Consider the following 141,945-nt stretch of genomic DNA (forward strand, 5'->3'; position numbering starts at 1 on the left):
ATTTGTCCTGGGGAGCCGCTGTCCCATTTAGGTGCTCCAGCCTGTGCACTCATTAGGAAGAAATGGAACAGAGAGACCATCACTCAGATCCAGCAGTGACCTGACAATGTAGGCAGCTCCCACAATCCGTTCCAAATACCGACGAACACATAATTACAGCGTCAGAGGCCAGCAGACCTCAGCCAAGTTCATGGGAACCTGCCATTCCAAGCTGTCTCCAGCAGCACAGGGCAAGGCTGGAGCCTTCGCATTTTGAACTTTAAGGCAGCTACATACCAAGCGGTCGTTTGCCCGCGGGTGCTCCACAAGCGTTAGAATTCTTTTGAAATATGCATTGGACACAGCATTTAGACAGCGTGTCTCACCCCATTGCCACTGCCTGCAGCTCAGAGCCCCCTCACTTCTGGTCCAGACCACTCCCCAGCTTCCTACCAGGGCTCCTGCAGCCAGAATGCACCCCCCCACTCTTCCCCCTCCCACCCACCCTCCCCACCGCCATGAGCATGGCCTTTCCAAAGTGCTTGGAGGGCTGAATCACTCACCCGCTTGATACCCTTCAATAACTCCCGGGTGCTTTCAGGATCATTTCCTGGCTCCTTCGCTTGGCACTCAAGATCACCGCCTGGTCTGCCCCCGCCAGCATCTCTGGCCTTGACTTGAGCCATCCCCTCTTTACGTGTGCCTTACACACCGCAGTTCTCGAGGTTTCCCCACTTCCCTGCTGGACTATCCCTGCTCGTGCTGTTCCTCCCGCCTAGAATATGCTTTCCTTCCTTCTTTGTCTGACACGAACTCATTCTTCTTTTTCTTCAGTTTTCAAATAAAATATTTGGTGTCTGAGAGATATAAAGAATATCCTACCAAGCTTAAGGAATAAAGTATATCAACTCAGTCAAAGCTTTCTGTAGCCCGTCCTAATCCCATCTCTCTTACTCCTTTCCCCCAGGGAACCACATTCTGAATTTGCTGTTCTATCAATCCTGTAAGACCTTCATATGTTTACAATGAAGGTATGTCTGCATCCCGAAGTGAGAGGCACTGTTGCTTAGAATATTTTAAAACTGTATATAAATGGCATTGTACTCTATGTGTGGTCCTATGACTTACACTTTTTGCCTAATATCACGTTTTTGAGATGTTCCATGTTTCTGCATGTGCCATTAGTTCACTCATTTTCAGCATTGTATAATATTCCATCATGTGTGCGTGCCACCATCTGTGTGTCGACATCTGTTCTCTTGTTGAGGGACATTTTGCTGTTTTCTTTCTTTTTTTGCTATTACAAACCTTACTGCTGTGAACACTATACACACATCTACTTGTACAAGTAGACCCCAAGGGCATCATGCAGAAGCGTGATGACATTACAGGGCAAGCACATCTCTAGTTTTACTAGGTATTGTTGTCAAGCAATTTGCCAACATGTTTGGAGCACTTTATATGCTCACCAGTGGTACATGAAGAAAATCCCTTCAGTCTACATGGTGGCCTAAACTTTTTAATGGCATGTTTTAAAGATTTTGGACAACAAATGGGTATGAAATGGAATCCCATCGTAGTTAGGATTTGGTGTTTCCCTGACAGAAAGTGGATGGCCCTGTTTCCCCTTGTGTGAAATGCCTGTTGGTAACTTTTTTTAAATGATCTTTTTTGGTGAGAACGATTGGCCCTGAGCAAACATCTGTTGCCAATCTTCCTCTTTTTGCTTGAGGAAGATTGTCACTGAGGTAACATCCATGCCCATCTTCCTCTATTTCACTTGGGATGCTGCCACAGCATGGCTCAACAAATGGTGCTAGGTCTGCGCCTGGGATCCAACCCTGCAAACTCCGGGCTGCCAAAGCAGAGTGCGTGAACTTAAAACACTTCACCACTGGGGCTGGCCCCATTATGTAGATTTTTAATTTATTCTCTTCATTGGGTTAGGTAAATTACTATCTTTTTCTAGATTGCTAAGAATTTTTATCATGAATGAGTGTCAAATTTTATCTAGTGCCTTTTTCTGCTGTTAATGAGATGTTAATATACTTTTCTTTAATTCTCTTAATCTAGTGAAATTAACAATAATTTGCTAATAAACTTCTTCACATTCTTAGGATAAACCCAACTTGACGATTATGCATTATTATTTTATAGGCATTGGTAGATTTGGATTGCTAATATCCTGTTAGGACCTTGCATGTAAACTTGTGAAAAACGTCAGCCAAGTGATTTTCCTTCTCATACTGTCCTTCCCTGGTTTTATTATCAAGGTTATACCAGCCTCACAAAATGGTCTCTCCTTTACTGTTCTCCAGAAGAGCTCTTGTAAGGTTGGAAGTAGAAGTTTGGTACAATTCTCTTATAAAACCATCTGGGCCTAGCAGGTGGGTTTTCAGCGGGTCCTAATACAGCTCATTTAGGGATCATAGAACTACTCAGGTTTTCTATGTCTTCTTGGGTCAGTTTTGGTGAGTGAATTCATTAGGACTTAAGACTAAGCTCAGGTGTCATATCCTGTAGGAAACCTTCTGTGACCACCCCCTGCCCATATGTACCAAATTATCCTCCATTTAACTCCTACATAGCATTGACATTCATTCACTCAAAAAATATTGATTGAGTGTCTACCATATGTATATTTCTAGATGTTTGGGAAACAACAGTGAATAAAACAGGCAAAAATCCCTGTTCTTACAGAATGTATATCCTAGCAGGGGCAGGTAGGCAACAACAAAAAGAAATGAATGAATTATATGATATACTGTAGAGAAAAACCCAAAGCATCAAAGAAGGGGTCCCAGGGGCACGGAGGCAGGAAGGGCTGCGAGTTGTAACCCAGCAGTCAGAGAGGCCACTGTGGACATTCTTTCTATTGACTGAGTATCTACTAGGTCTTAGGTACTAGGACTATGTTGGAGACCTAAATAGATGATGTTCCTGCTTTTGTATTTATATCTTAGTGGGGAGACAAGTGAAAATTAAAAATCAAATAAATAAAAATTATAGCTATTGATGAAGGAAGTCAAGGGGCGCTTTGATAAAGAGAATAGGGGGATCCTGCACTGAGTGGGATGTTTATGGGAGACCTTTGAAAGGATGGCCTTGAAGTTGGGACTTAAAGAATGAGAAGGAGGCGGTTGTGCAGAGAGCCATATTGACGTGATTGGTCCCGTCTTTTGCACTAGACTATGAGCTCCTTGAGGGAAGACACCATGAATTATTTATTTGGGGGTCCCCGACCTGGCACAAGGCCTGGCACATTGTAGGTGCCTGACAAGTGTGTGACTGGGCACACCACACATTTTGACAAGGAATCAAATGTAAGAGTTGAAAGACATTTGAAAGCCTATATGGGCCAGCGGGAAGGATCAGAGTTCATAAAGCAAATAGCTGACATCCATTCAACAAATACGGACAGTGCTCGGCACTGTGTGACAGGTTGTGAGGGAGACTGCCCCCTGAGGTGTCACAATCTAGAAAGGGAGGTATACTGGGTTTTTTCTCATTCAAGACAGAGTCTAGGCCTCAAGCAGCCCCAGTACAGAGAGGCTGGTGTGTGGGATGGCAGCAGGCCAGGAGCTGTGCCCCCAAACAGTCAGCGTTGCACAGCCCGGGTGTGCGTGGCCCATGGGATGGAAAAGTGGATGTGATGTGAGAGCTGCCCTGGATCCTCTTCGGCCCAGGCCTTGGAGACAGATTTGAGCAGCAACCAGACTCCACTGGAGGATGAGCCCACAGGGCACATCGGCTGGGTTCCTTGCCGACGGCAGGACATGAGCCGACTATGTTGAGAAGACAGCCTCTGCAGGCATTGCCCTAGCATCTAGACCCTGATTCCAACATATTCAAAACCACTGGGGATGTTCTCCGGGCCATCCAGCCATTTCAACTGTGTAAGCATTTCTGCCCTGTCTCGGGGAGTTTGATAGGATTAATGGGTTGATTTGCACTCTGAGAGGGAGAAAAATGTCCTTCTCTGGGATGTGTCATCAAAACAGTGACAGCATTTGGAATTAATTGGGCAGGTCCATGTTTCTTCATTTCCTAGCAGTGCCCAAGTGGCATTTTCTGCTAGTTTGCTACATGCAACCCTTCTCAGAGGGGTCAGAAATGTTTTTATGTGCTTGGGTGTCTGTATCATTCAGCTAATGCTTCACGAGGGAAGCTGACATTTGGAGGAATCAGGAAAACAAGCTTTAAAAATACTTAAATAATAACAACGCTTTGCTTCAATATTTACCTACACTTTGTAAGCGTGGATTTCTGAGACCTTAGAACCTGCTAATTTCTTCCAGATGCTATTCGGTAGGTAAAATATATATTGAAAATAACAGAACTCTCCTGAAACAAAAATTGAAAAGGAATCTCCAGCTGCTATAAACAAACTAAGTAATTGACAACCTAGGACAGAATCTAAAGAATTACAGATGTACGGGGTCAAGCAGGTAGCTTCTCAAATACTCTAGTTATTAACTGTCACTGCTCAGTCAAAACCTCTTCTTTGCCCACAAACCACCTCCTAATTGCTACCGGAAGCATTCGGGGCCACACGAATGCCCTGGAAGGCTGGGAGAAAATCCATCTGGATCCTCTCTCAGGAGGGACCTTTACTGCCCACCTCATGCTGGGCGCTGTAGCCCCCCCCCGTGCCGGTTCTCAGAGGCTCTGGGCTCTGGCACTTTCCTGGCTTGACTGGTAGAGCAGCAAGTGAACAGCAATGCCATAATAAGGGACAGTCTTCAGACAAACTTTCAAAAGAGAGTCTATGATGCTTTTCTTACTTTTTCCAAGTTTTCTCCGTTTTACCTCGCAACCGCCAACAACTGATCTCCTTAGGAAGCTCATCTGCCTTTTCTTCTACCTGAACTTAGTGGGAGCTTTTGACTCCTTAAAGAGTTTTATAAAAGAGGCTTTATAAATGAAAATTAAACCAACAAAACTCTGTCCCTCTGTGCAGAGTCAGGATCTTGGCTTCCCTTCTTCCCTGGGCTCGCTGTTGCCATGCCCTTGCTATTTTTCAAATCGGTCTTCAACTTCACCGTTCTTCAGCCGCTTGTCTTGGTCAGGGTTTGTCAAACAGTGTTACCCCTTTCCTCTGATGGGGAAACTAAGGCCTCAGGAATTCGGTTCCTCATCTATCCTTGCTCCTATTTTCTCCTCTTTGTCAATCCCCACTGCCATTGCTGTAGATCAGACGTCACCATCTTGTCATCTTGCACTTGGAGTCCACAGTAGTCCCATCCCTGGCCTCCGTGCCTCCAGCATTATCTGTCTCCGTTCCTCTGTGAAGGACAGCCAAGGAGCTGTCCTCACTGCGGCAGCCGCAGCCCACGTTTCTTCCACAGTAGCAGATGGAACTCCGTGTAGTAATCAACCCAGGACAGGAGGGCAGGAGTGGGTCTCAGTCAGAGCTGTCGCCTCGTTTGTCTGCACCAGCTAGACATCCAGAAAGGGCCTCAGTGAATGGTTTGAACTTACATGTAAGCAAATGCAGAAGAAAAATCTAAAGATGGAATGAGGTTCTCAAGTTTCCTTGGCTAGTTGGGGGAGGCGCTGAGGGGAGAGACCAGGGCCCCGACTCCTGGTTTAGGACCCTCCAGTCCCATTGTGACTCCTCTTCCGTTCCCTTGGAGCTGTGTGTTCCATTATCTTGCTTTACTTTTCATGAAGCGGTATTTGTCAAACATGTGCTTTCTTTATTTTGCTGTTAAAATCCGGGGATAGAATTAAAATGTTTTTTGCACCCATCAATTTATAAAAGGGCATTTAAAAAGTGATTGGTGGTGAGATCATGATGCTCTGGGTGAAGGGAAACCCCACCGAGTGCCTGCCTCAGAACTTGCCTTTACCTGCGACTGGGCCTAGGAGATGCCCGGCGGGGGCAAGGCCTCTCTCCTCTCGCTTCTGAGAGTGTAACTCACTCAGCACCCCTACCCCAGAAGCCAGATGCTCCGTGGGACACCTGGCACCATGGCCCTGAGCCGGCACGACTCTGGCAGTTTCGGCAGGCCTGCAGTGTTGCTTGCTGTGGGATCACCAGCTGGCCCTCCCGCCACGCTAGCCCCTGCCCCATGGCCCAGGATCCAGCATTGCTCCCGCAGGTAACCACAGCCCCATCCTCTCCCTCCTCCCCAAGCTGGCTCTGTCTAGGTATTTCATATTGGAACAATGCTTTTCTTTTTCCTTCCAAGATGACAGATCGGGGGATTAAACTGACTGGTGGTTTGGAAAGTCTACCAATGTTCAAAATATGTAAAAATACTCCAGCAGGTTTCAATGGTGCCGTTTCCTTCAAAACCAAGCCGGGAAGGCGGTGGGCGCTACATAAACATTTGTGCAGTGCGTAACGAAAACGTCAAACCCTTGAACCACGGGCAGGAAAAATGATCACACGGTAGCTGAATTCTGAATTCTCTATTTTAGCTTGTTCTGGCTTTAAGAAAAGTGCATGTGCCAATGTTAATGTTTAATATCTAGGAGCTTCCAAGTTTCAGCCTGAGGCTAACTAGAAATATCAGTGGCTCTGGAGAGATTTGACAAAGTGACAGCAGAAAAGGGGAGGAATGTCTTCCGCCCACGGGTCTGCAGGGAAATCCCAGGATGCTGAGTGAAATGCTGTCAGTGATGGTGTTTCAAAAGCCTTTTTCCTTATTTAATTTTTTGTGCTATTTGCTTTCCTCCATTATCTTCTGATTTCACTCTCATGACTTCCAGGCTCCCATCATTCCTCCTTATTTCCTATTTTCTGGGTTCATTTCAGTCCCTCAGAGACTAAACTGCACAGTCCATTTCTGGCTGTGGTCCAGGGAGCATGGAGGGGCTGGGAGAGGAGTAAAAGAGAAAGCAGAAAGCCACCGAGAGGAAGGGGGACAGGAAGAAGAGCTTTCTACCTGCTCCCCCGACGTCCGAAGGGGGGGGGTCACTGGGGCCTCCCCCTGCAGCAGCTTCAGCCCCACACGCAGTGGGGCCACAGTTGGGAGAATGTTACTGGCCTGGCATTTGATGTTCTGGCCATGAGCTCCCAGTAACTGTGCACAGACTCAAACCCTTTCCACACCCTAAGGCCTTGGTATGCTCCGCATTCCTGGGAGGCTGCCTCAGTTTCCCCGCTCAGCACTCCAGGTCTTAGCCCCCTCCTGAAACCTGTCCTGAGCTGCAGGCTTCTTGGCTGGAACCTAACCAGTGTCTTGGCGCCCCTTTGGTTCTTCTCCACTCCCCGGCCTGGGCCTCCTTCACAGCAGAGTTACTTTCCAAAGTCCCTTTAAATGTTCTTCTGACCCCAGGAGACTAGTTTAGGGCTCTGAGGTCCCTGTGCATCTCACACTCAGGCCCATATTGTGTGTGTGTGTGTGCATACTGTGTGCGTGTGTTTGAGGCTGCCAAGTCCTCCTTTTCTCCACCCTTCCACTTCCAGGGAAGAAGCAGTGTCCCCAGCATGAAAGGAGAGAGCTGCCACCTCTCTCAAGTGTCCTGGAGATAAGGGGGTGCTTGGCACGGGATGGCTTCTCTCCCAGCGCTCTGGGGCAGGGGCAGAGACCAGCATCTGCAGCACTTGAGTCCTGGTCCTGCTACTCCTGTGTGCGTGTGACCCTGTGCAAGGTTCCTAACCTCTCGGGCTCATATAGCACACCTGTAAAGCACCACACTGCTGACAACCTGCTTCTCAAGGCCGCTGTGAGACGAGAGGCCCTGGCTGTGGACGGCACCGGGTCACTGTCTGCCTTCCAGGCTGAGCTCCTGGACAGCCACACAGAAGCTTCAGCTCCTCCAGCCTCGGAATCAGGCAGGTTAGTCACAAACAGCTTCCCCTTTGGAGACTAGGAATGGCTGTTTGTAAACAGAGAGCTGAGAAACGGTGGCCCAGCGCTCTCAGAGCCGAGGCAAGGCCCTCAAGAGGAGTCTGCTGGGCCTGGCTGTCTCCCTCACTCCCTGCACCCCGGCACAAAGGCCTGGATCCCGGTGGCGTGGGCCTCTTTCTTTAACAGTAAAAGGGACCAGTGCAAGTGGGTGGAACTCCTTTGAAGAAACACATCCTAAAGTCCTCGGTGCTTCTGGAACCATCTCGGGAGGATTTGTGGGGTGACTCAAAGTTGCAGCAAGAGTCATAATTGGAAACTCTTTTATTACATTAATTATCCTCTTGGAGATGAGAGCAGCGGCTTCCCAGGAAGCTTTTAACGTCCTGCATTGCGGCCTGGATGGCTCAGGGCTCCACACGGAGGGAAGGAGGCTCGTCAATCATACAGGGCCCGAGGGTGGTGGAGGCGGCTCTGGTGGGAGCCTGGGGACTGACGGTGGAGGCTCAGACCATAATGCATCGGGAGAGGGAGGAATATGGCTCGTCTCCAGGCCACCCCTCCTGGCTTTGCACCACCTAGGCCGTGCCTCCCCTGGGGAGTGAAAAATAATCATTTGAGTAGTGAAGGTTGAAAGCAAACATAATTGTTGGGAAGCTGTGCAAAATGGGGCTAGTTAATGTGTGAAACGGAGAAGGAAGGCCTTGTTTCCCCTGGCTTGCCAGGCCTCCAGCTCACACGTGCTGATGCTGGAGTTTGGGTGGTTCGTGCTGGAAAAGCCGTGGAGAGTGTCTAATCCATGCCTTCAATTTATGGATTAGGATGCACAGAAGGAGAATACGACCCTCCCAAGGTCACACAGCAAGTAGGGAGAGAGTAAGATGTCGTCGAATAGAGGGGCGCACAGAGGGGCTGCCTGGGGGGAGCCTGGGAGGTTGGGTGGGGAGAGAACTCGGTTTACCCCTTCTAGGTTTTGTGGCATCACAAACCTGGGGCACTGAATGCCTGCTGCTCCTCCTCCCAGGCAGCCCTTTAAGGGCAGCCGAGACCCCCAGGGCTTGCCTCCTGCTTCCACTGAGCCTGCCTTGAGCGTTTGGGAGGACCAATGAGACAGGAAGAGGGAGGAAGGAGGTGGGCGGGGTGGGTACAGCAGGGAGAGGAGACAGACAAAGGATGTGATGGGCAGGCCTGGGCAGAGGAGGGGGCCCACCTGCGCCCACTGCAAGGGGCGGGTGCCGCATAAGCATCTCTGGCATTCACTGAGCACTTTGCCCTCTCTGGGCTGTGCCACCCTGTCTGGGTAACAAAGGGCATTGGACCTCCTGGCACCCAGACTCTCCTGGGCAGGCATTCACCAATTCCATCCTCTCTGGGGGTTCCAGATGGTTCTCAGCCCCTCCAATCCCACCCCTGCCCCCAGGAAGTAGAGAGCTCACTCTTGACCCCTATCTCCCCATCAACACCCCCACCCCCACGAGGAGGGGAGGGGGCCCTGCATCAGCCCTGGGTGTCAGAGTCAGAAGCGTTGATGCGCTTTCTGTCCACCGTGGGGATTGGCCTCAGTTTTAAACACACACTATTTAGAAATTTTCTGGGTGTGTTTTTAATCGTCTTCAAGTGGTGGTAACAGCTGAGCATCCTGCCCTGTGGGAAACACTCCGGGGCAGGCGGCCTGGACACAGCCTGCTGGTGCTGCTTGGGCCTCCTCGGCCACCTTGAGGCTTGCTTTGTCATCTCTTTCCCCAGAAGAGGAAACCGAGGCCCGGAAATGGCAGCAACTGGCCACAGTCACAGGGTAGTGGGTGGCAGGGCTGGGACTGCAGCCCAGGTCCTTGGGTCCTAAGCCTTTCCCTACACCTGAGAAACATGGGGCTGGTAGGCCCTCCCAGAGCCTCTGAGAGCAGTCTGCAGACACTGTCCTCGGCCTTGTCACCACAAATGACTCTCAGTCCTGCTGGCTGCCTCCTGCTACTCTAGGACCAGGGCTTCTGCAGCCCCACTGGTCTCGTGGGGTGGGCGAGGCTGGCCATCCTACTGCCTGGCCACGGAGGCCCCATGATGGAGCTTGGGAGGCTGGAGGCTGGGCTTGGCTCTGTCCTGGGAGGGGAAGATGGCAGCAGAGGGAGTGCACATGAGAGCTGCTTCTGGACAAAGGACTCGGGCCTTCCTGAAGAAATGCAGCCACTTGGTCCTACCGACTATCTGAAAAAATCACTGTCTTGCCTAAAACCCCCAGAGGCCTTTCTTTCTCCATTGTCCTTGGATCCTGGACTGAGTCCTCAGCATGGCCTGGGGGCTGCACTTAGGGCTGGAGCCTCCTCTGTGCCCGCACTCACCTGGCCCCACTGGGCCCTGAGCACCCAGCCCCACCACTCCTTTCTGTGCCTCTGCCGACCCCTCCTCTCCTTTGCAGCCCAGCCGTGTGCACCTTACTGAGAGGGACAGAGCCAGCAAAGCAGCATGCAGCTCAGAGGAGGAGACCGAGGGCCTCCAGCCCGCCCTGCTGCCATGGTCCTGAGGGTGGCTCTGCTGGAGTTTCCTCCCGGCCCTTGGTAAGGCCAATGTCCAGCCAGGCATCCTGATGTCAGGGAGCCCGTGAGCGCCCCAAACCACAGCTGGCCAAGGCCATGGCTAAATCCCCAGACACGAGAGCCTGTCAGGTGAGGGAACAGGAGTGGTGACCGGGACCTTACAGGGAAGAGGACAAGATGAGGGCCTGGGGAGGGCTGACAGCTGGCCAGTGCTACAAGGAAGGGCGGCTGGAGGGCTCGGCGTCTGGGAATCTTCCAGGGGGTCATGCAGGGGCTGGGGATATTGAGGCGGATGATCATTTCAGGGCTGGAGCAGCTGCGGGGGAAGCGCCCTCTGGGGTCTGCCGAATGCACGCTGTGCAGATTGAATGAATCACCCGGCATTTATTTCTGCAAGTGGTTCTGCTGCTGGATGGGCCTCCTGGGGTGAACTCAGGGTACGGTGAGGCTAGCCCAGCCCTGACTCACTGGCTCACTTCAGGCCCTTGTCACTTACTTAAGAGAACGTCCTGAGGGCCCGGCCTGTCCAAGGAGACAGAGTTCCCCAGGGCCAGGGTGCCTTGGGCTTCTCCATCAGGGTCCCAGGACTTGCTCTGAAGGGGACGCCTTGGGAGACATCACGGATGGCAGGGCTGGGAGATCTGTCTGGTTGCTGCGCAGTGAGAACCTGTGCCACACTGTATGGCCTTCAGCGATCTCTGAACCTCTCTGAATCTTAGGCAACCTATTTTAGAGAGAAAAATACATTGATGTTTGGGTCTGCTCAGAAGAGAACATCGCACCCCATTCCTCTTGGGGAAACTTCTCTCCAGTTACTGGCTCTGGGGGTACCGCTGAAGAGAAATTCCGGTCTTCAATGGCATCTGAAAACACTTGGCACAGTGTCGGCCATAGAGAAGGACTTGGTGAACACAGCAAATGCAGGCAGAGCTGTCCTTTTCTCTCCACTGGCCCCTCCTCTGTCCACACGGGGTCAGGGGAGAGGAGGCAGAGCTCGACCCTGCACCCACTGAGGCCGGGGGCCACAGCGCCCAGCAAGCACCGCGTGGAGGAAAATGTGACGGAGGGGCGGAGTTCTGATGTCCAGTATGGATTTTGCATCCAGCTCACCCTGCAAGGCTGCCTCTGGGCTTCCTGTGCTTTGTCCTGCCCCACAGGGTGAGCGTGGAGGTCTCAGGTCATGTCTGGTGTCTTCGCCGTAAGCATCTTTGCTGTAGACATCTTTGCCGAGAGCATTTTCCCCGCGAACAATTTCGCCGCTAATTGGCCGTCAGGCAATTTTGCCGTAAAAGAGAAAATGACGGTTGACAGATTGGTTTCGTTTCTCCATCGGCTGCAGTACTCCCATTTCTCTATTACAAAAGTCTTAGCTCCACAGTCCTGTAGAACTTTGGAACATCCACGAGCGGATGTGTGACAATACGCCAAGAACAAACAGCAGTGGAGAAGACTTTTCACAGTGCAATAGTGTTAGAAATATGCATTCTAGTATTTGACACTCTTCCTTCTCTTAATGGAGGAAGAAATTTTAGCGAAAAAGGAAAAGTGTGATGGATGCCAAATGAGGAGACAATCAACAAGCAAAAAGAAAACGTACAATACTATGACAGAGACCTGGAAGACAGTTACTTAGGGACAAACCACAAAAGGAGATCAGTTGCTTACACAGTGCTGCCGTGACTCTGCACACATTTTAAATGTATTCAAATATTGTGCATTTATTTCACAATAAAGTCTTTTTAATTTTAGCATTAATTTTTCATGTTTCATTATTTTTTTTAATGTTGCTCTTTTGTTTTTCGTTATTTTATCTTTTAGGGCAAAATGACCTTACAAGCTAATTAGTTACACAGGGAAAAGGTTTGGGGCAAAGATGTCTACAGCAAAGACGCTGATGGCAAAGGTGCCCAGGTCTCTCTCAGGCACCTTCCTGAGGCTCTACCCCGACAGCTGGCATCTGCTGCTGTCCCAGAGTGTGGACTGGATGCGCGTAGGGGTGACGGGGCAGGCAGCCTCAGGGCCTTTCTCGGGAAGGCTGGGGCACAGACGTTGCCCATCAGCTCGCTCTGGGGAAGAGGCTTTTGTGAGTGTGCTCAGCTCAGAGACCAAAGGCAGACCAGGGCTCTGTAGCTAAGAGGCCACACAGCCAAACTCAAAATGGGAAATAAATTTGGTGCCTGGCAAGAATACCACATTAAAGGGTAATTTTTCTCCTGTTATAAATCCATTAGGAAATTAAAAATCTGGGCTGTGACTTTAAAATATGGAATAGAATTTTCTCCAGTGTCCCCTAGGTCATTTTTTTCCTGAGTAAATGCTGAAATCTAATGAATCTAAATCCCCTCATTGAGGGTAATGGGCCCAGGGGTGGCGGCTGTTCCTTCGCTGTTCACTGACTTGCAGCTAGGATCTTATTTTCAGAAACGTTAACGTCAAATCTGACAGTTTGCCCTGGGCTGGAACTGAGAGCTGTGCTCACAAGTGTTAAGAAACACCTACTGCGTGCCAAGACCCTCTGGGCACCGAGCCGGGGAGCGGAGGGGGAGGGCAGAGAGCCAGGCGGCTCAGAGATGGGTGAGGTCGGCTCGGCTGCTCCAGCCCACAGCGGGTTTGGGAGACAGACAGGAGAGAGACAGTGCAGAGAGAGTGTGACAAAGGTGCATGGCAACAGGGCAAGTTAGGGTTCACCCAGGTCTAGTTAGTCTCCAACTAGGGATGTTAGTATACAACCAGGACTAGTTAGTGTACAGCCAGAAAAATTACTGTATATCCAGGGAAGTGAGTGCACAACCAGGTCAAGTTAGTGTACAAGGACAAGCTGGTGGATAACCAGGATAAATTAGTGTCTCCGGAGTGTGCAACGGAGACAAGTTAGCGTATAACCAGGGAAGTCAGCACATAACCAGAGAAATTAGCGTACAACCAGGTCAACTTAGCGTCCAAACGAGGAAGTTAGTGTACAACAGGAGAAGTTAGTGTACCACAAAGACAAGTTAGTGTACCACACGCAAAGCCTCTAGCACGCCACCAACGCAGAAATCAGGCTTTCAGCAAAGCGGGGTCTGGAGGGTCGTGAGCTCGGGGGCCGGAGCCGGAGGTAGTGAGAGGCTCTGCAGGTCCACACTGCGCTCCGCGGCTCTTCCCTCAGCGTCTGCGCTTCCAGTGCGGCCGGGTCAGGGAGCAGGAGCCGCTCTGCCCCAGGGGCTATGCCGTGGAGAGCGGCGGGGAGAGCAGAGCAAAGGCCCGCCGGAGGCCTGCAGCCGGGGCTCAGAGCCCGCAGACGGCCACAGAGCTGTGTGAGCTCAGGCTCAGTGACGATCTTAGAGCCAGGAAACTGCAGTCTTCTACTGATGGCAGAACCCAAGAGGCACATGCAAATGTATCCAGGTTTTTGACCAAAGTGGTTGAAATTTTAAAACTCACGTCCTCAGGGTGAACATCACTGACCTGAGGTATTTGATTGAATTTGACACACATTCTCCAACCGTGCTGATGAGTGTGAGTGTGCGTGTGGGGTGTGCATGTGTGTGCGGTGTGATATGTGTATGTGTGTTCAGTGTGTGGGGGGTGTGATATGTGAGTGTTGTAGTGTGTATGTGTGATGTGTATGTTAGGTGTTGTAGTATGTACTGTGTGTGGTAGTGTGTATGTGTGTGTGTTGTATGTGTGCATATGTGTGGGGTGTGTGTGTGGTGTGTGTGGTGTGTGTGGTATGTGTGTGTGGTATGGAGGGGGTGTGTGTGATGCGTGAGTGTGTGGTGTGGGCTGTGTGTTGTAGTGTGTACATGTAAGTGTGTGTGTGGTGTGTGTTTTGCATGTATGTGTGTATTGTAGTGTGTATGTGGGGTTTGTGTAGTAGTGGTGTGTGTAGTGTATGTATGTGTGTATATTGTAGTGTGTTGTGGTGTGTGTGTTGTGGTAGTGTGTGTAGTGTGTATTGCAGTGTGTGGTGTGTGTGTGTGGTTGCTGAGTTTTGAATAAGTGTAAAGAGGACGCCAAGCAGTGAGGGTTTTAAGGAGAAGGGGAGCCTGAGCTGACTCCAAAGATGGGCGAGGGCACTGGAAGCGGGAAAGCCAGAGCAAAAGGACAGCCTGTTTTGACTCCCAAATCATATAAGTCCTCTCAAACTATTTTACACAACTTGGTTATATTTAAGCCCTATCAACAAGGAGACATCTCCTTGGCAAGTGTCCCACCAGTGGCATCAGAGGCTTAAGAATGTTACGAGGAACTTGCAGATGTGGTTCCTGAACAGGGAACCACACAATCAAATAGCCGTTAGGAGACCAAAATTGTGGTCCCAGCTCCACCCCTGACTGGCAGTGTGATCAGGCATAGTGAGCTCTCTGGGTCTCATTTTCTGTAGAACCTGTAAAATGAGGAAGTTTGTCTAGACACCAGTGGATTGTAACCAGAGCTTAAATCAGAGTCACCTAGGATGCTTTGTCACAATGTGGACGCCCGGATCACACACCAGATCTACCGAATCAGAACATCCATCGCGGAGCCCGAGGAGCTGGATGTCAAATAAGCTCCACACGTGACTTTAGTCACAAGACCGAGCTGGGAACCGGTTACGTTAGACTCGCCCCGCTCCTGTACATTTCATTGGATCAGCATGACCACAGTTTGTTCTCTGTCACATTGCAATCCACGCAAATGCACCAGCAGCAATGCTCCAAGTGATGATCCGGTCACCCTGACTCATTCTATCCTATGACTCTGTCATCTTCAATGTTCTCTTAACTGCGTCTGTGGTCTCGTTGGGCGTCATCTCCAGCCAGTGAGCTGGAAGGGGAAAGAGCATGGAGGATCCACGGAGCGTGGAAGGCTTTGATGGGCCAGGCCTGGAGTAGTGCACATCACTTCTGCTCACATCCTTCTGATGGGAACCTGTCACAGAAGCCACATGGACCACCAGTGCAGGGCAGCCTGAGAAATGTAGTCTGCAGGAAGATGAGAAACTGGGTTTGGGAAACAGCGCAGTCTTGGCCACAGCACGGGTAGGAATAATTGCTAAGATTCTTTTTAGCAGCAAAGTTCCTGAATGTTTGTCCCTTTTGCAGCCACAGCCCTCGGAACAGAACCTCTCTTTCTAGTTCAGAGCTCGTTTCATTCTGCCTCTGGTTTCATTTGTGTCAGTATCCACCCCAGATGGTACGCTCCCTGAAGCAAAGACCGTGCCTTATTCATCATTCTTTCTGTTCTGCAAAGCACCCGGCACACTATATTGCACAGATTATGCACTCAATGTTAATAGGCAGATGACTTAAATGTATTATTTTTAACAAACTTGTTAGCCCCAGAGGGAGGACAGGGGCCCCAGCATCTGCACACCCAGGTTCTCTCCTGGCTCTGACTTTTACTGAACTGCGGGGCCCTCCCCAAAGCTTAGTTTCAGTAAAATTGGGCAACCACAGGACCAACCTCACAGAGCCGTTGGGAAGATTAATGAGATAAAGGTTATGAGGTGCTGAGCACAACATCGGGGTCAACAATGGTACCTCCTTTCGTCTTCACATGGGTTCGTGCCATCCTGAGAGAGGCTTAGCAGAGGTCACATCCACAAGCAGCAGGACCCAGAGAGATCAGCTCCATCTTGTATTTGCAAATGGCCTGGAAGTTTAGCACCATGGAAAGTAATATCTAGAATGTTCTATATTTTATCCAGAGAGTTCAGCTGACTCTTGAAGTCCTGGCAGGATGAGAGACAACACAATCGTCACTATAATTCCTTACATTTATACAGTACATTGTGGTAGTCTAGGTCTTTCACATGTAGGTCAGGGTTCAGCAAAACTTTTCTGTAGAGCGCCAGATGTAAGTATTCTAGGCTTTGCAGGCCACGTAGTCTCTGTCACAACTACTCTACTCTGCCAGTCTGGTGTGAAAGCAGCCACACACAACATGTGGACGAATGGGTCTGGCTGCGTCCTGATAAAACTTTATTTCCGAGGACAGGCCGCAGGCTGGCTTTGGTCTGCTCATAGCTACAGCAAAGGTTCAAGCTTAGTCATTGGGGTACCATGTGACTCTTCTTGTTGTAGTTGTTTGGACCAGGGATGACAGTGACCCAAGGCCAGCCAGTCCTTTGATTGGCCAAATTCTTTTCCTAGAGAACAGGAACGATAATGTAAGCCCCTGAGGGTCAGTCCGCCTCGCTCATCCTCTGCCCCAGCGCTCACAGTGCCTCGCAGATGGCGGGCACCTCACGGCTATTTATTAAGCAAAGGGCTAGACCGAGCAGCCCAGAGCCGAGTCAGTGTGTGGTGGACAATAAAACTGCGGGACCATATATACTTGTCGCAGATCAAAAAAGAGAAAAAAGAGAGAACTGGAGAGGAGAGAGACCAGTGGTCTAAGGAAGAGACAGGCAGACAGACAGAGACAGAGGGAGATAGACACAGAGAGATTTTGAATCCTAGTGACCTCCCAGCTCCACCTGAATTCTGCTGACGCTGAAAATGAACTCCCCCCCTCTGAGCCCCCTGAGAGGGTTTCTGTCCCTAACCAAGGCAATGGTGTGGCAAGGAGGAGGATTCATCCTTCTGAGCTCTGTCCCAGGACTTTCTCTACTAATAGACAGTTCTCAACCCTTTGTATCTCTTTTTCCATCAGAGAGCAGATAAAAAAGCTGGGGCTTCTCCGTGGTGGAAATGGACACCAGCTTTTCTGAGAGAGCGTTAAGTCGGGAGCATTCTGTGTCTTCTACAGAATTCCTGACACCTGGTATCTCACCTGGATTCCATCTTCCCAGCCTTGGGGGTTGCCTTTTCTGCCTGCAGAACTCCTGGGGGTCAGAAAGCACCTCAGGCTGCAATGGCCTCGGCTCCATCCACATCCGTGAATGGAGCTCATTCCACAGCTGTACACACACACACCCCCTTTCCTGTTTCCCATCACTGTCAAGCCTACCCCTCCTGGGTCTCCTCCTCTCTATACCACCAGCATCTTAAACGTGAGGCTTCTGAACAATTCTGCAACATTCAGGCAGTGTTCCCAGTTCCCCCTCATTTCCTCCTATTGTTTGAAAGGAATGTGTTTGATGCCATGTGTGCGTGTGTGTGTGTGTGTGTGTGTGTGTACGTGTTTGTAAATGAGGAAATGGCTGCAAGATGGTCTGTCAGGTTTACAAGTGAGGGGAAGGCAGTTTTAAATTCTAATTCCTGAGGAAGAAACCAGGAGGGGAGGCAATCCCACGTCCTCTCCTTCTGGGTATTTTTAATGCATTGGAAACATATTTGCAGAATGTCCACTATACTCAGCCCTTTGCCAGGTGCTGAGAAATGCATGGGAGAAGACAAAGGAAAATAAGACCTGGACCCAAGTCTGGGGGAAGCTGACACTTGGCACGTGATGAGGGGCGGTAGGGAGAAGAGCTGACATTTGTCGAGCACTTGCGGGATGCCTGGGACCGTGCTAACCAAGCCCTTCCGTCCCTGCCACCCTGGGAGGTGGGATCCATTTCATAGATGAAGAAGTTGAAGCTCAGAGAGGACGTGACACAGCTACTAAGTGGGGAAGCCATGATCTGAGACCAGGTCTGCCGTGGCTAGCTCCCCAGGCCAGGCTGACTTTGAGAATAAACAAACCTAGCAAAAGAAACATTTGCTGCCCACCAGACAGGAGCTGGGCATGAGGCAGCTGCCAGACCTGCAGGTGCAGAGGAGGATTCAGGGAGTAACCGGAGCTCCTGGGATGAGGAAGCCCTGACTGAGACGGACAAGTGGCCGGTTCTGTGTTCCAGAAGGGAGCCTGGGATCTGAGTTGGCTGAGAATGGCCATCCCAAACAAGTGGCTCCCAGGAAGGAGCCCCTGCCCAGGGGTCTGGGAGGCTGAGCAGAACCAGTCCTGCTCTGGGGACCTTCCTTATGGCCTGAAGGGGACCTTGACCCAGCACACTGGGCTCCCCCTCCACTCCCCTCCCCTTACCTTCTCCTCACCTCCGCGCCCTAGCCTCACCTTCCTTCCTCCTTTCAGGTAAAGCTGACGGGATGCTGTGTGATGCTGGGTCTCCCTGTGTCTGGGATGAGCTTATATGTGAATCTGTTTCCTTAGGACCAGAGAATTGTGCATTTTACAATGTGACAAGAAGAGAGTTATCTTTCTCAGATTTACGGGGCCCAGTCTTGTTAATACATCCGAATGGGAAAGGAGATTGCTTGATGCCACCTTCAGAGTGTCAGTGTGCACCAGTGGGCTCACCCTGATGCTGGGAAGTTAAAAAGACGTGGGTAGATGGAATCCCAGAGTGGGCCACAGCTCACTTACCGGGAGGAGTGAGGAGGTAGGCCTTCCCCACGGGCGCTGCTCGCTCGCCCCGTGTCCCACCAGCCCTGCATAAAGCCAGCCTGGCCTGGGCGGTTTGGGGAGCTGGGGCCCAGCTCAGGCTCTGAGACAAAGTCCCTGTGTGAGCTGGACAAACTACTCTCTTCTCTTGACCTCAGTTTCCCCATCAGTTCAGCGGGGCCGTTTGACAAGGTAGTGGCTGCACATTAGAATCACAGGGGAGCTTTAAAAACATGACGCCACCCAGCTCCAGGCCCGGAGATGCTGACTTAATTTGTTTGAGGTGGGAGCTGGTTATTGGCGCTTTTAAAAATCCCCCCCAGCAGATCCTGACGTGCAGCCAGCGTGGAGAACCGCGGGGCTGGATGACGGCCAGGATGCTCTCCCCTGGCTCACCAGGGGTGTGGGCTCTACTCCTTTAGAAGGAGGAACCAACCTATTTGAAAATCAGAACTGTTTTCACTTCTGACTGTCTTGTCTTTTTATTTTGCTGATCAAGTCAGAGAATTTGTAGGTACCCTTATCGAGATATTGGCTAGAGCGTGCACGTAATTTGAGAGTATCTGAGAGGGGGGCCCAGGGCAGCTGGCGCTGTGGTGCCCCGTACGGTAGTCACTAGCCACGTGGGCCAATTTAAATTTAAACTGATAAAGATTAAATCAAGTTAAAAACTCAGTTCCTCAAGTGTTCAATAACCCCCATTGACTGGTGACAGCTCAATTGAACAACACAGGTAGAGGACATGTCCGTTATCACAGAAAATTCTACTGGGCAGGGCTGAAACAGAGGCTAGATCGTAGTCCAACCTCGTCATTTTATAGATGGGGAAACTGAGGCCCAATGAGGCTAAGAATCTTCCTCATGGTCTCAGCTCCCAACAGTCACCCTGGCTCCTCCACGCGAGGAGAACTGGGGAAAGAGTTTGGACTTTTGAGACTGGAGGTTTCCTGATCCACACATTTTCCTTCCTCCTGTCCGCCTCCCCCCACTGAAATGTCAGGTTCCATGTCTGCTCGCCTCTGTCAGCGCCTGGCACATGCTGGGAGCTCAAATGGTTGCTGACTGGATAAACGAAGACCAGGAAGGTGGACGGAGTCATGCAGGGAGCAAGCAGAGAAGGGGCCACAGCAGGAATCTTTCCAAAGGCGGGTGGAGGAGAAGCAGGATGAAAAGGAGTGGACGGAGCTGCAGGAGGCAACCTGAGACAGAGAGAGAAAAGAGAGTTCCAGAAGGAAGGTAACCATCAGTGCCTAATGCTGCCAAGAGACCAAAACGGGGACCCAAAGTGTAGGGGGCATTGAAGGACAGTCAGGGGCGCTGAGGCTGAGGGCTCGTGGGGCTGAGGCTATGGCTGCGTTTGGGCGGTCTGTGTTTGCTGACTCTGGGTCGGTGCCTGGCCGCGTCCTGTCCTTCAGGACCTTCTGTGCCAGGGTGTGTCCCAAAGGACATCCACACCCTTGCCCTGGGCCCCTGTTCACAGAGGTCACACAGTGGCTGGGCCCTGTGGTAACTTTGCCCATGCTGGTCACCCACACAGGTGCTCCTCCCACCTTCTTTCCCTGCTGAGCCTGGGGTCTTTCCCAGGGGAGGGAGCGGCCTCCTTCTCGAGCCTGGGCCTCTCCAGGCAGCACCTTGGACTGACGTTCTGGGGTCTGCTTCTGAAGCTGCCACAGCCAGGCGTGGAGGCAAATGGATTTTCCTCTGTGGTCCCCCACCTCTCAGCCACAGAACGTTGGAGCTCTGAAGCATCTTTACAAAAGGGTGTTGATTTTATCAAGTGTGGCTCAGAGCCAAGTCTGTTATCTGAAGAGATGCCTGCGCTGGGCTGCTCAGAAGCAAAATGCCCCTCTCTCTCAGCATCCTCCTTCTCCGGGCCCAGCCCAGCCCCCATCCCGGAGCCCCACGTGCTCATCTTCAGGCTGAAGGGAAATTTCAAATGGAAGGTGTTTTTAGGATAACCTTGAGTGGTTTTTAAAAAGTGCTATTTCATTTTCTTTTCTCTTTTCAAATTCTCTGTGGAACATATGACTGCGAGGGTTTTTTTAGTATTCAGGGGGCTGAGCTAGGGGCAATTAGAACAGTCACTTAAAATATTCCACCCCAGTGCTCTGAAAGTGGCGTGCTAATGGTGATCGAATTGTCAGTGCTGGCAGGGTTCCCACCAAAGGGAGAAAGAAGGGTGCAGCTTTGCCGTGCTGAGCTCCAGTCTGCAAGTTGGGACAGAGGAAATAATGATGGCAGGAAGGTGCCCTCGCCCCTGCAACACGGTCAAGATGTTATAAAACACGACAGCATCCTTTAGGTCCCTAGGGGTAGGTGGGAAGGGAGTCATGATCACTCTCTGAGAGGCAAGCCCTCTGCATCCTTAGGAAAACTGCCCGAAGTGCTCCGCAAGTGGACTGAGGGTCAGAGGGCCACCCCGTCTCCTCTCTCTGCTGACGGCCTTGCACCTGCTTCCGTGAGAAAATTAGAGCAACCTTGGAGATGCCCACAAGCTCCCCCACCTCCCACCTGCCCACCTGTGTGCTTTCACCATCAGTCTTCTCTCCTGGCACTGCGGATGGAGCCTGTCAGTGCCCAGCTAAGGCCAAGCCCCCGCACCAGACCCCATCTTATCTGGCCTGCTCTAAAGACACTGCAGGAGGAATGTCCCCCTCTGCTCCTGCATCAGTCTCCTTTCTCTCCGGGCTCACTCCCATAGCATCCAGACATGCTGCACTTTCTCCCCATAAACCAAACTCCTCTCGTGACCCGGTCCCCCTCCCTCTGCTGCCCTCTCTGATCCTTCCCTTCACAGCTACACCCCTGGACAACAAGGTCTCTCCTCGCTGTCTCCAGTTTCTCTCTGCACAAACTTTGGCTTTGCCCTGCCTGGGTTTAGTTTCTCTGTTCGCATCTATCGCTACCGAGCTATGCATCTTTCATGTTTCTCTCTTTGTCAAATGCCCTCCTGCCCCAGGAATTGATGTCCCCGAGGACAGGGATTCAGTCTGCTTTATTCACAGCTGCCAGCTTAGTGCCCAGAACAGTGCTGGTATAGAATAGGGGCTAAACGAATACTTTTTAAATGAACGAATGGATGAATTCATAGATGACAAACGCTTCCACACACATCAGTGAGTTATTTCACTGGATTTTCACAAAACCTCCTGAGTTTGGTCCAGGTTGGTCTCATTTTGCAGAAGAGGAGACAGAAACAGAGAGGTTGATTAACCTCCCCATAGTGACTGGGTCAGGATGGTGGCGGGTCCAGCTCGTGTCTCTGACTCCTACTTCAGTGCTCCATCCTTTACCCCACAGCTGCTTCCAACAAAGGACCCCCACTTCTCTTTCTTTAGGGCCCTGATGGGACTGGCTTCCTGTCCTCCAGCTTTGCAGATGGGCCCAGAACTAATGAGAACGAAGCCAGGACTCAAGTAGCCCCTGACCTGCATCAACCCCACAGCCTAATGCCTTAGAGCTCCCCTCCCCATCCAGGGCTGACCCTCCATTGCCTCCCGAACTTTCCTGATTCAGCAAAACATGGATTTGTGTGATGCATTGGTTAAGATATTACATTTGGGGGTGTAATTATTTCAAAGGCAATTAGGTATTCAATATCTCTTATTCTGCCTGCCAGTAGGAATTAATAGGAAACCTTTCAATCAGGGACAACTGCAAAACAATTTATGGCCCCAAAGATAATCAATATTACCCAGCAGAGCTTTCTTCTGTCTTCAGGAGGCTATTCATTTCTGGCGCTTTCAAAACCAGAGGGAAATGCTCTCTTTCCATTTTCTTCAGAAGCCCCTGCCTGCAGTCCTTACGTGCAGTCTTTAAAAAGACACAGCAATCTGTATGGCTTTTTCTGACTGTGCATCTCCATGTCACATTCCAGGGTGCTGGGAGTAGGTCTAGATAAACCTGCCCTGTGGACAGTGAGACACCAGAATGTTATTAGGAACAGTAGTATCAGGAACATTAGTATTAGGAACACTGTTTTGCCTTGAGCCTAGCGACCAGGTTTTCTGGGGCCTGCAATGGGAACATGATGCCACTAGGTGTGTCCTAGAATTCCCCAGAGGCCATGGACCTGGCATCTCCCAGGAGAACCCCTGGAGCAGCTGGTGCCATGTTCTCTCCCCTCTGCCGTGCAGCCCCAGTCCCAGGGCTGGCCCCTGCCTCAGTTTCCCTGCCCTCTCAAGGACGGGTGACCTTCCTGCTTGGCAAGGTCCCTGACATCCTGTCTAGCTCCTGCCAGGCCCCTCCCCAGGGTGAGAACTATGTGTGTGGGGGAGAGGGGACACAAGGAACAAAGGCTTATTGTTGGGTCTTGCTCTTTCTGTCCTCCTGCCATTTTTCTGTGTTCACACCATGTTCTGTTCTTAAGTCCACAGGAATTATGGGAAGGGAGTCTGGAATAATCACAATCAATGGAATGGGAATATTTTTCATATGCTAATAGGGACGGGGATCTCAGACCACAATTTACATATAACAGGGTAAGGGAGACTATAGGTCAATAGGTCAGAGGTGGAATGCAGAGAATGTTCTAGAACAAAGGGCCTTTTGCGTTGGCTTCTTGGATATGAGGATCTGGTTTCCACTGGAACCAATGTAATTTCTGCACTTCCAGGCTTCACCATCTGCAGAAGTGCAAACGTCCCACACCTTGGTTTATCTGTAATGCTGGCCGCATAGGCTGCTGTCTTGGAGACACCGTGGGAGTTTTGACAGCTGATGGAAAAATTACCGCACAAACCCCTCTCCGGAAGGGAGAAGTGGGACTGATGAGCCTCAAGATTTGAAGTCAGAGGTAAATGGCGAGGGTGTCTCTATGGCCAGCTGAGCTCTAGTGTGCAGGAGAAATCGGAGGAGCCTTGGGCCTCCATTGGAGCCCCCCATTTCAGTTTGTGACAACGTGGACTCGGGAGAGTGCAGCTCAGCTGGGCCAGTGCGGAAAGCATTTGTGAAACAACCTATTTAAACAGAACACAAAGGTGTAATAGTTTATCTATGGAGGAGAATAAAATTTTAAGAGGCTAAAAACCACAGTGAGAAAAGACTCATTTCTAACTACAGACCAGGGAGCCCATCCCTCCAGCCCTGCTCTTCCCCTCACATCCCCCTCCCTCCATCCCACCTGAATTCTCTGCTTTCAAGCCCTCCGAAGAGCCACGCTCCTCCCCTCTACCTGACACGGATCTAACTCTTACAAGAAAGAGCCCTCCATGTTACAATTGGGGAAACTGAGGGAGAGTGACTGCCTCAGGGTCACCAGTCAGGCAACGGCAGAAGCGCCACATAAACCCGGGGATGTGGGATTCCACGTGCCTCCCCCAGCCAAGGCTCCTGAGAGGTTCTGGGTAAACGCCACACGAATGTCCCACGAGTGCCCTGAGCATCCGGTGGTCCATCGACTCAACGTTGAATGAGCATTTAGGACACTGTAGGCGCTGCCCCAGTCTGAGTGGCTCATCTGAATAGCACACATGAGACCAAATGCCCTAATTCTGTGACCCGCTCTGTTCTTCAAAGACCTCACACTGGCACTTCCTGGGCTCTGGTCTGAGATGTCCCTCTTGGTTTACCGTAAAGGAATAAGGAGGTGGCAACTGTGGTTATGTGGTTGTGTTTTGAATTAAACACGCTCTCCTGTGACTGTGTGTTGACAAGTCAGGCACAGCGCTGTCTTTGTGGGCTGAGAGATGATGGGCATTGTGCCCCTGGTGGGAACCCTATTGCGTTGGCTGTCTGGTGTCTTCTAGGCCGTGGCACACTCTCAGTGGCTGGATGGGCAGACCGCTCCATGTGTGCCCCCCAACCCTGGTGAAGTTTCTTTGCAAGGGTGGAGAGTGGCATGGATTGGTGGGCCCCCAGTTCCTACCAGATTCCAGTCTTTCCTGCTGCTGACTCCAGAAGCCCCATTTTGAGGAGTCCTTTACAGTAGCCCATGCTTTTTGCCCAGGCAGCGGCTATCTGTCTACCTGTCCACACATCTATCTACCCATCCACCAGACATTTTCCTCCAGGATAAGGCCCAGACTCCTGATGCAGCAATTTAGGATGATTTTGCTCGAAGTAGTAGAAGGCCTCAACTCAAACTGGCTTAAACCATAAAGACATTTGTCATCTCACAACCCAAAAGTCCAGAGTGGGGTGTGTTCTTTACAGGATGTCAAGGTTCTGGGCTCATTTCTCCCTGATCCCATTGGCTCTGCCCAATCCCATGTGTTGGCTTTGTCCTCAGACTGGAGGTGAGATGGCCACAGCCACTCTGGGCATCATGACCATACACAGACACGACACTGTCCCAGGGAGGAAGAGGAGCCCTCTCTTTTTCTGTCTCTTTTGATGGCCTTTGCTTGTGGATTTTCTCATCCCTAGGAGAAGCCGTGAGCCAACCATGAAGACTGAATTCGAACCCAGCTGGCTGTCTCAGTGCTTCTCACACCAGGCCAGGCTGGTGGAAAAAGACCGGCACCTTCAGCCGGTTCCTGGAGGCCGAGTGACGGTCAGCTGACACAGTCGTTGCAACAAGCCCCTGCTCGAGGACAGCCCGGTCCTCTGAGTCCCTCTCCCCCCCGCTCCTCCCCAGTGTCTGGCATCACCCAGTCAGCCGTTAAAGGACAAAATCCAAACTGTCTGTCCACTGGCAGCTCTCCTCCCTGCACCCCGCCCCCTCCCGGCACTGGCCTCCCTGGGGTCTTTCCGACAGTCTTCTCGCTGTTACCTTGAGTTCGATTTTCTTTTTGCTCAGGAAGGAAGACAATCAGCATAACGGTTCCCTTGTGCTAAATGTGACACCCGAGACAAGGCTACCAGCTACCAGCGCTGCCTGCACGCTCCCTGCTCCATCCTGGATTCCAGCAACGATGACGAACAGCCTCAGGCCCCAGCCCAGCATGCCTCCTCTGCCCCCAGAACAGAAGCAACATGGGGCGGGGGAGATCCCTTGGGCCCTGATGTCGGAGGACCTGGACTCAAGCCTTGGCTTGGCCTCTTATGAGTTGGCTGAGCAGGGGTAATCTCTGGGCCTCAGTGTTCTCACCTAGGAAATGGGGACGATAATCTCATATCTCAGACTCAAATGAGAAAGTGCTTTGCACACAGGGGAGGGCTGTGCAAATTTGGGAGTGGGAGCCAGGGGGCTATTCTAGGACTGGAGGGGCCAAAGCCTTTGACTCTGTGTCAAGGAAGAAGCAGGTGCTGAGGACCGTGCCCACTCCATCCTTCTTTAGTTTTCTGTAAAAATAAAAGGGGGGGTGGTGGTTTCATCACAAAAGTCTTCTGCAAATCGAGTTGAGAGGAAACGTCAAGAGTCAGCTGCCCTGGAGGGAGAGGGCAGAACAGGAATCTTTCTGTGCGTGACTTACCACTTGCCCCCAGCACCCAGTAGGCAGCCCCACCTCCCGCCCTGAGACTCTACTGCATAAAAGGAAGGTCTGAAAGCAAGCATCATTTATGTATTCATTCAACAAACTTCACAGAGCACCTGTGGTGTGCGAGAACCTGTGTTAAGTGCTGGAAGCAGATAGGGAGGAGTCCAGTGCTGGTGAGGCATGTTGGCTGTGGGTTTGCACAGACAGACTGCCCCTCGGCACATGGGTGACCAAACAAGGCACAGAACCTCTCTGAGCCTCAGTTTCCTGGTTTAAAAATGGGATCAATAAATAGTGCATACCTCAGAGGACGGACGTGCAGAAAGCATTTAGACAGTAGTCAAAAAATGATAGACGGGGGGCCAGCCCCATGGCCGAGTGGTTGAGTTCTCGCGCTCCGCTTGGGCAGCCCAGGGTTTCGCTGGTTCGGATCCTGGGCGCGGACATGGCACTGCTCATCAGGCCACGCCAAGGTGGCATCCCACATACCACAACTAGAAGGACCCACAACTAAAAAATATACAACTATGTAGTGGGGGAATTTGGGGAGGAAAAAAGCAGGGAAAAAAAAGAAGATTGGCAACAGTTGTTAGCTCAGGGCCAATCTTAAAAAAAAAATGAAATGATAGACAAAAATGATGGGTAGGAAGGAGATGACAAAGTTCCCCCCGTGGGGAACTCACAGCACAGTACAGAAGTGCAGGCTGGGAACATGAGTTTCACAGGGGGCCTGGGTGGTGGGCTTCTGGAGGGGGTGACTCTTGAGTCGTGTGAAAGAGGGAAGGGAGACCACCAAACCTGGATGGGCGAGGCCTCTGCCGCCGTCACCACAGCCCTCCAGTCTCAGGGGTTTGACGCGTACGATTCATTTCATGTTCCTGCACAGCCAGGTACGTTGACAGACTCGACATCCAGGTGATGGAGGCTGCCTTGACCGGGGATCCACCATCTCTCCAGACAGCACGTGGAGAGCTCTCACCTGCTCTTCTATGCTTCAGCCGGAAATGATGCCCGTCAGCCTACTGTCAGTGCATTGGCCAGAGCTCTTCACATGGCCCCCCTAACTGCAAGGAGGCCCAGGCTGTCGGGGGCACAGGGACACTCGGCCAACAACAGATGTTCATGCAGAGGGTGGGGGGGGGGAGTGCCTCCCAGGCTGAGGGAGCAACAGACTGCAAGGCCCAGGGATGAGGGAGAAGTGCGTTTGGGAAACCGCAAGCAACTCGGGGTCCCTGCAGTAATGAGAACATGGAAAGGGGGTTGAGGGCTGGAGTGGGCATGCGCTGGGGAGCACTGGCTACGGTGGGTTTGAGGGCACAGCTGGAAGCAAGGAGATCCCTCAGGAGGCTCTTGACGGAATCGGGCAAGAGGACTGGAGGCCTGAGTTGGGGCCATGGCAATGGGGCAAGAGAGGAGGGGACAGGTCTTTGAGCAGTCAACAAGTGGAATCAAGTGACCAGCTGGAAGTCGGGGAGAGGGGAGGTGTTTAGGGAAATTCCCAGCCTTCTCAGCTGCACTGTTCCCTGAGATGGGGATCAGGGGGGCTGGGGCAGTTTTGGGGGGCAGTGAGGAGCTCAGGGGTGCATCTGCCCAGGACACCACATTCCAGGGCTTGGGAGACCTGCGCTAAAGAGTTGTCAACCCACCTCCGGGGGCGCCATACCGAGTACCACCCTCCAGGCTTCACCGCCCTCCTTCCGCAGACCCCCACTGGGCACCACTCGGAGAGGCAGGGAAAGCAGCCGGGGCCTGGAAGAACAAAGGGGAGGCTGACCGAGGAAACAGCACACTGTCAGCCCAGCAACTGGAGTTCTGAGCTGGGATCAATTCCTAGTCAGGACACACCCCATCCCGGGGCGGGGGACACAAATCGAGGTGCCAATGATGGCACGTGGAAATATACTTTTAACACAGAGCCCGGTCGGGCACATCAAACCAATAGCATGCTCTGCAACTGTTGAGGTCATTGAAACATGATTACGCCCCTGGGCTTCGGCCTTTGGGCTCTGGAATCCAATACGCTGGAAAACTCTCCCTCCTGAAGCTGCCATCGGCCGGCCTCCAACAACAGAAGCTCTTCACAGGAGCGTCCAAAAAGCATCCTGCGTAGCTGAACAGCGGAGGTCGTTTTCAGCGCCCGAAGCCCTTTGCCGTCTTCTCTGCAGCGCTCTGGCTCTTCAAAGGCTCCTTTCAAGTCACCAGAGACCCATGGTTCAGCCTCCCGGGAGGAGACCTGTGGCCCTGAGCCTCGAGTTACTTGAAGAGGAATCAGAGGCGGGCTCTTTGCAAATCAATCAATACTTGCATTTTATTCTGGCCATTTCGCAGATGGTTAAATAGAGGTGCTGAGGGGTTAAGTCTTTCACCTGGCTCACCCAGTAAAACCGTATTAGGGGGAGAATAGGACCCAGAAGCCCTGCTCCGGCTTATGAAGTCATGGCTGCACCAGCCTCTGCAGAGAGAAGGCACAGCCCCGCTAGGAAAATAGGGGAAGAAGCTCCACCTGAATGATCTGGCCGGAAGCGGCAGGCCTGGGAAACACAGCCACGCTTGTCCGAGCCTCTCCGCCCCGTAGAAAAGGCCCGAGAGCCTTTCATTTAAACAGAGGACTATTCAACAATAAATATGTCTCACACACGGCCAGGGAAGTTACCACAACTGGCTCTTGCCCAGCCTGCCTGAGTCAGCAGGAAATTAGCCAAGGGGCAGAAAACCTCGTGTTCTGTGGGTTTGGTGTGTTGATATTTTTTAAATACCGGGCTGGGAAACAACAAGCACTGAAAACACAGCAACGAGGACTGAACACCACCACCCTTGTGGGTCCCCGATCCTGGGAAAAAAGGGGTCAGGATCCTAGGGAGCCGGGAGCCTCCTGCGGGTGGAAGGATGGGGGGAGTGTCAGTCACATGGGATTTGGGAAGGGTCCCAGGCAGAGCTCCCTCCACGGCTGTTTCCTTATCTGTGAAATGGGTTGAGTAACGTCCACTCCTGCGGTGACGTCGTGATGTTCTGCTAAGCAAAGAGGGTTTTATAGGGAGAGCATATGCCTTGGGTGAAGTCCTCCCCATAAGAGGTAGGACTTCTTAGCTGAATCCTCAGGCAAGACCCTTTCTCTCTCTGAGCCTGCTGCTCCGGTTTATAAGGTGGTGCATTTCTATCTCACGTGTGGCTCTTTAAGAGACAGATATGGGGGCCCAAAGGACTGATCAACTCGGAAAGTGTCTGTAAATCATGAGGCCCTAGATGGCCGCGAAGGATGCTGTTTCGGTGCTGTTGTCCTGCGGCGCTTTACCTGGGGCTGGTTCTGATCGAGGTCTTTCGGCCACACGTGTGACCTTGTTCATTTGTGTTTGGCTTTCCACCGAGACTGGGGACAGTTCCTTCGTTGGAGCTCAGCAGAAAAGGACTGGTTCTGTCCGTCCCTTCACATAATTAATATTCCAAATAAGGATTACGCGCTTGCTCCTATGAATACTTAATTCTTTGACTCTTCAAATATCAGCTCAGCTCTCCAGCTGAACTGAAAGAAGAAATAATTGTTTTTACAACATCCCCCCTGGACAGGCCTCTGTAGGCCCTCACCACAGCCCGAGAAGTCATGACTTAGTTTGTTGACAAGATGTGTGATGCAAATGTCGGTGGTTCCTGAAGGGAGAGAGAAGTGCAGCTCAGCTCCTTCTGAGGCACATATCGAAGGAATTGAAGTCCTCCCTGGGGCCCCTGTGAGGCAGGAAGGAAGCCCTGCATCAAGGCGGGTTTCAGATGCGCTCCCGACAGGAAGACTAGTGCTCAACGCCCAGGAGTCAGAGGCCCAGTGGTGGGGACGTCGTTGGCAGAGGGTTGAGAAAGAGACTGGGTTTCATCTGCAGTGTGGACCCCGGGGGAGCGCCTGTGGGAGGCAGGCAAGGACCAGGACTCAGGGTGAATAGGTCCCCTCTCACCTTGGTGTGAAGACCATGGGTAGCCCTAACTCTAAAGAGGGACAGCAGTCCTGCATGCACTGCAGAGTCCAGAGGCCTCTTGGTCCAGGAGATGACCTCTCACGTCTTGGCTTCTTGGGTCCCGTCCAGCTCCTCCCTCCCAGAATTCTCCCTCTCCTGGGACCCACCAGAGGCCAGATGCATGACATCTACTGTGATACAGTCTGGCCTGGGCCAGGAGTAAACAAGAAATGACAAATGGTCCTGAGGATTGTCATATAACATTGTCATCTGAATATGCTCACAGTCCTTGCTGGCATGTGCATAACTATGCAAATCAGGGGCCAGGTGACTGCTGACCTCTTAGCCTTACCCCAGCCCTCACAGGAACAGCTTAGCTGAAGCATCTGGAAGCCATTGGTACAGAGCTACAGAAGGGGTAGCCTATGGACATCTCTCCTGCAATCTTACGAGGTTGGCTCTCACTGTATTTACAATTTTTTTTCTGATTTAGTTGCCAATTAAAGATTTTTTTAAAAAAATTTGGGCTATTTCACACTAAAACTCAGGTTTCTGGCTCCCATGCCCCATCTAGCAGGAGCTGAGACCCAGCCGCTTCCTTGAACGGGTGTGTATGTTCACAGTACCTCAGACCCCACCGTTTCCCACTGGCCACCTCTGGTCCCCTTCATAGTGCCTGAGCCTGAGGGATGGCATAGCACCAGCACAGTGCCTGGCAGAAGGCTGGTGTGGGACAAACACCCTCTTCCCTGGTCTCTACGCAGCGGCAAGGCTGGGAGAGCACCCTGTACTCCTTGGGGGAGACTGGTCCTTCTTCCTTCCCTCCCCTCACTTGTGGCCTCAGTACAGCCAGGCGGTTGGCTGATCTCCTTGCTCCACCCATGTCCTTAGGAGGCTGGGGCAGGTTGGAGACCAGGCCTCCAGAAGGTGCCAGGAGGACAGGAGGCCTGGCCTCGCCATTGACCAAGAGGGCCCATACCTCGGTTCTGAAAGGATGGACCAGCCGTGAAGCCAGCCTCTTCCTGGTTCCACTGATGTGGCCCATGGGTTTAGGCCCCCAAGTGATGTCTTAGCTGAGCACCCTCCATCTCAACCTCCTCAAATGCTCAGGAGGCCTGAGACTAAGGAGGTGACAAAGCCACCTGCAGTCTCCTCTTAGACCTGGGGAGGGGAGGTGGAGGGACAGGAGGAGAAGGGCCTTCACTGGCCATTGAGTTACAGTGTGCAGGGCCGCCATGCTCTTTCCCGGGGCCAGCCTGGGCCGAGGGTGGGGGTGTGAGCAGTGCTTCGGGGTCTGAGTCTTGGGGGGAGGGGTGGGAGTGGGATTTAGAGAAGCAGGTCAGGGGCCCAGGTAGGGTGAGGAGCAGAAGAGGAGCCCAGACTTTCCTTCCCGGGAGCCTCTCCCGGCTGCTCCAGCTGTTCCTCTCCACCCTCGGGCCCCTCCCCTAATCCGCACCCCCTCTTAGCCCCCAGACTCACATACGGTATACCCACAGTCACAGACTGGGACACTGCAGGGTGGGAAGGGCCTCAGAGCTCCTCCAGACCACAGGGGTCCTTAGGGATGCTGGACGGGGCATTAAATACAAGGGAGCTGCTTACTGGGAAAGTTTTCAGAAGGATTTAAAGAAAACTGATGTCTTCTTAAAAACTCTCCCAGCAAGGAAACCCTCTGGGGCCCAGCCCTTCCACGCTGCCACTTGCTAATCTCCCTGTGAACAGGAGAAAGCACCCATCATGGCCTGGCTGGAGTTTAATCACTTTGTTTTAATTATATTTACTTTTTGATAATTTTTTATGGCAAATGACAGTGGTTTTTCTATTTATGATGAAAATGAAAAATCTTTTAAAAATACATTTTAAAAACTCTTTTTATCGTGGACACTTCCAAATTCAAATGAGAAACAGAGATGGGGGCTGATATCTCACACTCCAGCTTCAGCCATCAACACCATCATTGACCCACAGTCGGAGTCATTTCTCTATAAGCCCTACTCTTCCCACACTCCGTTACTGAAGCAACTCGCAGCCACCTTACAACTTCGTCTGTCTACATCTCAGAGTGTAAATTGCTTTTATATGAGTGTATTGAAAGAATGTAGTAAGTAAATCATTGTACAGGGAGTTCCAGATAAAACAAAAATCCAAGGGAGGCCTGGCTGACTGGGGGTTGGAGACCCTCACCAGGCCAGTTTCTTATTGGGTGCACGAGATGCCTGCACCCCAAGAGGAGGCAATGACTTGCCCCAGCCAGGCCTCCGCCCCAGGCCTGGCACAGGCACGGCACTTTGTCCTTCCTACCTGTGTCCTTGCAGACTGTGGGGCTCCAGAGGGCAGGGCTACAGTCCTGGAGGCTCGAGTGTGGTGTCCGTCAGCCCTCGCAGGAAATGTTTGCTGAAGACGTGATGGCAGGCGGGAGGAGCTAGCCTGGTGGACTTCCTAACACAGGTGTATGGTAGGCTGAATTTTAAAAGACCCGCATCACCTGTGGCCCCAGTGTCATGCCTATGAATATGCAGGTTACATGGCAAAAGGGACCTAGCAGATGTAATTAAGGTTAAATAATCAGTTGACCTTAAGATAGGGAGATTATCCTGGATTATTGATGTCCTGGGTGCTCCTTGCTGGGCTCGATGTAACCACAGGAGCCCTTAAAAGCAGGCAGAAGAGAAAGGCATGGGCGGTCCAAGAGCGAGCAGGACTTGAAATGCAGTTGCTGCTTTGAAGGTAGAGGAGGCCACGTGAGAAGAAATGTGGGTGGCCTCTAAGAGCAGAGACAGAACCTAAGCTGACACCCACCAAGGAAACGGGACCTCAGAAACCAGGGAGAAGTGAGTTCTCCAACAACCTGAATGAGTGCGGAAGCGATTTCTTCCGCAGGACTCACGGGTAAGAGCCCAGCCTGGCTGACACCTTGATTTTATTCTGGTGAGACCTGGAGCAGAGAACCCACCAGACTTCTGGGCTACAGAACCGAGAGGTAATGAATGGATGTTGTTTTAAGTCACTAAATTTGAGACAATTTGTTACACAGCAATAGAAGACTGATACAGATAGTGAGCAAGTCACTTTCTGTCACCTCCCATGATGGGTAATAAAGATTCTAATGACACTTTGGGGAGGTCACAGTCCTAAGAGATAAGCCAGTCTGTCCTTCATGTCACGAGCAGGGCTGTGAGGCCCAGAGAGGGGAAGGGGTCCACCCAGGGTCACAGCAAACAAGGAGTGGAGTCGAGGTCAGAACCCGAGCCCGGGGACTTGCATCCCATTCACCAAGGGCCCTAGTAGCTGAGCAAGGCTCTGCCGGGTAGGGGAGGCCCCTGAGCAGGGTGCTCACACCCTCCTCGCACCACCACAGACACAGCCACAGCCACAGCCACAAACACACTCACGCTGGATTTTGGTTTTTGTCTGTTTGGTTTTTGTTTTGGCTTAAACAACAGAAGTTTCTTTTCTCACAGTTTTGGAGGCTGGGAAATCCGAGATCAAGGTGCCAGCAAGGTAGGTTTCATTCTGAGGTCTCTCCTCTTGGCTTACAGGCAGCTGCCTTCTCGCTGTGGGCTCACAGGACCCTTTTTTGTGCATGCTTGTAGAGAGCGATCTCTCTCTTTTCTGGTCACCGATCCTGTAGGATTGAAGCCCCACCCCAACAACAACAAAAACAAATCTAATTGGTCACCATTGGGGGGTCCTGGGGAGCCAAGGCATTATTTTGAAAACTGTCAATAAAAGGAAAGAATTAAGCACTTGTCCTGCCTCTTCTTTACTAACTGTACCACAAGCCAAAAGAAAGTGGACGAGGAAAAGTTTACTTTTATTGGAGACTTCCAGCTAATAAAGGAGGAGAGAGCAGTGGGTTTTGGATCTAGGAGCATTGTTAGCTATTAATATCCCCCAAAGAAAGACAACCAGACATTATGTGCTCCTGGTGGAAGCACACATCACCATCCAGCAAGGATTCTTGCCCAAAATATCTAGCCTGAAACTGAGCAAGCCATACAGATCTAACGACCAAGACAGAAATGGAGGAGCGTGTTGAACAACACCATGGGAGGCAAGCAGCAAAATCCAGACTCGGGAAACTAGAGGACAAACGGTCTGTTTTCTTCAACACATGAATTGTAAGGAAAAAAGTTAAAAGATGGAAGGGAAACCTATAGACTAAAAGATTGTAAACACGTATCAACCAATGGCAAGGTGCGCACTTTATTTGGATTCCAATTCAAAGAAGCTGTAGAAAAAAGGAAAAATTAATGACATGTATGAGACAAATGGAATTCTGGATATTCACTGGATATTTGATGATGTTATTAAGTGATTCTTAGATGTGATACTGACATTATAGTTATGTACAAAAAAGGGGTCCTTATACCTTTTTGAAATAGATATTGAAAAGTTTACAGGTGAAATAATATGATATCTGGGATATGCTTCAAAATAATATGGGAGCAGTGAGTGAATGGGGATAGAGATGAAACAAGATTGGCCGTGAGCTGGTACATACTCCTCACGTTAAGCCACTGCGGTGTACAGAGGAATTCATTCCGCTCTTTGCTCAACTCTGTTGGTATTGAAATTCTCCATAATAAACATTTTTAAACGGGGCAATGGGACAAAATTTTGATAACAATATCACCCTGTCTGAGTATGGATGTTATGGATGCTGGCTAATTCTCAACAATGATAGAAAAAAATATTTTTAAATCTCTTTGTCAAAATGTAGTATACCATCAGATAAATAGAAATAAAATATATAATTTTTAAATGACAAGGGGAAAGAAAAGGTATAAGATCCTTAAAAGTCCAGTAAAAGGCAGAAGGGAAATACAAGAACAACACAATGAGAAAGCTTTCCTGTGCTTAGCTAGTTCCAGGTGATTCTATTTGTGTAAAGATCCCGTATGTTTGTAAATACAAGAAAAATGGAAGCCCAGACACTTGACTGCAAGGAGAAGGCGAGATTTCAGTGGGAATAAAGACTGACTTTCATCTTATAAAAAGTCCCATCTTTATGACCTCATTTAACTCTTCTTTTAAATTACAAAGTACAATTGGCATATAATGTTATATTAGTTTCAGGTATACAAGATAATGACTTGATATTTGTATACACTGCAAAATGACCACCACAATGAGTCTAGTTAACATCCATCACCAAACACAGTGGAAAATTTTTTTCTTGTGATGAGGAATTTTAAGATCTACTCTTAGCAACTTTCAAATATGCAATATAGTATTATTAGCTATAGTCACCATACTGTGCATCACATCCCCAGGACTTATTTATTTTATAGCTGGAAGTTTGTACCTTTCGACTCTCTTCACCCATTTCATCGCGACCCCCGACTCCCCGCCCCCGGCAACCATCAATCTGTTCTCTGCATCTATGAGCTTGGGTTTTTGTTTGTTTGTTTGTTTCCTTTTTTAGATTCCACATGTAAGTGAGATCATACAGTGTTAATCTTTCTCTGTCTGACTTATTTTACGTAGCACCATGCCCTCATGGTCTATCCATGTTGTCGCAAGTGGCAAGATTTCACTGTTTTTTATGGCTGAATAATATTCTATTATATATATACATATATATATTTACATATACACACACACATATATATATATAACAATTTCTTTATCCATTCATCCATCAATGGACACCTAGGTAGTTTCCATGTCTTGGCTATTATAAATAATGCTGCAATGAACATAGGGGTGAACACACCTTTTTGAACTAGTGTTTTTGTTTCCTTTGAATAAATATGCAGAAGTGGAATTGCTGGACCATATGGTAGTTCTATTTTTAGTTTTTTGAGGAACCTTCATATTGTTTTCCATAGTGGCTGCACCAATTCACATTCCCACCAACAGTGCACAAGGGTTCCCTTTTCTCCACATCCTCGTCAACACTTGTCAGCTCTTGTTTTTTTGATAACAGCCATTCTAACAGGTGAGAAGTGAAACCTCATTTGGTTTTTTGTTTTTAATTATTTTAAAGATTGGCCCTAAGCTAACGTCTATTGCCAATCTTTTTTTTTTTCCTTGTCCTTCTCCCCAAAGCCCCCCAGTACATAGTTGTATGTTTTAGTTGTAGGTCCTTCTAGTTCTGCTGTGTGGGACGCCACCTCAGCATGGCTTGGTGAGCGCTGCTAGGTCCACGCCTAGGATCCTAACTGGGGAAATTCTGGGCTGCCAAAGCCAAGCAGCAAACTTAATCACTCGGCCACCGGACTGGCTCTCTCATTTGGTTATGATTTGCATTTCCCTGATGACTAGTAATGTAGAACATCCTTTCACGTGCCTGTTGGCCACCTGTACAACTTCTTTGGAAAAATGTCTATTCAAATCTTCTGCCCACTTTTTAATCAGATTGTTTGTTTTTTTGCTATTGAGTCCTTTATATATTTTGGATATTAACCCCTTATCAGATATATGATTTGCAAATATTTCTCCCATTCAGCAGATTGCCTTTTCATTTTGTTGATGGTTTTCTTTGCTGTGCAGAAGCTTTTTAGTTTGATGTAGTCCCACTTGTTTATTTTTGGTTTTGTTGCCTTTGCTTTTGAAGTCAGATTCAAAAAATCATCGCCAAGACTGATGTCAAGGATCTTGCCACCTAGGTTTTCTTCTAGGAGTTTTATGGTATCAGGTCTTACACTCAAATTTTTAATCCATTTTGAGTTAATTTTTGTGTACTGTAAAATAGTGGTCTAGTTTTATTCTTTTGCACATGGCTGTACAGTTTTCCAACATCATTTATTGAAGAGACACATTGGGTTTTAGTGTCATCAAAGCCACTTCTAAGGAGCTGACTTTTCTCTCGTTACCCTCCATCCACGAGATAGTCCTTGCAAATGGACACCAAGTTTTCATGATGTTATTGTCGCAGAACTCACTCATCTTTTCAGAACCACCATGTGTGTTGTCCCTGAGCCACTTTGGGAAGCAGTGTGAAGGGAGAAGATGACCGTCCAAGAGCTGAGGAGGGAGACAGGCCTGGAGAGGAGGCAGGACCGCATCTGCAGGGCCTTGGACCCTGCCCGACTCTCTTGTAGGTGCAATGGAGGCATCCTGGGTGTTTAATTATGGGGCTGACCCAATCAGATCTCCATGTTGGAGAGATCCTGGCTGTGTGTGTAGAAAGAACCAGTTAGTGGAGGTCAAGGAGAGGAGGCAGGGAGAGTAACTGGAGGCACTGTAGGTCCCAAGGGAGAGATGAGACAGGTCTAAACTAGCACTTCTCAAACTTCAAAGGGCATCAGAGGAGCTTGTTAAATATACAGAGTCTCGGGCACCAACCTAGAGATTCAGATTCCTAGGCCCTCCCCTACCCCAGACCTACTGAAATGGAATCTCTGGTATTGAGGCCCAGGAATGTGCATTTTTATGAGGAAGCTTCACCCTGAGCTAACATCTGTACCAATCTTTCTCTAGTCTGTATGTGGGTTACTGTCACAGCATGGCCACCAACGAGTAGTAGGTCCTTACCCAGGAACCGAGCCTAGGCTGCTGAAGCAGAACGCACCAAACCCAACTACTAGGCCACGGGGCTGGCCCCAAATGTGCATTTTTTGAACCTCCCAGGCTTCTAAGATGAGCCAGGATTGGGAAGAGGACGGTGGCTAACTGGAGGTAAAAGAGCCAGGAGCTAAGGATGACACTGGGGCTTCCGCCTCAGGCACCTGGGCAGGCGCGTGGTGGCGACACTCACAGAACTGGGGGTTGCAGGGGGTGAAGCAGGTCTCGGTTGGACCCAGCAGCAAAGCCAGGCAGAGAAGGAGTGCAAATCACGAACAGCCGCTCGGAGCCTCCGCGTGTGGGTGTGTCATCCCATTATCCTGCCAAGCATCGCTTTGTAACATTTGACTGCATGAAACGCTCAACCAGGAAAATGAAATTTATTTAGAAGGCTCAGGTATTTCACATCCAGAGCGGGCGATGCTGCTCTAAATTTACCAAGTCAACAGCTCATTTTTGCTGTCGGGCGGGTTGTAGATCTTACGACAGAAGCAAGTGAAAACACTATCGGCCGTAAACTTCATCTTATTGGCGAAGTGTCTATTATGCAGCTAAAAACATCCAGTTAATAGGTGCTGCCCTTCAACAATTGGTAGTAACAGAGTCTCAGCCAGTGACAACAATGACATTATGGCTCTTCCATCACCCATAGGTTCTTTGTATTGCCAATTACTGGCCATACGTTCACTCTTGGCCTCACATGCTGCAGAACGAAGAGGTGCACCATTCCGACAATACTGTCACTACTAAAATCACTCAGGGTCCTCATGTGATTTCCCTTCAGAGGTGTCTGCCTGTGCTGTTAGGATCCCCAATCTTCATTGGTGGAGAGGACATCTGATGTTAGGATATAGTGAAAATCATATGAAGTTAAGTCTGGCAGACAAGCCACTAATCAAGCCAGGAGATTCCAACTGGGTCATTCACCGGACATGTACTGGGCGTGTCCACTGTGCCAGGCTCTGAGCCAAAGGCTGGGAATGCAGAGACACCCAACTCCGTTCCCCGCCAAGGGCTTCTGGTCCCTCAGACTTCTCAGGAGGGAACTCCGAAATAGAGTTCTAAAACCTTCAAGCTGGGGCAGCATCTTTGGAGTAAGTGAACTGCCCCACAGAAGGATCAAATTAGAGTAGACATCTCTCATGTGAACATTCAAGCCTGGATGTTTGTTTAAAACTGGCCCCACTCCTTTCTTCACTGAGGTTTAGATGGAGAGCTGAAATCTGCAGCTTTAAGGAATTTGTTATTATCCTAAATCCGGTTGAGGTTTTGGATCAGGTATAGGAAATATTCACAAGAACCTAAATTTCACGTCGATTTGTGATGGATTAGCATACCAAAATTGGCTTAAAGTGCACTTAATGGATGCATTACTGCAGAAGAGATCTGTCTAACCAGAGTATTTCTAAATTTATGAAATTGAAATGCACTTTAGGTTACCGAGCAGTCTAAATTTGTCAGTCCCAGGACTGCAGGCAGGTCGTTGCCGGAGGCAGAGGTGGCAGAGATTTTAAGCTAGGTTCACTGAAACAAATTTGAGAGCCTGTACACTGATCCCCAAGGGCCCCCTTGTGCCTAGGGGCAGCCCTTCCCAGCATAGGAAACTCTGACTCGAGCCCCCGTCCCTCATGTTGTCCCCTTGGGCACCACCTCAATAAGGTGAAGGTGAATTGAAACCTCATTCCAGTCTCTGCTAAAGTGTTAACTGAAATTAAAGCGTTAGCTGAGAACTAAGGCCTTTGGCATCCAAAACGGTTTTCCTTCAGGGCATTGCATCCTGATAGAAGGCTCTTGGAAGACCCCTAATGTCCTAAAGTCCGGTCTCAACCAAGGGCAAGGGTGTTGCTATTGAGCTGGGCCCGAAATGAGTAATGCCCGAGGCCTGGCCTTGTCTCCTTTTCCCCTAAGTGGTCTGGGGGCCCCACTTTCAAATTATTGGCCCACTTCCTAGAACCGTGATTCCTATCCCTTCACCCCCTAAAACGGACTTCCTATAGCAATTCCTCTTGAATTCACAGCTTTACAAAATGCCCGAGCTGCAGCTTTCGAGGTCCCTTCCCCCTCTGCTTGGGGGAAACTGAGGGCCAGAGAGGGGCTCAAGGTCTTAGACACAGATGGTGGCAGAAGCAGAACCTGGGTCTTCTGAGCCTCAATATTCCCACGCATCTACCATGTATGCGGCATGGAGAGCAAGGCAAGCTGTGTTGGCCCCTCTACTCTGGTCTCCCTGTTCTTACATAACAGGTGTGCCCTTGAACCATTGACTTGAATTCATTGGCACCAGCATACCAATGGTATAGGAGTGGCCTTTGGTCTTTTCCCCTGTTGGTTGGTTTCCGAGCCTTGGTCTCCTTGCCTGAAAAATGCAGACAAATAACATTGGCTCACAAGGTTGTTGTGAGGGTCAAATGATGTAGCACCTGAATGAGCTTAGCCGAGTGCTTGTCACGTGGTGGGGCTCTGCAGGTCCCCATCTTTAGGGAGGTACAGAGATTTAATCATCTTAGTGGCTCCAACTTTCACTCCAGTGTGTGGCACAGAGCAGGTGTTCAGGGAATGTCTGCTGAAGGAATGAATGAAGGAATGAATGAGTAAATGAGTGAGTGAGTGAATGAATGAGTGAATGAATGTGATTTAGGGATCATGGCAGGTCCTTGGTCTTCTGGTTTTCTGATGTCCTTGCACTGTCTCTATAGAATCTTTAAGTAATACTTGTTCCCTCATTCAATTAACCAGTTAAGAAAGTTATTCTGTCACTGTTATGTGCAAAATTATTTTCAGTAAGTTGATTACCAATAATAGATAATATTTCTGAGTTCTTACTGTGTCCCAAGAATTGTGCTTAGTGTTTTGCAAACATTTTGTCATTAATCACCAGCCCACTGAGGGAATGTGTCTGTCAGCTACTGCCACAATAATGCTGTGTAACAAAACTCTGGTGTTTAGCGGCTTACAACCAGCATTTCCCCCCTTGCTCATGTGTCTGCAGTTCAGCTGAGGCAGCTCTGAGTTCAGCTGTAGATGGGATGACTTGGTTGCAGTCCACAAATCAAGGTCAGGTCTGCTCCATGTGTGTTCATTCTGGAGCCTCACTGAAGGAGGCAGCAGCTGCTCGGGACACGTTCCTCTCATGGGGGACCATCAGAACACAAGAGAGCAGGCCCAGCTCTGACTCAGGCCTCTGATTCTGTCACATTCTCTAATATCTCATTGTCCAAAGCAAGTCACACGGTCAAGTCCAAAGTCAAGGAAGGGGGAAGTACATTTCACGCACTATGAGGCTGAGACAAGGGTGAGACATGTAATACCCCATGGGATCAATAATTTAGTCTACTGCTAAGTAGGTGTATTTTAAGCCCCAAACTGAGGTACAGAAAGGAGAAGTGATGTACCCAAGGTCACAGCTGGTAGGCGTCAGAAGTAGTATTTGAACCCAGGCAATTTAACTCCAGAATTACGGAAGCCTAAGAGCGTACACCTGGGGAGGGGATATTTGTTTTCCTAAATTATCTGCATTTTTTTCACCCATCAGTTGCCATTGTCATGTTGGCACCGACATCTCTCACAGTTACACATCCATCTGTCCATCCATCCACTCTTCCACACGTCTGGTACTGGGTGTTCTCTCGACTCTCTAGAATCAGAGGCTCAAGTGCAATTCTTGGGTAATTTTTTGAAATTGATGTTAAAGGGAAACATCGCCCTCCAATTCCTCTCAGGCACGTGTATAAATACCTTTGGAAAGTCCCTGGTGGAATTCGTATCAAAGCGGCACCATGATTTTACTTAAAAATAATTTGCTCCACGTCAACCGTGATTTCTGACACCTGAAGTTGAAAGTGATCTGGGTGGGCCCAGCGCCATCTCCACAGTGAGTTGTGTTTACTTGGAGAGGGTAGAGGAAAGACGGCGGTATGTGTGGCCGTGGAATAATGTTCCACACACCCTTACAGGAGGGGATTTCCTCCTCCGTGTTTCCACAGAACCTTCCCCGTGTTTGTTTAAACCTGCTGCACACTCTGGTCTGACAGCTGCCTGGCCCAGGGCCTTCCCTGCAGATGCGTGTACAACCAAGTCTCTTTAACAGCACCCTGCACTGTGTCCCTCATGCAATTACTTGAATCTATAAACCTCGCTGAAAGGCACACTTTTCTTGGGAGCTAATAAATAAGCCCCAAAGCCACAACATGTGTAAGACCTTGGAAAATGGCATCATCATCTATTGGGAATTGTGAACCCAGCAAAAAGCAGCTCATTGTATTTTCAGAAAAAGGTTTTTGTTTAAAAAAAATAATAATGAACGAAAATCACCAAGTGGAGTCTATATGGAAAAAGCAATCTAGTCTGCGATTCTAAGGCTGGTCTCTTTGCTGCATTAATCTTTCTTCACAGATTTCATGTAAGAGGCATTATTTGCAGGAAAATAAGATACAGTTTTGAAGAATTCCCCTCTCATTCCAGCTTCGCATCTGTAGTTATAAGTCTCTGATTGTGACCTCTGCGTTAGTTGCCATGGATGCTGAGCAGAAGTTTCCTGGACCTTAGGGTGGGTTATAGTTTCTGGGGGGTGAGATGAAACCTCAAGCCATAAAGAACATGGTTTTCAGAAAAAGAGGACAGGGGGAATGCCATTGTCAGAAAGCCAGCACTGTCCTTTAGGAAGCACTTTCAGCTCCACTTCTGGTTGCTTTGAGGACAATGATGCTCGACAGTGGCCACGGGGTCTGGGCAGGCAAAAGGTTGTGTGACTGAAGACAAGGAATTTTTTCTGTCCCTTGGACCTGTTTCCTGAGAGGCTGGGCATGGCGCTCCTTGAGCCGAAGCTTTCCCAGCTCAGTGTCTTTTCTTTAACTGATGGCATCTTCAATCCAGAGTCCGGGGAGTCGACCACTGGTACGGCTTCCCTGACCTCGGGCAGCCTGGAGATTTCCTGAGCAGCCGCCTCCGGGTCACTGCGGCAGGGCTCCGGGTCCCGCCAAGCCTGCCCTCCCGGTCGAAGCAAACAGGCTGGCCGAAGAGCCCGGGAGAGCCTTCGCGGGATGCAAAAGCACTACAGAGGGCGCAGAACGCACCAGCGCCGTGGCCTTGAATATCAATGTATGGGCTGGCTCCAGACCGCCAAGTTCCTTAAAAATGTCTCTGGCAGACTTTGGGGTTTCGGTTTGCTTTCTATTCCGAATCACCGCATCACACAAACCTTGTTTACTTGGCAGGGGAGGGGGCGGGGTCCAAACCCACCGCTCGGCGCACACGTCTTGATCTCACATTCCAGACTCGAGCTGATGTGTGTCAGCGCGACATGGGGCGGGGGGAGGGTTCTGTTCGGATGTTTCATTCGCCATCGGCACGTCACTCCCAAACTTTTCCTCCCTGTGCTCGAGGAGTCAGGTTGACGCGCCCTGGATGCAGGGCTCCAGGCGCGGAGCTGGGCGCGCTCCCGCGGAGCCGGAGCCGCAGAGGCTCCCGGGCTGGACTCGAGCTTCTCAGGTACAAGTTGGGTGCCAGGCGCGGGAGTAGGGGCGGCGAGGAGCGGCGGGTGGGGGTCTGGCTCCGGGCCCCGGCGTCCCTCCGCGCGTTCTGGCCGAGCAGCGCCGGCGGCGGCCGGGGCTGGGCGTAGGGAGTCCGGGCCGGCGGAGGCTGCGCGCAGCCTCACTCCCCGCGGCGTTCCCGGCGCGGTGGCGGCGGCGGCGGCGGCCCAGGCAGACAATGAACTTGCGAGCGCGCCGAGCCGAGGCAGGTTTGGGCCCTGCGCCCCTCGGCCCAGTCTCCCCGAGGCTGCCGCGGCCCCCAGCGGGGGAGCGTCTCCTCGCCGCCGGTCCTGGCCGCGCTCCGGGCTCCCTGCGCGCCGGGGATCCCGCGGGAAGGGCTGCCAGGCGGCGGCGCCGGGGCTCGCACGCCCCCTCCCTGCCTCGAGAGACTGCCGCCGGAGCTGGGGGACAGGGGACCGGGCGATGGGGTGGTGGCGCTGCGGACAGCCGGAGGCCGGCGGGGGGCGCACACCGCGGGGCACGTGCGGGCCGGCTGTCCATAAGAACGGCCCCAGGAGTCGGAATCCCGGCGCCTCGCGCCGCCCCGCTCTGGAAGCTTCAGGCGGAGGACGGACGGACCGACCGACAGACCAGTGCTTTCACGGTGTGAGCGCGCGCTGACGGGGAGGGCGGGAATTCCCCTGCTATGCGCTCTGGTCCCCCGCGCACTTAGGGGAAGTTTCCAGACGCGGCCCGGGGCAGGTAGGTGGGCATCTGCTACTCTCTCCTCGACTCTGGCTCCCAAACCCCGGCTGCAGTCCCGCGGCCGCTCTGGGCGGAGGAGGTGTGGGGAGGGGGATCCCAGGCGCCAACGCCTGTGGGACCGGATTCCGGGATGGGGGACCGCGGGGGCGGGCCTGGGAGGAAACGGGGGCGCGGCCCGGCCCGGAGCGACCTCAACTTTTGCTCTCCGCTCCCTCCTCCATCCTCCCCGCCTTCCGCCCCCTGCCCCCTCCCGACGCCCGGCCGCGGCTCCGGAGGCGGCTCGACTCGAGAGTTGCCGGCGCTTTCCGGCAGCGGCGTCCCCGGCCTGCCCGGGCGCGGCGAGCCGAGCGCGGCAGGTCTGAGCGGCGCCGCGGCGGGGAGCGGGGGCCGCGGGGCGGCGAAGCTGTGAGGAGCCGGAGTGGCAGCCCCTGCGCGGGGGCGACGCTGGGGATCCTGACGGAGCGCGAGGCTGTTGGGTTGTGTGTGCGGGTGGAGACGACGTGGTGCCTGTGGGCGGATTGGGGGCGGGTCGTGGCGCACTTGGCCCCCTTGCAGCCCCCTGGGATCGCGGGATGGAGGCTCCCGGGCAAAGGGAACCTCGCCTTTGGAGGAATGAATGAAGAGCTGTGGAAGCGCCTTCCGACTCCTCTGCCGAACGGATTTGCCGGCGTGCGCGCGTGTGTTTAGGATTCGGAGCCGCCTGGGTCCTGGGCGCGGCTGCTTGACCGCCCCGTCCGGTCCTGGTGCCCACGTTGCCCACCCGCCCTGCGCCCCGGGTGTGCCCGCGAGGCTGGAGTGGCCGGTGTAGACACTGAAGACTGGGGCTCGGCTGCTGGCTGCTGGCGGCTGGACGTCGGCGCCTGGCGTAGGGAGTTTCGAGAAGGAGGCGGCAAGGCTCGGGCTGAGTCCCGCTCCTCGGGCCTCCATTTTTCCTTCCCCCGGGGCCCTTCGCCGTATTCACTTTGGGTGAGTTAATGGCACGGAATTTTCGGGATGAAGTTGTATCTCCGGGAAGCCCCGGGACGCCCAACGAAGGGAGGTGGCGCGCCGCTCGCTCGGTGAGCGAGAGGAGGGGCACGCTCTGGTTCTGGGTTCGCTCTCAGTGGCCCAGCCGCGCTTCATCAGCTGTGGTTCCTATGAGGGCAGCCACTAGTCTTGGAGCAGAAAGGCAGCCTGAGGGCATCTGCCCCCCCCCCCCCAGGGGCCCAGGAGGAAACTGAGGGCTGCAGATTTGTCCAGAGTTCCTCTAGGACCCTCTCACACCATTCTCCATCCCTAACTCCCCCCACAACCCTCCTCCTCGCCAGCGTTGCAAGATCAGGAATCCTCCCTTCCAGAGCATGGCACTTAGTAATTTCACGAACTGTATGTTGAATCAAGATGTCTTCATTGGTACATAAATACATACAGATCCTGTATGATTTTGTTTAAAATAGCATGGGAATAAAAATGCCTTTTAATTAGGTGGTTTTTATCAAATAAGTTTGTCTCTCCAATACTCTTGAAAGATTGGCAGGAAAATGTTCTTCTTGCCTCCTCCTGGATGGGGAAACTGAGCCAGCGAGGTGGGGCGGCTTGCCATGGTCTCTCTCTCAGTGCATAGTTGAGCCAGCAGTGGAGCTGCCCGCCTAGCCTTCCCTCCCAGGTCTAGCTCCCCAGGAGAACCCTCTCAGGGGCCCCCTGAAGGAAATTGAACATGTCTTTGTGTCTTTTCTCTTCCCACATTGCATGTCTGCAGCGAGCTGGCTTGTGGCTGAAGCAAGCAGGGTTTCTTCGTCCAAGATATTGTGTGGGGGCGGTGAGGTGGGTCTGCCCACAGGGTATCACACCTGGGCTTTGGTTTTCTTTAATGGTTAGAGCTTGTGATGCCTGAACCAGTGTGTGGCCCGGGATCCCAGCACGGTCACTGGCTGCTGTGAGGGCTGCTGTTTCCCCACCTTTCTCATCCTCTGTTGCTGCTGCTCCTGGCCAGGAGAGGTGAGGCATTTGGTTTTCCACATGCCTGAAAGAGAGAAGATTAATCCCTACATCTGGAAGAGGCAATGTTTGCAGGACAGGTTGGGAAGTGGACTCTGCTTATTTGATGTCAGGAGGAGAGCAGAAAAGTAACTCCAGGTTAACCAGCTGGGGCACAGGAGCCCCAGGCCCTTTGAACATGCACTAGCAGAAGCTTTAGATCAGTGCCGGGCCATGATTAGATTGTGGTTGTCCAAGGCCTGGCTGAAAGTTGCACTTCCTGGCTCAGGGGGATGGGGAGGGGAGGGAGACTGGGGCTGCCCTGAACAGGTGAGCGCATGCCCTACCTGAAGGGGGCAGCTTTGACTCAGCTGCAGCCAGTTGGGGAAAAAACAGACTTGACAGGTCTTATTAATTTTCAGGAGAATTCTCAAGCCTGGATGTTTAAGCATGGACTCAAATTCTAGAAGGAGAGTAGAGGGTTAGAGGTGAGTGTGCTGCTAGGAGCTCTGAAGCTGGGCATCTGGCCCTGTGTTTGTATACCAGGAAGGGTGTCCCACTTTCAGAGATGTGACACATGATAGGATGTGGGGAACCACCTGCTTCCCCCAGGGCTGAGGGTCGAAGAATTGATGGGTGCCCATTGTGTCTGTGGCCATGTGCCAGGCTCCTTCACATGCTCGTGTGTTATGCATTCATTCAATAGCTATTTGATAAATTCCCAGGATGTGGAAAGTGACACTCTGAATAGAGCTTTTCATATAATTTCATTTACCAAATAGATTACACAGTTGAACGTCTGAGGATGATGCAGTGATAAGACAGACATAGTCCCAGCCGTCGTGGGAGAGGACAGATAAAAAACGCCTGTACCGAACGGACAGATGAATGTAAGCTGCATCAAGAGCTGGGGAGGGGGCTGGCCCTGTGGCTAAGTGGTTAATTTTGCGTGCTCTGCTTTGACAGCCTGGGGTTTGCCGGTTCTGATCCTGGGTGCAGACCTATGCACTGCTCATCAAGCCATGTTGTGGCAGCATCCCATGTAGAAGAACTAGAAGGACTTACAACTAGGATATACAACTATGTACTGGGGCTTTGGGGAGGGAAAAAAAAAGAGGAAGATTGGCAACAGATGTTAGCTCAGGGCCAAGCTTCCTCACCAAAAAAAAAACAAAACAAACATACCTTTAAAAAAAAAAAAAGAGCCAGGAAATACAATAAGTGATAAGGCAAGGAAAAATGCTGGAGGCAGGTGACTGTGAGAAAGGAGTCTCCTTTTACAGATGTGGAAATTGAGGCTTAGGGTAGTGGGGTGACTTGCTCAAGGTCACACAGCCAGTAAGTGGAAGTTCAGCCCAGGTTTCCCATCTCCAGCTCCTGGGCCTGCTCTTTCATCCCACCGTATTGGGCTGGAGCCTCTTGGAAACTCCCAGATGAATAGACACGCTGTGGTTAACAGCTCTCGCTTTTCCTTCCCTGTGTCCAGACCCCGTCCCCTTCCCCATGCCTCAGCAGGCGCAGGATTGCAGAGATGCCATTTGGCACCCATTTATAGGAGAGAGGAGTTTCCTTAAATTCTAAAAGCAGAAACTGCTTTTAAAAGTAGTAGCTGGCACGGGGGTGTCATTTATGTGAGCAGTCACTCAGTGGCATCTCTAGGCATGTGTGTTGAGAAGTGACACTTTCAGTCCTGGTGAGAAGAGTGCTGTCTCCCCTCCCCTCCGGTCTGTGCCTTGGGATGCTCAGGAAGGCGTTAACTGAGTTCAGCAGCTGACTTTGTCCCTGTCCGGTGAATAAAGAGACGTGTGCTCCCTTAGCCGACAGGTTTGGGGAGACAAGCGTTTTGACTTGCGCAGTGTATCTCTTCATTGTTCTCAAGTGCTGGGTCTGCCTTCCTTCCTGAGACACTCCTCTTTTCAAATAAAGCATGGGGACAAGAGGACTTATGTGTAGACTTGTGTTTTCACAGCATGAGATGGAGCATAAAGGTGGCAGTTATCTGGTTAGTGTATCCGGTCTAGATAGCCGGGAAGAAAACGAAAGGTTTTGTGTTGATTTGGGCCAGTATTGGGCTTTTTTTAAGTCCTAGGGTTGGGGAGGAAGACATTTGGCTATCACAGCCATCATTTGCTGGGTCCCTACTGGTTTCCAACCAGCCCGGTGCCAGCAGGTCAGACAGGTGTCCCCCTTAGTCTCAGTTAGAGGGCAGGGAGGCTGACTGAGTTCACACAGACCAAACTTAGCCGTCTGGTTGGATGTACGGGAGCAGGGATCAAGGATGACAGAGGAGGCAGGAGGGAAATGGGGGGGTGGGGTGGAGAATGACAATCTTGGCTCCGGAAGGGGAAGGCGGGCGTGAATCAGCAAGTGGTAAATTGGGGGGAGGTGGCCATAGAAAGCAGGTTCTCAGTCTTCTGATTTCGAAAGGGTTGTGCAGGAAACTTGAGCAGCATCTCTTTCGTGAGCAGCAGCTATGCGCAGTCTTTATGTGTTCCCCCAGGTGCAGGCCCGGGCCAGGTGCGTGGGGGCAGGGAGATGGCGCTCGGAGCCCGGGGCAGCACTCAGATTAGTGGGCGAGGCAGAACTTGCAGGAGTCAGAGTTACATAATGCTGCTGAGCGCGCTCTCGGCAGGAGCCCCGGTTAGCGGTTCTGAGACTGGAGCAGTCTGGGCCGACTTCACTCCTGGCCTGAGAGCTGCTGTCCTGTTCAGGAGCTGATACCTGCCAGGTGCTTGGAGCCGTGCCTGGTGTATAGTGAGTACCCAGTAAACCCCAGCTCTGTGGTCTTCTTTAGCTCTAGAGCTCATAACCAGGGCCAGGAGATATCTCTGAGCTCCCAGAAATTGCATGGACAATTTTTTGTGTAGATGTGTATATTTCTCGGGGGGCGTGACTTCTAGCATATTGTTCCTCAGAGGGCTTTCAGATGCCCAGAAGGCCAGGAGCCCTGAGACACCTTTGATTCTTGTCAGGTGTCCTTAGGCTGGTTGCTTCCCCTCTCTGGTCTGTGTGTTCATCTGTGCAAAGAGAGGCCGCCCTCCGAGACCCTCTCAGCGGACGTTGTGGACAGGCTGTGGGTCAGTTTGGCTGTGCTCCTGCTTGACGTGATTAAGCAGAGATAGACCAGGCAGCTCTCGCTGGAAACGTGTTGGGGTCACTTGCTTTTGAATGTTACATTTTGAGCCCCACTCTAAGCTTCAAAGAGTTCTGAGTAGGTGTACGGGGGTCTCCTTGCTGGGGCAGGCTCTCCCTGACACCTATTTTGATTTCTAGAACTCATCCTGGTCCAGGCCTTTTGGGTCTCTGAAGAAAGCGAGGCTGGCAAATCCTCAAAAGCAGAGAGTGTCATTATAATGGAAACCTGGACACTTTCCAGAATTGTGTTTGTGATGAAAATATTGAAACAGGGAGCCTAGTCACTCAGGTGCCTGGAAAATACCCCAACATGGGCAAATAATTAGATACAGGCCAGGCACAATTATTTTTCTCTACAATACGCTGGAACCTGGTGGTTTCACATTTTCTCTTGAAATGGAATATGCGCCTGCTGGTCCATTTTGCTCCCTGTGGTCAAAAAGATAGTGTTATGGCCTCTACGCGGGAGGAAAGGCCATGAGAAGTGAGTACCCAGTAAATACCAGCTCTGTGGTCTTCTTAAGCTCTAGAGCTCATAACCTCCCAGGGCAGCCCCTGGATCTCAGGGGAAGTTCTGTCCTGCTCTTGCTGTGCCCAAGGGCCTGGGCCCGTGGCACCTTTGCTGAGGTTGGAAGCTGCATTTCAGAATCTGAGAGGTCTGCGAAGGTGCATTATTGTCTCGTGGCTTGTTGAAAGGGGTCTGGGCGGCTCTGCTTGCCTTTCGTGACACCTGCTAACTCACTCATGCTGATGGAAGTAAGTTCAGCCAGCACTTCATACTTCCAGTCAAGTGTTTGGTGCCAGCCATGCCGATGTTCTTGTCACCTGGGTGTTGAGTCCTGTAGACCCTGGGAGGGGCAGCGTAGGTGGTGGACTGAGCCTGGGTACCACGCTGACCAGACTTTGAGTGCCTCCTGTGTTTCTTGTTCCGTTACCATGACCTTGGGCAAGTGGCTTAATTTCCCTGTGCCTTGGTTTCCTCATCTGTAAAATGGGTTAATAATCTCTTCCTTGTAGTGTGGTTTGCATATTAGAAATAGAAAATTTAGGGTTCACAGGAGCTCCCCACACTGAACTCCTCTTTCCTGGCCAAGTTCTGAACCTATGGAGAGAGACAGGAGGAGGAAGATGGGTGGAGATAAAAATGTGACATTTGTTCCCAACTGAAGCTGATGTTAGCAAACGTGGCTGACCCGTGGGCACTGTAATCCTGAATTGAGAACTGGGCAGTTAGACTGACTGACCTCCCCCCAAGTCACAGGCAGAATGGGAAAGCCGCAGCCTCTCCTGGGCGCAGCCCCTCCCTCCCTCGGCAGCCAGCAGGGTGAAATGCCTACGCTGTAGGGAAAAGGCTGGACTGGGCTGCACATGTCCAGGTCCTCCTACACTCCTGGGTGGTGTAGATGCCAGCAGAGTTACACAGGTGGAGCTCCCTCCGTGTGGAAGGAAACATCAGGAGTGGGCTAGAAGGGTACACCACTGACAGCGAATACTAAGCATTGAGTCCAGGGCCTGGCCCGCAGTGGGGGGTTGACAAGTGGCACCTATCAGGTATGCAGCTGATAGGGACAGCAGGGCGTTGAGGTTAGGCGGTGAGGCCTTCCAGCTCTGTGGTATTCTCTGCAGAGCATGGGGGTGATTAGCCAGACTGAGATAATGATTATCGGGGGACCTCAGGCTGCCTTCTAACTGTAACGGAATTGCAATTCACAAGGAGCGGAGGTACTGGGTGACTAATGGCCTGAGCTGGGAGAACCTTCTCTGCCTCCTTTTGGTTCCCCAATACGGCCTGAACCTTTGTCAGCCCCTTGTCCCCCCTTCCCCTCACCACCTTCAGGAAGCCTTTGCCAGGAACTCTTAGCATCTCTCCGTGTCACCTGCCCCCATCCAAGTGTTGCCTTCTCTTCTGCAGGTCTGCAGTCGACCTGGAACCCATCCCATTTTATACCACATTCCAGGTTCCTGGGTGTGGTCTGCTCGTCCTGGCCTGGATGGGGAGGGCGTCTGGGGGCCCATTCATAGCTGGATCCACTCACAGCTGGACCCACACATGGTTGCGAGAGACTGCCATTTGTTAAATGAATGCACTGATTAAACATTATTCTTTCAAAAACCTGTTTCTCCTAGAGAAAGGACTGCTAGAGATTTCAAGTGGGGCTCTGGGTATGCACCCGGAGGACAGAAAAGCATCCCCAATTTGGTAGCACAGTACAGGAGAGTTAAAGATGGTCACCAAATTTCTGAAGGAGTCAAGAGCCTAATGCGGTAACCTTGGATTTCCCAGTCTTAGGTCTCTGGGCTATTTAAAGGTAGTAACCACAGTTTTTTGCGTCTTGAGAGTCTCAGGGAAAAATGTTACGGACATTTGGTTAGTGTTTTAGGAATATAAGCGGGAGCCGTCTACGCTGGCAAGAACTGTGGGGGCGCGAGTGCTTCTTATAGCTGGTATAAATAGCTTGTCTTTAAGTTCCGTGCTGCTTTGTTTGGAATGTAAATATTTGCATTAAAAATATAAAGTATGTCCTGGCGTGTATTTATAGGGACCATAATTTCCAAACCAAAAATCAGACTATTGGTCTACAGAGGATTGCTTCCTCTGATTTGTGGACCTGTTTATACAAGGAGTCTTCCAAATGTACACACACAGAAAGGTATGTGCTTTGTGCACCTCAGGGATCTCAGGATTACAAGAAAGCGGGGTAGCCCTGGGGAATCCCGGCCAAGCGGTTTGGTTTCCTAACATACACTTCTGATCGTGGCAGCTGTTAAGTTGCAGCCATGCTGGGAGGGAACAGTTTTGGCCAAGGTCCCTGGGGATCGTCTGGCTCCTCTGTCCTCAGTTTCCTGGACATCCAGGTTGGGGGTTGGCCGCAGCTGGCTCATCTCTGGGTCATGTAACCAGACGCTTGATTTCAGAATTGCTGTTGCTCTAGGAAGATGTTGAGAAGAATGGGGGATCCCTGTCCTTTCCGTGGTCTGGTGGCGGGAGCAGTAAGTTCTCGTTTCTGGTTCAAGGTTGAACCCTGAGGGCCTCTGTGGGATGTCTTCCTCCATCAGATTCTTGGGGGCAGTTTAGCTCTTTAATTTTCCTGTGAAGAACAGCGCAGGTTTGTCAGACAGTTGCCAGAGGCAGAATATCACCTCTTGTCTGGTCTCTGCCCTCTTCTCTGGAGTGAGAGACTGGGAGCTGTGTCAGACTGGGCCAGGGCCTCTGCTCCTGACATTGTGCGTGTGTGTGTCTGGTGGGGATGCGGGCTTGTTCTCGAGACTCTCTGGCAGTTCCTGATGGAAACCCTCTCTCCCAGGGTCTCAAGAAATGCAGAGTGGAGATCATCTGGTCTATTGGAGATGGCCAACCTGGTTGAACAGCCAGCCCCAAATCCAGACTTGTCCTCCACCTGGCGATCCTCTCTGTCATCACCAGGTGAAGGGCAAATGAGAGGGAGCAGGTTGGGTTCTGGCAGCACCTGGGACCCCCAGCTCTGGCCTCTGCTTGGCTGGTACCAGGGCCTCCGTTTTCCCCGCTTCCCAGCCAGCCCAGGGCCCTTCCCTTGGGTGGGGCCAACTCCTCCTCTGCCCACTGCACACTGTTGCCTCGGGACTGGGACTCGGGAGGTAGCAGGAATCCTTCCTTCTCGCCTCCCCCGTCTCCATCTTGCAGAGCACGTGGCATCCTGGCTCTGGGAGTGTCAAGCATCTCTCTGCTTGGATGCCTTTCCTTCCATGGGGTGGGCATGCTGAGTCCCACCCGGAAGAGGAAGTGAAGGCAGCCCGAGGGGAGAGGTGTGGAGAGCCAGGTTCTAACTCCCATGCTGCCCCTGAGGCACCATCCAGCATTAAGTATGGAGCTTCCCATCAGTGAACATTCCTTATCTGAAAGAAACATTGTCTGGGCTTAAAAATGAGTCCTTAAGAAGGACCATCTTCCTGTGTGCTTCGGTGCTCTTGAACTGTGGGAAACACGATTGCCTTTTCTGTGGTCATCTTTAGCCTGACCCACTAGGATGTGACCCTCCCTTATTCTCTGTAACAGTTCTTAATAAAGATAATATGCCATCCAGCCCTACATCAGGCCAGTAATCCAAGTGCACTGTTTTGAAAGTCAGAGGAAGTGGCTGCTTTTAGGACATGCTGAACTTACTGAGAAAATTTGTCAGTAGGAATAAATGAGAGGGTGAAAGGACGCTCCCATTAATGAGAGCAGGATCGGCCTATTTGTGTCCTAACTTTGAAAAGCTATTTATATGCACTCTATAGCAGTTTCTGTGAGAAATTAGATATGGAAAGATGTACAAAAGAGAAGAATCAGAGCTTGGCAAATGTGACCTCATCAGAAATATCTTCTAGGCAAAAAAAAAAAAAAAAATCACATGCCCAGAGGTCAACAGTTGAAAATCCAGGCATCCTTTGCATTGTACACAATTTGGCTCAGGGAATTATTTTTATTTATTTCTTTATTTTTTATTTATTTCTGTGGTCATCTTTAGCCTGACCCACTAGGATGTGACCCTCCCTTATTCTCTGTAACAGTTCTTAATAAAGATAATATGTTCCAGAAAGGCCCCGTCCAGCCCTACATCAGGCCAGTAATCCAAGTGCACTGTTTTGAAAGTCAGAGGAAGTGGCTGCTTTTAGGACATGCTGAACTTACTGAGAAAATTTGTCAGTAGGAATAAATGAGAGGATGAAAGGAAAATAGATTATTTTTATCTATTAAAAAGTAGGTGATCACTCAGTTGCCATTTGAGTGGTAAAAAATAAATTTGCTTTTGACTGTTAAAGCTGAAACGAATCAATAGAAAAATGCAGGCCTGCCCACTTTTGAGTGGGCAGTTTTTTTGGTTTATGGAAGAAAGAGATTTGCCCACTTGAAAATCAGCTTTGTTCCTTTGGACCAGTTATGAAGCTGCACAACTGTTTAGGGAGATATGCGTGTATGAGTGTATATATTTATTTATTTTACAAAGTTCTCATCTGAATTATTAAAAAATGCTGCGACATTCTTTTTGCCCATTCAATGTATTCTTTTTTAAAGTAGCTCTATAGAGATATAATTCACGTCACCATACAATTCACCCATTTAAAGTATATGATTCAGTAGTTTTTGGTACATTCACAGATATGTGCAACCAGCACCACATTCAATTTTAGAACATTTCATCATATCAGAAGGAAACCCTGTACCCTTTAGCTATCAGCCCCCTATCAGGGCCCCCTCCCCCAGCCCTAAGCAACCAGGAGTCTACTTTGTTGCTCTATTCTGGACTTTCATATGAATGGAATCGTATAATGTGTGGTTTTGTGTCACTGGCTTCTTTCACTCAATGTGATGTTTTCAGGGTTCATCCATGTTGTAGCAGGTGTGAGTACTTCGTTGCTTTTTATGGCTGAATAACATTGTATTGTATGGATGGACCACATTTCATTTATGCGTTTGTCTGATGATGGACATTTAGATTGTATCCATCTTTTGGCTCTTAGGAATAATGCTGCTATAAACATTCGTGTACAAGTTTTTGTGTGGACGTATGGTTCCATTTCTAGGATTATATTTTATAAGATTTTGTGTGTGTGTGAGGAAGATTGGCCCTGAGCTATCATCTGTTGCCAATCTTCCTCTTTTTGCTTGAGGAAGATTGTCCCTGAGCTAATATCTGTGCCAATCTTCCTCTATTTTGTATATAGGATGCCACCACAGCATGGCCTAATGAGCAGTGCATAGGTCCGTGCCCAAGATCCGAGCCTGCGAACCCCGGACCGCTGAAGTGGATTGTGCAAACTTAACCACTATGCCACTGGGCCAGCCTCAATTTTATATTTTACTTGCTCTTAATAATAAGATTCATTTATTTTTTTACATGCTCTTTTCTTGGCCCTGGAGAAAGCTTGACTCTCAGATGGGGTTATGATCCCCCTCTGAATTGTCTGAATTTTAGAGCTTGGAAAGGCCTTCAGGGAAACATAGTCCAGCCCCATTTTGTAGATGAGGACACTGAGGCCCAGAAAGGCCACACAGAGTCAGGATTGAATCCGGGTTTTTGGAGTCAGTCTAATTATCCTGAACGTTTTTTCTAAGCTCTTAGTAAAACCCCAGGCCACCCTCTTGATTGGCTTGGGGCAGTAAATAAAGGCTGGTTGGGTGGACAGATGGCGACCACCTTGGCCGAGCCCACTGTTCTGTCCCCTTTGACCTGACACAGGCCGGAGAATGTCTCATCCTCCAGCAGCTGCCAAACAAGAATTGCAACTTGTGGCGCCAGTGCCTTTCTAGCTCTTTCTCCCTGCGGCAACGGGAGGCCAACGCTTATCCGGGGAATAATTAAATTAGGAACCAATTTAGAGAGTGAAATTTTATCTGATCTGGCTGAGCCCATAAACAAGGGGCTGTGATTGTGACTCCAGGATACATTATGAAGTTGTTTTTTAAAGAATGATGCTTGGTTAAAGCATTGGAGGAAACGTGTGGGCCGGCTGGGAGATCTCCTGGGGGAGTGTTCTGCATGGGCTGAGGGTGCATCCCAGAGTGTTCAGCTGTGTCCCCAGACTAGCTTCTTAACCACTTTGTTTCAAGATATCATTTGAATTCTGATAGAAGTCTTTTGTACTTGGGATGTTCTCGATGCTTAGGAAAGCTCATCTGTTGAGATCCTCGTGGGTCAATTTCATGTTGTTGTCATCGACATCACAATGTACCTCTACAACTGTAATAAGAAGTCAACTTTGCCAGAAACTCCTTGACTATGAATCCAGGCTGCTGCACCGGAACCCCCGTGGAGCTCTTTGAAAGAAATGCGCACACTCCAGTCCTACATCCAGTTCTTCGGGGTGGGCTCTGGGCGTGTGCGCGCGTGCGTGGGCACAAGTGTGTTAAGCTCTTTAGCTAAGAACCACTGATGGAACTTAGCGGTGATTATAATCCTCTTCTGAGGGCAATTCCCAGTTGTTCTGTGGCAAAGATGAGGGACAGACAATCTCACAGTGATCTCAGCAATGAGCCTCTTTTGTCCTCGATTTGTGTTGGGACTTCGAGTGACTCTGGGTTTCTTGACCAGTTTCCCTGGATGTAACTAACATACATTTTCTATCACTTTGCAGCATCTGTGGGGATTTAGGTCTCTTTTCTGTCTCTGCATGAATGGCCCCACCTTCATCTCCACCGCAGCCCAGCCAGAGGCCCAGGAGTTACCTTTGGCACTTAGCTGGTCAGTCCAGGAATTATCTCCTTTCTGACTCTGCCACTAGAAGGTTATTTGTCCCTTTAGGAAAGGGAGTGTCTTATTCAAGGTTATATCCCCAGGGCCTGGCCCGCGGGAAAGAATGATTGGATGGATGGATGGATGGATGGACGGACAGATGGATGGGCAGGTGGACAAATGGGTGAAGGGAAGAAGGACAGGAGTGGACAAGTGTACATTGGGTAATTGAAAACCTCGACCCATAGTGCAGTTATAGCAAGGGTCTTACTGGGAGGCTGGTTCATTTTCCTGTCCTGCCCCGCTCCGCTTTCAGAGCTGGGGAGACTGCAACCTGCACAGGTAGACTGACTTGCCCCCGATCCATCAGTTTCATTAATAAAGAACCCATGAGAGCCTGACCCTTCGACTTCTCCAGCTCCTCTTACTTAGGCTCTGCACCTCCCTTACGAGTCACCCTCCAGTGTTTGAGGACCTGCCATGAGCTGACACTGTCCTAGGAGCTGGGAATCTAGGACAGAGTCCCTGCACTCAGGGTGTGTATGCTCATGGGGAGAGACAGACAGTGGACAAGTTCACAAATATCAGAGAACAGATAGTACTAAGAGCCATGCAATGAGGAGTGACTGGCTGGGTGATCCAGGAAGGCTTTTCAAAGGAGGTGACATCAAAGCTGATCCTTGACTGACAGGGAGGCACCGCTGCCTGAAGCTCAGGAAGAGCATCCCAGGCAGAGAGGACAGCCAGTGCCAAGGTCCCGAGAGGGGACCAGTTGATGGGATGGGACCAGTCATGCTTGGGAGAGCTGGGCAGAGGACCTGGCTCATAGCGCACTTGGGTTGACGTCCATTCTTTTCTGTTCCACATCCTCCAGATGATCATTTCCAGCTCCACCTTCTCCTTGTCTTGTCTGTGAGTGAAAACACTTGTCCAGTGCAGGCTGGCCCACAGCTACTGCAGTTTCAGAAAACAGGGCTGGAGAGAAACAAAAACCCCATCCTCCTTGTTCGCTCACTTAGGGTTTGGCTTGTGAGCAGGAATTATTTTTACATAAGCGCGTGCTTGAGGGGAGACATCTTGGAGTGGGTAGCTGAAACCCCACTCATAAAAACAAGACTGAAATAGTGCTGTGAAATCCCAAAGGTGAGCACACGGCTGATACCTTGAACTTGGTGACAATTCCAGGGAGCTGAGTTCAGGGAAAGGGGACCTTTTGGAGAGGGACTAGGGCATTGCAAACTCCTGTGCTGCTCTGGCCCCTTCCTTGAGCTTTGCTCTCCTGCCCTGGTCTTGACCGAGTCAGAGCCCTTCCCCAGGACCCGACTTCCTCCTGAGCCCTCTCAGGTAGAGATTCTTCCTCTCTCCCCATTGCTGCCCCCAGGTGTTTCTCCCTCACCGTCTGTGAGAACCTCAGCTCCTTGAGGGCCCTACTGTTCACTGTCCGTTTTTTGCAACCACCTTCCTACTGCCTATGTAGTGGACCCCCAGGTTGCCTCCCCACCCCAGGTCCTGCCATCACACAGGTACCTGTGGTCTCCATGGGAACGGCCTAGTTGGTGCTCTGACTTCCTGGGTCCTCTGCCTCCTCTCTCCTTCAGGATACTCTGGACCATGTCTGCACTCTGACGCTCCGTACAGCATATAGTCAGTCCATGCTAATGACATGGTAATGACAGCCTTTCTTTCATGGGAACCATGCCCAGGGACCAACTGGCCAACCTGACACATAGTAGGGCCTCAATAGCTCACTTCCATGAATTATTTTCATAAACTTTAAGTCTCTTTCTGTTCCTCCTTGGGCATCCTTAATGGTGTAACATTACGAAGTTTTCCTAATAAATGTTTATCAGTCTTGGTAGCAATGTCCATCTCCTTTTCACGATGGTTATGATTGGTTTTTAAACTATGGACAAAGTATAAATTTCTCTGTGTTTTAGTAAATGGAGAAATAAAAGAGAAACAATGTTTTTTTCTGAATAGCTGGATTTCGAATCACTCCAGATGTTCTCCGCATCTCTTCCCAAGTCCGTGCGGGGCCACCCTGCCTGGAGGCTGTAACTGCACTGACGTGTTGAAAACTTGCCGAGAGTCCCTCAGTCTTTCAGCACTCCTGGATGCTGCCTCGTAATTTTATTTTGAAATAATTTTCGATTCACAAGAAGTTGCAAAAATAGTACAGAGTTCCTGTGTACTCTTTAACCAGCTTCCCCAGACGGTAACCTCGTACCAAACCGTAGAACATTATCCAAACCAGGGAACCCACACTGGCACCATACCGTTCACTAAGCTACAGACCTTATTCTGCTTGATTTCATTAAACCGAGGAATCCGCAGCACTTTGGAACTATTTTAGAATTTCATTAACTTCAGAGTTGTGATTTGTCTTTAGATTGTTTTTGGATCGCTTCCAATTGGCCATCAATTAAAATTAGTTTCCATCGCATCAGCGAATGCTGGAAGACCCATGATTCATGTATTTCTCATCTTCCATGTGCCCACGTGGTGCTTAGTGGGTGTGTCATCCCTGGGGTGTCCCCACAGATAGCCTTCTTCCCCAGATCTGAGAGATCCCTGGAGATAAGACGCCACAGAGAACAGTTTGGTGTAACAGAACAGAGGACAGGAAATTGGGAAATCTGAATTCTGATGATAGTAAGCAACATTTGAGTACTTGCACTAGCTTTTATCTACATTATTTCATTTACTCTCAGCAACCTGATTAACATCCCTGTTTTGCAGATGTGAAAACTGAGGCTAGAGAGGGTCTCCCTGCCCACTCTAGCAGCTTGTGAGTCGTGGAGTTGGACTTGAACCTAGGCAGGCTGACTTCAGCCTTTGGAGGGCTCCCCTCCTTGGTTCAGGCCTGTACACTTCCGGTCCCAGTTCTCACTCACTGCTCTGTGTCCTGAGGCTGCTCACTTGACTTCTCTGAGCCTCTTTCCTCACCTCAACACGAGGGGCTTGGCTGAGGAGGTCTGTCATATCCCTCCCATTTTTGAGTGCCATTGCTTTTACTGGTGAAAATAATTAGACCACTAGACATAGAAACACTCAAAGAGCCGAGTGAAATTTCTACCCTGTCCCTTGAAGGTGCTTTTAAGGTTGGGAAAATTTCTGCTGCCTAATTTGGTTTGATGGGAGCCTCAATTCCAATTGAATTATGCTCTGGTGTATTTTAATTAAACCATCTGCAAACTGATTTCTTTAAGATAAAAATCCCCACGCAGCGGGCTGTGTCTGAACTGCCAACGCTCAGCTCTGGTTGGAACGCTGCTCCTAATAACCAGACGGCGGTGTAAACCTGCTCGCCGTCAGCCTCATGGGCAGCATTAATTGTGAGATGCCACCAGAACAAGATGCAAGGGCGTTATCAGCAGATCCTTAATTGATTTTGCATTCTCCGCAAAGGAAGGTTAAAATTAAGCTTGTTTGTAAATGGTGTTTAAACTGCGACGTCCTGGGGGCGGGTTGTAAAAACCAAGCAGGGCACTGTGGAAGGGCTGAATTTTCTTTTCACGTTGTGGAATGAGCCCATCGCTCAACTCAGGCAAAGATTTTCCCATTTAAAGGGGCCGGGAGAGTGTGAGCTTCAGGTCATAAATTCCACTGAAGGGGCCTCCTCTCCTGGACGGTGGATGAATGGGTAGTCACATTAGTGTGATAAATTAAAGGGCCCCATGATTTTTAAATCATCAGGCAGAACTGCCTTAGAGAAGATACTCTTGGGGATCAGAGTTCTGACAAATGGGCTCGTGGAAGCTGCCTTTGATACCTTCACTCCTGGTCTAGAGTGGGAGATGCTGATTCTGAAATGCTCCTGGAAAGGTCCCTCCTCAAACCTGTGATGAGCTTAAACCCGAGATGTAATGCTGTTTTCTGAGTAGGTGTTCTTCCGCTGTGACATATACCGGGAAGAAGAGAAGCTCTCAGAATGTGATTTCTCTCCTTTTAATCCTGTTTATATAAATCTTTAGGTATTTCCAGAACTGGCTATATAATTTGCAACATGAAAATGTGAGCCGCTTATTAAAAAATTATTAAGAATTTTAAAACGGGACAGCAGAGCATTAAAGCAAGTGCGAGGCCCTTCTGAGTGCTGGGCAGCTGTGTAAGTGCACAGGTCGCATCCCCTGGAGCCTGCCCTGGGTATCTTATATGATGTTCATCCTGGACCAACTTGACCGATGGCAACTTGTGTGAATAGCAGATTGTGGGCACCCAGAGGGCAAGGCTGCAGCTACGACCCCGTAGTGTGCTCTGAGGGGTCTGGCAGGGTGCCTGATCCCCTGCACGCTTAGGAGAGACTTGCTGAACTGAACTGGCTCATGGAGTGACTGTCCTGGTCTGTTGGTGGGATTTTCTGTAGCTTTCTCAGATTCCGAGCATCAAGAACCTGGAAAAATCTACATCTGTGCCCTTCAGAATGGACAGGCACAAGGACCAAAATTCTCTGATGAAACCCACTGTCTGATAGCTCAGCTTAGAGAAGAGGAGAAAACCTGAATACAGAACCCTTCTAGATTTTGTGTGTGTGTGTGTGTGTCTAAACCTAAAGTCCCGGTGATTTTTCACTGCAAAATGAACACAGCTGACATAGAGTGATTATCCAGCACCTCTCAATTGTTGGCGTGTATTTCTGTTTGTGGCCCCGTGTCTCAGTCCTGAGAGGGGCTGCCCATCCTCTCTCAGCTTTTCATCTCTGATGTCCACTGCCTGTCCACTGCTCTGCCCTCCCAGCTGAGTGGAAGGCCCCTGGAGAGAGTCCAGGATTTCAGGGCCACTGTAGGTCACGCTAGTCATTTCCCAATCATGGAGAAACCCTGTGTGCAAAGTGAGAGGGGTGGCATGGTGCATCTTGGTGAGGAAGCCGACTCCAGCGCCTGGAGCATCCCTCCTCTGGAGCAAGTGGCTGCGGGGCTTGGAAGGGCCGGTTCTCCTTTGTGTTAAGTCTTTGTTCTCTCCCAGTGTGGGCAGCGGGACTTGTACGGGCTCAGTGGGTGCCTTTTTCTCTTAGAAGCCAGCAGAGAAGCAGAAAGTAGCATCTGAGACTGGCCGCCAAAGAGATGGGAGGTTCCAGCGAAAGAGGGCCCGGCCTTTTCAGGTTTTAAATTGGCCCTGGGGATCTTGAATGAGGATTGAAGTTACTTTTTATTGAGGGGGAGTATGGGGATTGCTGCTCTGCTCAGAATACATAAGGGAAGCAGCCCAAGTCGGATCTCTTCAGAGCCATGTCTCTGGGGGGTTCCTGTGTACTGCCACTGGACTTTCCTCCTTTTGTCCTCAGTTTGGACAGAGGTCATTGGAGATGTGAGCTCAAAGGGAGTCAGGACGCCGTGCTCTCCTTTCATTGTCACAAGTTGATGGGTCTGAATGGGGCTGTGAGCTCGAAGAGAAAGAAACCTTCTTTATGCCTCCTGGCTGCTGAGGGGGAGCAAGTCAGGAATCCCGCAGTCCTGGAGCCCACAGCTGCCCCGGTGGAGCCGAGACCATGAAGGGAAGTCTGTGTTGTACCTGGTTGTCTGGAATTAGATCCTCCCCTTGAAGGGCGTGCTCAGCCAGTCATTAACTCATTCAGTAAATAATGAGTGTAGCACCTTCTTGTGCAAGCAAAAGCTTGTTTTATTTACTTTCCCTGTTAAGACACCCACAGTCATTGTTTTTATTTTGGAAAGAAAAATAATAGGAAAAAAGCCCACAATATTTTTATTCCCTGGTGTGGGAGTCTGAGATAACTTAAATAATATATCTGGTTTAAAGCTGTGGGGGGAAAAATGTCAATGCACAAACAAAAAAAGACAGGGAGAAAAAGAAACAGACAAGATGAATGCACCAAGACAATCTTGCCTTCTGCAAAACCTCATCAGCTCCGAAGGGCCAGGGGTCTTAGCTGTCTTGTCCACCCACTGTGCCCTGTGCCGAGCACAGCCACACTTAGTGGGATCTATAAATGGATGAGTCAGTCAGGTCCTAGCGTCCTATTATGGCCTGTGAGTTGGTATTCTTGGACAATGGCCTCAAATGGAAGAAAACTATAAAGATATAAGAAAATAATACCATCACATTTGAGCTATCATGTCCAGGACTTAACTCAGCTAATCTCCCCTCTGGCCCTGAGAGGTCCGTGACTTGATACTTGTTTATAGAGGGGCAGATCAAGCACAGAGAGGTTCAGTAACTTGCCCAGGGTCAACCAGCTCGAAGTGGCTGGGCTGAGATTTGATTCTAGGACTTGCCCCATGGCTGTACTCCACTCTTTCTATGCTATAGGGGATGTCAAGGAGGGAGAGAAATGACATTTATGGATAACCAGGTATTTGAGATGCCCTGGTGTCCTCACTCAGTGAGCCCTGACCCACAGAGGACACAGACAAGGACATAAACACTGGTTGCTGGGGAGTCGGTGGTGGCTGAGACATGCCGAGGCCCTGCCTTCGTGGAGCTTAGAGTCTAGTGGGTGGACTGGGTATAAATGCGTTGTCGAATGGTCATTTGATTTCCATTGTGATGAGTGTGATGAAGGGAGACATGGGGTGGCGATGGTGTGTGAGTGTGCTTGTTGATGCAGTGAGCCAGTCTGGCCCAGGGCAGAGTGGTGTTGGTGAGTTCCAGGTGGTGATGGAGGAAGCTTGGGGAAGAGGAGGGCACCAAGGAAGCTCTGGGCCCAGAGGGGAGGGAGGGAAGGTCCTAGAAAAGCTCCTGGAGGGGCACTCTTGCAGATAGATGTTGGGGAAGTGACTGCGGTGATCGTGGTGAGCATGAAGGTGGGGCTGCCCCAACCCCAGGGAGGGTTCAGAATGTCTGGAATCCTTGTTGCCGGGGACTGGATTGATTTCCCAGCCACCCCCTCCCACCACCCTGGCCCCCAGCATTGCGCCCTGGTGGTCAAGGTGGCCCAAACTGTTAAGTGCCACCTGCCCGCCACCTGGATGGGAGTTGGACTTCCTCAGGGGACACTTAGGATTCCTGAGATCTATTTATTTTCTTTCTCTGTTGGGAGAGTTGAGAAACTGAGGAGCCTTTGTCGGGCTGCAGGGTGGGTCGTCAGTGTCTTTCCCTCCCTGGGGGTCCTGGCCCTTTCAGACTGCAGTGGGAAGACCCTGGCATCCAGTAGCAAGTTACCTGTCATGGGGTGGGGGGGCAGCAGCAGAAACGCTTGGACTTGCTGTTGACCCAGCAGCTTCTGCCCCAGAAAGTCTTCTATGGGAAAGAGGCTAAAAGAATGCATGACCCAGCCCTGTTAAAGCCCCCGCCGCAGACCGCTGCTCGCCCAGTGTGCCTGGCCTTTAGGTGGCTGCCAAGCTGAACAGGCCCCGTGATGTGGCCGGGGCTTGCATCCTCGTGGCCAGGTCCACCTCTGGAGGAGCCATTTAAGACCCTAGAAACCCATCGAACCTGGCAACTGGAGGTCATTAGCCGTCTGACTGCGGGCTGGGTGGTAAAATAAGCTCTAAGTGGTTACGAGCCCTGTTAACCATTCTAGAATGCACGAACAGAGGCGGCTTTGGTTTGGCACCTCTGAAAGGAGACGGGCGTGGATCTGATGGGAGAACAGTCGCCTTCATGGTCCAGGCGAGAGGGCTGGATTGCACTGGCACAGTCATGCCGTATCAAATAGCCCGCGTGCTCTCTGCTTCTCTCTGGTTTCTTACAGGGCAGAAACTTAGCACCGCCAGTCCTAGCTTTCTTTTATTAGGACCTTTGTTTTTTCTTGGAGTATAACGTACATTAGAGAGCCCATACCATACACGTACAGCTCACTGGATTTGCACAAACAGAACTCACTCGTGCAACCAGCACCCAGATCAAGTATCCAAACAGCACCCCAGAAACCCCCGGTTCCGTTCTGCTCATTGATGAGCCCCCAACCCCAGGCAGGGGAACCAACATCCGGACCTCCACAGCCGCGGCTGGTTTCGCCTGTTCTTTGTGCTTTACAGAAGTGGAACCACGTTCTCTTTGTGTCTGGTTTCTTGTGCTCAGTGCTGTGTTTGCATGGTTCTTCCCTGTGTTGCTTGTAGCTGTCATTTATTCATTTTCATAGCTGCATTGTAGTCAGCCATTTGACTGTGGAGGGACGCCTTGCAGCTCTCGGGTTTCGGCTTTACAGTTAGTGCTCTGAGCAGCCTAGTGCATGACGAGCCTGGGGATGCATTTCTGTCGGGCACAAACTTGGTAGCAGAATGGCCGGTCTAGGGGAATGAGCGTGCTCCACTTGCTTCACCAGGTGCTGCCAGTTCTCCAAGCGATCGCACCAAATACAGTTCCCACCAGCAGTAGACGAGTCTCCTGGAAGATGAAATAAGAGCTGGGAAAAACCATACCGTGGGGCTGGCTCCTCTTTGCCCCCTGCCCAAAAAAGAAAGGCCCTGGAGAGTAACAGCTGACCCTTCTGCAGGTTCCTGTTGAGTGGATGACCTGGGAACCGAGCAGAGAGAAGGTCCCTATGATGCACTGGGAAGATGCCCCTGTCCCTACTGGGGTTCTGCACCCCACTGTTCATGTTTCACTGGAAACCAGTCCTTGTGCCTGATCTTGGAGATGGGGATTTGTTGGTCTCTGGGAAGAGCCCAGAATCTAGCCCTTTGAGTGTCTGCTTGCATTGAAGTAAAGCCTCGGGGCTGGTCAGTGAGATGAAAGGGGCTGCCTGGGTTCCTCTCTCCTGGGGGTGTGGGTGGGGGCAGGGAGGTGGGGTGCCACTGTTGTGGCTCAGTCTAGAAAGATTTTATTTGCAAATCACTCCAGTCTCAGGACCATCCGGTTCCGCAGACTCCCTTCTCTGTGCAGCCTGACGAGCGATCCTTTCCACCCTGTGTTCAAGGTGGGGAAAGAGCTTTCCTTCCTCCGAGGCTGACGTTCTGTGTCACGGGGCTCAAGGTGGCGGGAAGAGGCAGCTGCATTTCCTGAGCGTCCCTGTGTGTTGACAAGAACTCTGTGCGCAGGTGTGCTGGCCTCCCTGTGACAGACAGGAAACCCAGGGGAGAGGACGCCAGCCCTGAGTGCAGAGCCCCCTGGGGCCGGTGCTGGCTGAGTTTCAAGGCCTGTGCTCTGCCCTGGCTCTGTCAGATTCCTAACTCACAGCAGTGGCGATGGCTGGATAAGGGTGAGGTGGAAGGAAGGAAAAGCTGTGGCCATTAGCCTGAGACTTAAAAGTCACCTGGAGGATTGCCAGCCTGCCTCCCGGGCCCCCAGAAGATCCAGCAGATCTGGAGCAGGGCTTGGAAGCTGTGTTTTATCTAGTGCCGACAGAGTCTTACATCAATTTGGGGCAACAGTGACTTCCCAGGGCCTTTCGTTGGGAGGCCGGGCAAGGAGAGGAATGAAGGAAATAAGAAACAGATCTTGCCCGCAAGGAGCTCGTGGCCCCAAGCAACCCTGTGCAGTGGACCCTTCTGCCACGATGGAGATGCTCTGTGTCTGTGCTGCCTGTAGGGTAACCCGAGCCACACGTGGCCAGGGAGCACTTGAAATGGGACCAGGATGACTGAGAAACAGAAGTTTTAAATTGCATTTGATTTTAATTAATTTAGGACAGATAGTTCAGTGGTTGGAAAACTTTTAAGAATGTTTGGAGCAACTTGGCATATAACCCTCCTCGTTCAACTGTACCTTTTATGAAATCTAAATACAGATCAGGTACTTGTGATGAAAATTTAGCATCCAAATTGAGATGCACTGTAAGTCTAAAATACACACTGGGTTTTAAGACTGTATGAAAAAAACAATGCAAACTATTTCGTTAATAACTTTGATCCTAGATACGTATTGAAATGATAATATCTTGGCTATATCAGGTTGAATAGAATATATAAAATGAACTTCATCTGGAACACGTGAACTTGGGTATGTGATTCACACCCTCTTCTGTTGGACACTGCTGCTCTGAGGGGTCTCCCTTTCTTGCTGGAATTGGACCCAGAGTGCCAGAGACTTGGAGGAAATGAGAGACGATGGCCCTACTGCCCAGCACTGTTTCTCTCACCTGGGAACAGGGTTTCCAGCTGATTACACACCTGGTTCTGCGCGTGACCTCGAGGGTACCTTGTGCAATGAGGGGAAGCTCTGTCTTTCCTGCAGCTTCTCTCCAGGTTGTGCCTTTAGACGTGAGCATCTGCTCTGATACTCCAGGCTAGGAAGAAAGCACTAGAACATGCACGAGCGTGTCTCACTCCGGACTGCACTGCAGGCACACAGGAGTGGGACGTGACCAGCCACCGGGCAGAGTGAGAACTCACCTTGAAACTGAAATTTAAATCCCCCGATGGTTGGAGAGCCTCTCCAATCACTAACCTGCAGAAATGTGGCCCAGGAAGTGAAATGGTTCCGTTTCTGCTAGACGTTGACCCCCCGTTTCTGGAGGGCAGTGGGAGTCGGGGTAGGCCCGTGGAGGGGTGGCGGGCGGTGACTCAGGTGAGCACATTCGTCTGTCAGCAGATACTCTGGTTCAACAGCTCGCCAGGTGTCACCTGCAGCGGTTAGCCCGTGTGATGCGTCGTCTCCTCCGCCTGGGACTCTGGATGCGTCCCCCACTGGTCCCCGAGCTCTGCCAGACACGGGCCTTGTTTAGTTCACCACGTGTACCTGACTCCGCACTCGGGCCCGGCACACGGTAGGGGTTTTGTGAACTTGTTGAATGTTGGAGCAGGCCGTCTTAATCTGAGGGTCAAATGTGGCCCTTGGGGGTGGGGGTCAAATATTGGCCTCCCTGAAATTGTACCCGCAGCGGGTGGGCAATGAGGGCCCTGGCAGGCAGTTAGGAGCCTCCTGTTCACATTGTGCTTGATTCTAAAACCCTGAGAGCAGGTTTCTCTTTTTCTTCTAAAAACTGTTTCTAGGATGACACTATAACTGTTATACGTTGAAAAAGAGAAACCTTCCATCCATGCAGAGCATTTCTCTCTCCCAGGCTCTCCCTTGACCGTCCTCTGTCATTTGCTCCTGAGAGCACCCCAGGCGACGTCGACCCTGGGAACAGGTTGGGCCACATGTCCAGAGTTGGAACAGCTGACGGACACAGCAAGAACTTAGATTTGGGGGAACTCCCATCTTGGGTGACTCCTCCACGCTTATTATATCCCACATTTAATGCACCCTAATGTATAGATCCTGGTTGGTCGGCCTGGGGAAGAAGGAACTGTCAAAGTGGAGGCTGGGAGAGAGGTCTGTGCCCCTCATGGAGGAGGATTGGGGTCTGGCGGGCAGGACGAACCTCCGTGCTCAGGGGTCCTCAGCAGGAGCTCGTGGACGGGCCCTGGGCCTGGTGTATCCGTCCTTTGCTCTGCCTCGTCTGTTTAAAGTCAGTGGCTCAAATTGCTCCAGTTAGAAACCACAAACTCACGAGTCCTATGGACCCACCGTCTTTGGTTTTTGGGGAAGTGCCTGTCTTTCTACAGCCTTCCCCAGGCCGTAGGCCCTGCCCACCGCTTGTTCATGTTTCTCCTTCCATACTCCCTGACCTTGATGTCAACATCACAGCATGGGTGGAGGGCACTCGGTGACTTGCCAGAGACCCTGGACTCCACTGCTCCAAATCCCGCAGGACCAGCCTGACCACTCCTGCGCTGTTACACTGTTCACATTGCCTCCGCCCATTTTCATCCCTTCCACGTGGCTTATGGCGTCCGAAAGCAGCTAGGATTGACTTGAACTTCACAAGAGTCGTGTTTCCAAGCTGTGTATGGTCTCTGTGGCCTTGGTTTGTACTAGAACTGAACCTGCAAAATTCAGCTGTACCCACTTCTCCTTTCATTTAGGAGTGCCATGGGCTATGGGAGCTCAGATAGGATGTTGGTTTGTGGGAGTTTGCACCTTCGCCCAGCGGAGCCAGAAGCTCAGACTTGCCACCTCCTCGGGAGGGGCCCCTGGGGCACGATGCTGGGTGGGATGTCTCTGCAGCGACACAGGATGGCTCCCCACCTCTGAGGCAGAGTCCCGCCCTGATGGGTCGTGTCCCAGTCACGTCTGACTGCAGCTTAGCGCAGAGAGGGATGCGCTCAGACCCGTTCACATGCTTTCTTCCCAGCTGGGATTATCTCCTTGCTGTGTCTTCTTTGTGTGCTTGGGGCCCAAAAAATCAGACCTAACATTCTAGAAGAAAAGTGATCCTGTTCTTATCATTTGCATTTGTGTCTCTTATTAAAATGGAACTCTTTGCAGTTGTTCACAAGACAGGGTCTTATTTTAGAAATAACTGTTTCCTCTTTCCGATTCTTTTTTTTTTTTTTTTTTTTGATACTTAAGAGTAGAGATATCCAGGCAGGTGATAGGAAAGCAGAATTTTTTATAAGAGCCTAGTGATTCTTTTCACAACAGGCTTAGAAGACATTAAAATGTATGTGTTTTGATCTTCTTTTTCTGGATTAGAATATGAAAGATCAGTTGTTGCAACAGACAGCAAAGTAATTCATTTCTGATGCATTTCAGCAAGCCAGCCTTCTACAAGAGGCCAGATAGAGACATGGAACCCGTGACACAGACCAGACCAGAGACAGACCCGACATGTTCTCTAAACACAAACCCCGAGACGGGTGGTCGTAGGAATAATGGTAATGATGGTGATAAACATAATGAGGACAGCTGCCGACTCTTCCAGCACTTACAGGGCCAAGCTCCTTGCTCAGCACTTCCGTGGATTATCCCAGTCTTCCCAGCAGCTCCAGTAGACTAGACGTTTTCATCCTCATCCCATTTTTCAGATGAGGAACTGAGGTGGGCTTGGGGTCAGGCCAGGGAGCCAGGACGAGAACCCTGACCGTCTAGATGACCATGTGCCTGGAGCTACCACCCTATTCCCTGAGGGTCGGCACGAGGACCCCCTTGCGACAGGAGACTGGTGTCCAGCACCCCTGGGCTCTGCCTATGATCCAGAGAAGGTGAGAACTGGAGGCAGCACTTCCTGGAATGAGCCATATGCTCATTTTTTGCTTCAGTTATTTCACTAATTGAGGCAGAGGTTCTGGGAGTTGTGACATTAAGTATCTGGATAATTGCCTCAATATATCATTTTCATTTTACTTGTTTAGACACAACCTTTAATGAAATTTGAAAACCCAGCTCTACTTGGGGAAATGATATTATATTTCTAACTTTGTTTGCCCAAAGTGCTTGATGGCTTAGGCTCCTGGTTATAAGCTTAACTGCCCAACACAGCATCCTCCAGCTGCCCTGCTGAAGCTGTGAAGGACTTGAATGTGAGCCTTGATTTGGGGCAGATCGACTGACCTGTCCTCACCTGGGAAATGAGGGCTGTAGACAAGATGGGCTCTCAGGGGCCTGGTTTTGGGTCTGAGGTTGTGTTCTGGTGCCTTCCATACCCATCTGGAGGGCAGGACAGAAATTTGCCCCCTTCTGCCTCCCTGAAGGGCTAGCACTGATGACTGATGGATCGGTCTCAACAAGTAGGGAGGGTGCCAGCGGTTTCATCGAGTGATGTGAATGTGAATTACCCGCCAGAAAATATCCATAGAAGATAAATATCTAAGAGCTTCATGCTCCCTTTGAAAAATGTTTCTAATTTCTTCTTTGAGATCCTCAGAGAATTTTAAAGAGGCTTGAACTATGCTGCTTGCAAGAGTCCGGGCGCGTCATCGGGTGCTCCAGCACAAGTGCAGGATGTGGCGTCTGGGGTGCTGTTGTCCTGTCACTCGTATCAAGGCCTGTATGCCCAGCGGTGCTCTGGGAAGCCCAGCCGGTTACTCTGGGATGTACAGACAGCTCCTCTGTTCCCCTGCAAAGCCCCCTTGCGTGGGTCAGATCCTGGCTGGGCAGGGGGATGAATGGAGCAAAAGCAGGAGGTTGACCCGTGATGTCTGCTCACACAAGCCCTGCTGTCACCTAAAGGCCCTGCGTGTCTCAGAAAGCTGTGAGGGGAGCAGGAAGGGGACAGGGAGAGCAGCCCAGAGAAGGAGCTGCCCCCCCTCCCTCCGCCACCTTGCTGACCCACCCCTCAGGGGCGGAGGTGACTAGCAGTCCAGGTAGGAGTGCCCCCCCCCCAGGCTAAAATGACTGACTCCATCTCTTTTAGACTATAAAGTGAACGCTTTTGGCTATTTCTGGGGAAAAGCATCTTTGGAATTTGTTCGTAACCATTTATTTTTGCTCAGGGTTTTAACAACTGCAAAAACGAGGTGAAAAATCTTAGAAAAACTGAGTCAACCAAGGACGGGCCAGTGATGTCGTAAACTGTTCTGTCCTCAGAAGGTGAAAATCGTCCCTGCGTGTGAACGTTTAGAAGAAAGATCAGCCCAGATTGCTCTGTGACAGCGTAAACTTGGTTCTTTCAGCCAATTTCGTAAGAGGAGGAGGAGTGGGCGAGGCCTGGAAATAGATGCAGAAGCAGTGACTGGACGTGTCCTGGCCGTGGTGGTTCGAGTCCCAGGCCGTGTGCGTGTCAGCTAAAGAGGCTTGGGAAGCATCAGTCTCTTCCTTCCCATTTCTGCCCTTCCTCTGCCTCTGCTGGAACAGAGCTGGTTGACGCTCAAAACTCTTCCAGCCCCAGGACTCTACAATGCCATGAATAACTTTCTTAACCCCCAAATTTAGTTTCCCCCACCCATAAAAACCAGTAAGTCCCTCAGATTTATTAAATGGCGGTGCTCATTAAATTACACACGTGATTGGCATTTTATCTCTTCTGACATATAGAAGAGGGGAAGGTCACTGAGGGGACCGAAAAAGAAAAAGGGAAAGAAACAGAGAGAAAGGTAATTTGAGTTTTTAGTTGACTCTGAATACTTGATGTTTTTGAAACATTTCCAAATTTCCTTTACAGGAAAGGAATGGAAATGATCCAAAGGGACGAGGGATTTCTTTTTTCTTTTCTTTTGTCCCGAACTCAGTCCTGGGATTTTGTGGCATGTGCTGAAAAGTTGTGTTGTCCAAGGGCATTCCAAAATTTGCCTGAAAGGATGAGAGAACTGAAAATGGGTAAAAACAAAACGAAACAGAAATAACACAACTTCTGGCCCCAGATAAGAATCATATAATTTACTAAGACATATCATTTTGGTGTTTTCTCAAGTAGGAAGCTAATTTAGAAAGGCGGGGAGGTGCGCTTGAGGTCGGTGGGAGCAACAGCAGTCGGGGGCCCTCGGAGCCCCTTGTTTCTGCCCCAGCAGAACTGGGGGGCGGGTGGCTCTGTGGGCGTCAGGAAGCTCCAGCCAGTGAAACTCTGGCCAGCCCACCTCTGCCCCACGGGGGAAGCCAGGGCCAGCGCAGCCCCAAGAGACCCCAGGAAGTAGGTTTTCGGTGACAGAAGGGAAAAATCCTAGAGAGGCGGAATTTAAAACCCGGCAGAATTTTAAATTCTATTTTTAAATACCCAAACCCCTCCCGTTTTGGGGGACTTCTCTATTTATGACTGTGCTATATTTTTATATGGTTTGCCTGCTTCCTGCCTGCCTTTCTGATTTTCTTCCTTTGGGAAATGTTTGTAAAAGGGGATAGAAGACACTCTTCCTTCCTGGGGCTTCTAGTCCAGTGGTCAAGGCAGATGCCAGCCCAGTAAGCACACGCAATTGATGAGGAAGGGAAGGGGTTTGACATCTCGGGTTCCGGGGGGCCTTTGGCTGACGTCTGAAGGGCGACTGGAGCTCATGGGTCAAGCAGGCTGGTGGTGTTGGGGGGAGGCGGATGGAGACAGAGACAGAAACAGGTGGTGGGACAAAGACAGCGAGAGGCACAGGCAGGCACTGGGTCCTCCCTGCGGTACTGTGAGGGGGTGGCGGATGTCCCCAGTTACAGCCAGCGGCTGATGGGGGCCTTGGAGGTTAGGTGGCCTTCCCAGTCTCATTGTGAGTGTGTTTGTTTCAGGATCTTGTCATGTCCCCGGGGCTGTGAGTGCCACCAATTCAGGCACGTTCCTGTCCTGCTCATCATGCGTCCCGTGGACTCTGAGTCCAGGGCTCACCTTGCAGCTCCACGGCCTCTGCTGGCCCTTCGGGAGGATGGGGAAGACATCACGTAGGCATTCCCGTCGAGAGAAATCCTCACTGACTCTGAGCTGACTTTAGGTCTGAACAACTGTGCGCTTCGGCCAAATATTTATTTTTCTGAAACAGACCAGAGCAGTTCTTGATAGGAAGTCAGCTACAGGGACTGTTTTTTTTAATCAATTTTTTTTTTTAATTTGAGATCTTTTTTAGGCCATGGGGATGTCTGCGCTCTATGAACGAGCCCGGAACTCCGTAATGAGGCCTGAGCGCTTTCCAGATCTTTCTGAAAAGGATTCCACTCTTCCTTGGTTAATTGGAAGAGGTTTCTTGTTTACTTGTTTCCAAGAACCGAGGACAGAGAGCAGCTCTTGCAGCTCTGCTGTCTGGTTTCATACCCTCTAGCGTGTCCTCTCCTGGCCCTACTCTGCTTTACCTCCGTGCGGGAGGGAGCTGGACGTCTCCCCGTGCGCTGAGGAGATGGGCATCCGTGGGGGCAGTGTCATCGCCTCTTAGCCGGGCCGCAGAGAAACGGAGGCCGTGTCGGAGAACATACCTTTGTTATAGTATTTATTGAATGTTCACCTCTCCGGCTTCAAGTATTGAAACTCAGAGAGACTTTTTGAAACAAAATCATGCCACCAAACACTTTCAGAGTGTGTCTACTTGAGGGAGAGGAGAAAAGAAGAACTTTTGGATAGCGCGGGCATATCCGTGTTCAGCGTCTTGGGTAATAGGTCTTTAAATAACCACTTGCTTGACCTATTTCTTTTACAGAGGTTGGGACTCTGGAGTCCAGGTTTGAGCGGGGCTATCAGACTCTGGGTCTGTTTTGTAAAAGTCAAAAGGAAGTGGAAGGAGGGTTTGAAACTACTGTTTTCTAAATTCATTTCTTCTCTGGATCTCTGCCTCCATTTGAAAAACAGCTCTTGGCTCCGGGTGTCCTGGTGGGACCAGCATCCTCATCGCCACGTCGCCATGGGGAAGGGCTCCCTCCAGGCCTGTTTCAGTCAGTCTCGTTCAGATGTTGCTGATCCGCAGCCTTTGCAACTTCCCTTCTTCCTGCCTTACACCCAGACGTGGCTGGCTCTTCCTACACCTGCCCGAGGTCCCTACTGCTGAGCTGAGATCCTGGTGGCAGAGACGGGAAGGAGAGAAGAAAGAGAATGAGGATGGTGGTGGCGGTGGCTGTGGGTGCTGCTGATCAAGCACTGGGGATTGGCGGGGGCACCCTACAAGCATTTTGCATGTATTATCCCATTTAATCCTCACAGCTCTCTACACGGCAGGTACTGCCATTGTCTTCATTCCACAGACGAGCAAACTGAGGCACAAAAGTGTCAAGCAGTTTGCCCAAGGACACACAGCAACCAAATGTGTGTGTATATACATTTACATACTTTTGGGATTTGATTTCTCATCTTCGTCCTCCACCACATTTCTTTGTCTGTGAGGGCGATGTCACCATTCGCTCGTGTGTGTATCAGTAGGAACCACATCCTGGGCCATTGCTGTCCAAGGCTCGTTTGGCGCCGATGAGCAGGCACGAGACATTGTCTCCAGGGTCCCACTGTCCCTTATGCTCCTTGTCCCTCTGTGCTCTTTAGGATTCTGCGGTTTATAAATGGGTATGTCCACCCCAGGAATACTGTGCCTGCTGCGGGATTTCCACGGTGGTGGCAAAGACGACGAGCGCTCTCCCCAGGCATGTCGTTCTTAGTTAAATGGGGACTGGATTCTTTTGGTGACAGTTGAGCATTATAGTATGTCTGGTGGGAACATGTTATTAATTCAAGATAACCAGAGGAACGAGGGGATGGAGCGGGCTTAGGCGTGACTCCTGTTTGGCACTTTGCACGAAGCCGTTTCGCAGGGTCCTCTCTTGCCTGTACGCCCCACAGCCTCAGGCTTCTTCCACTCCCCCGTGCCGCCTGACTGGGGAGGAGGCGAGAGTGCACGTGCACTTCCGGCAGGTGAAGCTGAGGCTCAGAGATGGGGACTCGTGTCCTGGGGGCCTGTTTGCCACACCTTTTGTATTCAACATTTATTATGATTATTTCACGTTTATTGTCTTTGTGGTTACAAAAGTCATACTTGCTCCGTGTAAGTAAATCGGAAGCAAGGTGGCCATCTGTGAGTGGAGAGCAGATCTCTCTTGCTCACCGCACAGGTGACGAGTGGAGACAGTGCCGTGTGAAGACGTGTGTGCGGGTCCCCACCCTCCCTGCAGGGGGCAGGGGGGCTTCAGCTTGTGTTCGATCCAGCTCTGCCACTTCCTCGCTGTGTGATTTACCACAAGCCACTTGGCTGCCCAGAGCCTCGGTTTTCTTACTTGCGAAATGGAGCAATTCCATCGACTTCAGCCTTGTCTCGGAGTCGGGGGTGGATGGGCTGTGGCACAGCGCCCACACAGAACAGGCGTTCAGCTCCTGTTCTCCCCTCTGCCCTCTGCCAGTGCCCCTCCAGCTTGCCTCCCGAGTACCTTGAAGGCACAAGAGGAGAGATTCTCCCTGGAGTGCCCAGGGCCGGCCCCAAGCAGCGTGCAGACAGCAGAGCAAGTTGGAACTCTGCGGGTTTTGGATTGCTTGGTAATGCATCTAAGAATAACTTAATTTAAAAACAATGTTTTCAACGTTTGAAATGTTTAAATATTTTACACGTGGAAGCTTCAAATTGTCTTGTAGCTTCCTGAAGCCTCTGGCACACCTCTTCAAACCCCTGGTGGGGAATGGCACACCTCCGCACACCCTTGTTGGGGCTGGCCCATCCCCTCACACCTCTGGCAGGGGCTGGTGCAACTCTGCACACCCCTGGAGGGCTGGCATAGTGCCCCATACCCTTGAGGGGGCTGGCACACCTCCACACACCCTTGGGGGGGCTGGCACATCCCTGGGGGTGTTGGCACACCTCCACACACCCTTGTGAGGGCTGGTACATCCCTGAGGGGGCTGGCACACCTCCACACACCCCTGGGGGGGCTGGCATACCTCCACACACTCTTGGGGGGCTGGCACACTTCCCCACACCCCTGGAGGGGCTGGCACACCTCCGCACACCCTTGTGAGGGCTGGCACATCCCTGGAGGAGCTGGCACACCTCTGCACAACCTTGCGAGGTGGTACATCCCTGGGGGGGCTCGCACACCTTCACACACCCCTGGGGGGGCTGGCATGCCTCCACACACCCTTGGGGGGCTGGCACACTTCCCCACACCCCTGGGGGGCTGGCACACCTCCACATACCCCTCGGGGGCCTGGCACACCTCCACACACCCCTGGCGTCTACACACCCAGGCTGGGGTCGGTGCTGGAGGTGTTGGTCCTCCCTCCTGGCACACCTAGTAAGAGCTAGGCAGACAGTGAACGTTCAGTGACTGCAGGTGACACCCTGGAGAAATCCCATTTCACCTTGTTCTAAAACCCTCCAGAGGACATTGTAATTCAGTCAGAGTGCTCACTCTGTCCATCAAAAAGAAACTCCAAAGAAGCGTTTTCAGGCGGTTCTTGTTCAAGGGTTAACCAGATTCTTATTTTGCTTATCTTTGGAAATAAAACAATGTTTAAAACCATTCAGACCAGCAAGGCCATCTGGTGGGGAGTGCGCAGCTGCTCCCCATTCACTGGGCCACCTCTAATTTATTCCTTGTAGGGTGCTGCTGTCCATCTGCAGAATCATTGTTCGCAGTGGGTTTGAACACGTGAGCTCTATGTCTGTGCAAGGCCTCTCTTCTCCGCACATCCTGAAGGACATCTGGATCGGGCATCTTCTGAAGTCACGTAGGAGCAGGCGGGAGGGTTCTGGGGACCCCGAGGGCCAGAGCCACCTTGCTCCTTTTGGCCCTGACATGTAGTCTCTGCGTTATACTCGGAGCCACTTCTTTGTGGAAGAATTGTTGGAAGGCAACTGGAATCTACCTTTCATCTTTGTGGTCTAGCTGTGCAAGGGCCAAAATGGCCTCGAGTCTGAAAATGTACCACTTTTTCCTGGTGGTTAAGGTTTGTTGTTGCCCATGTTTGAACCCTTGAAAGAGCACAAAAAGAATAAGCACAGAATTTGTCACCCGCCCGGGTTCCTGAGATCATTGGACCACTTGACGATGTGTCTTCTTTGAGAAGACAATGAGGGTGTAAGTGGTGACGGAGTTTGTCTGCAGTCACACGGCTGATTCAGGGATGTCGCAGGTGCTCCACCCAGGCCTTTGACCCCAGGCCTGCTCTCTCCTGTACTCTAAGTCCCAGGGAGGAGGCAGTGTGTAGCATTCAGTTCTCTGGGTCACCGTTTCCCCATCTGTGGAATGGGAAAACTAACTGTGCTTTCCTCTTAGATTATTGTGATGTGTAAACAGGATAACCCACATAAAACCCTAGCCTGGTGTCTGGACACAAGGAAGCCCTCAGTAAGTGTTACTCATGTCACTTTTCTTGTTGTCGCTAAGTGACGAGAGCCTGTTCTGGATGTCTGCTGGGAGCTGGCTTCCCCGCTTGCTATTTTGAAAACTATTTGGTGAGCGCCCACCTTGTGCCACGCACAGTAGCCACACAAGCTTGTGTGGGAAATCTAGTGTCTACACTGATTTGAATTCCTGATTGAGCATCACTGACCCTGCCCTTGGAGAGCTTACCATCAATGGGTGAGTCACCAAACTCCAGCCATACCTGCTTGCCTGGGGGACAGGGTGGCCAGTGGCTGGTGAAGGCTGCCTGTGCTGCTCTTTGAGCCTCAAGTTCTGAGCAGGTGTCTCCCAGAGCCGCATCTTACATGACGGTGTGGCGTGGGAGGAAGGTCCCAGCTTTGCAGCCATACAGACCTGCCGTTGGGTTCTGGCCCTGCCTCTGCGCAGCCACTGGGCTCTGGTATGGTTTTAACCCTGCTGGGCCTCAGTTTCTCCCATAAAACTTGGGGATCCCAGTGCTGACCTCAGAGTCCTGCCATCAAGAAGGGCCCTTGTGTGGCGCTCTGCATATGGCAGGTGGCGGACAGTCATCTGTTCCTTTCTTGTACCGTCTTTGGGGTCACTTAAACCCCAAACTGGGTCCGTGTTTTGACATCTACATCCCAGCCTGCACCAAGAGTGATAGTTAATTTTTAATTTCGAATGTCTTAAAGCCGGTTGAACATTGCCTCCTTGAAGTGCTTTACGTTACATAACTGTCACCGCTGTCTTGCTGCGAGCCGTTTAGGTGGGCGGGTGCCACAGCAAACTGCAAGCTTGTCTTGAGTGGGCTCTACCCTAATGGAAAACCACCGTCAGTGGATAAACAGGCTTGAGTGGAAAGCGTAGTACCTCAATCTGGGACAGATTTGAATTACTTCTGGAAATAATAAAATGAGTGTTCAGAAATAGATTTTCCCCCTAATTGACTTAAAATTGTTGGTTGTGTCACAAAGACCTGGAGAGTCTTGTGTGCATTGGAATCATTGGGTGACAGCTGCAGCGTGAGCGTGTTTGAAGTCTCTTGTTGCCACTGCCCCTTTGCAGAGAAAACCTGATCATTCCGTGCGTTTCAGAGAGCCGGGGCCTCTGGCTGCGTTTCGTCTGTATGTTGGGCAGGTTACCCTGTTGGAGTGCGACGTCACAGAGGAGGTTAGAAAGATCCCGTTCGCTCTCCCGCCTTCAGCTGTCGGAGATCCTGGGGGTCAGGGGGCAGCGCTGTGGTCAGGATACGTTTCACCTCCGAGATCCAGCGCGGGTTCTTCCGGGGCCTGCAGATTCTTGGAGGCTGGTCCTCGAAATGGGATATGTAATTCTGAGTGTGGGTGTTTTTCTGGAGCCTCTGGGGACTTTGTTCTGGAGTTTGATGGGATGTCCCAGCGGGCCTGGGCTGTAGCCTCAGCACGTGCAGTGCCTTGTGCACAATGGGCGCCTGATGAACGTGTGCTGAAGGGTGAGGGCGGCTAACAAGGGGAAAGCACTTGGTGTGTCTTTGGGGTTAACTGTCTGGCTTTTCTGCTGCCATAAAGCAAGTACCACACTAGCTTTTCAACGCTCACTGCAAAACCACCGGCTTCTTAGCGGCCCTGGAAGACATGACAGACGATGCTAATGGGTTTTTATTAGGGAGAAGTTAACTTCAAATTGTACACCCGTGAGTGTTAAGGCTGAAAGAAGTAGTCCCAAATTCATATTTTACATGCAAGAAACAGGCCCAGAGTTGCGGTGACTTGCCCGGGGTTACCTGCCTGATGAGTGATCAAGTCTGGACTGAGACCGTGCTGGGGAATCTCGGCTCAGGGGCCACACGCAGCAGCTCATTCCCTTGTTGGGAAGGTGCCACCTTTGTGGCTCTGAAGTCTCAAAGCGCAGATGGTCGTGGAAGCCACCACCTCAGTCATTCAGAGCCCAGGCTTGTCCCTTTGATGTGCAAGAACAAAAGGGGGGCTGGGGGCTGTGCTCTGGGCCTGCCCCTCCGTCCCTCCGTCCCTCCATAGGTTCTGCCCTCCTCCTGCCCCACACTTGGTGCCAGGCCAGCCTCTGCGAACCTTGTCCCTGTCCTGGTGCTGTCCCTGTCACCCATCATACTTCACAGCTGGAGGAGACACCTGAGTGATAAACAGAGTCTGAATTAGACAGTTTAAGATGCAGTGCCCCAGGCCGACAAGGGGACTGAAGGAGGCCCCTGCATTTCCTCCCACGTCTGCCTTCCACATGTTGCCCGGGGCTCCCATTCCTGTGTCTCTGTGTAGGACAGCAAGTCTGGTCTTTAGGAAGGGATTTGTGAAGGGATGGGAAAGGGCTGGGATGAGCAGCTGACTGTCTGAGGCCAGGCCAGGGTGATGGCGCAGAGGTTAGGATGGGCTCCCCCTGTGGATGAGGTGCCGGGGAGACTGGGATCAGGACCCAGTTGTCTTGCCCCACCCTCTCAAAATGAGCTGTGCATCCTTGGGGAAGTGTAGACCGCACTGGCCTCAGTTTCCCTTTCTGTAAAATGCAGGCCTAGGTGAGCAGGTACCCGCAGGTTTAATTCTCTGGGGCCTGCCCACCACCATTTTCACGGTATTCCAGGGTTTTCATAGTGTGACTCCCCAGGGATCCCCCATGAGTTTCTTTCTGCTGTCTCTCACCTCCCAGCTGTAAAGAAGTGGCTCTGTTAGTCAAGACCTTCAGACCTTTGGGATCGGGCACGTTTCTGGAAACTTGACCCCCCTGTAGAACTGAAACAAGTTACAGATGGACGAATGTTCTGAAGGGGCTGAGCTTTTCCCAAGTTGCTCCTTCAGCTGAGCGAGGCTGCTAGGGCTCCTGCCTTGGTTGTTGAGGCCCCAGAATGATCCCGGGTCGCTCTCCTTTTTAATATCTTGTTTTTACTGTAAAACTTGGCTGTTACTTCCTGTGTCTGTGTGTCTGCCTCTAGCTGCCACCTGCCTCTTCTCAGTCATTACTTCAGATTCGTTGCTGACAGGAAAATTGGACACCTATGCCTAGAATTATACATACATTGAAAGCAAGTCAGCATGGAGTGAGGGCCCCAGGGCATCTCCTGTAAGAATGCAGAGAATACCCATCATTTATTGAGGCTTGCGATGTGCCAGATGCTGGGTTAAGCATTTTATAGATGGTATCTCATTTCCTCTTCACATCCACACTGGGAGACGAAGATAGTTTTATTCCTTTTTTCACAGATGAGGAAACAAAGTCACGGAATGGTTCAGTTAGTTGCCTGAGATCATAAAGCTGGCACAGAATTGAGTCCAATTGAAATGCAGATCTGCTTGATTCCAAATGTGTGAGGCTTTATTTTCACTGCTCAGAAAACACTTTTTCCTGCTTCCCAACTTTCTACCAAGTTTCAAATCATTTGGTTCCCTAGGCCAGATTCAGAGGAGGGGCTGGCTGTGTGTCGTGGAGATTTGATCTTAGTGAAAATGCCTGTGTTTTATGGAATGAAATAATAGTTTAAAATACGCTTTCTATGCTGTAAAGCATGTAAAGTAGTCATTAATAAATATAATGTTGATGAGGAACTTACTGTAGAGTTGAGTATGCTTTAAAAATAACTTTAAACTGCCGGCCACATTTTGGGCCAGCCAGGAAGATCCTGCAGGTCACAGTTTGTGAATCCCTGTTTTAGACAAAGCACGGATGAGGTGTTGCAGCCACCAGGAAAGGTGAAATCTGGCAAGGAAACCATAAGGATCAGGTTACAGGAAGGGCTTGTTCAAGGAGAGGACGCAAGGAAGAAATTATAGTAACTCCAACAGGAGGCAATGAGGAAGGTGTCTTCATCAGGAAGTGGGGAGAATGGGGTCACTTGTCCAGATAACTAAGACGTAACAGCCGTGGTTGTCATAAACACTCATTTTGCCAGAAAATAACCTGGTGTGTGATATTTGGGCAGTTATGTCTTGATTCGGGAACAGCTGCCATCTGGGTTTCCAGCATTGTTTTGGCATATCTGCTTCTGGTGTTAGCAAGGGGTTTTTTAAGGCAAAGCATTAATTCATTTGATTCACTGGGTGTTTGGCTGAATTGCTCTGGCCTGAATTGCTCCTGATTCACTTTACTCATATAAACACACTTTTTGGAACTCATAAACATACAGTTATACTGGTTTAATTTGGTAACCTCTATTGTTTATAACCTGTAGAAGAGTGTATCAGTTAGCTTTTACCACATGACAAAACACTTCAAAACTCAGTGACTTCAAACAGCAACCGTTTATTATTTCTCGTGCGTCTCTGGGGATTGGCTGGGGTCAGCAGGTGTCGGCTGCTGCAGGTGGGGCTCAGCCAGGTGGCTCTGCTCCACGTGTCTCTCCTGAGCCTGGCCGAGCCTCTGTGTTCCTCCATGGCCATGGCAGAGGCGCAGAGGGCAAGCAGACACACACGACCCGCCTTAAGGCCTGGCCTTGGGACTGACACGTTGTCACTTCTGCCTCAGTCTCTTGGCCAAAGCAAGTCTCCAAACTCAAACTGAAGGGTAGAGAAGTGCATTCCACTCCTTTAGCTGGAGGAAGTGCGAAGTCGTTCATGTGGCGAAGGATGTGAATACAGGGAGGATAATAAATTGGAACCAATGATGCAATCTACCTTAAGTAGTAATAAACTGCTAACTTATCAGACACTTACTGTGGCCAGGACTATGTATATATAATAATAGCTAGCATTTATCTAGCACTTACTATGGCCAGGCAGGCTTCTACGCACTGCACCTGAACGGTCCACTTAGTGCTCACAGCAGTGCTATGGTGGAGGTCCTGTGATTATTCCCAGTTTATATCCGAGGAAACAGGAGGAAAGAGGTTTAGTGACTTGCTCAAAGTCAAAGCCGGGTAGCGCGACTGTGGCACCCAGGCTCCATTGCTGTACGTGATCTGTCACCAAAAGGACTTCTGTTAGAATTCAGAGGCCCAGATCACTTAAGTGACTTGTCTGATATCACTAGGTGGGCCTGACTTGAGCCTTCTGGCCTGCATACTGCAGGCTGTGTTCTTTCTACTCTGCTCTAGGCCAGGGGGTGCTAACCAAGGGGTGCAGCTTTATTCTGTTTGTTGACTGCACTGTGATCAAAAGCATAAAACTCCAGATGTGAGACTGAAACTGATAATCTGTTGTCTGTACAGAACTGTCCAGTCTTGTTAGCATTCTTCTCAGTCTCAGCGACAATCTTGTGATATCTTTGAGCTAAATGTGAAAAATCTTCCTTCTTCCACTTGTTGATTAATATCCCTTGAAAAAATGTATTTCCATATACATAGCCCAAAGAGAAATGTCAGCAGTTAGACATACTAATCAGAAGAAGGCTTCGTGTTTTAGTAAAGGTTAATTAAGACCCATTGAATTTTTTTCCTTAAAACATAAAAGTAAAATAACGTAATTAGCTATTTTTTTCCTCTCTCCTCCCAGAGGGCAGATGTAAATGTTCTACCTAAATGAAGCTATTTATTTAAATCCATCCAGATTTCTTTTGAAGTTTCATACATCTTTCTTCTGCTATATCAGCTTATAGCTACAATAATTTAATAAGTTTTTCCTAGGGTGAAATTGGATGCCCTTTATCGATCTTACACCGAGGGGGCATTCAATTACTTAATCTAAAGTGGTGTTTCTGGGTCTCTCGATTACAATTTTGTTATAAATGGCTTGCTAATGATGCTTGGGATACATAGGTTAATAGGGGGCATCCCAGCCAGGGCTGGGTAATTGAATGCTTTCTGTTTTGGGACCAGCTATCTGATCCCTCACAGGGGTACCGGCTTCCCACAATTACAGTCTGCCTCCACGGGGCACAGCACTGAGCCCAGGCTGGGAACCAATCTCGCTGAAATGTAACCCTGAGCGCTCTGCTTTAATACCTGAATGGGAGCGCCGAGGGTCCTGTTTAATCCGAGTCCACTGGCACCACCACAGGGACATTCCAGACAGGTGAAGTGCAAGGGACATGCATTGCTTGCTTTTTAAGGAAGAACAACCTGAGTGTTAGGTTTCTGAATGAGTGTTCTGGGTACAGTTTGTGGCATATGAAAAAGGCCAATTCAGGAACAGAGCTGCAATCCATTTTCCTTTCAATGCAGTCACATTAATTTGATTCCTCCTCACTGAGCTGTGTTAGTTAATAGTTATATGTATTGTAAAGATCCTTTTGAAAGAATAGGTAGTGTGCATCCATTTTTGCACTTGGACAAATCCCAGCTGTGACTCTGGCTTTCTAGGCCCTGCAGAGTGGTCCCCCACTCTTCTCCCATCGATCCTGCCCCCCACCTGCCCCCTCAGCCCAGATGTCTGTCCTCCCGGGTCCCCCTGGGCTTTGATCCCCAGCTTCTCTCCTTCCCAGGGCTTTTACTTCCCTTGATCCCCGCATGGCTGCTTCCTTCTTGTCATCCAGATGTCCCCTTCTAAACCGGGTCTTCCCTGGCCATCCTGTCTCCTGGACCTCCCCTTCTCCTCAGGTGACTGTTTTCACCAGGGGTAGGGGTCAGGGATGCTGCTAAACAACCCACAGTGCGCAGAACAGCCCCTGACAACAAAGAATTATCTGGCCCTTTGCTGATGGTTTTGTTGTATTCTCCCTCTTTATTTGCTTCATAGCCTTTCTTGATGTCTGCGATGATGACTTTACTCATTTGTGACTTTTTCATTGTCTGTTGCCCTGTGGCCCCCTCAACTCCTGGTGGAACCTAAGCTCCAGTTGGGGAAAAGGCCTCCATGTTGTGGTCACCCCTGCAACACTCCCATCTAGTTGGACAAGGACTGGTCCCGGAAGCCTTCAAGCTCCAGGTCCTGTACTTCCAAGGGCGCCTGGCCATGTATTCACTTGGTCATGTGACTGTTTTTTGTTTGATTTTGTTTTGTTTTTTTGCTGAGGAAGATTAGCCCTGAGCTAACATCTGTGCCAATCTTCCTCCACTTCAGATGTGGGATGCCGCCACAGCATGGGTGATGAGTAGTGTAGGTCTGCATCCGGGATCTGAACCCATAAACCCGGGCCACTGAAGTGGAGCACACGGAACTTAACCACTACGCCACAGGTCTGACCTCCCATGACTGTTATTTTTAATCAACATTATCAAGGTGTATTTTACATATGTACACTGGCCATATGTTTTGGTAAAACTTGTAAACGTAAAATAGTTTTATATTTTCTCTCAGAGAGGGTTCCCCCTGGTGTTTCCCCACACCAGCAAATTCTCCAAGTCTCCAGATACCAGCTGGGTGTCCTACAATTCGATTCGATTCTGACAGTACCTACCCAGAGTTAAGAGCAGACCCCACAGGTTAAGGGCTCGGTCCCCCAGGACTGCTCCCCCTTCAGAAGCCATTCACACATATTGGGGCCTCCAGCTACCCGCATTCTGTCCGATTTGGCTACAAATTCAGAGGTTCCCACCATCTCTTCTCAGCTTCACTAATTCACTAGAACGATGCTCAGAATTCAGGAAAGCGCCTTATTTACTGTGACCAGTTTGTTATAAAGGATACGACTCAGGAACAGCCAAATGGAAGAGACGCTGAGGGCCAGACAAGGGGAGAGGGCCCAGAACTTCTATGCCGGCTCTGGGTGAGCCACCCTCCCAGCACCTCCATATGTTCACCAACTAGACAGCTCTCCTGTGATTTAGGGGTTTTGATGGAGGTTCCATTACATAGGTGTTGTTGATTAAATCATTGGCCCTTGGTGATTCACTCCCTGGAGGCTGGGGAGACGGGGCTGAAATTCCAGCCCTCTGATCAAAGCTTGGTCTTTCTGGTGAGCAGCCCCAACCTGAAACTACCTGGTAGCTCGTCAAAAGTCACCTCATTAGCGTGAACTCAGGTGTGGTCATAAGGGACTTGTCAAGAATAACAAAAGTGATGCTGTTACCCCTATCACTCAGGAAATTCCAAGGGTTTTAGAAGCTGTGTTCCAGGAACTGGGGACAAAAGCAAATATTTTTTATTATATCACGTCCTCCTCTTGTATTGGCTTCAGGCCCCCACACCCGACTTGCGTCTTCAGCTGTGCCCAGTAAACTGTCACCCTACAGTAGGGATCTGCTGAAAGAAGGAGCTAATGAATGAATGAATTATAGGGGATGATAACACCGTATCTGACTTTTTTTAGGGCCCTTAACATAGCTGGAATTGTCTCCCCAGTTCTATGCTCCCCATTTTCTGTTTAAAAAGTGAGACATGGAGTGGGAGCTCTGGCTGGGGGGTACAGCCTGCCCAGGAGACAAATGCTCTGGCCGCCACGGCTGCGAGACTCTCTGTTGAGACTGTCAGCTTCTCCATCTACCCAGGTCCATTTATTTACTTTGCTTGTAATAAGAAACCTTTGTTCTTGTTTAGGAATATTTTGCCCATTCTGTTGGGTCCAGATTTTGTACATTCTTGTCTTGGAGCTTCAAACACCATGTTTTAAAAAAAGTCTAATTAGACCTCCTGCAGCCAGAGAGACGGAAGAGTGTGAACTCACTCCCGCTGAGATCCTGGTTGGAGTCTCATTTGACCCTGTATGGCCTTGTCTTTGACATGTAAACAATGTTTTCTTGGCTTAGTGATGGGGTTTCCAAGTAGAGGATCTTGCCCTTTTGTTTCTTTGGTTTGGAAGAATTGTTTGTACCAAGTGATGGGTCAGGGGTGGTTCAGCAAGTGGGAGGCAGAGATGTGAGCCTTGAGGTTCCTGACATATCTGCAACTGCCCTCAGGAATGAGGGGGCCGTGGAGCCTGGGATGTTGGCCTGGTTCCTGAGCAGTTTGCTCCCACAGCCCCGACTCCTCTGCTCTTCTCAGAACGTCCCTGTCCCATATCCCAGCCTTTACTGACTAGCATTTCTCAAACTGGTTCCTTGGGACATTAGTGAGAATTCCATGGCCAATTATGGTTTGGAAATTTTGTGTATTATGTTCCTGTCCTGTGGATTCACAGGGCTTATTAGCATTTTAAAGGCCCTGAAAAGTCCTGCTGTAAAGAAATCTGTGTGATTTTGTTCATCTTTTCTCCAAGTCATTTAAGCACAGAACACGTTGACAACATGCAGAACAGTGTGTGGAGGACATTTTACGAAACGCTGCTTGGCTGTTTCTTGGTCATCATATTTTGATAAAACGTGGACCTTTTGGTCCAAGGCAAGGGAGTGTTTCTGCTGATGAGTTCTGATTGCTCAGCCCATCAGCCAGTACGGTGAGGGTTTAACGCAGGGTTAGTTAATACACTTTCTCTGGGGACAGCAAGGATTGTTTGACAAGCGTGTCCCTACCGAGTCTGAGGTGAGTCTGCCGCCCTTGGGTAATTCTCAGGCGCTAAGGAAAAATAATGTGGTATAGGATCTCCCATCTTTGATTCCACTTCACATGTTCTTGGCATTCGCTGGCAATTAAAAATCATCATAGTAGGAGTTGTTGATGATGCTAGTATTATTAATATTATCTATCTTTTATGGGATGCTAAATATGTGTAGGCTGTTTGCAAACTCTTCATATGCATTAACTAAGTTAGTACTTGTTGCAAACTGCGAAGGGAGGTACTCCTAACCTAATTTTACTCATGGGGAAACACAGCTAGTTAGCAGTGGTCTGCCACTGTTAGAAACTAAGTAGGTCTCGTTTTTTGCTCTTTTTACAACATCTACAAAGAAGTGTCATTTGGGCAACAATACATTTTATAACCACAGGATTCTATTAATGGAGTTTTAAGAATCATGTTTTCCCCAAAATGATGAAAGTGAAAAATTATTTCAGGGTCTGAAGTGTTGTGCTACTCGGGAATATTGTACATCGGATTGAATTGCTTAATAACTTCAAGTCAAATGATTTTTTCTATGATACGCTCCATTGAAGGAGAGAATCATTTCAGTGCTTCTAAATTTTCATTAACTTTTGCTTGCTAACCTGATAATCAAGGTTAGCTCTAGGTAAGAGACTATTGGTGCTATTGGGAGAGAAAACAGATTTCTCTGCCTGCTCTCATCCTAACCATCCTCCTTCTTGGAACTTTGTTGACTTAAAAACACTGATATTTCAATTCATCCCTCAAATTTGTAGTCACTGACTGCATGAATCTGAAAATGATTGCCAAGTCCTGGCTTTGGGGATCCGCTAACTTAGATGTGTCCAGGCGGAGGCATTAGAGGGGACACGGGTTGTGCAAAATATGAGATGTTTGATGTGGTGCTGGTGGTGCTGATGTTGGGGCCATGTTTGGTGGCAGAGATTGAACCCCAAAAGTAAGCACCAAGGACCTGAAACCTCTCCCTTTACCCTATAGGACTTTCTGTGACCCGCTTGTGACCCAGCAGGCTCTGCTGAAACATAGAAGTAGAAAAGAGATGTTCACTTCTCTCCTTGGAAGATGACCCCTGGGTTATTACTGTCATCACGTAACAGAATAAAACCTCTTTTCTTTGTTGTTTAGGTAATCTGACATTTTAAAAGATTTTGCTCCCCGTGAAGAGGAAACCTTTCAAAGGAACTCAGGATGTAAAAGAAGAAACCTCCGTGGGCATCTCCATGGATGGCATGCCAGTCCATCCCTCACTGAGAAGACCATGATATCTTCTAAGCTCTTGGGTGTTTCTATGTTCTCCAGCAAGAATTCTTCCATTTCGTTTTGTGCCATGGGAAAAACCTGAAGGACAGGCAGAATTGCTCCTGAACTCTTGGCTTTTTCCACAGTTGCAGTGGCTCTTAGAGAACATGACAGTTGGAGATCATTTTCTTTTGTTGTCATTCAGGGTCGAACCAAAGAATGTGCTTCCTCATTCTCTAGTGCTTTGGCGCCTGCTCATTTTTATATTTATTTCTGTTGCTTGTGCCTTCCAACCACCTTATGTAACCACAAGACGTCCTTAAAGGTTCCAGCGTGGCGTGCATGCATCTGGACTCCTCAGGGGCTCGCCCATGGCTCGGTGGGCCAGCAGTCCAAGGGCATTACCATGAGGCACTGCATTAATTGCTGCTTACAGTTGTCACCTGACGACACACACGAACAGCGGGTTGGCTGCCGAGGAGGCCCCCATCACAGTCGCCACGAGTGCCCTGTGTGCAAAGGAGAAAACAAAATTGTATTTCGCGTGGACGGTAAGCAGATGAACTTGCTTGCTGTTCTCGAAGTGAGGGCTGACGGGAATGAGAGCTGGGGCGGGTTTTTTCGCTTCAAGAAGGGGAAGCGATGTAGCCTCGTTTTTGGATTGATAATAATGACTTTGGTGATGGCGTCTTACATCCTTTCTGGGGCCCACCAAGAGCTTCTGACCTCATCGCCTTTCCACTACGGTGCCTTCCCCAGCAATCCTAGCTTGATGGACAGTGAAAATCCGAGTGACACGAAAGAGCAACATCACCAACCCTCTGTAAATAATATTTCATACATGAAGGACTATCCAAGCATTAAATTAATTATCAACAGCATCACGGCCAGGATAGAGTTCACAACCAGACAACTCCCAGCCATAGAAGATCTCAAGAAGCAGGAACTGCACGTGAGTAGCCTTGTACTAATCTCTGTTGATTGATTTTAAAAATGGATTCTTCCTCTCCTGTCACCATCTTTGGGAAGACAGAAAGAAAATGACAGAAAAATTTCTCAAGTGTAACATGTGAGGATAATTTGACAGCCTTATGGATCAGAGTGCACGGGGAGAGTGCTATCTGTTTACACCAAGAAGGGAATTCACGGTGCTGAATGGCAGAGCTAGAAATGTCGGGGGACCGCACCTTCTCCTAATTCCATCCCAGGACTTCTGCCTGAAATGTGGTGGTGGCTGTAAACGTTCCTTTTAGATCACCATCATCTTGTTTCTGTTCTTTTCAAATTAGTATTTTTGTCTCTAGTGGCCATTTAAATATACAAGTAGTAAAGAGATTCCAACTGTTAACTTAATTAGACTGCCCTGTGTGTGTGTGTGTGTGTGTGTGAAGGATAAGTCACGGTAGAATGGGTTTTGATTAAACTTCCATCTTCATTCTCTCCAAATTTTATTTTTATTTTGGGATAAGGAAAAACATGGTCACTGGCTATTTACCAAGTTTGGCTTTATTTTAGTATTTAGTCATTGTCAAGTAATACTTCAGATTTGAGCATCGTAATAAGTATGGCGGGGGGATCATATTGTGGTTAGAATGGGTTTTTGGTAATTCCCGCCCCCCCCCAACCCCGCCGTGTGTCTCTCCCTTTTGTTCTTTTTCTTCACAGATGTTCTCAGTAATCCCCAGTAAATTCCTTCCGAATAGTAAGAGCCCCTGTTGGTATGAGGAGTTCACGGGGAGGAACACCACCGACCCCTACCTCACCAACTCCTACGTGCTCTACTCCAAGCGCTTCCGCTCCACCTTCGACGCCCTGCGCAAGGCCTTCTGGGGCCACCTGTCGCACGCGCACGGGAAGCACTTCCGCCTGCGCTGCCTGCCGCGCTTCTACATCATCGGGCAGCCCAAGTGCGGCACCACTGACCTCTACGACCGCCTGCGGCTGCACCCCGAGGTCAAGTTCTCCGCCATCAAGGAGCCGCACTGGTGGACGCGGAAGCGGTTTGGTGAGTGAGCGCGCGGCCCCGGCTGCAGGGGCGCCCAGCGCGGGTGGCCCTCTCCTGGGTCCCGGGGCCGTGATCGTTCGTTCGCTCACCCCTTCCGCGGGGTCTGGCTCCAGGGAGAGGGCGTGATGTGAGCCGGCGCTGCGCGGCTCCGGGAGGGTGGCGGGGCGGGGAGGTGGGAGAACGCTCTGGGATGCAGGGACTGCACGGTTCGCTTGTCTGAGGTCCCACAGGCCAACATCCAGCGGGGACTGGAACCCAGCTCCCAGCTGCCCAGTGAGCATGTATCGAGTGCCAGCTGTGTGCAGGGCAAGGGGAAGGGGGCAGAGTCGCCACTCATCTGGCCCTGAAGAGCCTTGGCTTGCCTGCCAGCCAGATGCCGGGTGGACATTCGGTTGGGACCCTGCAACCCAGCTCTGTGCCCTTCCCGCGGGAGCCCCCACACCTGGAGGAGACAGCGGAAGAAAGGCTGCTGCACACGGGGTGCCGGCTCCCTGCTCGCTCAGCCCAGGGCCCTGAGCACAGCACTGGGCTGCAGTGGCCGCGTTTTCTCCACCCTGCCTTGTCTGCCCCATGGGGTCGCAGTGAAAAGGACGTGGAGAGAGTTCTGGGCGGCCCTGCTGCAGCACCAGTTTCCCAAGGGCTTGCCCTGGACGCCACCCACCCATCCCTCCCACAGGCTGCTTTCTGTTCCGCCCAACCTGCGCCACCCTGCCGCCCTGGGTCACTGCTTCCTCTCCTTGACCTTTCCTCCTCTGCCAGGAGACGTTTGGTCACTGGAGCTCAGGGGTGACACATGCCACAGTCTGGGCGTGCCTCGAGGGTGTTTTCCATGTAAAGGACCCAGGTTGGTTAGAAGGGAATTTAAAAAGTTTTCCTTAGTAGATCCTAAGTTTAGACCAACACTTAATGTGTTTGCTGATGAATGTTTGACCTCATCCTTCTGCTGTTCCTCCTGGAGTGAAGGAGAGGATGTCAGTGTGTCTTTATGGTTTGGCGGTGGCAGCCGTGGGAGCCAGGGTTTCACGTTCCTCATTTGTCAGCGTTCTTCCTACACGTCTCACGGTTTTCCCTAATGAAAACCAGGTTCCCACCAGTGGGGAGAAGGGCAGCTGGGGTGTGCCTCTGGAATCTGGTGTCCAGGGCCACCTTGAACCTCTGGCAGTTTGGCCCATTGATGTTCTTGGTCCGCTTTCCACTTTAAGTTTGGTAGCTGTGGTTTGGGAGAATGTTGTTGGTACATTTACAAGGGAAATGTACCTACTTTTAAGGCAAGGGGCAAATTTTAGGCCGCGTGTGGCCGATGCCAGAGCAACTAGTAAGTTCAACTCAAGTGCCTGTCCAGCATCAGTTACCCTTGATTGGACAGATGGACAGGCTGCTTGATCGAATAGGCTGGGAGACAGAACCTCAGCTAAGACCTCTCTTTGCTGTTTAATACAATGTTTGCATCCTGGATGCCATTGCTGCCTGGCCACTTCAGGGTCTCACCTGGTGCACATGTTAACCAGCCCCAAACTCTCTGGCCTCCATGCAGATGCATTTATAGTTCTTGAATGGGTGTGCCGTCCATAAGCTGCCATTGTACAGCTTAATGGTGGTGTCTTTCACCCTTTGAAGCGCACAGGGGTTAAATGAAGGCAGCCAGTTCGCAGATGCCCCTCCCGCTGTTGCCCCCTCCTGCAGCTTACTGGGGGCAGCCTTGACTGCTGCAGGTGGGCCCTTGGGCCATTCCATCCCTCTCTGCTCATTCCCCGGGGCGGTGGCAGCTTTATCTGCAGTAACTCCTGCTTCTTGGTTCTTGTAGGCATCGTCCGCCTGAGAGATGGGCTGAGGGACCGCTACCCCGTGGAAGATTATCTGGACCTCTTTGACCTGGCCGCCCACCAGATTCATCAAGGCCTGCAGGCCAGCTCTGCAAAGGAGCAGAGCAAGATGAATCGAATCATTATCGGTACGGCTTCTGCGTAGCTCCTGAGGGGGCCCCGCTCCTGCCCTGAGTCAGTTCTGGCTTCACTCTAGCTGTGGAACATTTGTGTGATGCCTGCTGACATCTGTTGAGAGAGTACTTTCCTACTGGCTGTCACTCTTACCCCTACTTAAAACATTCATATCGCTTGTACAATTTCTATAAAGCAGAAATGTTTAGTAGACTTTCTAGTTCCATGGAGACTCCAGCACAGTCGAAATGGCCTTTTAAAAAAGTTGCCATTTCTCTGTTTTTATTTAAAGTAAGTTGGCATGCTTGACTTCTTTTCGGGGTATACCTATCTAAGTTTGGATGGGGGATCATAAATGCAATTAACTTGACTAGTCTTTGATTTAACACTTGTGGCTTTTGGAATCCTTGCCCACTGGGACCCTGTGGAGACAGAGTCAGCCTCTCCTGAAATAGATGCCTTGACACATCCTTGGTGACTAATTGCTGTTGAAAAAGCCCAGCCCTTGTCAACCTAATGCCTTTAGACATTCAAAATGAAATGGTTTGATTAATAATCACTTTTTTAAAATTCACCAGAATGTTTTATAAAAAACATATCTGTTCGCTCTTTGTATTGGAGTCAGCTTAGGAGAAGGTGTTCATCCACCTACACCTTCTGAAAGAGAGAAATCTAATCATGTGTTTTACTTAAATCGGTTACCTGAGGCAGATTTATTTTCCTGAATCTATTATATTTTGATTCTCCAAATTCAATGAATTTATTAGCGACTAAGAGGAGTTGTAATCAAGGGGACAGGCTTTCATGCCTAAGCCCTGATTTATTTCTTCTTTTTTTTTAAACTCAAATAAATCAAGTCCTGGGAGCCAGATGAGATCATATCCCACTTCCAGTGTGAATTGACTACTAGCTATTTTCTTGCAGCCTTGGGCCCAAACACCTCAAAGTGGGAATCTAATTAATATTTGACTGTGATTCCCACCCTGTATGCCTCTGGGAAAATCTCATGTTCTTGTGAAAGAGCTAAAAATATGCATCCTAGGTTAGGAAATGGAGCCTAAGATAATGAGTGAAAAAGGGAAGCCTGAGTTCGGCTTTCTAATTTTACTTACTTGTAGATTTTAAAAGGAAAAATAAAGAATACTTCTACTGCTCTGCTATTTATCTAAAGCAGAGTTTGCTGAGTTTTGTGGAAGTGGAGAGGCAGATGGAGAGCTGGCATCTAGCCCTGCTGGTGCCTACAGCCGGCTCTGTGCCAAGTGACAAGGCAGCCTTCGTGATCCTGAACTCAGTCTGCACATCTGTAGAATGAGCTTGTTAAACCGCATCAGTTCCGGACTCCTCTCAGCCCTGATGTGTGAGTCAGCTCTGCTTCGGCTTCCTCCAGTTAGGTCCATGGGAGAAGCATAAGAATCTTTCTTCCTCTCAGCCCACAGGTCAAGAGCGCCTTTCCTCAATGAGCGGCTAGAGTCACGCAGGACTTGAGTGGCTGAGTTCTCTGGGGCCAGGGCTTGAGACATGCCACAGGTCCCTGCCTCTACTCTCATGGCCCCCTGCTCTGCCCTGTCAGAGTGCTCATGTGGGGCTCTGACTGTTTATTGAATTGTCAGTCTTCCGCTAGATTGTAAGGTCTGAGAGGGGAAGGGATAGTCTGTCCGGATTCCCTCCTCTATCCCGAATGCCAAGACAATGCCAGACACATATTAGACACCAAATGAATGCTTTCTGAATGGGTGGATGATGGAGGAACGATGAGTGAAGGAAGGATGGATGGATTGATGGATGGATGGATGGACAAATCCTTCTATTTTTTAGAACCAGTTCATTTATGAGATTTGACAGAATTTGTGCTAGTTTAGTTTTGGATACTTCCCTGTCCTCATATTCCCTTATTCACTGTGAGTAGAATTTTCAAAGGATTTCTGATTGACTTGTTTTTTCTGTATTCTATGGTATTATCTCTTTAAAAAAAAAAAGAAAGAAAGAAAGAAAGACCAGCACAAAAATGCTCATCTGGGCATGATCTCACATTCACCAGAGTAGGTAGGGCCCTGCCACCTCCTGCGTTAGTGTACTGCGCCCATCCCTCAGCAAAGAGACTTAGTCTTGGCTCATATTTTCTCTGAATAAGTGCCTGTGAGATGTATTATATAGTCCCATGTAAAATGTCGAGAAATCGATTGTATAATTGATTTGCCTTTCTTTTGAAATCTCTGAAGATTGTATTAGAAAAAAGAAAGTCAGGGAATTGGTTCAATTATCTGAGAAAGCAGTGTTGAAATGTCTGTGTCTTGGCCTCACCCCTGTCCTAGATGTATGTGTAACGGTTTCATCCTTCATTCATGCAGACCATGATGAAACAAGGGCTAGAACCAGCATCCTGGTCCCCAGTCCGTACTGAGTGGATGCTGGCTGTGTGCAGGGCGGTGGGGTGGGTGGGTGTGCAGGACATAGAACCTGAGAAAACTGTCCTCTCATTCGGACTAACCTGTGTGATTTCAAGGAAAGACTGATGCAGATTGTATTCAATTTCCTAATGAGGATGAGCTTCCCCAAACTATTTCTTTATCACTGTTTCTTTTTGAAGGAAACCATCTAGCACATTCTTAATGGGCCCTTAAAATGCCACAGAGCTGTGTGTCATGAACAAAGTTAAGTATCATGAAATTGGGAGGCCGGATGCTGGTAGAGGTTTTTTGCACGCCCTGGAGAGAGGAGCTGGGAGGAAGAGGGATGCTGTGTTGCATGGACCACCTTGATTTCCAGGTGGAGGTCCTTTGGCGCCGGTGTCAGTGCAGCAGAGGGTGGTCAGCAGCCTCCTCTCCCTGGAGTCCCGTCTGCTAGTGTGGTGGACCAGCTCGCTCACTGACAGCTATTTAAGGGGAAGGCATCAGAGCCAAGTGTGGCCCTAACACGGGCTTCTCTGTGGGAGCCCGGAACTTGGCTCTGCTCATTTGCAGTGTTTTCCGCTTCCAGGGGAGGCCAGCGCCTCCACCATGTGGGATAACAATGCCTGGATGTTCTTCTACGACAACAGTACGGATGGTGAGCCGCCCTTTCTGACCCAGGACTTCATCCACGCCTTTCAGCCAGACGCAAAACTGATTGTCATGCTCAGGGACCCCGTGGAGAGGTGAGCAGTTTAGAGTTTTTGTTTCGGGGGGTGGGGGGGAGAAAAGGCAGTTTTGAAGGACAGTCTTCGTGTCACAAACAAGATTTTGCCTCTTCTTTTTTTTTTTTAAATAAACAAGCTTAACTTGCAGTGTTACTGCTGTTTCTTACGTAAATGTTATTCTTGGGGTGATCTTCACTGTGTCTAAACAAATTGTGGATTGTTTTCTTTGCCATTCTGACCCTGTTCTCTGGGCCTTCAGCCTCTGGCCAGTTTGACCTGGGGACATGGGACTGCTCCTTGGGGTCTGTCAGGGCACGAGAGACGCCCCTGGAATCAGGGGTGTTGAGTTTCTCTGCAGGGGTTTTAGTCCTAGAATTCCATATCTCCTGACTTGACCGATGCCGTTATGTTGTCAGCTCCAGCTTTCCTTAAGAGACCAAAAGAAAGAAAAATGACAACTGAGCTGCCTTGTTGTAAAGAACAGGGGTTGCCCAGTGTGGATGAGACAGAGCTAGCGTGATAGTGAACGGTGTGGGGTGGCTGGGCCAGCGCTGGGCAATGCTTCTGGCATTGATGAGTTCTGTGTGGATGGCAGAATCTCGGGGCTGCCGAGACCTTAAAATCATTTAGTCCCATGTGCCCCTGACTGATACCACCACATCAGAGATAAGAGGGCTCCAGTCTGGTCCAGGACCCTTAGGTGGGAGTACCCCACTCAGGATGGCCAGTCCAGCTCAGGACAGCTCTCTGACAGCATTCTTCCTATTTTGAGACCAAATCTGTCTTTTGGGAGTGTCTATACTTTGGACTCATTTCTTCCCCATAGAGCTATGCAGGCCAAGTCTAATCCTTCTGAAATGGGAGAGCCTGCCAGATAGTGAAGACAGCAACCATAGCCCTCTCTGTCTTGTTTTCCTTCGGGCTGACTACCTCTTGTTTGGATTGAATCATGCCCCCCTCAAAAGATATGTTGAAGTTCTAACACCCCCACTGTATGTGTGAAGGTGACCTTGTTTGGATATGGGGTCTTTGCAGATGGACTGAAGTTAAGATGAGGTCATATTGGAGTAGGGTGGGCCTTGGTCCAGTGGCTGGTGTCCTTATGAGAAGAGGAAACTTGGACACAGAGGGCAGGGAGAACACCATGTGATGATGGAGGCAGAGGGTGGGGTGACGCTGCCAAAAACCAAGAAGCAGTGCCTGGGATTGCCAGCAACTGCTAGCGGCTGGGAGGGAGGCAGGGAGCAGATCTCTCTCAGAACCCCCAGAAGGAACCAACCTTGCTGACACCTGGGTTGCTGGTGTCTAGCTCTCAGAACTGCGAGAGAGTAAATTCTTATTGGTGTAAGCTGCCAGTTTGTGGTGGTTCCTTACAGCAGCCCCTGAAACCTCGTGCACCCCTTCTTCCTTCTCGGAGGGCATACCTTCCTGGCCCCATATCCTTGCCAGTGATAGCAATAAGACATGGTTATTGTGGAAATTTTAGAAGATACATTGGAAAACTGTTTTGAAGAATACCTATAACCTCCACCCAGATAACTATTATTTCTCTTTTGGTGTATTTTCTTCCAGACTGTTTGTTACGCAGATAAGTGTGGCGTGTGTATGTGTGTGTGTGTGTGTGTACACAGCTGTGTGAATACACCTTGCTTCTTTTGTTGTGCATTGCTGCCCTGGAAGGTCATGCGTCAGAGTTCTTCCCTGCGTGTGTCGCTGCGTCCTTCTAGAGTTCTCGGAGTGGCCCCTGCTGCTCTCACCGTGATCTGGCTGGAGGAGAGCTTGGATGGTCCTGCTCCGTTTCCACCCCTGGCATCACCATCCGGCACGTCTCTGTGCCATGGGTGGTTTTATTCCGCCCTCTGCATCCTGCCGGCTCAAAGATCCATCCACTCCGGTATCAAGGCAGCCACTGACCTTGGAGCAGCTCTCCATGTCCTACCTGCTCGTTCCCACACTCTGGAGGCAGGAACTTGGCCCTCCCGCTCATGAAGTGAGCTGGTCCCCTGGGTTCGAGAATAGTTGACACAAACCAGTGGTTCTCTCGTGTAGACATGATTGCATAACCGCCAGCCTTGGAAGGAAAGGCCTGGTGACCAAGTGGCCCCTCGCCGCCCTCTGAGGTGTTTTCACAGCTGCTCCGCCTCCCTCCCCAGGCGCCCCAGCTGCAGCTCACAAAGTTGGAACACTCTCAGGGGCGCTTTCTGCTTGCTGACTGTCTTCCTGTCACATCGCCCTAGTTCCTCATTCTGAGGAAGGTCACACTGCGCCTCAACTTCAGAGGGTCCAGAGAGTCAAAACTGCCACCTTTTGTCGCTCCCTGGGCACAGAAGGGTGGGACCAGTCTGTATCTGGGCTCAGTCTGCACCGGCCTTGTCCTGAGCCCTGGGGGTGCGGGAGCTCTCGGCTGGTCTGGGAGACGGGCTTGGCTGTGGTTGTTCTGGTCTGTGGATTCCGCCACAGCAGAGAGGGCGGACGAGATGTGGCATAGAAGAGGGAGTGAGCTCCTGGGGGGAGGTCCAGAAAGGCTGCTCTGGAGGAGCCAAGGCCAGGCTGGGTTTTGAAGGATGAGTAAGAGTTGGCCAACTAAACAAAGAAGGAAGATGTTCAAGGGGAAGAAGCTATCTGAGCAGGGAGAACAGAGAGTGCACAGGTAAAGCCCACGTGTTCTCTTGTTGGAGCGTGGAGCCGGCTTCCCTGGCTGTGTCCCTTTCTTCCTGCGGCTCTGATTCCACCCCTGAGGACATGAGCTCCATAAAGGTGAGCCTTTGAACAGGGAGTGTTGTCGTGCTGCCCAGGGTCAGCCAGCTGAGCCAGAAGCAGGACCTGCCCAACTCATCTCAGACATCAGCCTGAAGCCCGCCTTCCTTAAGAAGGCACCCAGGCCACAAGATGGCCACGCCGAGTAGTCATCATGTTTTCTTCTTTTCTTTTAAGAACAAATGCTCTATTTATACTAGGAACTGAAAGTGAAGGTTTCTTACCTTCCTGGTCCTGACTTAGCAGAAATAGTTCATGAATTGAAATGTTTATTGAGCCCCGACCACATGCTGGGCACTGTGCTGGCTGCTGAGCACACACACATCAGTGGACAGTGAAGGGGACCCGGTGCCTGTCCTCGGGAGCTGGCACTTTATCCGAGGAACGAGGCATTGACTCTGTCCTGATGAGTGTAATGGTGCCAAGGAGGAGAAGGGCAGGTGCCATGGCCCGGCCTGCATCAGGACGCTAGCCCGGGGTGGGGTTGCCTGCTGCGTTAGTGCTCTGGTGCTGTGTAACAAATCACCCGGAAACTTAGCAGCTTAGAACAACACACACTGTCTCACAGTTTCTGTGGGTCGGAACCTGGCACAGCTTCCAGGGTCTTCTACTCCAACGTTTCTCCCAAGGCTGCAGTCAGGGTGTCACCAGGGTGGGGTCTCATCCAAAAGCTCGACTGGGGAAGGAGCCACATCCAAACTCATGTGGTCGTTGGCAGAATTTACTTCCTCAAGGGCTGTTGGAAAGAGGGCCTCTGTTCTTTGCTGGCCATTGACTAGAGGCTGCCCTCAATACCGTGCTGCTGGGCCTCGCCCACAAGGCTGCTTACTTCATCAAAACCAGTAAAGGACAGGGGTTGGCCCAGTGGCACAGTGGTTAAGTTCACACGTTCCGCTTTGGTGGCCTGGGGTTTGCTGGTTCAGATCCCAAATAGGGACCTATGCACCACTTGTCAAGCCATGCTGTGGCAGGTGTCCTACATATAAAGTAGAGGAAGATGGGCACGGATGTTAGCTCAAGGCCAGTCTTCCTCAGCAAAAAGAAGAGGATTGTTGGTGAATGTTAGGGCTAATCTTCCTCAGGGAAAAAAGAAACCAGTAAAGGAGAGAGTATGCTACTGAGTTGGAAGTCTCCATCTTTTGTAATCTGATCATGAAAGTGACAGCCCATCACCTTTGCCATATTTTATTGGTTAGAAGCAAGTCATGAGGTCCAGGCCACTCTCAAGGGGAGGAGATTACAGGGTGTGAATACCAAGGAGTGGGGATCATGGGGCCGTCTTAGAAGTCACCTACAGCACCTGCTCTCTGTCCCACTCTGCGGTCCTCCAGGAAACGGGGGCCTTACAGTCAGCACAGGAACTGCCAGTGTGGTACCATGCCTAGTGGCAGAGCATCCGCACTCACAAGGAGAGTGTATTCATGTGTGTGTTCTCTGTGTGGGTTGCTGACAGCAGCAGCTGTTTCATCGCTTTTTAAACATTTATAAAAATATGTAACAATAGGAATTTCTTCTTTTTTGAAACCCATGACTCATGGCCTATCTGAAATGGCTGGCTTGTTTCCTATCCCAGCCGGAACGGATGATAAATACTGGGTGTTTAGGTCACTGTTGAAGAAACAAACACTCAGAGCCCAACTGGGCCCTGGGCCGTTAGCCCGCTTCAGTCATTTCATGACCTTGCACTTCTGCGCGTGGGAGAGTCCCAGGGTCGCTTGCTGCCAAGGAGATTGGACCAAATCGGTCTTTTCCCTCTACAGATAGTCTTGGAGAAGGGTGGGGAGAAACTTTTGTTTCTAGTTTTAGATTCATATTTAGCCTTTACTTGTATAGTTGACCAAAGGTAGAGCATTTGAAAATGCTGCAGTTGTAAGCAAAACCAAAGCAAACACTTAAGTTTCTGGAGAAAGATGTGAAGGTGTCCATTTATTTTTCTGGAGCAGAGAGGAACTGTGGAAAGTGGATGGAATGATTCTTATGGCCACACGGGCCAGCCAAGAATTCTTGTTGCAAGTTTCCCTGTGTAAGAGAGAACGACAATTTAAAACTCCAGTGAAGCATTCTTAGGCTGAATTGGCCCAGTTAATTAAAAAGAACCCACCAATTACAAGCAGAATTTTTCTTCATTTAATTAGATTCTTAAGCGGACAAGACTGTTCTTTTCAACACATCTTGCATTGGCCTCCTGCCTCTGCGTTTGTGAGAGGGTTGATAGAGTTTGACTGTTAATTCAGAGACATGAAATGTGAACAGTGGCTGGAAGGAGCTGAGCCCGCCATCGTGGATCTTTCGGGGGACGTTCGGAGAGGGGTCACGCACCTGCTGTTAAGGGTTTGCCTGTCTCTGTCTTTTGGTTTCCAGTCTGCATGTGGTCTTAATGCAGTGCGCAGAAACTGCCACCGCAGGAGTGAGTGCCCGGTTTCACGTTTATGGTGATGAGTCAAAAGGGAAGGAGAACTCAGTTCAGTTAAGAGTGAGAACTTGATTTTGACCCAAATGCCTTGAGCCTGGGGGGTTTGCTTTATCTGCTTAAATAAAGTGATGTTTTAACAACCCACTGGGCTGGTTAAATAATTAAGCTACTTATGATGATGAACAGCAATGACAGGAATGAGGCTGTCAGGAAAATGCTTCTCCTTCTGTGCATGGTCAATCAGACGGAGAGGAATCAGCAGGCTAAACCCTTACAGGAGTCCAGTTTCCTGGATTTCAGTCTATCTGTAGAGTGAGCGGTGGGCCGTGTGGCTGGTGAGCATCGAGCCAGGATCAGGGTGATAGAGAGACAGCCTTGGGGACCAGGTGGTCTGCATTTGAACACCAACTCTGCCACTCACTGGCTGTGTGACCTTGGGCAAGTTACTTAACGTGTCTGTGCCTCATTTCCTCATCGATGAAGTGGGGGAAAATAGTCCTACATCTAGGGTTGTGAGAATTAAGTGACTTAGTATATGTAACAGACTTCAACAGTGCTGGACAAATGGAAAATGTTAGGTAATTAGCCATTATTATTAGGTCTCAGTAATAGCAAACAATAGTAACAATAACCAAACAGAGCCCTCATTTGCTCACTCACTAGATGCTTATTGAACACCGTTGATGTGCCAGAGGTGGTACAGACTTGGGAGAGCAAAATCCTTCCTGTCTGCCGTCCGTCCCGGAGTCTTCATCTAGTCGAGGGGTGGGGACAGCCCTCAATGAAGTGACATAGCATTAACAGAGCATGTCCTCAGCCTGGTCTGTGCCAAGCCCTTTTGGGCCATGCCTCCTTTGAGCTTTGCAAACAGGAGAGGCTGTGGTGATGTGTGCTCAAGTGAGGCCTGTGGGCTCATTGGGGCTAAGTCAGTTTCCACAGTCACCTGGTTTGTAAGTGGCAGCCTGGGATTCAATCCCTGTTGGTCTGACTGAGGCTCCGAGCTTTCCAGCCCTGTCATAGCTCAGTTGTCAGCCTGTGCCAGACCCTGAGATGGCAGGTTGTGTGCAGGATTTGTAGGGGCTGCTTACGGGACATCCCTGTGAGGGGCCTAGGCAGGACCGGCAGGGCGGGTGTTGAGCTGTGAGGCAGTCGAAACAGAGGTCTCCGCCGACCCCCGAGGGGCTCTGGAGCTGGGACAGCCCATCCGGGAGGCATCTCCCACCCACCGGCCATTGGCTGTGGTCTGCCCTGGGGCGGCTTAACTTGAGTATGGCTGGTCTTTTCAGTGGAGGGCAGCTCCTGGGAGAGACTGGACTGTGAGCCATCAGCAGGATGACTCCCCACTTTGGCAAAGCTGTAAGCAGGCGGGACCCCAGTCTTTGTGAGCTCCCTGGGCCTCAGCTCAGCTCATTCACTTATCTCCACTTCAGCAGGAGCAAGGTGCTTTTGAATTGCTGTGGACCTCTGACCGGAGGTGAGAATCTCTGCTGCTCAGCCTGCCCCGAAACCTTCTCCAAACAGCCCGACTCTTCCAGGCCTCTGGCAGTGCAGATTCGGTGCCATAGATGCCTTCTCAGGCAGAAGAGGAGAGCTGGCACTCCATCGTGCACTGTGTTCTCTATAGGAGATTTGCACTAGGATTAAAAAGCAGGCTGTTCTTCAGCACGGATGCATTAATTATTAATATAAATATCTCGAGGGGAAGTTAGGACAACTCCCCTGTGGGCAGGAGATGGAGTGGGGAGAAAGGCCGTCAGAGTGTAAAGGTCGTGACAACAGCCGCAGACCGATTCTGAATCCACCCACCCTCCCCCCAGCTCTCACGCTCCTTTTCTCCCTGTAAGACTCGAGGGTTGAGAGTCATAAGCAGTAGTCTTGAAGAAGACTATAGTGGAGTGTCTCTAAGCTGCCTATTAATTTCCAGGTGAATTCAGGCATTTTACTTCTTTACTTACTTTGTCTAGGTGTCATTGACACACCATTTTATGGGCCCTGAAAATGGCAGGAGGTGCCTCATGGGGCTGAACTGCGAGCTGCTCAAGGGCAAGGGTTTGGCCTCAGACCTTCCAGCAGCCGGGCGAGCTGTTGGTGCCCAGGCCGGGACAGCTCAGGCCTTGTGAGGGGTCCTCTGAAGGCCCTTCAGGAGCAGTCACCCAGTGAGGGAACACGTCTTGTTATTGGTGGGAGGAAACCACCCTGCTGAAAATTCCCGGGTGTTTCACACTGTTTGTTTTTTGGGAAATGTCTACAAAGCCGTGGGCAGTGCTGAGTATCCCCACACAGGTTGTTTACCAAGGGCGGTTCTGGGTGGCGAGGCTCTCTGGGGAGAAGAGCCCCTTGTTCTCGGTCTGCAGACGTTATAAGGGGAGATGTGGGCACTTGGAGTCGACTGTGGGCCACCAGGGCCAGTGCAGGGACCTCTCCTACCAAGGGTGCGGGGCTGGTGAGTGGGGTCAGCAGGTTGAAAGGAGGGGTGGCACGTGTCACCGAGTGGCCGGCCCTGGTGGGCAGTGGCCGTCACTCTGCGGTGAGGTGCCACACCCTGGGGCCTGGGCCTGGCTCTACTGCTGCCTTAACCAGGGTGGCTGCCCGGCCGCCGCGCACCTTCCTTTCTCGCCTGTGGGGACCCCTGCTAGTGGGGTCAAAGGCGAATTGTGGGCAAGTGCTGTGCAGACGTGCGGGCTCGAAGATGGAAGTGGTGCTCGGGATTGCCTCTGAGGGCTCTGCCTTCTGTCCTGTGAGCACTAACCAAGACCCACGATTGGGTGCTCGGGAAGAAACAGGCAGACCCAGAACCCTACTTGCACTCAAGGGGAAGAGAAGACCCCCCACAGTGACCTGTGCATCCAAGTGGGCGTTTTTATGCCCAGACCTGGATGTTCTCATCTGGCAGAAGATGCGCATCTTCACTGTCAGCCACGTATATGGCCTAAGGTGACTTCAGATGTCTCCTCCCAGGAGGTGGCTGGGCCAGTCCTGCCTCCTTGCTCCTCGTGATGAGATAGCCCAAGGAGTTAAGGGATTCCTTGAGACAAAGGGCCTCCTTCCCAGTGACATTAAATGGCCTTTGTTTCCTTGTAAGAAATATGTATATAATCGTTATTGACAACGCCATATCAGAAGTCGGGGAGTTATCATTGCTACGTGATCTGTATCTGGATGCCAGCAAATGGAGAGAAACGAGGGGCTCTCTGGCTTCCATATTTGTAATCACATGTATTACAACCCTCCAGGTGGCCACAGAACCATGTGATGTCGTGGGAGGGGGTGACTTGAAAGACATGGATGTGCCCACCTCCTGGGGTCTCCTGGTTGAGGAAATGTCACCGTTCACATGTGTGTCATTGAGAAGCCAGCTGGTGGGCGCTGTAGGATCACAGGGAAGTCGAGGCCGCCCTGCCAGGGAGCCAGCCCAGGAGCGGTCAGCTGCTCCCAGCCATCCACCACTTCAGCATCCACCCTGGATCTCTTCTCAGAGCACGGCTATGCCACATGCAGCCATAACTGGGAGAGGCGGCACGGCTCTCGGCTTCCCAGATGGAGTCAACTGGGTTGAACCTGACCCTGAAGCTTGTGCTCTCGTGTGCCTTTTGGGCTCAGGGATCTTAGTGACTTCTGACGTGCATCCCTCTGGGAACTGACAAGTTAAAACCAGTAATCACTTTTGCAGTGATGAAAATGTTCTGGAATTAGATAGTGGTGGTAGTTGCACAACTTTGTGCATATACTAAAAACTACTGAGTTGTTCACTTTAAAAGAGTGATTTTTATGGTATGTGGATTATATCTCCGTTAAAAATGGTATGAACAAAAATATTACAAAGGAGGAGAAAATAGTTACAGGAAGAGGTTTTATGGAACTACTGACGTCTGAGCTAGAATTGCAGGGGCTCGACCTAGAGGGAAGGCCAGTCAACAAGCCGATCCTCATTTAAGAACTGAAACCGTTAAAATCAAATGAGCTACTGCCAAAACCAATGAATCTTAGTGCATCCCAGTGGCAGACGACCACGCAGGGAGTGCTGGCGTTACGACAGACACCTGGACACCCGTTAGTGTGGCTGTAGTTTTCTACATGCCCAGTGGGATGCTCCATAGACATGTTTGCTTTTCCTGGTGGTGGCGGTGAAGTTCTTCGTGCTTGTCCTGAATGTTGGCTTACGGCTCCATTGCACGTCGTAGTTGCTGTTTAGTCTTCTGTAATTTGTTAAGTAGTTCTGTAACGAAATTGACTTTTGCTTACAAATCACGCTGCACCTAAAACAGTAAAAACTTCACAACAAACAAAACCCAGAAACCATCCACTCAGGTGACTCGCACCCCACTCTAGTCAGACATTGGTTTGGCTCCATCTCTAAACTATGAGGTCAGGGGCCACAGGGTCAGGCTGACCTGAGTTTGTGTGGGTCCCAGCCCTGAGGCCTCCTGGGCTGCATGACCTTGGGAAGCTCTGTAAGATGGGGTGCTGACCTTCCATGTGGACCGCGTAGGCTGGTTGTGAGCACGAAAGGAGGATATTCGCACAATAGCCATTACAAGGCCTGGTGAGGGGCAGCGCTCCGTGACCACGAGTGGTCTCGTCAGGGATGGAGACCAAGAGGATTCTGGGAGCTGGGCTCCTACCACACTCCCTGGAGCCTGGCCGGGAGGAGGGGCCCCTGGGTTCAGGGCTGCCCCTGTTTCCATAGTGATCAGTACGCCCCTCCTCCACTCACATAGGTGCAGAGTTTACCCCATCAGTGTCATTGAATGAAGTCAGCAGTGGCCCTGGGGTAACTGTCCAGCTTTTACATGGTGGCGCCTTTAAGCTGACTGCTGGCCTCTCCTCTGTCCCCGTGGGGAGAGATGTGGTCCCTTCCAGAGGCACCAGGTTGAGGGAGCCCCCCTCAGCACACACATCCGGTCCTCCCCTCCCAGCAGTGCTGGGGTCTCAGGACCCGAGAGCTGAGGAACTGAGGAGCCCCTCCGCGGGTGCAGGCCCACCGTCACGGGGCCGCCCCAGCAGCCTTCTAAAATAACCGTAGCACAGAAGGCCCACAACGTTTTGGGACCTATTTTTGGAAATGCTGTTGGAAACGGTCCTGGCCAAATGGAGCAGCCGTCTGTTCGGGAGGGTTTACAATAATGACATGAGGTGGTGCAGCAGGAGGGGGCTTGGCAGCTTCAAAGCACAGGGCTGGCTGGGTGTCAGGGTCAGCTGGCCCTCGCTCAGCCTGGAAGTCCTCATCCCTTCCAGCCTCGCCCGCTCCTGCTGCTGGGGCCGCTCACGTCATGCTGGACTGCCCCAGCTGGAGACGTTTTCCCTCGTTTCAAGCCAGTCTTTCGTTCTGAACCTTCTGCCTACTGGTCAGTCCTTCAGGAGTGTGGGACAGGTCTCCTCCCGGCTCTGGAGGGCCTTTTAGCCATTGAAGCTGGTGTTCTTCCTGCTGAGTTTTGCTTCTTCAGATGGAGCAGCTCCTTCTCTCACATCATTTGCCTCCCAACACCCAAGGCAAACATCCTTTGGGGCCCTCACCTACCTGGGTAGAGCAGAGCAACATCCTCCCACATTCTGAATGCCATACCTCTATTAATGCATCCTGAGGTTGCGTTAGTGTCCCTACAGATCTGTGATGATTCATTATGGGCTGATGTCAACTAAACCCCTGTGTATCTTCCATGTTGGTGTCTTTCCCCTACTTCATTGTTGTACAATTGACATTAAAGACTAATATGTGGATGTTTAGGTTTCTCTCTTTACTTTTCACCTTGTTACATGAGTTTGCCTGCTCCAGCTTTTTGAGGTCCATTTGGATATGTATTCTTAATGCATTTTCTTTCCTTCTCAACCTTTTCTGAATGGTTTTAGCTCATCCAAGTTGTTCCCACTCCTCCAAGGTCGTTCCCTGACCCTCTTTCCTTCGCGAGTAGTTGTGGGAAATCATAGCATGCTTATGAAGATGTCCTTAGGAGGCACTAGCCCAGTTCTTCGGGGAACCAAACAGTCCCCCAGGAAGCAAGAGTCCTGTTTGCCTCTTCTCGTTTCCCCGTGGGAAGGCTGCCCACGCGGCTGTCGTCCTCCTGCACACTCAGGCCCCTCTGCCAGGGTCTCCGGTAGGGGAGAAGTAACTCCTCCGTCTTCCCAGGAATTTGGGTTTAGAATCTTTAGCAGTTTCCTAGGGCTGTTGTAACAAGTTACCACAGACTTGGTTAAAAGAGCAGTTTACTCTCTGGCAGTTCTGGAGGCCAGGACGCCCAAATCAGGGTGTCAGCAGGGTCGGTTCCTCCTGGAGGCTCCGAGGGAGAAGCTGATCTGTGCGTCTCTCCCGCTCCTGGCGACTCCTACGACCCGTGGCGCTCCTCCGGTCTCCGCCTCTGTCTCTTCTTCCCTGTGTCCTCCCCTCTTCCTAGAAGGACAGCAGTCCCTGGATTCTCCCAAATCCAAGATCTTCAACATAATTCTATCTGCAAAGCCCCTATTTCCAAATCAGACCCCTTCTCAGGCTCGGGCTGGGGAGGGCATGGACAGGCCTCATTGGGCATCTGCGGCCTCCACACAGGAGGGGTGACCGCTCGTTCCTGATGAGTGAAGTCCCTGCTCACGTGTTTGCCGGCACAGTGGGGCGCGAAGGACTTGTTCCAGACCCACATCCCAGCATGCACGTGGACTGTAGAGAGGCCTAAAGCCCCCTGCCCCTCGGGTGGCAGATCCAGGGTCCCTGGGGGACTGAGGGGCGGGGACATTTCCCCTCACCCTGCTGAGGAGGTGGGGTCCTGGGCTCGTTTCACCGTGCCCCAAACAGGTGAGAGTCAGTATTCTCACCCGAGCAGGGCTGGGCTGGCTGGACCACTGGACATGTCCCCGTTTTTCCCCAGGATCGCTTCTTGATTTCTAAAAAATTGTGTGGAATCGGCACAAACTTCGAGAAGTTTGGATTTAAACTGAGACAGGCTTAGAGGCTCTTGTTTGTTCATGAGCCAGATGTCAACAGGAGATGTTATTACACAAAATGAACTCTCAGAATGGAAAGCTTGGGCCGATGGCTGGGTTTATAGGCAGTAATTTATGTGCTGGAATCTCACCTCCACTGAAGAATTTGGATCGTTCTGTGGGAGTCCTTGGTAAGGACTCTGGATTTGGACTTCTATTAAATACAGATTTTGATGACAGTTTCAGAGGCCTCAGTGACTTCTCAGGGACAGCGTTTCTTGGGCGGAGCCATAACATGGGCAGGGCTGGTAGGAAATGTGTGAACTAGAGAGGCGCCCCATCAGGCCCATGGCCACGTGGTTCCCCTTGGACACATGCGGCTCAACTGCCCTTTGAGGCATTTATCAATCAGCGGCTGACCTGCAATGACAGGTGCTGGCTTTCAGTCCTGATGGATGTCCTATTCTGGAAGAGGGAAAGTAGCACAGCTGACGTTAGGGGACACCGGTAAGAGGTGGATGTAGTGTCATCCCAGGTACTGTACTGAGGTGAGCCCGGATCTGGGGGCGCATCTACTCCCCAGTCACTGAGCATCTTTAATGACTAGCCTCGGAGCAAGTCCTTTTGGGGCGTTTGGCTGAGCGGGTGAGATGTACCAAACACTCCCCTTGCAGTGTGTGTTTGGATTTGAGGCCATGTGTGAGCAGATCCAAACATCTCAGGACTCAGGGGTGTCCTCTGTTGACATTGGCTGTGGGTGAATTCTAAAGGGCTGTGTTGAAGACGCGTGCCAAGTGCCAGAGGTGAAGAAGAACTGTCGCCAAGAAGCCCTGCTCATGTTATTTGTGTAAATCTTTGTATCCTGCTGTGACCGCAAGGAGAGGAGGCGCTGGAGAAGGACCGTTTGCAGCTGACCTGTGTGACAGGGGCTCTGCGGCTTCGCAGGAGTGTGTGTGGCCGAGTGCTGGGGACGGGTGGAGCTGCTGGCTGCAGTTGGCGGTACAGATCTGAGTCCCCAGAGGTGTGGGCACCTAATAACATTGGCAGAGTTGTCTTCACTGGAAGGAGGGAGGCCAAGTTGGAGAAGCTGTGGGAACAGAAAGTATGAAGCCGAGAGGAGAAATGTGACGCATGGAGCCAGCGGCCCAGCCCGCAGCACCCCCGTTTCCCCGCGGCAGGTGGCCGTTGTATGTGAGTGGAGGGTGTTGGGCACAGCAATGGGGTCAATGGAGGTGTGTGTTGAAAAGGCACAAGACAGAAACAAAGGTGGGACTTTTGAAAACCAGAAAAAGGATACAGACTTCCCTTCTTTGCAAGCAGAAACAGGAGAAAGAGATGCAGGAAGCTCATAATTCAGAAATTCTGTTAAAGAAAACATTAGCATTAGGGTGCAGTGGAATGTTTATGCCAGGTCACAGTGTACCATCTTATACTTTTATGGGTGTTCAGAATGCCCCCAAATTAAATCACTATAAAAGTGCCATGATAATAGATGTATTATCTGATCCCATCTGATATAATCTGATAGATCTGTTTTAAAAAATATAAAATATACCGGTATGTGCTTGAGGATGCACAGGAAATTTCTGGAAGGATATCTAAGAAACTGATAACAAAGGTCACCTGTGGCGAGTCAGACTGTATTTAGGACCATTGGGGAAATGAAGGACAGAGACGTTAAATGAAAGATGTGCTTAGTTAGTATGTTGTAACTAGTTTTGTTTTACTTTTTGTTTATCTGGTACAAGAAAAGGAATATTCCATGGTTAAAAAAAAAATCTATCTGCAGTGTTGAAATTCCAATAAAATATATTTGCTGAGGATTTCCAAAAAGAAGAAAGAAGGAAAAACTTAGTCTGCCACTTGTTAAAGGACTGTAACAGGCTTTATTCAGGGCTGCCGCAGTGGGCGAAGGGCCCACGGCAGTGGGGTCTTGGAGTAGGGGAGAGAGATTGGGGGTTGTCAGTGGGGGGAAAATTACTAAGAGGACGACACATCAGGGGTGAGGGGTGATTCTGGCTAAACCGACCTCACGAGATTCTTGCAGAAGGAAGGCCGGGTGGTCAGACGTGGGACTTAGCGGGGATGGTGGGGGATTATGGCTAAAATTGGGCAATGCACAGACAGACACTGAAGTCCAAAAATTGAGGCCTAGTTGAATTCTGAAGGAGCCTGAGTAAAGTTTGATCAAGGAGAGACACTGTCAGTTCCTGTATGAAAACATTTCTGCTCACATGTGGTGGCGTCCATATGAACAGATCCGTGTGTCTGGAAAAACATGGGTCTACAGGTATCTACATGTGTATGTGGGGTGTTTTTACATTACGTTAAAAAATAGGTCTTGATAAATAAATGAAAAGCAGTGGTATGTATTGGAATATATGAGGAAGCCATTTGGCTTAAAACTAATTCGACCTGACCTTGTTTTTCCAAAAGGGCCTCATTTTGGCCTGTTGAGCACGCATTGTACATCTGCTTTAAACACTTACTGTATACCATAGACAAGAATGATGCCCTTAAAGTTAGGGATGTAGCTTGCCCCCATATCGGCATTTCCTTAAGGAGAAGCATCACTTCCTGGGAACTAAGGATTGATTACCAAGCTGCTGTGCTCACCTTGTGACCACTGACCTGCTGTGCCAACTAGGCATCTTGTGACAGTTTTGCAAAAGAGACATTTCTGTCATATGTGATGGATGCTCTTTGTTCCATGACAGTATGTAACCACCCTGTACACCCCACTTCTTTGGTGCCCTTCCTTCCTTGGGGAAAGAAGGCCTCGGGCTATAGTCCTTAAACATGGCTTGTTAAGAAATTCACCCCAATTTTGCTTTGTAGATTGATTATGGATTATTTGCATTGATAGTCCCTCCCTATCTAGAAAGACATATTTCACATGTATATAATTTTAACATTTGGGGTGTCTGTGGAAAGGGCCAGGAATTTCGTGCAGAAGTGTGATATTGCGAGAGTGACAGATGTTTTTGTTATTGTTGCCTCCAAGAGAGGAGAGAGGAACCGGAAGTTGCATAAAATTTTGATGGCCTCTCTTTGCTGTTGTACACTTTGTGTAAGCTGGTGTTGTTTCGAAGCTCACTGTTACTGTGAACACAGCCGCAGCCTGAGGTGGCTAGAAAGAACAACAAAACAACTGCCAGTGGTTTGTCTGGGGCTGGTGTAGACACGTCTGAGTCCAGGAGAGTGTGGGTGGCCCTGTGAAGGGTGAGGGGCATGAAGGGAAGGAGGGAAGTGGCTCACCTTCCAGGTAATGAAGAGAAATGGCAGTGTTTTAATGAACAAAGCTAGATAATGTAATTGCACGTTGATTTCCATTGTCACCCAAATGGCGTGATTTCACATTCACGGGTGGTAAAAATATCCATTTATTTTATTCACAGGTTGTATTCAGACTATCTCTACTTTGCAAGTTCGAATAAATCTGCAGATGACTTCCATGAAAAAGTGACAGAAGCTCTGCAGCTGTTTGAAAATTGCATGCTCGATTATTCGTTGCGTGCCTGTGTCTACAACAACACCCTCAATAATGCCATGCCTGTGCGTATCCGGACGCCTGCCCCTCCCTGAATGGGCTACTTTGTGGTTATTATGCAAGTGGCACTGTGCATTGGGATCTTAGCATATAAACAGAGAAGCGTTTTAATGTGCAAACGCCTCTCCCCTGCCTTTGAGCAGTGGCTAATGCAAAAACAAATATTCACGGATGTAAAAACTCTAAAACTGATGGGCCTTTCAGCTGGCACCCTGCTTTCTTCCCTGCTGATGCTCTCGCCTCCCTCTGCAGAGAATGAGGCCCCATTTAGGAAGATTACCATTTCATGAGGCTCCCAGAACACACCCGGCAATTAGGATTGGCAGACAGGAGGACACCCAGCTCTCAAAGTGTCTTAGAGCCGGCTCCCCAACGGTGGATTGCTTTGTTGGTTTCAAGAATTACCCACCAGGGTGACTCTCAGTGTTTCTTTGTAGGAGCTCAGTGGAAAAATGTTTTCCCTGGAGCCCTCTTTCCTCTTGTCTGCCTTCAGGAATATAGCTATACGTTTCTTTCCTTTTTTATGCGGAAGAAGCTGTTAGTAGTGAATTCAGCACCCTTTAGCTAAGGGACAGTTTTCCGTGAGGCAGCACCCAAGGGTGTCCTCAGAGCCTTTTCAGCAGGGTTCCACAGCGAAGCAGTGCTGTCACTTGTGGCCCACAAGCCTTGCGCTGCTGAGCATGTCCTGTGGTACGGCAGACAGATCTGCTTGAAGTGGAGGTCTGAAACACGCCAGGGTGGTGGGGTTCCAGGTCAACGGTCTCCCTCCCTTTTCCTTGTTATCAAGGCCGTCTTATCTGGAAGGCAGGGCTCCGGCTCTGGCAGGACACGCGGAGGTGGCAGGTAGGATTCTAGGCTGTCCTGCCGGGGGTTGTAGTTTGGTAGGGAAGGTGCAGCAAGGGCACAGGGAACCTCAGGGTCCGGCTGGTGGTGTGGGGTAGAAGGAGTGGCCTTTGGAGCCCGACCTTGGTGTGGCTTCAGTTCTCGGCTTGGGCATTCACTAGCTGTGTGACTCTGGGCAGTTGTCTTAGCTTCTCTGAGACTCAGTTGCTTCATCATAGAATGGAGTAATAATACTGCTTTATCAGGCTGTCGGATGGCGTAGAGAGTGGTAGTTCATTCGTGTGTAGGGGAGGAAAAATTCATTCTTTTCCTCCACCCACTTTAGGTTCTTTGGCTGGGGCCCTGTAAATTAGACTGACAAAAGACAGATTAACAGAGAAAAAGAAACCCAACTTTATTAACATGTGCGTTGCACGCACACCTGGGAGCACTCAGTGATGAGTAACTCAGAGGGGCGGTTAGAACTCTAGAACTTGGGCTTGTGTAGCATCTTAACAAGAGAACAGTAAATGTGTAGAGAGGTGAGAAGACAAAGCAAAAGGACTTTGAGTTTCTAGGGTGGCAAATTATGGGAAGGCAAACACGTGGGGAACCGGTGGAAGATAAGGGCTGGTTTCAGGAAAGTTTGTTCCGTCAGGGCCTGTGCTGTTGTCTCCAGGCTGATAAGGGTCTAGAGTTGTCTCCAGTGATGAACTCCTGTCCTTCCTGGTAGAGAGAGGAGGGGAGATGCCCTTACAAATTTGTGTCCTACTTTTAGGCAAATAGGGGGAGAACAGAGAGCTTTTCTTGAATCGGTTTTTCTCAATTTTCTTTAACTCAAAATAATCCTGATGCCAAACTGGCGTATTTTGGGGCAGCATATTCTGCCGCCCTTCACATGCATTCCTGCATTGTGTCCGTGCATGGTGCTGTCTCCTGGGCTACAGCGGTAGCTGGACAGGCGTGGGTCTTGCACCCCAGTGCAGCCCCAGCCCTGTGGGGAGAGTGGGATGGAGGGCAGGAACCCTGGCCCCCAGCAGAGGCCACCTGAGAATAGGGTGTGAGGGGTGCTTCCTAGGAGAGGTGATGTCTGTGCTGAGGCCTAAAGGGTGAGTTGACCAGAGACATGGAAGTAGGGACGTGTCCAGGTGCGGAGAGCAGCATGTGCAGAGGCTGAGAGGTAAGCCCCGAGAGCATTCGCTATAGCCGGGCACAGTGCGCATGCTTGTGTGGGTGGTGTGGGGACGGTGGGAGGGAGGTGCTTAGGGCTCCATCACCAGGCACTTGGGAGCCTCAGAAGGAGTCTGGACTTCATCCTGGGGGAGATGGGACCCCCACCTGGAGTGGGAGCGTTTAAGCAGAGGGTAGTTAGGGCAGCTGTGCATTTTAGAAAGATGCCTGGTGCTGTGGGACACTTGACTGAGTTGGGATGGGGCCCGGGGTGGGGGTTGTCTCCCAGAGATGGGCAGGTGGGAGGGTGCTGTGAGAGAGGGGGTGTCTGAGTCAAAGTAGGAGAACCATGGAGGTTTTTAGAAACAGGAGGAAGAGTGGCAAGGGTGCACAGATGGATTGGATCAGGGATGGTGGGATAAAAGGAGGAAAGCAGATCCGTGTGCATAGCTCTGGCTTATTTCTGTTGTTTATGACTGTGATTGAGGGTCATCCATGCCGGGCCTGTAGGAGAGAAGAGCCACTGCCAGGAGATGTTTCCTGAATAATCGCAGGTGTGTCATGAAATGGGGACTGGCCCCTTCACAGTTGAGACTTAATTTGTTTCTGTGGGCATATGCTGGGTGCCCACTCTGTGCAGCACTGTGCTCCGGGCTGGGAGAAACACAAGCCTGCCTCGAGACGCTATGCCCGGGGTTCCTCTCCACCCCCTGACCACTCACCAGCCCCCAACCCAGATCAACGTGTTAGGGAGGGAATGTGGGGACAGAAGTCAGTGTGACCACTGGCCCCTGAGGACTGTGGGAGGCGAGGTAATGTGTCCAGCTCGTGTGGCTCAGAGAAGGAGCTGGAACCATCCTCTCCCAGGCCTGTTACTACTGAGTTCTCTCTTCAGGAGATTATCTGACAGAGACTCAGAAAAGGAGGGCAGGCCTGGGCTTTTACTTTGGGGGCCTCCTACAAGGAAGTGGCTTGAACTGGTGGGTTTGGGTGGTCAGGGTGAGGCAGGGCTGGGTGGAATTCCTGACTGGAGGTGCAGTTTGTTTCAGTAGCTTTAAGCTGTGTTTCTCTCCATGGGAGAGTGACTGTCTGATGTAAATACACAGTCGGTGTGCCATGGGGCACTTTGCATCACCCTGAGCGTGCCAGGCCCTCCAGCACATTCTCTTGTCACAGTCAGTACCACAGGGAGAAAGCAAGCTAGAGGTGTATCTTGTCTGTCTTTAAACAAGTTTCCAGGAGGCAGGATGTCCACAGCCACTTCCCTGCACAGGGAAGAAGGGTGCCCGCCCCTTGGCTGCCCTGTTGGCACTCCAGCTGCCAACATAAACCCTGTTGAGATGGGGTGGTGAGTTGATGGGCATCATCATGCGTCTCTGCTTTGGTGTGTCCTGGAAATGTTTCCTGATCAAATGTTTTTGAAAGCTCCATCAGTGAGAGAGGGGAAGGGCTCTGTTCAATACCAAAAGTTCAACTGAGTAGATTTAAAGATCTAGTTGGCTTTATTGAGTGATTCAAAAATCGGGCAGCATCCCATCCAGCAAATAGATAGGTGCTCCGAGGAGCTGTACAGAATGGAAGGTTTTTATAGGCAGAAAGAGGTTTTAGGACAAAGAAGTTAAGAGTGGAGTATTTCAGGCAAGATCATCTTCCCCAGGGGAAGGCAGGGGTCTTATCAGTGTTGATCAGGAAATTCCAGCCTGGTGGGTTTAGAATTCCACTCCTGGGAGAGGCTGAAAAGGCAGTTGGCTAGGTATGAAGTCTTGCGGGGCTTAGCACAAGTGACTCCATTTTGGGCCTGTTGTTTCTTTTTAACATCTCTAATCTTTGTTCATCACTGACTCTGAGCCAGGCACTGTCTTAAGCTCTTTCAGTGCATCATCTCGTCCCATCCTCCCAGTTTCCCTGAAATCCGTGCCCATTTTACATATGAGGACCCTGAGGCTCAGAGGTTAACTCTCCCCCCGAGAGCCACGTGGCTAGTAACAGGCAGGCTCAGGGTTCAGTTTCTGGTCCCAGGCCTTTGAAACTCATGGCGTTTCCTCCCCCTTTAGCTGGCTCCTGAAAGCAGAGGTTTGAACTGGCAGGGGGCATGTGCTTTTTAAACTCAAGTCCGTGTTTTGCTGAGGATGACGAGGCAGTGGCAGAGCAGGTGCCCCTGGTCAGAGTGAGATGTCCAGGCAGGGTCGGGGGACAGAAGGGAGGGGGCGGCACAGATTTGGGATTGCTTGCAGCCCTTCAGTCCTTGGAGAGCTCAGGCACAGGGCTAAGAGCCAGGAGGTGAGGAGCACTCGGAAACCCTCCTCTTAGGGGTGAGTCTTCCATTCTGGGATGAGAGAAGCAAATGTCCCTCGAGCTGTGAATCCCAGCCCCGCCACAGTGCAGGGAGGGCAGTCTTTTCTGAACAGAGGAGGATTCTGGCGCTACCCTGCTTAAGACACTCACTGCCTTCCTGTGGCAGCTGAGTGCCCGAGCCGGCCCAGCCTGCCTCTCCGCCTCCTCCCAGCCGCCTCCCTCTGCATCACTGCTGTGCCCCACACTCTCCTGTCAGAGCCTCGGACAGGCCAACTTCCTGCTGCAGAGCAGGGGTTTGCGAAGTGTGGTCCCTGGACCAGCATCTTCTGGGAACTTGTCAGAAATGCAAACTCTCAGGCCGAGTCCCAGACCCCAGAATCCGGAACTTTGGGAGTGGGCCCATCAGTCTATGTGACAAGCCCTCCAGGTGGGCGTGTTGTGGGCTCAGGTTGGGGAAGCTGGTTCTAGGGCCTTTTCCCACTCCCTCTGCGTCACGTGCTTCTCCTGGTTGCTGTCAGCTTCTCAGCCTGTGGGTCTGGGTTAATCTGACCTCCTGTTCTCTCTCCACCCTGTTTGTGTCCCCAGGGCATGTGTCACAGTGGGCAGTTACAGACATTTGTTTCTTTACCAGCTCCGCTCTGCCTCCGACTAGATTACAAGCTGCTCCATGAGACCAGCGGCCGTGTCTGTTGCATAGCAGCATGTCTCCATTGCCTCGCGGGGCAAGTTGCATGCACAAGATTATTTACAGGATGAATGGATGAATGAGTGAATGAATGAGTGGGGAGTTTGTGAGGCCAGTGGGGAGTTCCACCTAAATCCTTCATGGGGAACAGAGAGGCTCAGCGTGGTGCCCGTCTGGGAAGCGCCCTGCACTGGCCCCTTCTCAGGTCTTTCCCAGTGTGGGGGTACAAGCCCCGAATGCGGGGCCGTGACTTCAGGTCCAGCCTCTGGTGGGTGCCTCCACTTGACCTTGAGCAGGCCCCTCCCCTCCCCTCGGCCTCTGTTTCCATCAAGAGCCAGCTGGAGCAGACAACCTCAAAGGCTTGTCTCGGCTCTGATGTTTTCTAATTTTAAATATATTGGCACTTCCCCTAAACACTTTTTTCTTCATTCCATTTTGATTCTCTGGCCTATGCTGGGGAAAGGGAGGAAGAAACGTCCTGAGTGGGCCTGTCTTAGGTTTGTCTTCATGGTGCACATCTAGTAGTAATGCTGCATGCACCAGAAACTGTCACTCCAGGTGGTAATGGGGCTGGGGGTGGGGTAGGAGCTGACTGGGCCCGAAGAGGGCCGGCCTTTGCCCGCCCCATGGCAGTGGAGGGGGCTCTCCGCACGATGGGCACAAACAGGCTTTATGCTTTTTTTTTTCATGGTAGGGGCTGAAGCTAATTTAAAACACCCCCATTCTGCCACGAACACCCAGCTTTTTTCCTTCTAGAAAGTTCTTGAGTAGCAAAGGCAGGTTCTCTGGAAGAGAGAAAGCTCGTCAGGCTGGTTCTGCCTGTGAGGGGCCGGCCTGTGAGCCTGACAGACGGAGGGAGAATTGGAGAGCTCTGTGCGGCCCACGACTTAACAAGATGATGTTCTCATAATGGTTCATCTGTGTCGGAGGCGACGCAGGTATTTATTTCTGAGGCTGGCACATACTCATTTTCTCCCGAGCTCTGGCCCAGCTTGAGGTCTCCTCTACGAGCGGTGTACAAGGCAGCGGCAACCTGGGGGCTGGAGGCAGCTAATGACTGTTGCAGACAGCTTATCCCTTCTAATTGTGGTTCTCCCTACACATCCTCCTGCATGATGAGAAAAATAATGAAATGGAAAAAGAATAGCGAGCAATGAAACCACTTAGTATCTGTACGTATTTTGTCAAACGTTTCATCATCTTGTTGTTCCCACCGTGTTCAGCAATTCTGCCAGGGTGCACGGCCGTGTGCAGCCAGGGATGATGGAAGAGCTGTGGTCCCTGTCCTTGAGGAACTCAGGGTCGAGCTGGGAAGGAAAGGAAAGACGATGCGGGAATGTCTGCTTGGAGAAAGGAGACTCGGAGGAGGAACCTGGGGAGCTGGGGGCTCTCCACCTGGTGGGGGGGCTGGCAGTTCAAGCAGACTGGGATCTTTCCACACACACAGAGCCAGTGGGGCTTGGAGGGGGCTGGCTGTGGCCAGGCCATTGGTTTGGAACGCTCACGCTGGTGGCCGGGCGTTCAGAGACGGGAGACGGGAGCCCCACTTAGGAGGCTGGGATAGAGTCCAGGCAGGTGCTGACGGGGCCCGAACGCAGGGAGTGGCGCTGAACTGGGGAGAGGTGGGAGATGAGAAACATTTGGGAAGACCACAGAGAGGCAGAGCGGGAGACGGGAAATGGAGCAGGGTCCTTGGAGGAGGGGTGGCGGGCCCGGGGGAGGAGAGCTGGAGAAGGGGCCTCAGAGTGGAAGGGGAAAGGACCCATTCTTTTTTGGAGATTTGCCAACAGTTTGGGGCCAACTGTGAAGTTAGGGGGAACAGTCCCCAAGACTGCCTCACTTCTGGCACCATTCGCAAGTTGGCAGGGGCCCCTAGACCACCCTCAGGTTGAGTAATTCTCTGGAAAGGATGGCAGAACACACTGAAGACTATTATTTTCATGGTTACGATTTAAAAGAGGGAAAGGACACGTGAAAATCAGCCAGGGGAAGAAGCACATGGAGACCCAGGAGGTCTCCTGTCAGCCTGTCCCCAAGGGGCATGTGCAGTGTCAACACCTCCACCCACCGTGTGTGCCAGTACGCACAGAGCATTGCCCACCGGGGAAGCCGTCCTCAGCCATGGGTGTTGAGAGTATTTACTGGGGCTCGATCACATGCTACCCATGTGGCTGACCTTTAGTCTCTAGTCCCTCGTGGAGGTCAAGTGATACTGTGTGGCCCCAAACCCCCGTCATAACCCGCTGGCTGTAGGACTGTCCAGTGGCCAGATCTCCCAGGCAAGCAAAGACACTCTTATCAGGCAGGACATCCCAAGTGGCCTAGAGGTGATCTCCCAGGACCGAGGACAAAGGGCAGACCTCTGGGTGAGGGTAATTCTTCACTACAAGGCTGGCAGTCTGGCATGAGAGAAAGTGCCAGGGAAGGCCGAGGACCCCCGACAGCTGTGGGTAGGAGAGAACAGCTTCGTATCACGCTGCTCGTATTCAGGTGTGCACACCCCCATGGTCATGGGTGTCCGTGGGGCCCAGGCATGTAGCGGTTCGCTCACCTCGCTTCTCTCCGAGGTATTTTTCACGGCTGTCTCGTGCTGGGCATAGGAGCAGAGATGTCTAGCCAGGATATTGTGCAAAGAAAATTCGCACCGTTGGTGGGTGTGCCCTTGGCCTCTCCCTCACCTCAGTCCTCACTGTGAAATGTGCTGTGGGGCCACCTGCAGGGATGTCTTGAGGATTAAATGTGGCCCTAAGTGTGGGAATCCTTTGTGCGTGTAGCGCAGAACCCTTCACGAAGAAGCAAGAACACATGGTGTTTAAAATCCAGCTTCTGAAGGCAACTGTTTGCAAGGATGACCCTTTGGCACTGGTTTATAATGCATGCTGTGATACTTTTGGGAAAGTGCCTTCTGGGGTTGGGGGGATTGCTCCTGAAATAACGCCTGCCTCCTTCTTTGACCCCAGGTGAGGCTCCAGGTTGGGCTGTACGCTGTGTATCTTCTGGACTGGCTCACTGTTTTTAATAAAGAACAGTTCCTCATTCTCCGCCTGGAAGACCACGCATCCAACGTCAAGTACACCATGCACAGGGTCTTCCAGTTTCTCAATCTCGGTATGAACGTGGCGCTGGAGACCCGTGGGGCAGGAGCTCCAGGGACACTGGCTTTGAGGCACTCACTGAGTCACACGCAGCCTCGCTGAGCTGGGCGGGGACAGGCTGAACTGGGAGGCCAGTTCAGTACCTGTTTATCAAGCACCAGCCGCACACGGGCCTTGTGCACGGTGTGGTGGCGGGGGGAGTCCCGGGGGGGGAAGAGATGGAGTCTTGTCTGGGAGCTGATGGTCCAGCGGAGGGAGAGGAGGCAGCCATGGCTCAAATCACATGGGGGATGGTTAGCATGATCACGTAGGTTCGTACAGATGACCTGGGGTCCCAGCTGCTGAAGGGATCCTGGAAGACTTCATGGAGAGAAATGGTCTGGGAGCTGAGCCTTGAGGCTGGGCAGGATGTCAGTGGGTGGCTGGGACAGTCCTGCAGGGGACACAGGGCTTGGAGGAGGGAACAGAAAGGTCATCACATTGTTTCAGGTGGTTGGGGACTCCTGGAGTCAGACCTGTGTGGCTGGGTTTTGGCTGCTGGTCCCGGCTCCTGGGCCTCTGGGGAGGGGGAGCCTGCCCCCAGCCTGAGGATGCCATTGCCCAGAGACCTGAGTGGCATATTGTGGAGCAGTCTCTGCCGGCCATGGTGACGGCTGGTAGAGGTGCGTACTGGGGTGTGGAGTGTTGTCCGTGTGGACGGGGCATCCAAGGCCTGCTTGAAAGGCTGGAGCAGAGCTCATGTTCCTTCCTAGGACACATCCTGTGGCCCTGTCTAATTATGTTGCCTGGGACTTTTGTTAATTGAGTATTTCTTGAAATCTCTTGGCCCACCACTGGGCCTTGGGACCCTGTTAGCACTTGATTTTCCTTCTCCTTTTCTTGGAGAGCTGGTGATGAGATGGAGTGTGATTACTTTTTCCTTTTAAGGCCTAGAACCGTTTTTCTTTGATTTGGCCACCTGTAGACTCTGTCGCATTAATGAGCTTGTCTTTAGTCTCTAAGATGAATGGTAAGGCCAGTTCTGATCCTTCTATCTCATGTAACTCTAGGACACTGGGAGATGGTTTTTCCGTGTGTGGGCTCAGGACTCTGGCCAGATCCCAAGAGCCCAGGGCACAGAAGCCTGGGCAGTGATCCGGGGCTTAAGCCAGTGAGAGGCTTATGGTCCAGAGGGCTGGGGGTGGCGGTGGCAGCCTCAGGTGGCAGCACCTGCTGGCTCATTCCCGGGTCTCTCCCTGCTGATATCCTTGCTACAGGTGGAGGGTCAGCCGGTGGGGGTCTCTGGGCACAGGTGGCTCCTCTCCTCACCCTCCCTCTGGCTGCTTCCCAACACAACACACAGGGTGAAATATGGCGCAGCGATGGGGCCCTCTGCAACAGCCTGGAGTAGAAACGAGGGTGGCAGAATTCCAGCAGGCTGGTTAGCAGGAAAATCTAAGCACATGGACTGTGCCTGGCCCATCACACAGGCTGATGGCTGTGGGAGCCAGCCCTTTACAGGCAGGTGGAAATGGAACCAGGTGAGGCTGGGGTGAGGCTTCATCCTACAGATCCAGCTGCGCTTCCGAGGGCAGGCGTTAAGCCCTGGGCCTGGTATCTCTGCTATTTCGTAATGGCATCTCTGCTCCCACCCTCAGCTCCTTCCAAATGGATGCGGCCAAAGAATTTTAATCTCTGAACACATTCTTAAGGGAAAGTCCTGTCTCAACATGAAGCATGGCTGGGTTTTTGCGAAGTCCCTTTTGGCTTCCACCTCACAGGAGTCTTGTCTTTTTGTTCCAGGGCCCTTAAGTGAGAAGCAAGAGGCTTTGATGACAAAGAGCCCTGCGTCCAACGCGCGGCGCCCTGAGGACCGGAACCTGGGGCCCATGTGGCCAGTCACACAGAGGATCCTGCAGGACTTCTACGGGCCTTTCAACACCAGGCTGGTGCAGGTTCTTGCTGATGAGGCGTTCGCCTGGAGGAAGACCTGAGGGCTGCCGCCAGGCCGCGGTTCCAGGCGTACTGTGATTTCAGAGGCTGCTTTCTGTGGCGAAGCGTCGTGCTCAGAGCATGGAGAAAACCGGGATTCGAGTCTTCTTTCCCTCCCTAGGCACATGTTTATTAGAACCAACTCAGAATTCCCTTTGTGATGGTCAGTAGCCCAGCAGTGGACCCTTCTCAGTCTCTCTGGCAGAGGCCCCTGGGGACTCCAGTGACAGAGTCCCCTTCTGCTCCAGGAGGCCTGGTGGAGGCCGGCGGGCGTGACTGCTTGCTGAGAGGGAGCATCGAGTCAGGGTGACAGTCCTGGGATCCGACTGAGCACACTAGAAGTCACCCCAGAACTTACCCTTCATGTCCAGTGTTGAAACACTCTGTTCAGATCATTCACCTCGTTTGGGCGGAGAATGGAGGCTCTTTCGGTTTTTTTCCTTTTACTGCAAAGTCAGCCCTTGGCTCTCTTCAGATACAAACTCCGTAACTTCACTCCTTAACGAGAGGAAAACACAAGTCCGTTTTTGGCAGCACGTTCATCTCTCAGACCTCCCATCCTATCTTTGTGGACTTATGTTTAACATAGAGAATGACGCCGTTTAAAACAAACCGCTTTCTGTGTTTCACTAACCCAAGCTCTCTTTTCTGCCTCCTTAGATATTTCCTCAAGAGTTTATTCAGCTGATAATTGGACCAAATTCAGTTTAGAATGGGGGAGAAATTTTTGCTGTTAATGCCAGACTGAGCAACTTCAAGGAATTGAACACTTCATGGAAAGTCTAGGTACCTCGGGCCCTCCTCATGCACACAAGGTCATCAGAACTGGAGGGGGTTCAAAGTTCTAGTTCTGGCCACTGACAGGCTCCATTTTTCTGCCTTCCCCCTGGAATCACCCACGTTCTCTGCCGTGTGTGGCCAGAGGCCCTTACCCCGTTCACAGACTGTAAGATGCTGGTGTCCTGATTCAGAAACACAATGCATAAGCCCTCCTGGGGCCAAACATGGTATGCTGGGATTCTTAAAGGAACTTTCTGGGACACCTGGCAGCTTGATTCCCTGATGGGTGGGCTGAAGGTCTTGTTATTTCTTGGAGGTGCTGGGGAAAGAGTGCAGAGGACACTGGAGCCCGGTCAGCACCCAGCCCCAGGTGCGGCCCCGCTGCAGCTGTGCACGCGAGTGTGGGCAAGGAAAGCGTCCTGTGAACCAGAACCAAAGTCAGAAAGTGCAGATGACAACATAGCTGACCGTCCGTCGCGGGCGTGAGGATTTACCCGGCGGTCCAGCCCCAGCGCCGTCGTCTCTGCGGGCAGAACTGGGGGGCACCGCCCATTCAAAGGCCTGCAGAGGGCCCTCAGTACTGGCACGGCCAGGCGATTTCTGCTACTGAAAGAGCGATGTGTCCTGAGCAGCCACTTTCAAAAGGGACAGTCCCCTGCCTTCCCCTCACAGCCGGCACTCGGAGCAGCAGCCAGCAGGGGCGTCTGGCCTGCGCCCAGGGGTGCTGTCGGGAGATGTCACTTCAGTGCGCGTGTGTATTTATTTGCAGTGCAGGGTGTGTGTGTGCGTGTGGGTGCATTTTCGGAATGAGTTCCCTTCAGTTCTCTTGCTCATGCAGCTCCCCCTCCCCTGTGGACACAGCCCTTCCATGGATTCGTTTCTCTGCCAATTGGCTTGTCATTTTCAGTCCATATTTTGCCATTCCACCCCAACCGTAATTACAAGGGATTTTTCTTACGCACTCCTGTGCATGTGAATAACATGTAGTGTAATTCTGCTTCTTACAGAAGTATTCTGAAGGTATTGTTTCCAATATTACTTGGTTTATTATACAAGCCTTTTTGTATACACAGGCCCACCCTTCTGTGCCAATCCGTGCCATCTGGACACAGTTTCTCTCAAGGGGCCTTTCTCCAAAGGGCCTCTCCGCTGGCTTGGCTTTCTCTCGTTCAAGGCCGGGTCCTGTTGACAGCACAGGTGCCGTTTCGAGCGGTGGTCCTAGAGCCTGTCGTGCAAAACCAAAGCAAAGTGGAGCCTTTCTCGACCTGGTATTGAAGTGACTTTGTGCTCCCCAAAGCTGTGTATCCGATCGTATTAAATCCTACTCCCTTAGTCATGCAGGTATGTTAAGTGAACCGCAGTTATGCTGTCCTGTCATTAATATTTAACGTAATTCGATGTGGGCCCTGTGCCTGGGACCCGTGCTCTTCCCGCCATCCTGAGTGCTCGTGGCGGGTCCTCCCTGTGGGGGCCGCGGTGCGTGAAGGAGTTGTGGGAGTAGTTCAGTGTCTTCCTTGCACATGTTGTACACAGTCTGTGCAGGGGACCTACCGCATACAGTGACAGGTGAGAGAGAGCAGAGAGAGGGGTTCAGATGCTGTGTTACCGTGGACTCCCCACGTGGGGCCTGCTGGGGTGAGCCAGGGGGACGACAGCTGGCCCTGACCTCAGACAGGCCTAACGTTGTCTTCAGACATTGGGACTTGAAGGTTGCGTGACCACAGGCCCTGCTACTCCCAATAGGCTCCCCGGCGTGGCTGCTTCCCTCCTTTCTGTGGCCTGCCTGGGCCTGGGGGCTGCGAGTTTGAGACCCTTTGTGTCACTGGGTGCGTGTCATTATCACTGGACACTCAGGGTCCCCTGGCTGCATTCAGGGTGGGGCGAGCCTGAGGGAGGAGATGGGTTGTCTCAAGTTTGGGGTTCTGGAAGCCTGTGCCACCCTGAGGACAGCACGGACCCTGGGTTGGTCCCTGAGTTCTGGAAAGACCCACTCTGAGTGAACCTCTGTTCCCAGCACTGCCCCCCACAGTGGTGTGTTGGGGGAAGGGGAGCTGGTGAGTCCAGCCCTAGAACAAGGATGCTGAAGCCAGAAACGGCTTTGCTCAGCAGAGAAAAAACTGTGCCTGTAGGGAGATGGGGCGAGTGGGAGACCAGGCTCCGGGTGCCACAGGACAGATGGGTGAGTCTTGAGGGTTGATTGCATACCCTTGCCCAGGGGCCTTTCCAGAACCCTCTGCTTCATGGCTACCTGCCCCCTACTGCGGAACCAGCTTGCAGGGAACATTCCAGTGAGGGCCATCTGCATCTTAATGTAAACCTTCCTCTGGAACGACCTCTCTCCAAGTGACCCGATTTGGTAACCCATGCCAAGACCTGCTCCTGATGAAGGAATCTGAGGCTCGAGCGGCAGGGAGCACGGCATTGTGTGTGGGCGGTGTTTTCCTGTTGCTCCAGAAACCTCACCCTGTGGGCACCGGCTTTGCTTGTGGATGAAGCACGTCCTGTGAGACTCGTGGGAAGGCATCACTCTCCCAGCCCTCACCTGCAGGCCCCCTGCAGAGCAGCCCGGAGAATGGGTCCCTGTGGGCGTGGGCGGAGGCTGCAGCAACATGAGCACCAGCCGGCTCTGGGGAGCTGCGTTAGTGTCCCACGGCTGCTGTGGCAAATTACCCCAACCTGAGTGGCTAAAAACAACACAGCTGCATTATGTTACAGTTTTGGAGGCCGGAAATTCAAAATCCTTCCCACTGAGCTAAAGTCAAGGCGTGGGCAGCGCCGTGTTCCTTCTGGAAGCTCTTGGGGAGAATCGTTTCTTAGCCTCTTCCAGCTTCTCGAGGCTACTTGCAGTCCTTGGCTTGTGGCCCCCTCCTCCCTCTTCAAAGTGTAGCATCTTCAAATCTCTTTCTGACTGTGCTTCCCTCTGCTTCTGTGGTCTGGTCACCTTCTGTGACCCCCACCCTTGGCCTCTTGTAAGGACCCTTGTGATTATTCTGGGCTCACCGGATAATGCAGGATCATCTCCCCATCTCAAGGTCACATCTGCAAAACCCTTTTGCCATGTAAGGTGATGTATTTATAGGCTCCGGGCATTGGGACGCAGACATCTTTGGGGGCCGTTATTCAACCAGCCATAGTGGGGTGGTCCAGTGAGCTGGTTGGGCCATCAAGGGATGGAGGCATGCTCACCGGCCTGTCCCTTGCAGCTGTGCCCTGTGGGGCTCAAGCAGGTCTGAGTGGGCGGCGGCTGCCTAGCAGAGGGCGGAGCTTCTGGACATGTCTGTTCTGAGATGATGCGTCTTCCTGTGGGCAGGACTGTGACTAGGGTGGGCAGGACAGCTGGGTAGGGCCAGAAACCCACCTTCTTCCCAAAGTCAAATGCACTCATTCTTCTGTATGTTTCTCCCACGTGAGCCCCTAGCCCCAGAGAGGACCATTTCTCCAGCTCCAGGTAGGAGTGATTTTTGAGTGCTTAGAAGTTTTGTGGGTTTTTTTATTTTCTCAGTTCCCCCAGGAGACCCACATGAGCCACACGGGCAGTTTTGAGTTTCCCAAGTTCAGCTATTTTCGCGTTAGTCATGCTTCAAAGGGAGCAGCTGGTGAAAGCCACAAAAATAGTTAGAATGTTTTCTGGTCCCTGAGAGATCCTCGGGGGCCAGTGGCCACTGTGGCCCCAGCCGCCTGCTCCAGGGCTGGCTTTGGAAGGCTGACCGCCAGCCTCACTTTCATGCGTTGTGCCTGATGGCCCCAAGCTGGACTCGATCCAACAAACTCTGCTGTGTCCTGCCCCCCCCCTCCCCCACCCCTCGGCCTGGCTGGCCCCTCATTCCTCTCCATTCCCGTCCTTTGTAGACCTGCTCCTGCTCAGGTCTTGGGCAGAAGGGCAGAGAACTCTGGAGGGTCCTGGGCTCCCTAAGGCTGCTGGGTTGCTGCCTGCAGAGAGCCTGTGTGGGACGAGGACTGAGCACAGAGGCGGAAACCAGGGAACCAGGAGATGGCAGCAGGCACAGGAGGAGCAAAAGTTCACCCTCAGTGGCCACCCAGGAGTGGCCGTGTCCTCCTGCCAGGGGCACAAGGGACCGACTCAGGTCTGCCCCTCTGCTTTCACTGTCACCCTCCAGGGCCAAGCAAGGAGTCGAATAGTCTACTCCATGCTGGGCAGCATTGGCTGACCGCCCGTCAGGCCCACGCTGAATTGGGCACAGAGGCGAGCGCAAGAGGACCTCCTCTCCCACAGAGCCCTGTGCTGGGGGCAGCAGTGGGGGGCAGGGTGTGGCACAGAGGCCCCCGGGGCTCCCTGTGGCTTTTCGCCAGGCACCCTCAGCTCTGCCTGCATGGAGGCTCAGGTCCTGACCAGTGACCTTCCACCAAAAAGGACGGGCTGCCTTGCACTCATCAAACTCTGCCCTGAGAGGGACAGTATGGGGAGAGGGCCTGGAGCCAGATGAGCTGGGTCCCCCAGCAGAGGGCCTCAGATGCACCCATCCCATAACCTGGGGGCACCATTGGCCCCTTCCACATCCACAGGTCTGTGGGCCTTGGGAGTGGGTGTCAGAGTTAATGAGGCAATGGTATGCGAAAGTACAAACTGAGGATCAGAGAGGCTGCACACCTGCCTGAGGCCACACAGCTCTGATCCCCAGAAAGGAAGAGCAGAATGCCAACTCAGAGATTTTACTTTTTAACTTCAAAGTCAATGCCTTTAACTATGGTGCTCGACTATACTCCCCCCTAACCCCCCCCAAGCAGCTTGTCTGCATTTCATGTGTCAGGAATCCTTCCCCCTCCCTTCAGCCCCCATTTTGAAGGCCCTCAGGGATGGGGCAGTGCTTCCTGGGTCTTCTGGGCCCAAGGTTTCTGCGGACCTACCCACTTAGGGCTCTAGCTGGTGGCTGGAGGTCTAGGGGGAAAGGAAAGGCAATGAACAGGACTTTGTTCTTCCCAGAGGGTCTCGCAGCTGAGACTCCTGCTGGCAGAGGCGGCCTCCCCACCCTGGGTCTGCTTGGGGGAGCCTCCCACCCACAGGATGGGGGCTAGCTGGAAGGGGCGGGCAGTCTCATGGGAAGTGGGTTGTCCGCCCCTGGACTCAGCCCCACCCGCCTGCCTCAAAGGCACCACGGGGACACACTCCAGCTAGGAAGTGTGCAAAGAGTCAAAATTTAACAAGTATTTTCTGAATGTCTGCTTTGCACAAGGCACTGGGCCAGGCGTTGGGGTGGGGGCTGTTTGTTTGCTCCTTCACCGATGCCTCCGCCGGTTCTTCCATCAAGAATTTATGGAGCCCTGACTGAGCGGCCGCTGCTGGATGGTCCCAGGAGAGCAGACCCGGTCCCTGCCCACAGGGAGCTGGGCTAGTGCGCAGACAGATAGTGATCAGAGCATCACCCAAGCAAAGCAGAACTGCAACAGCGTGAGTGCGGCTGGAAGGTACCTGGGACAGTGATGTGTTCCCGGCGAGACCTCTGCCCCTCCCCTGGCCACTGCATTCCCTGTGTCACCTCATCTGCCTCAGAGACCACGCCAGAACTGATGACCCAGCTTCTCCCAAGTGACATGGACACAAGTACCGGCACGCTTCGGGCCTGCCAGGGCACCCCAGGGCCCTGCACCCCTGTTCCTAACCCCACACCCTGATGCTCACAGAAGCCACCGCACCTGCCATCGGGTCCCCTGGGCCTCACGGCCTCATCCCCCCCAGAATGCCCCCTTTACCTTCTTGCTGTAGCTCAGGGTGGGCAAAGATTTCCCATAAAAGGGCAGATGGTAAATATGTTAGACTTTGCGGGCCCAAGAGGCAAAATAGTAGATAAGTAATTTCTCATAAAGCAGGAGAGAAAACAATTTCCACAAACATTTATTGACAAAATTTTAAATATAATCATTCAGTACAACTTTTTGGTAATACAGGTCTGCTTATGAGAAAAGGGAATTCTTTTTGAGGGTGGGTAACACTTTGCTTAATTGAGGTTTAAATTTACCAAACCGGGGCCAGCCCCGTGGCCGACTGGTTAAGTTCGCGCTGTGCTTTGGCAGCCCAGGGTTCACCAGTTTGTATCCTGGGCACGGACCTATGCACTGCTCATCAGGCCATGCTGTGGCGGTGTCCCACGTAGGAGAACTAGAAGGACTTACAACTGTGATATACACCTATGTACTGGGGTTTTGGGGAGAAAAAAAAGAGGAAGATTGGCAATGGATGTTAACTCAGGGCCAACCTTCCTCACCAAAAAAAAAAAAAGTTACCAAATCAATTGCAGAAGTTCCCCTGTAAAGACCATTCTGAGCTCCATCTCCTGGTCCTGCTAACCTCCTACACACTCTCACTTGGTGTCCAGGACACTGGACTCCAACCTCCATAGCTGCTGCTTCCTGGCACTGGCTCTTCTTTCTGACTGAAATGTTGGGGTGCCCATGGCTCAGTCCTCAGCCCTCTGATCTAGCCGTCCTCTCCCGTGACCAGTCTTATCCAGTCTGTGGCCTCAACCACCATGTCTACACTGACGACTCCCAGACCTTGGGCCCGAGCTGCCAGCTGGGGCGTGTTCCCACTGGAGTTCAGGCATCTCCAAACTAAGTGAACCACAGCCCTTGGGGCCTGCCCCACTGACCCCCTCCCACGGGGTCCCTTCCCCCTCACCGTGGCCAGCCTGTGTAGACCAACTCTCTGGGCTCCCGCCTGGTCACTGCTCTCTCTCCCACTGACCCTGGGACCCACCTCACTTCCTCTCCCGCCCTTCCTGTTTCTCCAGCGTGGATGGTTCTCCTCTCGACTGCTTCCTTCAGGTCCACTTAAGTGTCCCATCCTCCTTGCAGCTTGACCACACAGCCACTCCCCTACCCCTTCCCAAGTCACTCTCTCAAGTTCCTCTTTTCTTCTCCCACATCAGGGAAGCCACGCTCTGCTATGTCCACCCGCTAATCCTGACCATTCCTCACCATCACCCCTGTGTTAATTGTGTTTTTCATTCTCTTTGAATGCTTTGAATCTTGGGAACTTTCTGACCTGGGACAGACTGCCTCTCCCAGGGCCACCTATTTCCTAGGGACACCCAGCGTCTCCCCTGCAAGTGAGCCTGTGATGTGCCAACCACCCAATCTGGAACCCACTCTCCAGACCACCTCCTTTATCAGTTGTTTACACTGGGGCCACTGCCCACCTCCCTAATCACCCCAGGGCCAGGTACCCAACAACCAGGACAGCCCCCAGCCTGGAGCCACTGAAGGTCCTCAAACTAGCCAGTCCTATCCCTGCGCAGCCTCATCACCTTGCTGCACCCTCTCCTTCCCTGGAAACCACAGTAAAGGCCCTTGACCACATTTCGCCCCCGTCTGCCTCCTGCCTGACCCAGTGCTTGCCTGTGCCCCCTGTGTGGTGTGGTGTGCCCCCTTTTCTTGGGAACTGTGAGTAACAAACTGCCTTTTCAATGGCAGTCATCTCCTGCTCTGTTGGCTTCACCATGCCTGACTCATAGTAAAACCTGCATTTTAGAGCACCACCCCCCTCCCCACCCCCCTCCCCCCCCCCCCCCGCAATGATGAGAGCCCAGCCAAGGCCCTCCTGGCCCCCACTGCTGCTCTTTCCCTGCCATCAGAAGCCAGGGCCATCTTTCAGAACATCCCTCACACCACGTCACTCTCTTCCTTGAGACCCTCCCCAACTTCCCAGCTCACTTAGGATAAAATGCAAAGACCTGCCTGTGGCCTTCCAGACCCTCCCTGACCCGCCCGGCCCACCCCTGAGACCTCAGCCAACCCCACTCCCCAAGCCCCTCAGTCCAGCCACGCTGACCTCCCAGTGGTTCCTCAAGCATGCCAAGCCCTTCCTTGTGCCAGGCCTGTGCCCTCACGGTTCCCCTGCCTGGCACACCCTTCCCTGGCCTTTGCAAGGCTGGCGCCTTCGCCTCATGGAAGTCGGTAGCTGGAGAGGATGTCCTGCAATGTCCCCGCGGCATCGCAGCATCTGTAATTGTAGTTAATCGGGCAAGTTAAGTGGGGAAAGGCTACTTAACCACATATATATCTTGTAAACATTTTACTTTTACTTAAAATATTTAAAGTACGTTTGTCTTTTGATAAAGGGCCAAAGCCTTTCCTCTGAACGGGAGTCTGCAGATGAGAGTTCCAGGTCATCTTTGTTGAGGAAATGGAGTCAGGACAAATCGGCACTGGTTTCCGGTTTTGGTTCTCTCTCAAGGGGCATGAGAACCGGAAGACGCCTGCAAAGCCATCTGAAAGCAGAGTCTTTCTCCATTTATATGGTTATTCTCCCCAGATCATTTCCCTCATCTGTGCTGGGACTTTCCACACTGACTTTGAGAGAGAAACTTGTATTCTACACTCATATTTCGTTAGTTTGCATCAGTGGTTCTCAAATGGTGGTCTGGGGATGCTGCGGACTCTTGAGGTCCTTTCGGAAGATCCACCCATCAAAACTATTCTCGTGATTGTACCAAGACGTCACTCCCTTCACGCTCTCATTTCCTCACGAATGTACCAGTGACGATTTCCAGCCACCATGGGCCACTCCAACAGTGGATGGAGTCTGTGTTCGTGCATTCGTGTACTTTAAAAATTCTCAGCTTTAATTCCTAATATAGTAAATATTGATAGATGTAAACCACGTAAACACAATCTCTTTGGGATCTCCAATAATTTTTAAGGGTGTAAAGGAGTCTTGATACTAAACAGTTTCAGAACTGCCATTTGATGTATTTAATTAAATCGTGCATTTATAATATCAAGCACACCCAGCATAAGAAAGACTTAGGAACAAACAGAGGGGATTGTGGAAGCACAGTCAACTGGAGGGCGTTTTATAGAATGGCCAAGAGCACAGAGCACGCCCTGAGCATCAGCCAGGATGTTTAGGGGACAAGGAGACAGACCTGTCAGCCAGGGAGGCTGGATAAGAGACCACCTGTAATGGGTGAGTAATAATGGTGCCAGCTCTTTCCTGAGCACATGCTGAGTGCCAGGCCCGATGCTAAGTTCTCCACGTGTCTGTCTCCTTGGATCCTAACCACAACCCTAGGAGGGAGCTTCTATCTTTATTCAGGTCCACCATTATGCAGGTCGGGACCAAATAATGAGCCCAGACCCCCAGCGACTAAGGAGCAGAGTTGGTCCTTGGTCTCAGGTCTGCTGGATCCAGGGCCTGATTTAACCTGCGCTTCTTGCCTCCGAGTCCCTGAAGTCTGAGTTTCCAAGGAGGCGGTGGAGAGGGCAGAGTCTCGGGTGGAGCTGAGAGAGCCTTCTGGACAGAGTCTGGGCTGGGAGGCCGATGCAGCCCTGGCGGCTGAAGTGAGGGCTGGGTGACATTGTCAAGGTCATTCCCTTGTGGAAGCAGAACTGACTGGATGGTGCCCCATTTTCCCTGCACCCTAACTGGTGCCCAGCCTTGCAGGGCCACTGGGGCAAACACTTGATCCTGCCCGCTGAGGCCCCCTTATTGTGTCCCTTCTGTGTCCTGCATCCACCTGGATGGGGGGAAGCTGAGTCCAGAGTGCTTCTGACTCCCGAGAGGAGCACTTGACTTTTTGGGAGGTTGAGCTGGGGGGACTGGCTGCTCCGCGGGCCCTTCCACCTCACGGTCTGAGGCTTTCTCAGAGCCCAGGAATCCTGGGCTGCTCCCAGACCACCAGTTCTGAGGTCAGCAGCTCCTGCTGCCACTGCGGGTTCAAATCATGGTCAAGGAATGGGGAGTGGCTGCTTTTCTCCTCAGGGCTGGCCTCCAGATCTTGGAGGGGCAGCCGGACATCCCAAATTAGGCTCCACAGTCACCATGGAGACCACTGTTTGCCCCCACCTCCACATGAGATAATCTGGACAACTGCTGTTTTCTGCACTTTCAACATAATGGAATTCAGAAAAATTCCAAAGCTAAGCCAGCTCCCAGTGCTAAAGGCAGAGACCTAGGCAGCCTGCGTGGACCTCAGAATTTGGGCAAACTTCTCTGTCTGGCCTCTAATCTTCTTGCCTAAGAGAGCATGTGCCTCACCTATGCTCCAAATTTTCTGCCTCCTGCCTTTGCCCAAGCCATTTCTCCACTAGGAGTGCCCACCCTCCTCATTGGTTAACTGAACCAGCTTCTTACCCTACCCTGAGGATAATTTCCCGTGTGGGCTCCTCCTCCACAATGGCCTCCTGGATTCCACCTTCCCTTCCACCTCCTGACCTGCACAAGGACGTCTCTCCCTCTTCTCAGTCCCTCTCCCATCTAGTGTGACATTGACTGTTTTCTACCTGACTCTGTAGTAATTTGTCTCTTTCCATCTCTCATCCACACAGCAAATCCTGGGGACTCCCACCCCCAGATAACTAGCAGTGGAGTTACGTTCCTAACGGGAGGCAGTGGGGGCCTGGAGAAAGAACTGAACTGGGAGCTAGACAGCTGGATGACATTAGGCAGACGATTTAACTTCTCAGAGGCTCAGTTTCCCTAGCCACTGACCAGGGTGGGGGCCTGGAGGATTTCCGGTGGCCCTTCACATCTGCCCATCTCTTGACTGTCTTTTGAAAATCTGCCACTGTCCTCCAGCTGCGTGAGTTCCTAAGCGTTTTGCAGAGGAAGTGTGTGGAGAAAGAGGTGGAGGTGGGGAGTGGTCACCCCCTCCCCAACCTTCGGGGGTTCCCGGGACCGCTCACCCCGGGAGCAGGAGGCACCGAAACGCGGCCCTGCGCTGCCCCCGTGTGGCCGCACGGGCACTGCCGTCAGAAAGCCTTTCTTAGCCAACCTTTGCGAGGGCCGTCCTGGAGGGAGCTCACCACCCATCTGGACCGCCCGCTTGACCCCCACTCTCTACCTCTCACCTGGGCCAGGGAGCTCCCTCGGGCCGAGGGTAACCCCAGCAAAAGGGCGTCCAAGGGTGGAAGGACTAAAGTCTCAGCTCAGCCAATCTTTGTTGTTCTGAAAGTGCAGCAGTTGGGGGGTGGGGAGGAGGAGGAGGGGAAGCGTGGTCGTTGGAGGTCCCCAGAGGTGCGCTCCGCCTGTCTGCCTCTTGGTCTCCAGACTCCCCTCTGCCAAGAGCGCCCCACAGGCCAGGCAGGATCGCTCAAAGAGCAGAGAAAGGGAGGCTGGGAGAGGGCCAGTGGCAGAGCTGGGGCTCCTTGGGAGCCAGCCTGACTCTGGGTCCAGTGCTCCCTCCACTCCATCGGGCACCTCCAGAACACAGGCTCCTGATGTGCAGAGCTGAGACCCCCTCCGCCCCTAGGGACTGGTAGTGGTCCATACACCTCCTCCCCAGCCCCTCCCTACCTCAGTCCTTCCACCTGTGGATGCCTCATCTTCCCAACCCACCATTCCAAACACCTATCCTGAACCCACCTGCGCTTTGGCCTCATGCACCCCTCTAAGACTGCACAGTTGAGGAGGGCCCGAGGGAGCCATCCCTCCCCCCCACCTCGGAGGTGCGGGTATACGTGATGGGGGGGCCTGGGCTTGCAGCTCCTGCCTGTGGATCTACAGAACTCCATCCTCCCTGAGCCTTGCCCTGCCTCCTCTGCCTTCTCCACTCCTCCCAGCACCCTCTCCTCTCTGGACTCTCCTCTTTCGTCCAGCAAATAGCTCGCCTGACTCCAGGCCCCACCTCCAGATGAAGCCTTGCTCTGTGACCTCTTAGCCCCATGCAGGCAGGCTCTGCTACCCCTGTCCTGGGGCCAATCCTTTCCTAGATGTGGGGGGAGGGAACACAGCAGGTCCAGGGGGCTATTGTGCTCCCCACCTCTTCCCCCACTTCCCAGGGCCTCCTGCTAACCAGCACCTGTCTTGCCTTAGTTTAGACACACTGGGTCCTGCTTAACTAGTCTAATGGGGCAGACTTGACTTCCCCTTTCCTTTGAGTTCTTCCTTTTATCTCCTCTCTTTCCCTCCCTTCTCCCCCTTCCTCCTGGCCTGTTCTCCCAACAGCAGTGAGAGTTTGCTGGACTGGGCTGGCCCAGCAGGGCTGGGCTGGGCTGGACTGGGCTGGGCTGGGCTGGGCTGGGCTGGACTGGGCTGAAGTCCCAAAGGGCAGATCTGGAGAAGCTGCTACAATGCAGCTCTAGGAATGTCCATGGTCTCGATGATGAGCCAAGCTTAGCATAACCAGATAAATTCCCACATTGTCAGGACATTCAAAGAAACACTGTCTACCAACCAAGGAAAGTGGTCCCACTTTACGAGCAGCCACTGAAAGACGCCTTTCTGAGATCCAGTTTGCAACCCTCAGGTCCACTTCCCACCAGCTCTTTCTCCGGCTCTTTCACTTGTCCCAAGACGCCTGCTCCAACGCATCTCCTTCACTGGCTGGGGGCCACACCTGCTGGAACACGTGACCTTCTCCGCCCATGCATCAGCAGAGAGAACTAACCAGTGCCTCAGCTGAGAAGTGACTCGTGTCCAGCCCACTCATGTTTCAGTGGCCAGAACTGGTCACATGGACAGACAGTGGACCAAGTGCCTGGATGGAGGGCCCGTTTTCGGCGAGCACTTGCTGTGGCGGCCAGCTCACTCAGTGCTCTGCTACGTTCCAGGCTGGCCTTCTAGCTTGTTCTTCTGGTCTCTTCATCTCTTGCAGATTTTCTGCCTCCTTCTCTCTGCCCTGCCTTCTGTGAAATTTTCTTACCCTTATCTTCCAGTTCACCAACTCTTTCTACTTGCCTAAACCACCAATTCTGCTCTCTAAACCATTAAGTTTTTTGTCTTTAAATGACTCTTTTGGGTCATTTTCAGTCGTAGAACTTCTATTTGATTCATTTTCAAGTTTTTCATTTTTTCATAGAACTTTGTTCTCTCAATATGGATTTTATTCCTTCTTTATGTATTTAATCATGTTAAACATTCTAAATATGATTTATAATTTCATTTGAACTGGCCTGTCATTTAAATTTGATTTATAAATGATTTAAATTTATTTATGATTTAAATATGGTTGATTTAATCATATATAAATTTATAAATTATCATATATGAATATAATCATAAATTACTAAACGTAAGTCATAAATTTAAATATGATGTATAATTTCATTTGTTCCGTTATTACAAGTGCTTGGAGGAGCCTCATCATCCTGTTTTATTTTATCTCCTGACTTTTCTGTATTGTGGATTACTTCCTAAGTACTTTGTCATTTTTAAAAATTGTTGTGAGTTTTTCTTAGGGTGGTGTTGCATATTTTTCTGGGGGAGGCCCGCGGGCCCTGGTGGAAGTTGTCTCCAGGAAAGGCTTTCTTTGCTTTGGCTCGGATCCAGGGGCCAAATTTTACTCTCTGAGACCAAATTTTACAATAACTTTTGGGCTTGAGATGTCCCTGCTTTGTGGGAAGTATGAATGAAAACTTTCCATCCCATGGGGTGGGGTGGGGAGCCTCCATTTCTAATGGGAAACTTTTTCCACCCTCACCTTTTCTGAGCAGAGTCAAGCTGTTTGTTCCTGAGGTTTCTCTCGGGTTTTCCTGTTCCCTCCTATGAGGAGGGGCCGGTCTTCCAGGGTCCAGACTTTATTCAGAGCTCCCAGATCACCTCTGCCTCCTGTGTGTCAGGGCCATATTTTCTCTCTCCTGTGAGCGTTGAAACCCAGCCCCCAGCCCTGAGGACGTGTACTTACAGTTGGCCCCTCCCTGGCTCCTGTGGTATTGACTCATGAATGCTCCTTCTGGCTTGTATATCCTACTTTATTTCTGGCTCAAGAAGTGCCCCATTTCCTTCTTTCAAACTGGCCTATGAATGACAAAGAAATTGACATATATTTTGGGAGCAGAGATGGCTAGCAGGGCAGAGATGGGAATTTTCTAATTAACTTTTTGTTATTAATTCCTAGATTAATTTCAAGGTGATCAGAGGACTTACCTCCGAATGATGTAAACCCTTGAAACCTGTTGAGGTTTGCTTTATGACCCAGCATGTGGTTCATTTTATTAAATGTTTGTGCACTTAATGAGAATGTGCATTCTATCATTGTTGGATACCGTGTTAATTAAGTCAAGCTAACTGTGCTGTTCAGACTTATGCCCTTATTGATTGTCTATTTCTATTGAGAGGAATGTGTTGATGTCTCCCAATATTATTGTAGGTTTTTCTATTTCTCCTTTTCGTTTAGTGCTTATCTGGCATAGCTTTTCCCAAACTTTCACTTTTATCATTTTTAGCTCTTATTTGAGGTGAATCTCTTATAACCAGCATATAATCAAGTTTTAAAAATTTGATCTGACATTTTAATTTTACTTGGAGTATTTAAGCCATTTACATTTAACGTAATTATTAATATATTTGGATTTGTAGGTACAATTTTACTATTCATTTTCTATTTGTTGCACCTGCTTTATGTTGCTTTTCCACACTTTGTTTTTATGCTTTCTGTATGGACTAATAGTTTTACTATTCTATTTCTCCTGTACTAACTTGGTATGAAATCATTCTTTTATTTGTATTTTCATAATTACCCTGGATATTACAGGATATTACCCTGGATATTATCCCTGAAGTACTGCTGTCTAATATAATTTAGGAGTTTTATTTCTTCCGCACAGTGTTAAGATCTTAGAACACCCTATTCTTTCACCCTTTTCTGTTATTGTTGTCAAGCATTTTAATTCTACATTAATTCTATATTAATTCTACCTATTTGAGTTCCCAGAAGACATAACTTTTGATGTTTTGCATAGTTAATATTTATTTATGTTTCCGTTTTTAATCATTTGGTAGCTCTTAATTTCTTCATGCATTTCCGTTTTTTATCTGGCTTCCTTTTCCTCTGTCTGGAGAATTCCTGTCAGTGTTTATTTTAGAGTGGGTCTACTGGCAACAATAGATGATTTCTGTTTTTCTTTCTATCTACCTATTTTTTCCCTTCATTTTCAAAGGCAGTTTTCACTGGATATGAGTTTCCAGGTTAGTTTTCCTTCCTTTCAACCCTTCACATCATCTCTGTTGAAAAGTCAGTCTTTGGTGTTATTATCGCTCCATTGAAGGTAATGTACCTTTTCTCTCTGACTATTTTCAAGATTTTATTTTGTCTTTGTTTTCCAGCAGTTTAACTACATTGAAGACTGGTTTCTTTTCCATCTATCTTGCTTGGGGTATGTAGTGATTCTTAAATCTACAGATTAATGTTTTTCACCAGTTTTGGAAAATTGTCAGCTGTTGGTTCTTCAAATATTTTTCTACTCCATTGTCTCTTTCTTCTCTATCCGGGGCTGCAATTATACATATGTTAGGTCTTTATACCTTGCTCCATATGTCCTTTATACACTTTTCTGTATTTTCTATCTTTTTTTTCTGTGTTTTAGGCTTAATTTTTCATATTCGTCTATATTCCACTTCACTCTTCTTCTCTGCTGTTCTAATCTATTATTAAATCCATCTTAATTTTAGTTTGTGAAATTTTTAGCTATCAAATTTCCATTTTCATGGCTTTTCAATCGTCTGATGAAATTCTCTACAGTTTCATCCATCTTTTCTTCTATTCTCTTTACCAAATTAATGATAGTTCTCTTAAGCTCTCGTCAGCTAAGTCCAATATCTGGATCACCTGTCTGTTGATTTCTCTTTTCTGCTTTTCCCCTCCTGTTATTTGGTCATTTGGTCCTGTCTCTTGGCATGCCTAGTCATTTTTTCATTGAAAGCTGGATGTTGCTCATCCTTTTCTGATAGGTGGATAGACTGTGGGGGGCCAATTAAGAACAGGGTGGAGACTACTCAACACTGCCTCTCAAGGCTGGGCAGCAGTATTGGTACACCGCTCCTTACCCTTGGCTCATGCCCACTCCTGGAGCATGGTTTTAAGGCCCCATCAGGGCTCTCGCCCCGTGATAGGTCCTGAACTCTTGTCCTTGTGTCTTCAGCCCAGTGAGACTATTAAAAACTTCACTTCACTTCTCAGACTCTGTATTCACCTTTCTAGTTTCCATTTTGTGAAGCTTCAGAACTCCTCAAATATCTTGAGGGGAAAATTGGCTGAGAGTTGGGCTCAGTGCTTTGCCCCATCTTTGGGATTCTGGCTCCCCCACCCTGAGGAATCTACTGTTTGTCTTTACAGACCTATAAGCTATCTTTGCTGGCTTCCTTGCTCCCTCTAGTAGTCCTGACCTGGGACCTTCACCTTCTGCTGTCTGTCCAGGATCCCCAAGTGGAAAAGTATCTTCAGAATACGGCTCACCTTTCCATGGTTTCTCCCTCTCTGGAATCTTGGTCCCTGAGGCCTACTTCATCAGCTCTCCAGTGGCTTCAAACAAATGCTTTTTGGTATGTCATCAGCCTTCTTGTTGTTCCCAGTAAGAGTATTGATCCTCTGCAAGCTTTCCAAGCAACATATATCTTGGGGTCTGTTTGTTACCCCAATCTAGCCTATCCTAACTAATACATATTTTACCAGCATTTCTAGATGTTTTTAGGGGGAAGTGGTCCACAATAACTAGTCTTTCAGGTTATTGAACTAAATGGCCTTATATCCGTTACAACAGAAAAATATGAAAGAAGTAATTCTAAAGTCAGGTATTGTCATTAGTGACAAAATATAGGAACACGATCAAATACTGTGGTGAAGAAGCATGTTTAAAAATGCTATGTCTTGTTATAAAGATAATACACATTTATAAACAATTTTGTTACTACAAAAATAAAGAAAAAATTTCAAAACCCAGTACTTAGGGGCAACTGCTATTTACATATTGTCATATTTTTTTTCTGGTCTTATTTCTCTACATTTTGGCTTAGTTGAGATCATATTATATGGACAATTCTATATGCTGCTGACAACAGAACACACATAACACAAAACAGTATAGCCTATGCTGTGTGCCCCTGGCCCATTCAGTTAACCACATGGTACCTCACTTTCTTCATCTGCAAAACAGACTTTTTTTAAATTGAGATTCATAATAGTTTACATCACTGGGAAATTTCAGTTGTACATTATTTCTTGTCTGTCACTGCACAAGTGCCCCCCTTCATCCCCTGTGCCGACCCCCACCCCCCTTCCCCTGGTAACCACTGAACTGTTTTCTTTGTCCCTGTGTTTGTTCATATTCCACATATGAGTGAAATCATCTGGTGTTTGTCTGTCTCGGCCTGGCTTATTTCGCTTAGCATAATTCCCTCCAGGTTCTTCCATGTTGTTGCAAATGGGATGAATTTGTCTTTTTTCCCAGATGAGTAGTATTCCATTGTATATATATACCACGTCTTCTTTATCCAATCCTTAGTCTATGGGCACTTGGATTGTTTCCATGTCTTGGTTATTGTGAATAGTGCTGCAGTGAACATAGGGGTACATATGTTACTTTGGATTGTTGATTTCAAGTTGTTTGGGTAGATACCCAGTAGTGGGATAGCTGGGTCATATGGTAGTTCTATTTTTAGATTTTTGGGGAATCTCCATACTGTTTTCCATAGTGGCTGCACCAGTTTACATTCCCACCAGCAGTGTATGAGGGTTCCCTTCTCTCCACACCCTCTCCAACATTTGTTATTTTTAGTCTTAGTAATTATAGACATTTTAACAGGGGTAAGGTGGTATCTTAATGTAGTTGTGATTTGCATTTCCCTGATGATTAGTGATGTTGAACATCTTTTCATGTGTTTATTGGCCATCTGTGTATCTTCTTTGGAAAAATGCCTGTTCATCTCCTCTGCCCATTTTTTGATTGGGCTGTTTGTTTTTTTGTTGTCCAGTTGTGTAAGTTCTTTATATATTATGGAGATTAACCCCTTGTTGGATATATGATTTGCAAATGTTTGCTTCCAATTGGTGGGTTGTCTCTTTGTTTTTTGTTGGTTTTTTTTTTTTTTTGAGGAAGATTAGCCCTGAGCTAACGTCTGTCGCCAATCCTCCTGTTTTTGCTGAGGAAGACTGGCCCTGAGCTAACATCCATGCCCATCTTCCTCTACTTTATATGTGGGATGCCTACCACAGCATGGCTTGCCAAGCAGTGCTGTGTCTGCACTTGGGATCCAAACTGGTGAACCCTGGGCTCCGAAGCGGAACGTGCAAACTTAACTGCTGCGCCACCAGGCCGGCCCCAGTTGTCTGTTTGTTTTGATCCTAGTTTCTTTTGCCTTGCAGAAGCTCTTTAGTCTGATGAAGTCCAGCTTGTTTATTTTTTCTTTTGTTTCCCTTGAAAACAGACATATTTTTAACAGAGTTGTGGTGAAAATCTAATGTGCTATTATACATAAAGCTCTTAACATTATTCCAGACACACGATTGCTCAGTACATTGTAGCTATTAGAATTAGAAGCAATAATGTCAGTTGTATCCCCATGCTAGAGATGAGACCATTGAACCTGAGAGAAGTTAACTCTCTTGCCCACAGTCACACCTGAGGTCCACGCTCTGGTCTTCCTGACACCAGGCTCTTTCCATTGGCACCTCCTGCCTCAAACTGCACCCAGCACCATGCTGCGTCCTGAGACTTCAGAAAAACTGAAAGCTCCCTCTGGCAGCTCTGTGGAGGTAGAGTGAATCCATCATCAAGTGTCACAATATTGCTGTGTAACAACCCCCGCCCCCCAACCTCAGTGTCTCTATTTGCATTGATTTAGCAGCTCATGGGTCTGTGGGCCAGTAGCTTAGGCTGGGCTTTGCTCCCCAGTTCTTCTGGTCTTGGCTGGGCTCACCCACATGTCTGCTGGTCAGCTGCAGGTTGGCTGACCCAGAGTGAACACAGCTGAGATGACTGGTGAACTTGGCTCTACTCCACATGACTCACCCTCTGGTGGGTTGTCTAGCTTGTTCTCACAGCAAAGGAAGAGGAACCAGGGAGTGAGGGAGAGGGGCAGGTGCTTCTTCAAGCCTCTGCTTGTGTCACATTTACTAACATCCCATTGGCCAAAGCAAGTCACGTGGCAGAGCCTGGAGTCAAGCGATGGGACAGAATGCCATGCCCACAGTGGGGGCTCTGAAGGTCTCATGGCAAAGGGTGTGGGTGCTGGAAAGGTGAGGAACAGGGGCATCCAGGCCAGGATGTTCAGGGAGGAGGAGACACAGAGGTCATCCGATTAGCCAGGAGGGCAGACAGGTGAGCACCCACCTGCAGCATCCCAGCAGGAGGACCTGTGAGAAATGGACTGCGGGGCTCCTTCTAGATCCTCAAAACCCTTTAACTGGGTTGCTTGCTGGAGGACCACATTGCCTGGGGCAGGTCACAAATAAAGTGTGAAGGTGCCAAATTCCTGGCTTTTAACTTCAAGAGCCTTGATCTGGGAATAAACAAAAGATTCAGAAAGATATGCAGTAACGGTTTCCTTTATCAACAGTAACTTCCCTTCCAGATAAGGCAGAGCCAGAGGGCAAGGAGCAGGAATATGTGACAGTAGAACCTTAGGGGGGCGTGGGCTCATGCACTAAGCATGTCAATTTGGCCAAGTGCCTCAGCCCAGGGGCCGGAAACAAAAGGTGGCAACGACAACTATGAAAGATGACAAAGCTTGGTGATCTCAGGAGAAGCAGAGTTGAGAGCTTGCCAAAAACCCAGAAGGGAGGTACAGGTCTTATTTCCCCTTCACTGTCTGCTGTAACCTTGTGCTTCAAGGAGCTGAGCGGGCCTGGTGCCAGCTGCTATCTTGGAGCTCGGCTGGCCCTGAACTAGGAAGTAACAAGCAATTCCAGGCTTACCAGAATCAAGACCATGTTCCTCCCTTGTGTGCCAAGATCCGGAAACAGGCACGCCAAGAGAGAACATGAGAAACAAAATCTCTGGAGAGTTACAGTTGGGGTGACCGGAGGCAGGGTTGGCCTTGAGGTGACTGACTTGTCCTGGTTTACCCAGGACTTTCCTGATTTCAGCACAGAAAGTCCAGCTTTCTGGAAACCCCCTCGGTCCTGGGTCCGTTCCTTGGCCTGGTGGCCTGAAATTGCAGGGTGAGCAGGAAAGCAGGGAGCCGGGGACGACGTTCTGTGCCCCGCCTGAGTCCTGCTCCCCTGAGCTGTGGGTCTGGACTGAGGGGTGAGGTGGCCCTGCAGACCCCATGGCTGGGGTCACCTGCAGCATCTGCAGGACAGGCCTGGCCCCTGAGAAGTACGGGAGAAAAGGCACCCACTTTGCGTTGCTTGACAAACTGACTCCTGGAGGAAGATCTGCGTGGCCCCTTCAGAAGGACAAGAACTTGGTGGAAAGCTCCCAATAAACACCAAGCAGCAGGGAGACGGGGCCGGTCCACCGCCAGGACACCTCCCTGGTTGCACCTGATAGCCCGCAGCCTGCGTAACTCCCCATGCCGGCGTCTCCTGGCCCCTGTCCCCACCACTGTGCCCACCAGTGTGCCCACATGGCAGGGTGGCTGGGGGCACAGTGGCGCAGAGGAGCCCTCCCCCTCCACTGCTCCCCACCCTTCTTCCTAGGCTGAGAATTAGAGGACATTTATTGAAAAGTTTTGAACAGTGCACAAACGATTTGAGCATCCACTACCGTGGAGACCGTGAAGAAGTCCTCCGTGCCCCCACCCCCGGCGCCCCTCTGCCGAGAGCCACCCTCAGGCAGAGCCATGCAGCCCAGGGAGGAGGAGCCAGTGGCCCGGCCTCCTCCAGGCAGCGCTCCTCCCCGGGCGCAGATGCCCCGCACCGGCCCTCCCCAACCTGGGGTTTGCGGTGAGGCCACGATGCTGACACTCAGAACCAAAGGGAACATCGTTACCACCCCCTGACCCCCAAATATATTTATACACATCTCCATTGTTCTTATTGTGCTGATCAGAATTTGTCAGTGTTTCCTGCCAATTTGAAAGATTTGTGGGATCCACTCAGGAACCAGGATGAGATGCATTTCCCATGAGCCAAGCTTGTGTCTTCCACTTGTCACCTTTTTGAATGGTTCCCCTACTTTAAAAAGGCGAGTCAGAGTCACTCCTCACCATAAATCAAATTCATAAACAATATTTAATATTCTGCTTCATATTGTTAAAAATGCACAGTCAGGCAGAGCTGGCTTTTCAGGCTTTCCCAGTCTCCCTGCCTGAAACCCTCACCAGCAATGGCAAAGGGGGGGAGGAGAAAAAAGAGTTAAACCCTGTGAGATTGTGTGATTGTGCAAGAGTGTGCATTTGTGTGAGTGTAAGAGTGTGGGTGTGCTTGTGGTGGCAAGTGTGTGTTTGTGTATGTGAATATGTGAGAGTGTGGGTGTGTGTGACAGCATAGGTGTGTATTTCTGTGTGTGAGAGTGTGGATGTGTGTTAATGTGTGTGGGTAAGAGTTTGTGTGAGTGTGTGTTTGTGTAGGTGTGTGTTTGTGTGTGAGGGAATGTGTGTGAGAATGTGGGTGTGTGTGTGTGGAGGTGGGTGGATGTGAAAGCGCGGTTGTGAAAGTGTCTTGTGAGGGTGTATGCTTGTGTGTGTGAGCCTGTGGGAGGATGTCTTGTACCCTGGGGCTGGGTCCTGCAGAGTGCAGGAAGCATGTTCCTTTTCATTAGGGTCCCCGGGAGCAACAGTGACCATCTGGGAACGCTGGCCTCGAAGCGGGGCCCCACGTCACCTCTGGGATGCGCTGGCAGAAGAGCAGCGGTGGCTGCAGGTGTAGCCTGTGTGCAGATACTGAGTGCCTCAGGGTGGGGGCTGTTCTGGTGCTAGAGACGTGGCCCCAAGCAAGACGAGAGTCTGTCCTCAAGGAGCCGATGCTGTCCCGCGGAGGCTGCATAACAACGTGTACGTGGTTGAGGCTGTTTCAGGAGCTGCCTAGT

General features: G+C 50.7%; 1 protein-coding gene across 15 annotated transcripts; it reads left to right on the top strand.

Annotated features, from left to right (window-relative positions):
- Nucleotides 1–42,621: 42,621 nt before the first annotated feature.
- Nucleotides 42,622–121,663, top strand: CHST15 (carbohydrate sulfotransferase 15). Of its 15 annotated transcripts, XM_070574905.1 has the most exons (11): nucleotides 45,502–45,622; nucleotides 46,024–46,089; nucleotides 46,384–46,491; nucleotides 52,042–52,160; nucleotides 86,686–87,751; nucleotides 88,465–88,804; nucleotides 90,609–90,755; nucleotides 93,718–93,874; nucleotides 109,334–109,490; nucleotides 117,418–117,565; nucleotides 119,335–121,663. In XM_070574905.1, the coding sequence occupies exons 5-11, from the start codon at nucleotides 87,206–87,208 to the stop codon at nucleotides 119,523–119,525; spliced, it is 1,686 nt and encodes a 561-aa protein (XP_070431006.1). In that variant the 5' UTR covers nucleotides 45,502–45,622; nucleotides 46,024–46,089; nucleotides 46,384–46,491; nucleotides 52,042–52,160; nucleotides 86,686–87,205; the 3' UTR covers nucleotides 119,526–121,663. The 15 variants fall into 15 exon arrangements, with proteins under 15 accessions (XP_070430605.1, XP_070431361.1, XP_070431070.1 ...); XM_070574969.1 differs by lacking the exons at nucleotides 45,502–45,622; nucleotides 46,024–46,089 and adding an exon at nucleotides 42,683–42,899; XM_070574767.1 differs by lacking the exon at nucleotides 52,042–52,160.
- The last annotated feature ends 20,282 nt before the right edge of the window (nucleotides 121,664–141,945 follow it).

The sequence above is a fragment of the Equus przewalskii genome, chromosome 1 (genome assembly GCF_037783145.1).
Source record: "Equus przewalskii isolate Varuska chromosome 1, EquPr2, whole genome shotgun sequence".
NCBI classification, from domain to species: Eukaryota; Metazoa; Chordata; class Mammalia; order Perissodactyla; family Equidae; genus Equus; species Equus przewalskii.

Bases quoted from the DNA above. Each gene is read 5' to 3' on its own strand.
- CHST15 (XM_070574504.1), top strand. From the start codon at position 87,206: ATGAGGCACTGCATTAATTGCTGCTTACAGTTGTCACCTGACGACACA. The intron at 93,875-109,333 runs GTGAGCAGTTTA...TTTTATTCACAG, and splicing joins CTCAGGGACCCCGTGGAGAG to GTTGTATTCAGACTATCTCT. The intron at 117,566-119,334 runs GTATGAACGTGG...TTTTTGTTCCAG, and splicing joins CTTCCAGTTTCTCAATCTCG to GGCCCTTAAGTGAGAAGCAA.